This window comes from Notolepis coatsorum (genome assembly GCF_963971535.1).
Source record: "Notolepis coatsorum genome assembly, chromosome: 8".
NCBI lineage: Eukaryota > Metazoa > Chordata > Actinopteri > Aulopiformes > Paralepididae > Notolepis > Notolepis coatsorum.
The window spans coordinates 79,172,848-79,291,379 of record NC_140172.1 but is presented as its reverse complement, the minus strand read 5'-3'; the positions used below and the strand labels follow the sequence as shown (position 1 = coordinate 79,291,379).

Here is a 118,532-nt window from a genome sequence, read left to right as displayed (position 1 = left end):
CTCTTATCATACGTCATCATGCATTGTCACAATTTGCGTCCTCACTTTTTGTGTATGTGTTGCATGAATTACTCACCACACGTAGTAAGCTCACGTACATCCTTATAGGTGATCCATTTATCATCTGGTTGCAGTCCATCTCGAAGGGCTTTTGTGAGCTTTATGTGTTTAGGGGGCCATAACACAGTCTGGTCTTTAGCATTAAACCAGCTCTCTAGAACTACTGCTGTCCCACCATTTGGGAACTGTACAACTGACCACAGCACCACCTCACCATTCATCTTCAAAGGGCTGAAATGAGAATTTACGGTACTCATAATGATCTCTCCTTACAAGCCATTCCCATACCGTCCTACAAAGCCAAAGTGCACTACACACATTGCATTTTTGAAGCATTTAAAGGAAAACTCCAACATTTTGTGAAATTAGCTTATTTGACATCTTCCCTGGAGTTATAAGAAGATACATACCTTTTTTGTCTCTCTGCATGCATTGGGCTTAGGGAATGCCTGGACCGTTAGCCTAGCTTAGCTTCATCACTGGAAGTGGGGCAGACATCTAACCTAGTTCACTACAGTCAGGAAATATACTCCAAATACAATCAAAATACAACTCCCAAACATTCCTGTAAACATGTTGTGACCTGTGTATTTACCACGTCTCCCTGTCACACAAGTCACATGAGTCTCCCAGTCACACAAGTCTCCAAGTCTCCAAGTCACACAAGTCTCCCAGTCACACAAGTCTCCCAGTCACACAAGTCACACAAGTCTCCAAGTCACACAAGTCACACAAGTCTCCCAGTCACACAAGTCTCCCAGTCACACAAGTCTCCAAGTCACACAAGTCACACAAGTCTCCAAGTCACACAAGTCACACGAGTCTCCAAGTCACACAAGTCTCCCAGTCACACAAGTCTCCCAGTCACACAAGTCTCCAAGTCACACAAGTCACACAAGTCTCCAAGTCACACAAGTCACACAAGTCTCCAAGTCACACAAGTCTCCAAGTCACACAAGTCACACAAGTCTCCAAGTCACACAAGTCTCCAAGTCACACAAGTCAGACGAGTCTCCACGTCACACAAGTCTCCCAGTCACACAAGTCTCCCAGTCACACAAGTCTCCAAGTCACACAAGTCACACAAGTCTCCAAGTCACACAAGTCTCCAAGTCACACAAGTCACACAAGTCTCCAAGTCACACAAGTCACACAAGTCTCCAAGTCACACAAGTCTCTAAGTCACACAAGTCTCCAAGTCACACAAGTCACATGAGTCTCCAAGTCACACAAGTCTCCCAGTCACACAAGTCTCCAAGTCACACAAGTCTCCAAGTCACACAAGTCACACAAGTCTCCAAGTCACACAAGTCACACGAGTCTCCAAGTCACACAAGTCACACAAGTCTCCAAGTCACACAAGTCTCCAAGTCACACAAGTCTCCAAGTCACACAAGTCACACAAGTCTCCAAGTCACACAAGTCACACGAGTCTCCAAGTCACACAAGTCTCCCAGTCACACGAGACTCATGTGACTGGGAGACTCGTGTGACTTGTGTGACTGGGAGACGTGGTAAACACACAGGTCACAACATGTTTACAGGAACGTTTGGGAGTTGTATTTGGAGTATATTTCCTGACTGTAGTGAACTAGGCTAGATGTCTGCCCCACTTCCAGTGATGAAGTTAAGCTAGGCTAACGGTCCAGGCGTTGCCTAAGCCCAATGCATGCAGAGAGACAAAAAAGGTATGTATCTTCTTGTCCAACTCCAGGGAAGATGTTAAATAAGCTAATTTCACAAAATGTTGGAGTTTTCCTTTAAGCGTTTCAATTGGCCAGCCAAACATGTTATCTGTGTACATGTGATATTGTACTAATTGTGTATTTATTAATGAGGTAAGTTATGCCCCGAAATCCGACGTTAGAGTCAGTGTGTCAATATAGTTACTGCACTTTAGCTTTGTAGGGCAGTATGGTTATGCTGTTAAATGAAGTAGTGGTATTGCAATGGCACCATCTCCGTCTGGAGAGAGAAGGCATTTGCGCTTGATATAGCCAAGTTTACCTATCCCTATATCTTCTTGCAAGCCACTGACCTTGTATGTACCAATGTATGATGATTCACAGGGATACATGTAGTATGGCTGTTTGTGTCTGTACTTTCTGTAAATTATATATACCTCTTCCTCCGATTTAAGAATATTCTCTACTAATGCAAATCCATCTCCAACCTCAATACAATTGTCTCCTTTCTTTGTGGACAAAGTAAACCGATGAGTGGAGACCTTCCTGTACTGTTGTGAAGAAGTAAACTGTGGGGGGACAGGCCCATCAGTGTGAATATTACGCAAAATTGGATCATCTGTGGGACATGGGGATCCAACATGTGGAATTTCAGACAACCTTTTCACTACCTGTTGTAGAGGCTGATGTGGCTTGCGTAGAAGATGCTTAATTTGTCCAAGATAGTTCTCAAAAGGGAATCCTGAGATATTATCTAGAGTGCCAAACTTCCTGTATTCCTCAGCCAAATGAATAAGCTGGTGTACATTGTACACAATTTCATCTTTTCCATACACTGTCCCAAAGTGTTCAACAAAAGAAACCATCAACTTGTGCGCAAAGGCCAACATTTCCTCAGAAATACTAGGGGACAGCAACAAGTACATTCCAACAGAAAACAACATGAAGTTGTCATACAGCTGAGCTCACTGGGGAGGGAATCCTTCAAAACAACAGGACCCCAATACAACATGACAGGCCCGGACTGGCCATCGGGAGCACCGGGAGTTTTCCCGGTGGCCTGGTGGGCTGCGCCGCCGCCACAACTAGAAACAATGGCCTGGCAATTTTCTTTTTTTTAAATAATAATATTTTTATATATATATATATATATATATATATATATATATATATATATATATATATATATATATATATATATATATATATATATATAAAAATATTATTATTTAAAAAAAAGAAAATTGCCAGGCCATTGTTTCTAGTTGTGGCGGCGGCGCAGCGCGATAGTTAGATAACCTAGGTGGGTGGGGAACAACCAGGATTTCACTGTCTGCGACAGAGTTGGAGAACTATCAGACTCTCTCCTTCACGCAGATCACACACACACAATGGAGCCGTGCTGCCGCTTGTGATTGGTGGAGGCGGGACAGGGCGATACAACTGATTGACAGCGGAGGCGGCGAATGGAATGGCAGACGGCACTCAGATGCAGAATAACAGCCAGGCAATGAGCCAGGTAGTGAGGGACTCGGGAGAGATACAGTAGAGCGAAAGTCAATTAACGTTGATGTCAAGATAGACAGTGGAAGAAAGAGAAAGGGTGGAGGAGAGAGGGATAAAACAAAGAAAAAGAAAGGCGCTTACAGGAGAGAGTGGTTAACTGTATTATAATAGTAAATAGAAAAATTTGTTGTGCTCTTGCTTTTTTCTTTTTGAAGGTGGAGAGAGAAGCATTGCTAGTGCCACAACAGTTTTATTTGAGGTACATAACAGTACATTGTACTAAGCAATTGTTGGCTCATTAGTTTGTGATTCACATGCACTAAAATTCACCAGAATGCAGGAAATTAAGTCTTTGTAACAAAAAAAATCCTGGTGGGGGACCCCCAGACCCCCCGCTTAAAAAGTGGCCTGATTGGGGCTATATTTCGCGCTATATCTCCCGGTATGAATTATTTCCCCAGTCCGGCCCTGCAACATGAAGGATCGCAACTCAGTAGCTTTCCAGCGATCTAACTCTGACAGTTCCCTTGGTTTACGGTTAAATTCACAAGGCATGTAGGAACGTAGCTTTAGCAGTTTACCTGAAATGGCTTGTACAGTTTTGGAAGGGACCCTTGTTGCCAAATTCGTCCCCTTTAACCATATATTAAGCAGTTTCCTTGTAACTCCGAGACAACAGAGATGCATGTAATCAGTTGGAAACATTGTGATGTGCCTCATCAACCATGTCTGAGAAACTGGAGTCTGTCCTAAGTCTGACTTTTGTTTCAGGATATGTCATTTTATTTCTCCATACACCCTCCTGAAAACACTTGTCACAACCAGAATAGCCATTAAATGCCTTGGTCTGCTCAATATAAGCTCTAGCCGGGGCATCACAAATGAAAGAAGAAATCTGTACATCAAATTGCTTGTCATTATAAATAATGCCATTAGACAGTACATTCTGAAGATCTTTGACAAACTGCTCTAGGTACTCAAAAACACTCTTTGGCTTGCTTAGACCACAAAAAATGCCAACAACAAATGGGGACTTTGTGTAGTCACATTTGAGACTTCCAAGTATGGGCCAAAACTGAAGTTTAGAACTTTTGAATAAAGGTAAACCATCTATATTAAACTGTAAATTAAGAGTTGTCAGAGTTGCCGGTAAAATCAAACATGCCAACCGTGAAAGCACCCCTTTGACTAAACCAAAATGATAGTATTCTCCCCCTTCAATCTTAGTGGTAGGCACATGTTTTTGTGTTCCTAGCAATGTTCTTCCATCTTTAGGAAGGGTGGGGTGAAACATCTTCAAAATGGACAGCAAAGATGCAACCAGAGAGACTGAATAGGATGTTGCCCAATATTTTAAACTTGTCATGAGGAAATCTTCATTATGCTCATCACTGTCAAAGACATGTTCAGGTTCAATTTCGTCATCCCCAGCTATACTTTCAAAATGTGCATTTGACTCACCTGGTGAGTCAATATTTTCACTTTGATCACTGATAGTTAGTGGTCTGTTTTGTGGCAAGTCTGATGTAGTTGATAAATCTAGTGGCAAGTCTGTATGGAAGCAAATGAGTGCCAGAAGTATTTGAATTTAATCAGACACCGCATTTATAGCATTGAAAATAATAACTTTGAAAACATGTATCTGAATTTGAAAACATGTATCTGAATTTTTTCAGACACCGCATTTTTGTATCTGAATTATTTCAGACACCGCATTTATAGTTTCAGACACCGAATTTATAGCATTGCAAATAAATACTTTGAAAATCATGTATCTGAATTTCTTTGCTCCGAATTTACCTATGCGAAATAAAAATGCAGTGTTAATAAAACAATTCAAATGCATAATAAAATTCAATTCGACGCCAAAAAAAAATTCAATGCATAATTGCGGTGTATATAATTCGATGTCAAAAATTCGATGCATAATTGCGGTGTATGGAATTCGATGTAAAAAACCAACATCCGGGTATCCAGCTGCAGAACCACAGAACCACCACAGCAGCAGCAGGCTGAGGCCCCTCGCTTCCATTGGCTGATTTGGGTCACGTGATTTGGGTCACGTGACCGTCCCACCCAATGGCTGAATTGGAGTATTGCACTGCGGGCATTGGCTGATGCACTGCGGGATTGATTGATTGATTGATTGAAAACTTTATTAACAGATTGCAGAATGGGTACACGTGACCGCCACAGGCCCTGATTGATTGATTGATTGAAAACTTTATTAACAGATTGTAGAATGGGTACAGTGACCGATTGATTGATTGATTGCTTGATTGATTGAAAACTATATTAACAGATTGCAGAATGGGTACAGTGATGTCACAGGCCCGGATTGATTGATTGATTGATCTGATTGATTGATTGAAAACTTTATTAACAGATTGTAGAATGGGTACAGTGACCGATTGATTGATTGATTGATTGAAAACTTTATTAACAGATTGCAGAATGGGTACAGTGACGTCACAGGCCCGGATTGATTGATTGATTGATTGATTGATTGAAAACTTTATTAACAGATTGCAGAATGGGTATAGAGGTGTGATAGGTGTGATAGGTGTGAGAGGTGTGAGAGGTGTGATAGGTGTGATAGGTGTGAGAGGTGTGATAGGTGGGATAGGTGGGATCGGTGTGATAGGTGTGATAGGTGTGAGAAGTGTGATAGGTGTGATAGGTGGGATCGGTGTGATAGGTGTGAGAGGTGTGATAGGTGTGATAGGTGGGATAGGTGTGAGAGGTGTGATAGGTGTGATAGGTGTGAGAGGTGTGATAGGTGGGATCGGTGTGATAGGTGTGATAGGTGTGAGAGGTGTGATAGGTGTGATAGGTGTGAGAGGTGTGATAGGTGTGATAGGTGTGATAGGTGGGATCGGTGTGATAGGTGTGAGAGGTGTGAGAGGTGTGATAGGTGGGATCGGTGTGATAGGTGGGATCGGTGTGATAGGTGTGATAGGTGTGATAGGTATGAGAGGTGTGACAGGTGTGAGAGGTGTGATAGGTGTGAGAGGTGTCCGATCACACCTATCACACCTCTCACACCTATCACACCGATCCCACCTAGCACACCGATCCAACCTATCACACCTCTCACACCTATCACACCTGTCACACCTATCACACCTATCACACCTCTCACACCTATCACACCTCTCACACCTCTATACCCATTCTGCAATCTGTTAATAAAGTTTTCAATCAATCAATCAATCAATCAATCAATCAATCCGGGCCTGTGACATCACTGTACCCATTCTGCAATCTGTTAATAAAGTTTTCAATCAATCAATCAATCAATCAATCAATCAATCAATCCGGGCCTGTGACATCACTGTACCCATTCTGCAATCTGTTAATAAAGTTTTCAATCAATCAATCAATCAATCAATCAATCGGTCACTGACTGTACCCATTCTACAATCTGTTAATAAAGTTTTCAATCAATCAATCAGATCAATCAATCAATCAATCCGGGCCTGTGACGTCACTGTACCCATTCTGCAATCTAATAACGTTTTCAATCAATCAATCAATCAATCAATCAATCAATCAATCAATCAATCAATCAATCGGTCACTGTAACCATTCTACAATCTGTTAATAAAGTTTTCAATCAATCAATCAGGGCCTGTGGCGGTCACGTGTACCCATTCTGCAATCTGTTAATAAAGTTTTCAATCAATCAATCAATCAATCAATCAATCAATCAATCAATCCCGCAGTGCATCAGCCAATACCCGCAGTGCAATACTCCAATTCAGCCATTGGGTGGGACAGTCACGTGACCCAAATCAGCCAATGGAAGCGAGGGGCCTCAGCCTGCTGCTGCTGTGGTGGTTCTGTGGTTCTGCAGCTGGATACCCGGATGTTGGTTTTTTACATCGAATTCCATACACCGCAATTATGCATCGAATTTTTGACATCGAATTATATACACCGCAATTATGCATCGAATTTTTTTTTTTGGCGTCGAATTGAATTTTATTATGCATTCGAATTGTTTTATTAACACTGCATTTTTATTTCGCATAGGTAAATTCGGAGCAAAGAAATTCAGATACATGATTTTCAAAGTATTTATTTGCAATGCTATAAATTCGGTGTCTGAAACTATAAATGCGGTGTCTGAAATAATTCAGATACAAAAATGCGGTGTCTGAAAAAATTCAGATACATGTTTTCAAATTGAGATACATGTTTTCAAAGTTATTATTTTCAATGCTATAAATGCGGTGTCTGATTAAATTCAAATACTTCTGGCACTCATTTGCTTCCATAAGTCTGATTTAGTTGTTAAATCTAGTGGCAAGTCTGATATCTAAATCTAGCAGGCACTCAGTAGAGGCTGTGACAGGATCTGTGTTCTCTAAAGAGTGATGGTTTGTCCTTGAATTAGCAGCAACAATTAACGTTAGGTTATGGCTATAACCAAGTTCTGTGAGTATTGGTGACGCTCGGCGTCACTACTGCACTGTACCTCGCTCGTGCACGCGCACTGAATAAAAAATTCCACAATGCACCTTTACATCCCAACATCCGTCTGGCCACACCCCCATCAGCTTACCTACATAAGCAGGGGTGGGGCCACACACTCGCCTCCTTCCCAAGCTTTCACCACAAGGCGAGATCAAGGGCCGCAGTGGCGTCTGACGGCGAGCGTCACCAATACTCACAGAACTTGGTTATAGCCATAACCTAACGTTCTGTATCGTATGGCTCTGCTCAGCGTCACTACTGCACAAGGGAGGCCGAGCGAGAGCCATCGGCTGACAAATGTACCGCGCTGAGGCCCCCCACAACCATCAGATCAGGGAGGACCGAGCCCCCCCGACCCCCCCTAATAGAGGGCACCCCCCCTATTGGAGGATCACGGGAGGGCGACGGATCCGACCGTGCGAAGAGGCACTCAAGCAACTCAACGCACAGGGTGAGCAGACCGTGGCCTGACCCCACGACTACACACACGCACAACCCGCATGCCACCCGGGAATGAACAGAAGGAACAACCTCGTTACTGCCCCCAGAATCACGGGGTCAGGAACAAACCCAACCCCGTGGCAAGGCCGTAGCAGCGGAGCGCGAAGGAAGACCCAGACCCACTGAAGGGACTGGATCCCCTGGAAAACGGGGGCCCGGAGAGGTCAATGACGCCAGGCATCAAGACCCCACCAGGCGGTCACTTAGTGACACCGGCCCCCACATCGCCAGCGTATTCGGATAAGGCCCCTCCAAGAGCGGGCCCTTTCCCCCCAATAGCACACCGCCTGGTACACTGACCCTGCAGAACAGGCAGTCAGCATGGCCGTAAGCACACAAAAAAGGTTAACCAACGGAAGCAGGCAGCGCACCGGGGAAACCAGGCAACAGGCTGTAACCTGAGCCTGGAGCACTGCGGACGAGACAGGCGCCAAAGGAGTTAGCTGAGAACAGCCCCCCCGGCGGAAGGGGCGTATGCTGGCGTTGTTGCATGACCAAGCCTCCATTAAAAAAAAAACACCCAGAGGGGTTGAGGCAGAGAAGGCTGACATGATTGGCAGACGTCATGAACGTGCAGGGGCACACTCAACCGGGTAACCCGGGAGTTGACACTGCTCCAACACACCAGGGAATCAACCACCTTGTCGTTACCCTATGCGGTGGTTGTTCCTATAACCCCTCAAGAAAAAACTCCAATACCGCAGTACAAGTGTTTCAGTTTTCAAAAAAGGGTTATTCCAGGCCTACGGGTCGACGAAACATTACTTCGGACCGGGCCCGGCGGCACGGGAAGCACAGGGTTGCCAGAGGAGGTCCAAGACCACCCCAACAGCCCCCTCTTCGCCACGCGTGAGAGAGGAGCGAAAATAATGGAGAACCAGCCCCAAGCACACCGCACTTGGATTCCCAGGCGGTCTCCCAACCAAGTACTAACCAGGACCAAACCTGCGTAGCGGCCGAGATCGGACGAGATCGGGCGTGTACAGGTTGGCATGGCCGTAAGCCATTACGACAGTGCAGAGTACAATATGTACCCAACAAGGGTCTCCATAGCGCCTAACCCTGTGACACCCGGACCGACCTGGCATTTTTCCCCCCGAAAAAAGCACAAGTCCCTCGGGGTACCAGAACAGCAGATCTGCATCCCCGGCGGACAACGGGTTAACTGACCTGGACCGGCGTGACCAGACCAGTCCCGTGTCCTAACCACGCCGACATGCCCACTCCAGGAGAGGGGGTAGGTATGTGTGTCGATCTAAAACATGAAAAGAGGGCGCCACCCAGACGGTCCTCATTTAGACCGTGCTCAGTGGCCCACCCCAAGGGCGTGAGACCCCTCTACCTATGTTCAGATCTATTCCGTTAACATCCCCCAGATATGAACGAGAATTCATCGAGACAACCTAGTAAACTGGCGCTCGGAAGAGACAAAACCCCATCCCAGTTGCCCTATAAAAACGCTGTTTTAACAAGCAACCAAGGCGCACTTAGCCCCTGTGTGATCCTGTAACAGAAACACACCGAGCCAGCACTATGTATGCGTCGAGACCCAAACACATCAATGGATAGTCTAGCAAGACACCAAACATTGTTCCTCCAAGTCGCCTGGGAGAACGACACGGAGCCGTCGTGCTTCATGTACCTTCCTCTTTTTATTCAAAAAAGAAAGAACACAGACTGACATGAATCCCTCATGACGCAGGCTGAGGGTAATTCTTTTTTACATTTTTACATCCCACCACCCTCCCATAGGGAGGAGGCGGAAATCCCCAGAGAGACTTCCCACGCGAGCTGTATAGATTGAAAAGAATATATTGCAACATTGAGCCATGTAAAATTTTGGTTTTAGGGCTCTCCGAAGAGGAGGCACTGAACCCATACACACTCAATAATCGAATTGAATCGAATACACACACAATAGAGCAGGACTCCTTTTTGGAGTTCTACTCACCTTGACAATCTGAGGAGGAGGCTCTGCACTCTGAGGAGGCTCCCTCACATGGAAGGAGAGTCCTAACTCACAGAAGGCCTGAGTAGGAGCTTCGTGAGGAGGAGCCCTGACCCCTCCCTGAAACAGATCCATCATATGGACCTGAACAGCTCACGGAAGTCTTACCAACAGAGACATGCACAGTGACGTACTCTGTGGCGGGGGAATTTCTGCGGTGCACACGCCCAATATTCCAGGGCGTGGGACCAGGAAACTCCCTCCCCCCCCCCCCCCCTCTTACCCTGTAACATGCCGAACAGCAACGTGACAGGAACCTTGAAGGACAGGAGGTCTTAACCCCTGCCCATCAAAGAAGGGGAGGAAATGATTACCAGTTCACCCCTTTACGACCCCACACCCATGATACGATGTAACGACAAAAAAGAGTATGACACAGTCATAGTCAGCTACATGAAGCGTCTAACAGCTTCACACAGCTCATGTGCTAACCTGCTATCTGATTTTTACTAAGGAAAAAACACAGAATAGAGAGGGCCCCCTTAAGAGCCCCGGTACCAGACTTACACATGTGCTTCTGTGGCCAACCCAACCCAGTTGTAGATCACAAGATACACACAACCCTTTACCACCACAAAAAATGGCAATACACTCTACAGAGGAACGCCGTTTTTCATAATGAGAGAATACACAATTCTCGATTAGTATCGGCCACAGGCCTTGCTAAGCACACACGAAAAGTGACCAAACAATCTTTTCTTTTAGGAAAATACAGTTCCTCAAGCAGTTTTAGCACAACCCCAGCAATCAAGCCAAGGGTTACATCGTATCCCACCACACAGTGACACAATATATTGTAAACAACATGTCTGAGAGGAGGGTGAGGAAGTCCCCAGGGAACCGGGGGGAACACCCCTCCTACCTTACCCTTAATACGGCCAGTTGAACAGGTAAACCTGTTAATATGTGAACACACTGTTCATTGTCATTACAGGCTGAGAAAAGAATTCATTCTTCACTCATATGTCACTAAGCATAGCTTTATAGGTTAGTTTAACCCCCTTAGTTGTGAGTACACGGTACATGAACACACATGATGTTTCTCAACACAACAAACCAGATCATTTTTACATCTGTAACAAACAACCCGATTTGCATGGAGAAGCTAATACCAGTGACAAGACAATTCACACACAACTCGCGTCGTATCCTAAATGTAGTGCAGCAACACTCGTTTTGGAAAACATCGTTATTTACAAAACATTTAGAAGGGAAGGAAGAAGATGCATTTTAAGGTCTGGTCAGGACCTTCCTACCGAGAGCGCAGATTAAGCGAACTGCAGTCTCTAACATGGCACCGATAGTAAACACAGCATCCTGTGTTTGACGACACGGGCAGCGTCGCTGCTCCATCCCGCCGCTACGGTTCTCCTTGTTGACGCAGTCCTCGCCGGCCGGCTCCGGGTAGGTTCGACTAACATCCTCTGTCAAAGATGACATCGTAGTCAGAGTGTTTAAGGCATGTTATAGTCACAGAAAACGTTCAACAGTGTAGCATTAAGCTAACAGCCGTTCGGCTGATAGCAGCAAGCTAACGTGTACTAGCCTGGTAAACACAGCGAGCTAATACCGCAGCTAACAGCTGCGCAGCTAACAGCTGACTGGCTAACACAGTAGGCCACAACTAGCATGCAAGCTAAGCAGCTATCTGCTAAGCAGCTACCACCTGAACTTGTACACAAACGATATAACAAGCCACACTTCAGACAGGCCGCCGTTCTGAAACCCTCCTCACCTTTTAAGAGAGAAGAGAAAAAGAGATGTCAACACAGTTTACAACGGTGAGTTTACCAGACATCCGGCGGAGCCAGCACAAGTCCCATCTGGGCTGTAGCCGACTTGAACATGGATCTCCCGATAACGAACATCCATACCCACATTTCCTCGTGAGGGTATACTCTCATTTGTATATGAAAGATGGGGCCTACACAGTGACAGAGAAGCATCCACTCGTCCAGAGAATCCTGGGATCACCAGTTACTGGTCGTGGCCCACTAGTTGACTATAATGGGCTTCAAACCAAGATCCTCCGCCGTCGCCTAAAAGGCTGAACAGAAGGACCCTAATCTGGGGCCGGTTTTCGTAAACATTGTCAGCTAGCCCCCATAGCACTAACAGACAAGTGGTGCTCGCAAGCAAACATTACTCACCAAACAGTCGGTGCGTCCTACAGTCCAGCTGTGTTGCTGGAGGGTCTTACCCCATCCAGCCGCAGCAAGGAGGATTGTAGTTGGGAGGCATGTCAGCGGCGTGAACTCCTAATACGAAAAAACCGGTGGAGGTGTAGAATGATCATCATCTTCCAGACACTCCAGTAACAAAGACAATATCGCCGTATTTTCTCGAAAAATAGTGAGAGAGAAAATAAAGATATGATGTCAACGTATCTCTTGTTTTACAACTTTCTTCAACTATCAACCTCGTCAAGTGGGGATCTACCGAAGGCACTTCCTTGTGGTGAAAGCGAAGAAGGAGGCGAGTGTGTGGCCCCACCCCTGCTTATGTAGGTAAGCTGATGGGGGTGTGGCCAGACGGATGTTGGGATGTAAAGGTGCATTGTACCTTTACACGAGCGAGGTACAGTGCAGTAGTGACGCCGAGCGGAGCCATACGATACAGAACTTATAATCAGTGAGGATAGCCTGCTCTGTCTCTCTCACTAATTTGTTGACTCTACGTCTTTTAGCCCGAGAATAAGATGACATCTTAGAGTGATGAGGTGCTGTAGTCAATGTAATGGTACATAAATTGTGCTATTTACTTGGCTAGAACAGGTCTTTGCTTCAATTGCTGCAACGCGCGGCTTCTTGAAACTGGTACGTGATTCTGGAAAAAGAAAGAAAAAAGGGGGGAGGGTCCTGATTAATATGCTGCATTGCAATGTGCAGGGTGAAACGCTTGCATAATTCTACATTTTGATCAATATCAAGAGAGTTCATTATTATATTATTGTTATATTGTTCATTATAAAATACCATGCATATAACCAAACGTCTAACTATACTATCTGTATGTCATGTATGTCCCTATGCCATAAATGTCATGATGTCATGTGTATGTCATAAATGTCACTATGAATTGAAAATGGGGGACCCTGATGTAAACGAGACAAAAACGTCTTTCTCTGGTCTGCATCCCCTTAACAATTGTGTGTATTGAGCCATACTGTATTGTACCCATTCTGCAATCTGTTAAATAAAGTTTTCATTCATTCATTCAACATTAGCAGAACCTGTGGCACGCCAAACAGCCTGCAAACTACCTGGCGTTCTATCGCCATGCTCTAAGACAAACTCTAACCTTAACCAACTTCGAAAGAGTGCCTAAGCTTAAAGGGGAGATGAAGCATATAGCGATATAAACATAGTCATAGCATCAAATTAGTATTTAGATAAGCTACAGAAAAAATCACGTTATAAAAATAAGCAGTTTCTAAGAAAAAACGATTTGTTATGTCCTTTTTTGAAGCATTTATCAACATGGGCGCCGCCATTTTGTTTGGTGACGTCACGTGTTGATTTGGTCTGGCTGCTGGGTAGCTGGCCTAGTAAACATGGATCCGTAAATGCAACGTTGCCTACCAGACAACGGGACCGCGTGGTTCTTTTTGTATTGCTCCTGGCTGTTCAAACTAATTTTACCGTGTGAAAGAGAGGAAAGTTGGTTCATTTCCACAAACTACCAGTAAAGAAAACAGTGTTGTTCAATCACCGTCGCGGGGCATTTAGCTACCTGGCTACCTAGCTCCAGTTCTGCTAGCTACATGCAGCATTTAGCGAGCTGGGTTAGCCAGCTAGTTGGCTTTGAATCCCGGCTGCGGCTAGGTAGCCAGGTAGCTAAATGCCCCGCGACGGTGATTGAACAACACTGTTTTCTTCACTGGTAGTTTGTGGAAATGAACCAACTTTCCTCTCTTTCACACAGTAAAATTAGTTTGAACAGCCAGGAGCAATACAAAAAGAACCACCGCGGTCCCGTTGTCTGGTAGGCAACGTTGCATTTACTGCACTCCATGTTTACTATAGGCAGCTACCGCGTGCTTCCTTGACTACTTCCTGTTCACCCAATAAGCATGCTTTTGATTGGCTGACTCGCACAACGTCATTCAGTACCAAAGCACGCAATTGGAGCACGCAATTGGTCTGTTCGTTTGGCGCTAGAAAAATTACATCGAAATAATAAATAACTGGTTATAGGTCTTAAACAACCGTACGATTCCACTTGCACACTCTCCAGAGTTATATTAAGTACACACTAACGAATATTCATGAATATTTATCTTAGTTGACGTATATAGCACATTTACCAAACTGCAGCATAGCATAAGCACACAATAATGTTATTTTTCACTGAACACAGTTAAGATAAAAGTAATATCGCCAAAACGTACTGTAAAGCACTCAGTAGAATAAAATCCGGGGGATCCAGATATAGTTGCTGTTCTGTTGCAGTTCACGATCGAGACATTGGTCAATTGGTTCATCGGTTAATGGTTGATCCACCATCAATCGTTGACCTTAACCAAAAATCAAGCATTTTGACCATAAATCAACATTGAATTAACATCTTTTGCTATCTGGGTATGGAGCTTTACACAGGACCAAAAGCAGTGGACGTGGTTTCCAATCTCTATCTTGCATTTAAAGCAGAGTGGGGACGCATTGGGATCTATTTTACTTTTGAGGGCAGGGGTTATATGTATGCGGTGTAAGATTCTAAATTGGTGCTGTTGCAAACAGAGATTTTCTTTGCATATGTCCACGTGTCCTGCCAGTCCTCGTCCGTAATCTCTGTGTCTAAATCTTTCTCCCAAGACTGTTTGGTGACAAGGGAGGATAAGGATGAATTGAGATTTAGCGTACTATAGAAAATAGAGATTTGTCTTTTGGAGAGCTGTAAGGAGAGGGCTTTCTCTACCTGCGAGGTGGAGCTATTGGTTAACAGTGAGGTGTCCTTAGTGATAAACTGTCTAATTTGTAAATACGTTTTCAGTAAGCCATAGCGCTGCTGAAGCTGTAAGAAGGACATCAAGGTCTGGCCATCAAATAAATCACCAAGATTTGTTATGCCCTGCGTATACCAGATCCTGAAGCCACGGCCAATATGGCCCGGCTTGAAGTCAGGGTTGCCTACGATCAGGGTAAGAGGAGAAGTTAACTTAGCTCGGTCCTCCACTTTACGGACGGACCTCCAGGCCTTGATTGAGCGTAGCGTGATGGGGTTGGAACATAGTTTGCTAACAGACTTAAAGTCTGATAAATAGTAGGTTCCACAGGGGGGATTTAGATTGTGAAGATTCAATGTCTAGCCAGATTGAGAGTGGGTCTAGTTTAAGCCAGCCAACAAGCACCATAAGGTGCGCTGCTAGTTGGTAATGTCTTATATTAGGCAGGTCCAGACCCCCATCAACGCTATCCATCTGTAATTTGGCCATTTTCAGACGTGGTTTCTTCCCATTCCATATGAATGAGCTTAGCCAGCCTTCTAGGACCTTGATAACCTTATTTGTTAACAGCACCGGAATAATTTGAAGAGGATATAACAGTCTAGGGAGTACATTCATCTTAACTAGAGCTATCCTACCCAGCCAGGAGATTGGTAAGGGGGCCCATCTAATTAAGTCTCCCCTTATAGTGTCTAAGAGAGGGGGGAAGTTGGCCTTGAATAGTTTATCAAAAGTGGGTGTTATAAACACTCCTAGGTATACAAAACCGGAGGGTGACCAGCGAAATGGGAAGGGTTCGGGCAGTATCGGAATGGATTTCAGCGTCCCAAGTGGCATTGCTTCGGATTTGGTGAAGTTAATTTTGTAACCCAAGAAGGTTCCAAATGTGGAGATCATCCGGGTTAGACAGGGAATAGAATAGTCGGGTTTGGATATGAAGATTAGTACGTTGTCTGCGTAAAGAGTAATTTTGTGCTCCCTTTCACTGACCCTGACGTCTGAGAACATGGCCGACTGCCTTATAGCCTAAGCAAGTGGTTCTATGGCTATGTCAAAAAGTAAAGGGCTAAGAGGGTCCCCCTGGGGATTCCCCCGTTGAAGGGGAAAGTTGCTAGACCTGTCATGGTTTTTGCCTTATTTCACCTTTCTGTGAGGGACAGCTGTCTATTTTTGCTTTATTTCACCTCTCTGTGAGGGATAGCTGTCAATCCCTGTTCCCTGTGGTTAATTGCCTCATGGGTCGGCAGGTGTGTGTGCTTGATTGCACTTGATGCAGTGCAGCTGTGCCTATGGCCATGTGGAGTCTATTTAAGTTTGGAGATTGCAGTGTCAACTGCTTTTTCATTTCCTAGTGTTGGTTGTCCTTTTGGTCACGCTCATTATATTGAAGTGTAGTCTGATCTCTGATTCAGGATTGAGCTTTATGGTCGTCATTCTTATTTCTTTAGTCATATGGTAGTCATTCTTTTTATTTATTTTTTTTTTTCCTCCATTTTCCTCCGATTTTCTCCCATCCCAATGTTAGTCGTATGCCAATTCCCAGTCCCTTCCTGGTCGCTGCGCTTTACCCCCCACAGTCAGATCATTTGGGAGAGTGGAGGCTACCACGTGCTTCCTCCGACACACGTCCAGCCAATCACCGCTTCTTTTCACCTGGCAGCGCGGATTCTCATTGAGAGGGCGTAGCGTGTGGGAGGACCACACTATCCCCCTCACGTCCAATCCGCGCTTAGCAGGCGCCCCGACTGAACTGTAGGAGTCGCTGTTTAAAACGACCCGGACCCACCCCGCCAGCTTCTCCCACCCTCTGATACAGCCAATTGTATCAGTGCAGACGGCCAGCCAAGCTGGTGACAACCCCGGAGCTGTGAGCTGGATTCGAACAGGAGAACCAAGCTCACAGCTCCGGGGCTGGTGACGAACGCAATCTCCGCTCGACCACCTAACCGCCTATATGGTAGTCATTCTTAATCACTCATGTGATTCTACACATAAACTCCCTTAGTGGAGGTTTATTGTTTTACTTTTTCAAATATAAACTCCTTTATTAGGAGGTATCCTTGTGGCTTATTTACTTTTATACTATACCTCTTTATTGAGAGTAGTCCTGTTTTTTGGGACTTGATTTATTTTCTTAATTACTCACTTTGAGATTTCCACCTGTAAAGGTTGTTTTCTGTTGTTTAATTTTCCCCTCTCCTAAAATATCTGCATAAGCAGTCTAGTGGTTGTCTGTGTCACGGATAACTTTAAGAGTCCCTGTTATCTGCTCATGACCCACACACACACACACACAGCCCTCACAAGACCTAAGTCCGTTAGTCAAGACCGCAGCCATTTGTGAGTTGTAAAGAACCCTGACCCAGTCGATAAAGGTGTTTCCTAGGCCAAATTCTGCAAGGGTTAAAAATAGATACGGCCATTCTACACTGTTGAATGCTTTCTCCGCATCGAGAGACAGCACCACGGCGGGGTGGTCCATTTCGTGAGTCATTTGGATAACATTAAGGAGCCTTCTCATGTTGTCGGTAGAGTTCCTACCTTTAATAAAACCTGACTTTAGAAAGTGACTTTTTCTAGACGCATGGACAGGATCTTGGAAAAGCTATTTTTTATTCGAATTAAGGAGGGCTATAGGCCTATAGGAGGTGCACTTTTCAGGGCATTTTCCTTTTTTAAGGAGGAGACAGATATTGGCCTCCCGTAGGGACTGGGGTAATATTCTGACCTCAGAGGAGTGATTCAGCATTGCCAACAGGAGATCCAAGAGAATATGACGGAACTCCTTATAGAATTCACATCCGAACCCATCCAGGCCCGGAGCCTTACCAGATGGCATACCCTTCAGGGCACCCAGGGCCTCCTCCTTCGTAATTGGGGCATTTAGGAGCAAGTTCTGAGCCTCTGATACCTTAGGAATGCGCAGATTCACAAAAAAAGGAGTGCATGTCAGAGTGAGCACCATCAGGTTGTTCCGTTTTATTGAGTTGGGCGTAAAAAGAGGCAAACTCTTTGTTAATAGTTTTGGTATCAAAGGACCTGACCCCATTTGAGTCCGAAATTGAAGCTATTATTTGGGTATCAGCTCTCTTCTTTGCCAGGTTGGCTAGACATCTGCCAGGTTTATCACCGTGTTCATACATTCTCTGCCTGGCAAATTTAAGAGGATATTCAGAGTAGTGTTGTCACGATACTGGAATTTCGACTTCGATACGATACCTTGAAAAGTATCGATACTTCGATACCATTTCGATACCAAAAAATTCAAAAAATTTATAATAATAATATAATAATAATAATAATTTTGCTTTTGTTGCTGGTTGATTCTCCTCAGCTTCTCTCTGGTACTATACGAAAAGATAAATACACTTTTAAAACCCTTTGTTTTAAAAAGTGAGAGAGAAGAAATGTGTGACTGCCACCTACTGAGCGCACCTTTCTAGTTTTGTACTAGTGTAGTATGGATGGGCTCGACCTGACGTTGGAAACGGGGTAGCGTTGTGTCGAGTTCATGCATGTACTAGTGTAGTATGGATGGGCTCTACCTAATGTTGGAAACGGGGTAGCGTTGTGTCGAGTTCATGCTGGTGTAGTATGGATGGGCTCTACCTAACGTTGGAAACGGGGTAGCGTTGTGTCGAGTTCATGCGTGTACTGGTGTAGTATGGATGGGCTCTACCTAACGTTGGAAACGGGGTAGCGGTGTGTCGAGTTCATGCGTGTACTGGTGTAGTGTGGGTGGGCTCGGCTTGACGTTACTCCGTTTCCATGAAGTAATTATAAAGGTGGCCAGCTAGCTAGCATAAGCTAACGGAGCTAACGGACAGAGCTAACGGACTAGCTAACGTTAGCTAATAGCTTTGTTTACAAACTGAAGACAGGTCTGACGCGTCTGTGAGGGGGAGGAGGCTGCAGCAGCTGGTGTCTGTTGGTCTCTGAGGAGGAGGAGGACAGCAGCGCGTCTGTCTGTCAACAACTTGCGGGAGCAAGCCAGCTGGTATCGATACTGCAGAAAGTATCGGTATTTCGGGAAATGAGTATCGAAACCGTTTTAAATATTCAGTATCGGTATGTATAGATATTTTTGACAACACTAATTCAGAGTCTTGGATCAGAAGAGTATTTAATGCAGTTCTGGTGGCTGTCAGCTCTATGTGCAGAGTTGGGGTAGGGTTCGAAACATGTTGTTTTTCAAGGTAGGCCAGTTTGGATTCAAGGAATTTGCACTGTTCATTTTTCTTGCGTCTCTTGGATGCTACGTAAGACATAATCAGTCCGTGAGAAAATACCTTAGATCTTTCCCAGAGTAGCGATGGGTTATCTGTAGAATGTGAATTAATTGAGTAAAACATTTTAAATTCTGAGTCGAAATAGGAGATGAACCTATCAACCCTAAGGAGGGATGGGTTGAGCCTCCAATGCCTCGATTGTGCTCTCTCTTCTGACAGGGAATAGACCAGATATATAGGAGCGTGATCAGATAAGACAATACTTCCGATGTGTGGACGAGACCAGAAACAGCTTAGAGGAAGTGATACAAAATAGTCTATTCTACTGTAGCTCTTATGTGGGCCGCTAAAAAAAGAGAACTTCAATTCAGAGGGACAGAGGGTTCTCCAGACATCTGAGAATCCGATATCTGTACATAAGGAGGAGAGCATTATTTGCTTGCCTCGGGGGGAGCCGAACTGGGTGGGAGTTTGTCGAGAGATGGTATATGGTGGCAGTTGAAGTCTCCGCCCACAAAGGCATTTTCAGAAGCCAAGCCGGCAAATTCAGTAAATACTTTAGATAGAAAGTCAGGGGAGTAGCCTGGGGGACAGTATACATTCATGAATGTAATTTATTTACCCTTAAGAACCCCTTTGATGATCACATAGCGGCCTTGGCTATCTATAGAGGAAGTAATGGGTCTGAAGGCAAGATTCTTATTAATCAATATGGCCACCCCCCTACTGAATGTAGAGTAGTTTGTGGCAAAGACCTGCCCCACCAAATTATTTTGGAGTTTAGCGGTGTTGCTGGGCCCCATATGGGTTTCTTGTAAAAAAGCAATAGAAACATTCTCCTTCTTTAAAAAGGATAGAATCGCCTTCCTCTTCCCTAGCTTCTGGATACCTCGAACATTCCAGGAGCAGAGCTTTGAGAATTAGCCATAGCCATAGAATATTAGGGGATATGTAGACAGGGCAGACCTAGAAAGGCCTATGGGCATGCCAAATTCACTTATTTTAAACATTAAGCACACATGTCTTGAGCCATACATAAAACAAACATTAATAACATTAAAAACATATAGAAATGCGGAACCAGTGGGGCTTTCCCCAGCATCACAGGGACTTACGAACAATTCCACAACCTTCAAACCTAACATAAGTAGAACACTCTCAGTGGCTGTCTGCCACACTCCCAAATATACAAAAAAAGTGCCTCAAAATGAAAATTCTAATTAAACCATATAAGAGATTGGCATGGTTAACAGAAGAATCCCAGAACAGGAACAAATGTTGCATCAGAACAGGTGTGTAGTACATCCACCAGGCCGAGGGGGTGATACTTTGTCCGTAAGTCTGTGTCACCTCCCATGGTTCGTTCAGAGTAGAGGTAATGTAGTGATTTGCTGGTTTGACCTAGTGCAATTAGACCTCCACGTCAGAGGAGGGCGCTGTGCAGGGGGCCGTCCGCCATCCCAGCGAGCCTGCCCATCAGCAGCAGGTAGTGACGCACCATGTGGCGTCATAAGCAAACAGTAAACACATCCCGGTGGCAATGATCCAAAGCGTGGTGGGACGTTGGTGTCACACGTAAATGTTATAAGCGTGGTAGAAATATCAGAAAAATGAAAATAGGTTGCGTTTCTTTCTAAATGGAAAGCTAGCGCTTAGCACCCCAGCCCGTGGCAGGTGCTATAAACATGCAACAATACAATAGTCATATAGAACAGAACTGCCCCCCCCCCCCCACCCCTTATGTCAAATATTGAAAAAATATAGACTTCCAGGCGACACCTAACGTCACGTAGTCATCCATATTTACATATGCGAGGAAATATTAGGTGCTACATCGCTCGGTGTGTTAGCCATAGCGGCATGCTAATGGCCTAAAATCAAGCTACTACCGCGTCTCCATCTGGTGAAGCCGGTGTCGGAGCCTCTTTGAGCCAGGTCCTCAGGAAGTCCACGGAGTCCTTGGGTGATGGAGATGTTTCCTCATGCCGTCCTTGGTTCTGATGACGAGTCTCGCAGGGAACTGGAGCGATGGTTTGAATCCTTGCTGATACAGGGGCCCCATGACATCTCGGTAGCGCGAACGCTGTTCTACTACTTCGGGGCAGTAGTCTTCGAAGATTAGAATTGGCTTCCCTTTATATGTCAGCTTCCCTCTCCTCTTACGAGCCTCCAGGATGATCGTCTTCTTTACCTTATAGCGGTGTAAATGGGCGATCACTGCTCTAGGCCTGGAGCCGGGTGCTGGTTTGGATGTCAGCGCCCTATGGCATCGGTCGAGCTCAGGCGGTGTAGCGAGGACATCTTTCCCCAGGATTTCCACCAGGATTTCTGCGAAAAAGACACTGGGACGGTCGCTATGTAGGGATTCATCTAGGCCCAGTATGCGTATGTTGGACCAATGGCTACGCGATTCGACGTTGGTTAGTTTGGACTTTAGCTTGCTGATGATTTAATCTTGGGCCGCGCACCTGACCTCCAGCTCCTCCATCCTACCAGACCATGTATTCAGGCCGTCTTCCACGGAGGCCAGACGTTGAGTATGGTTAGCAACCGCCGATTGGATGCCTTCGAGTCTGGATTCGAGTGAGGCGGCGAACGTTCTGAACTCGACGGTGAAGGCTAGCTTGAGCTCCTCAAATAGCCTAGCCATGGTAGCCCCGTCCACAGGGCCATCATATTTTTTGGTCTCGTTCTTTAGAATTTGCCTAGCCATCGTGCTTTTTATAGCCAAATAAGATAGGTAGAAATAAGGGTAAAGTATGGAAATGGTTAAATTAACTTGAAATTATAAAAAGAGGCTTTTCTGCGTAAAAATTAAAGTTCGGGAGTCACATCATGGCACAGAGACGTCTACCCCATCCTCGACCCAGAACCGGAACCCTGCCTATAATTATTGTAACATATAATAGGGCATACAGACCCTCATCTGCACCTTTGTTTACACTGTTTATTTTTTCTCATATTTTTATATTCATATCTAATTTCATTGCCTATATTTAGTCTTTCTACTATTACCCTGTACCTCCCCTCCCCCATGCTGCTATGATGCCCGGATTTCCCCAAGGGGATCAATATAAGAATATCCTATCTTATCTTAAGTATGGATGAATGAATCAGCAGTCAAAGGTAAACTTTTGTATTTCCTCTCTGGACACACGCTGGGAAGAGAATCACCAGAATTTTGTGATAAATGGTGTTCAATCCTAGATAAATGTTCTATGGATCTACTACTTTTAATCATTGATAATGAAGGCTCTAAATTAGCCAAGGTCAGAGCGGAGCTTTCCTCGTTAGAGGACGAAATTAAAACTATTTTAACTCCTGACCAACTGACCGAACTGCTCGAGTCAGTGAAGCAGAAACTTGATAAATACAAACACGACATCGAGCTGCACAAGAGAGCCAAGAGGAGAAGAGACGAGCAAGACTACGCAGCGAATATGGTGTACCCATGGCTCCAACATCCTCCTTCCAGGAACCGCAGGCTGAATTGGCAGCCCAGAGACAGGCAACGGCATACTGACTCTTCCTCCACAGCAGTGAGCTCAGACAAGATAAGCATTACATCCAATATTGTCAACATTTCTGATGCACTATTGAGCGACCCGCACCACAATATCCTTTCCAAAGGTTTATCGTTTGTCCCGGCTCGTAAGGTGGACTCTTTTACTACCAAGGTAGAGCTATTTAAGTTTTTTAGAAACATTACGTTTAAAGCATTTTATGCCAGAGGGTTTGATAAGAGAACTCAATATGTTGCTAATGAAAATGTGCCTACAAATGATGATGTCGATGTTGATGCTAGGCCTGTAACAGAGCCAGACACCTCCCTTTTTCCTAAAAGAAAAGTATTTAAACCCTGTAGCCTGTTTACACCCCGTCTCAACCCTCCCTCAGTTGAAACTTTCTGCAGATTGGTACAAAATGATGTCCTTAATTTATGTGAGACCAGTCACAAAGCCCATCTTTACCCAAATGTACTTGAATCAGAGTCTGCAGCACTTAAGGAACTCATGAAGAATGATGATTTAATTTTTAGAAAAGCCGATAAAGGTTCTGGTATCGTGCTCCAAAATAGGAGCTTGTATGTATCTGAGATCAATAGACAATTGAACAATATTGAGGTATATACCCTTTTAAATTCAGACCCTGTGTTTAGATTTTCTACGGAAATCAAAACAATCCTCAAAAGCCTGAGATTGGCAGAGGTAATCACAGAAAATGAATATAAGTTTATGTTTGTAGAGTACCCGGTTACCCCTATTATTTACACTTTACCTAAGATCCACAAGGATCTGATTAACCCTCCTGGTCGACCTATCGTTTCTGGTATTGGCTCTGCCACAGAAAAATCTCTCAATTCATTGATGCGCATATTAAGGATTTGGTTACTGAAAAGATACTACTACTTTTTTGAACAGGCTTTCGACCTGTAACATTAGTCCTACAGACTTACTAGTTACCATAGATGTAGTCAGTCTTTACCCCAGCATTCCACATGCTGACACACTTGACGCACTGAGTTTTTATTTAAACTCGAGGGAAGTATTACTCCCCCCAACAGAAGCGCTAGTTAATTTAGCCGACCTAGTTCTAACTAGGAATTATTTTAGATTCCAAGATAAATACTACTTGCAAAACAGAGGCCTCAGCATGGGTTCCCCAGCCGCTGTGAACCTAGCCAATCTTTATATGTCCAAATATGAAGTAGATCATATTTTTAATAATAACCCGTTTGAGAAATTTGTCAAATCCTATATGCGCTATATTGAGGATTTGTTTTTTATTTGGTCTGGTTCATCATTTGATCTTTTTGCCTTCCTTGAGTACCTGAACACCTGTAGAGAAACGATAAAGTTTACATTGAAGTTTGATATGCATAATTTACCGTTCCTTGATGTTCTGATCAAGAAAGCCCCTAATGGCATCTCATTACACACAGAGGTTTTTAAAAAGGAGACAGACCGTAACTCGTTCTTGCATTATTCCAGTTATCACACCCCAGCCTTGAAGAATAGTCTACCTTATAGCCAAATCCTTTGTTATAAGAGAATATGTGACACGGATGACAGATTTAATGCACAAGCAGAGGTTCTCCGTGGCAGTTTCCACGAAAGAGGCTACAGTGCCGATTTGACACTCAAAGCCCTGAACAAAACCAAACATATTGATAGGGCCACGTTGTTCACCCCCAGAAAGAAAGAAGATAAAACAGACAAAGTATCTTATGTGTCTACTTACAGTCCTATCACGAGAGACACACAGAGTATTGTCAATAAATATTGGCATATTCTGCAGTCCGACCCTCTTATAGGGGCAGCGTTTCAACATTCGCCTAATTATTTTTATAAGAGACAAGCGAATCTATCTAATCTCCTAGTCAAAACTGACTTGCCCTTAAAGAAACCTTCTCATTTTATGTCTAATATCCCAGATGGTAATTTTCCCTGTCAAGCCTGTGTACAGTGCCAAGGCATGATTAAAGGTAAATTTTTCACACACCCTAAAACGGGGAAAAATATACCCGTTAAAGGACAAATTACGTGCAATTCGTCTAATCTGGTGTATTTGCTCAAATGTCCTTGTAATTTTTCTTATGTGGGCAAAACAACTAGAGCCTTTAAATCAAGAATCAGTGAACATAAATGTGCTGTGAGAAATTCAGATGTCAAGTCGTCGGTAGCTCGACATTTCTCCAAGTGTAAACATACCGTCAACGATCTCAAATATATGGGACTAGAGTTAGTACTCAGGCCCGCGAGAGGTGGAGACAGACACAAGTTGCTGTTGCAACGTGAATGTTATTATATCCACCTGTTCAATTGCATCGAACCTATAGGAATGAATGAAGAGAACGTTTTAACCTGTTTCCTCTAACCTCCTTATACCTACATTATTATTTCTGGTTTAATAAAGTTGTTGTTTGTTGTTTCTAAACAAGAGGTATGTTTCTCAAGGATGCTCAATGTATAATTTGAAACAATTTAATTAAATATGTAAAGGGGCTCAATTAGCCCTAGAAACTAAGGGCATGTTATATGTTATATATCAAGTTTCGGGTAATTTAGTTTTGTTTATGATATAGATTTTGTTTATGATATAGATATGTTTTTGATATAGATATGTTTTTGATATAGATATATTTATATATATATATGTATAATTTGTGGTTTTATGATTGGACTCTACTTTGATAGGTCATTCCTTTGGTCACAATACACAGGCACACCTGCGTCGTGATGTCATTTCCTGCCATGTCATGTAATTACCTGCCAGGTGTATATAACTACCATCTTGAATGTATTTCCATTGCTAGCCATATCACTGAAGAAGGACATAGTTCCGAAACATGTCTGTTTCCAATTCAGGCTGCCATTAAAAACATTGAACCTGAGAGTGCTGGTCCGGCTACCCTGCTTTTGATATACTCTCTGGACACACCAAATAAGAAGCATCACTTTCAGGGTGATTTCACAGATCGATCTGGCAGAACAGTCATACACCCCTTGGCCAAGTTTCAGAGTTGCTACAGTCACCTCCAGGGCATTCCTTGCCAGACCTTCAAAAAGGCACATCATATGCTTCTCATTGGTTCAGATCATGCAAGCTTGATCACTCCCAGAGAGCCAGTCAGATTTGGGACCAACAGTGGACATGTAGCGGTCAGTACACTACTAGACTGGGTCCTACAGGGTCCAGATGATTCTGCCATTTATAGAAAGCAACCCCACCTATGCTTGTTCACTTCTGTCAGTCCAACTAATGATGACATCTAACACATAGTGGTGTAGTAGTTAACACTGTCGCCTCACAGCTAGAAGGTCCTGGGTTCGATTCCCGCTTGGGACCAGGTAGCCAGGTACCGATGCGATGTGGGGTATCTCCCGGGCCTTTCTGTGTGGAGTTTGCATGTTCTTCCCGTGCTCGCAAGGGTTTCCCCTCCCGATAAGATAAACCCATTGGAAAAACATGCAGAACAGATCGCTAACGCTGTCGTGTCCCTGACAAAGACAGACAGCAGCACTTGAATTACTCCCCGGGCGCAGCCCACGCCACAGCCCATGCCTGCTCCCAGCTGCCCTTGGGGGGAAGGATGACAGGATGGGTCATGTGCAGAAAGACATTTCATCAACGACTCAATGCATGTGTGTGCATGTGTTCCTGTGTGTAGCCCATCTCACATGTGTGTGTTAATCTGCATGACAAATAAAGACTTCTTCAACAGGTTGAACCCCTCTCGCAGTTAGACATTCTCCTATTTTGTAATGAAAAGTTGGTTACTCATTCACTTCAAGACCAAGAAGTGGTAGACATGCTGAAAACCAGGACACAATGGCACTGGGTGGGGGACACATTGCGCTATGCCACGCCTTTACTCAGGGCAAGGGGATCACCCCTCCTGCAAACTGCTAAAGAGGCAGTTTTGGCAAACCTCAGGGGCACAGAGAAACGCTTAATCAAGGACACTGCAAGGGCTGAGGTGTACAATGCAGAGATTAAGAAGCTCATTGGTGTAGGGTACATCATACAACTTGATTCAGGAACCCTAAAACAGTAGTTACTCATAATAACACAATTGTCTTGTATTCAAATGCAGTCACACCTACACTTACCAGGGACTCGCTCTGAATCAGCAACTCCTTCCTGGTCCAACGCTTAGGCCACCAATACTAGTAGCAGTGGCGGCCCGTACTATCTACTGTTGGGTGGTCGCAGGGGGTTCACGTTAGGTCGAGTTGAAAATGTAACGTTAATAAATGCTCTGGAGCAATCTCTCTCTCTGTCTCTCGGATCAATCCAATAAAATAATTAACACATGTATATGTTGTCATTTTAAACAACTAACCATTCATTCATTCATACATTATGCATCAGCAGCAGCGAAATTAATGTTATAGTTCACAACACAGCAGCGCGTTTTGAAGCGCTATTATCATCTCAGCAAGGCAGCACCGTCAATACTTTCCATAGCCGCATTTCTCGGAGACACAGGAACACAGCATCGCTGTGTTGAGAGAGAGAGAGAGCGAGAGAGAGAGACTCACTGTTTAGTTTAAACGTCCAGGGCAGGAGGGCTTGATAAAGTGTATAATCCACTGTCCCACAGTCCCAGACTGTTGATGTATATCCAGACCACTGTCCAGACTGCATCCGCCATATTATAGCTTCTTGTTAGCCCAGTGTTAGCTTAGCATCACACAACACAAGTACTGTGATGATTTCTTTGCCCATTTCCACGTCGAACAGACTGCAAACTACCTGGCGTTCTATTGCCATGCTCTAAGACAAACTCTAACCTTAACCAACTTTGAAAGAGTGCCTAAGCTTAACCGTTGAAAGAACTTGCCGTCACGCTCTAAGACAAATAGCTGCATCACAACAACACAAGTTACACAACAGCTACAACAGAAACTGACGTCGGCCAATCAGAGAGCGTCTCCGCGAAATGCGACTACGAAAAAATAAACTGACGTCGGCCAATCAGAGAGCGTCTCCGCGAAATGCGGCTACGGAAATTATAGACGCTGCTAAGGCTGCTGGCTTAGACCGCTTCAAATCGCGCCCGGCTTCCATCATAAACATCATATTTCAACGCACAGCGCGTTACGCACTGATTGGCTGCGACGGTTACAGCGATGAAACAGTGCACGGCATGCACGCGCACTCAGAGCGCTATTGCGTCTAGCCCGAGACGAGATAAATAAGGCTAGGAGAAATGCGGCTACGGTAACGGAACGTGAGTCACTTCCTGTTCAGGAAAACGATTATTTATATTTGATATTATTAACGTTATATTGTGCATTGGAAACACAAACATACTTAAAATGAGTAAATAGTATTCATTTTAAACATGTTTATATTATTTATAGGGCTATAAAACAAAAAACAAAAAAATAGATTTCTTGTTCATCTCTCTTTTAACCAACCTGTCTATCTGTCTATCTGCTCTTCCATGTTACCGTAACACTGTCAGTCGATCACTGAACCTTGCCGTGAGTAGTCTGTCTAGTAGTCTGTCTAATCTGTCTAGTTTAGTTATAATTTATAATAATAATAATAATTTAAGACCTGCTCAGAGGTCATCAATCGGCACACATGCGATGCATGCATGCAATTCGTATCTGCGATTAACCCATCCCGTCGTCCTTCCCCCCCAAGGGCAGCCGGGAGCAGACAGGCGTCAACGTGAGCCGCGCCAGGGGACCAATCAAAGTGCTCCTGTCCGTCTTCGTCAAGGACGCCACAGCGTTAGCGATCTATTGTTGTGCATGTTTTTCCATTGGGTTTATCTTATCGGGGGGGAAACCCTTGCGAGCACGGGGAGAACATGCAAACTCCACACAGAAAGGCCTGGGAGATACCCCACCTGGGTAACTGGCATCATGGAAACCTGGTCCCCAAGCGGGAATCGAACCCTGGACCTTCTTGCTGTGAGGCGACAGTGTTAACCACTACACCACCGTGCCGGATGTCTACTTGCAGAAAAGCAGACATGGGAGAACCTTTTTAACCTCTGTCTCTGTCTCAACCGGTCCCATGGAACAGCTTCATAGCGCCTTCTGTCTGGCCTGCAGTGCTGAACCTTCTGAGCGGCTTCTCCTGCCCCCCGGGGCATACGGCCCTGAGCTATTGTCTTGTATCTCATCCTGTATCCATACGCTTGCAGTAGTATCTATTACTCAATTTCACAATTTTCTTATATACAATGATTCCACTGTCACCATGTATGCTTATGCTCACTACATGTATTTATTGCTCCATCTGCGCCCACTACAAACATGGGAACTCTCTAACCCCTGTCCCAACCCCCCCCCACCTCCCTCTCTCTGAGTCGTTGTCTCGTAGTGCTGACCAAGGTGGTGAATGTCTCGGGTCTTGGCCAAGATTGCAGTGACTGTTCTACGTGCACCACGAGGCCATGGATCAGCTTCTTACCGTCTTCTGTCCGTGTGTTATGGGACGTGGTGGTGCGGGACCCAAATTGTGCAGACAGAGGGAGGAAGTAGTCGGGAGACGAACGTTAAAAAATAATAGGTCTTTACTGAGATAGGACAAAACATGACGCACAAATGTTACAAGGACACGAGAAAACAAAAGGGTACACTAGACCTAACCAAAACACGGACTTAGACGAGATACAAGACAGGTAACGAACACGAGGGCAGAGCGTAGGCTCACAGGAACAAAACAAACACTAAGACGAGCAGGGCTGGATAACATAACAGAGGCTCAGATAAGAGTTGAGTTGCTGAAACCACTGATATGAGAATAGGCTCCACGAGCTGAGAGTTGGCCGAAGCAATAATACGAACAGGTAACTGCTCAACACGAGCTGGGTTGCGAATGCAGAATACAAGTACGAAACCGTAACAGGAAACTATGAACGAGCGCCGGACAAAACCATAAATACTAAACCTGATTACTAAACAGGAAACAGCTGGGATGACTAGGGTACAGAACACTAACACAGGAATACATGAGAACTAGACTACACAATATACAATAGACAGAATGAATACCACATGAAAAGGACACAAGACTAACAGGCAGGAAAATATTACAGACACATAATCATAGGCAGCAACAAGGCAGAGATTAACATGACAAGGTGAATGGAAACGAGACATGAGCAGTAACGCCCACAGGGTGCCAGATGATACATGTTCCAAAATGTTCCAAATGATGAATGTTCAAAAATGTTCAAAGGTGGACCACAACAGTACCCCCCTCCCAATGGACGGCTCCCAGACGGCCAAAAAGACCACCCGGGAACGTGCAAGGAGGAGGCCTGGGGCCCCGAAACAAAACGGGGAACGAGAACGGGACGAAGGGGGCGAGGACGGGGAGAGAACTGGGTGTGTGTGTGTTTGCAACAGAGACAGGGAACTGGCAAGGGGGGCCAAAAACGGAGAAAAAGGGCCGCCGAGGGGGGGCCAGAAACGGGACAGGACCAGGGCGAAGGGGGTGAGGACTGGGAGAGACCTGGGTGGGTGTGTGTGTGTGTAAGCAACAGGGACAGAGGGCAGACGAGGGGGGCTGGAAACGAAGACAGAGGGCCGCCGAGGGGGGGCCGGAGACGGAACGAGACCAGGACGAAGGGGGCTGTCTGGGTGTGTGTGTGTCCGAAACGGAGACAGAGGCCGGGAGAGGGGCACCGAAAACGGGGACAGAGGCCCGGTGAGGGGGGTCGGAACAAAGGGGCGAGGGTGACAGCCCCGGAGTGGGACCCCGGACGGGGGTCTCTCCAGGTGCAGACTTGGGGGCCGGACCGGAGGGGCCGGAGCAGAGGGACGAGGGCGACAACCCCGGAGCGGGACCCTGGACGGGGGCCCCTCCAGGTGTAGACCTCGGGACTGGGCGAAGGATCCCAGACGGGGGTCTCTCACGGCGTAGACCTCGGCGCAGCCCACGGTGTAGACCACGGAGCAGACCACAGAGTCGGACTGGACCAGACGCAGAAGTCAATCTGGACGTAGGGGCGGGACCAGACGAGGAGCCGGGACCAGTCGAAGACGCAGGCCCGGGTGCTGAGGTGGGACCAGACGAGGAGCCCGGACCAGTCGAAGAAGCAGGCCCAGGTGCCGAGGTGGGACCAGACGAGGAGCCGGGACCAGAAGTGGAGGAAGGGCTGGGCGTGGAGGCCGGGCCGGACGTAGAGACGAGACCATACGAGAAGACCGGACCAGACAACGAGGAAGAGCCGGGCGTGGAGGCCGGGCCGGACGTAGAGACGAGACCAGACGAGAAGACTGGACCAGACGAAATGGAGAAAATTGTCTGATTCTAAGTAAAGACCAACAAAACTGAGACACTCACAGATGAAAGCGACACTCAAACTCAGGTTAAATACAATTGGATCTTAAGTAATTTCATCAAGAATCATATTATAAATTGTGCATATATATATTTTGGAACATTTCACCATAATCACCCTTTTTGATTCATTAGTCACTAGGTTAATGTCTATTGTAAATATTTTATTTTTTTATTCATTAACACTATGATCGCCGCGGACGAGTTTTCACGTCATTCCGAGCCATGCTCATTCTGCCGAAGACGCCGTAACTCGTCTTTGATGTCAATATTTCAAAAATCTGTCATCGAAATCATATTTCCTTTCCGGAGCCCTGAGACACACTGCTGATCTCCTCTCAACTCTCTAGTGGTTCAAGAGCGCCATCTGGTGGCCGATCGGCAGATCGCCAACCGGATATTAACCTTTGAACCGGTAGTACTCATCCATATGTGGTCCGGCCACTCGCCATAGCTCCCGCGACTCCATCTTGAAACACTGGATAATAGATCGCTCGCCCTAACTCAATAAACAACGTTATTTGGATGTATATACTATTATACAACCTGGAAATGGATCGGGCATTTCTACATCCCATAATAGAAAAAAATCTGTTCCACGCTCATCTGCCAGCGGCGCGAGGAAGCCACGGTAAGATTCAGCGTTATTTTCTAACGTATTCTATACTAACTGATCTGATGAACATATGACCCACTCTGGATGAATCATCTAACGCTGCCCACGGAATTATAAACGATCCCCCGCCCATCCGGTCAACATCAGATGATGCGTAGCAACTTCTAGAAGTACGTCCAGTTGAAACTTTTGATCTCGCACAGATTCCTACCAAACTGTATTTGATCAACAATATAATGCATTTAGGGCTATAAATCACGTTCTGAAGAAAGCTGCAGAAAACGATAAAAACATACTTATACTTTAGACCATATTTTAGTATGAATATGTGAATGAAAAAGTTTAACGTTGCTACACCCAGAACAATACATATAGGACATTGAATGGGCCATAATAATGGCAATTTAGCAATAGAATTTAAAAAGTTATAGCCCTGCAAAGAAGGGGAACTTCTCCATAGACAAATAGAGCTGGCGAGGGATGGTAAATTATGAATTTAACCCATGGCGATTAAAGTGTTAATCACTAGGTTAATGTCTATTGTAAATATAGAATTTTTTATTCATTAATCACTAAGTTAATGTATAATGCAAATATTATTTTGTAATCCCTTCATCCCACATCCTATTGATTGTACAATGAATATACCAACTCTTATCAGATGAGAGAAAGTGTGAATTGTGGTAGAACTGGATTCCCCCCACCACCCCAAATTGTAATTAACCCCTCCCTGACAGACAGCCCATTGCCCCCCAATATCAAAGTTATGTCTAAACCTGTCCTGTATCCAAAGACCCCACACCCTCACCTCTCCTGTCCAACCACCCCAAAACACATCACCCCCCCCCCTTCACCACCCCAAGCCCCCCCCCCCCCCCCCCCCAGAGCAGAGCAAACCGCACAAACTCACCATTCCAGACAAACCACCCCGAAACACATCACCCCCCCCCCCCCCCCCCCCCCCCCCCCCCCCCATGGACCCGAAACCCCCCCTGGAACAGACCAATCACCCACTTTTCCAGTTCGACCACTAACAATGGACACAACTTCCGCTCCTCCTGTATATCATACGACCACAATCGTTGATCCAGAGCTCAGTTTGGATACACCCGGCCAGTGTCCACTCTGAGTCATCCAGCTGTAACTCTGATTTTCCTGAACCTATCTTGGTGTATTAAACCCATATTGTTCAAGCCTGCCTGACCGTCTACATTTGATTACTCCGGGAACATTTCTCCCACACTAGCAATAGGGGTCCTGCTAGCTGCGCTAGCTACAGGGGCCAAGCTAGAGGTAGAGGCTGTACTAGTAGCCTGTGGAAACGAGTTATTAGGGGTAGGAACCCTAACAGACGAGACTAGAGCACTAGCAACCAGAGCTCTAGCGGAAAGAACTGAGACGCTAGCAGCAGGGGCTATAGTGGACGAGACTGAGATGCTAGCTATAGAGGCTACACTAGCCATCTGGGGTAGGCTGGCAGGGGCTAAGCTAGCCGTGGGGACTGTGCGGGTAGCCTGGGCTGAAGTAGCTGACGGGGCTACTCCAGCAGCTGAGGCCATGCTAGCTATAGGAGTCCTGCTAGCTGCGCTAGCTACAGGGGCTAAGCCAGTGGTAGAAGCAGTACTAGTAGCCTGTGCTATGCTAGTCGACGGGGCTACACTCGCAGCCGAGGTCATGCTAGCTATAGAGGTACTAGCGGCGCTAGCTACAGGGGCTAAGCTAGCGGTAGCGGCTGTGCTAGTAGCCTGGGCGGTGCTCGTTGACGGGGCTACTCTTGCAGCCAAGGTCATGTTAGCTATAGAGGCCCTACTAGCTGCGCTAGCTACAGGGGCTAAACTAGCAGGAGTGGCTGTGCTAGTTGACAGGGCTACACTCGCAGCTGAGGTCATGCTAGCTACAGAGGCCCGACTAGTAGTACTAGCTAAAGGGGCTATGGGGGTAGCTGCCAAAGCCAAGGGGTCAAGCTAACGGTAGGGGCATTGTAACGTGTATTTCAATAGATTCTATGTAGCTATAAGATCGTTTCTCAAGTGTATAGTGGATAGCTTACTCTGGCTGTATCACACGTTTTGAAAAAGTTCATTCATTTGATTGGTCGAAATAAAAGTTGGAGACGGAGACAAGCGCGTCGGATGAAAACAGACTGTCTGTTGTTTTATTGAAAACAACAGCTTAATCATCGGGTTCACAGCATCTATTCTATCAGTCTTCAGGTTCGCGTCTCTTTTTCTCGAACTGGTGGTGATGTCTCCAGGTTCTCCTTCTCAAGCTGTCCGTCTCGTCTCGCTGTGTGTCGGTTCTGTCTGAGCGCTCCCGTCTCCCCCATCAGCTCCTGCAGTCTTTAAAGGAAACAGTATCCCCCATCCCCCTGGGCGTCCAGTGACGTCACCCCAGGGATCGGGCTTCTCTATTGGCTAGAAGCTCTTTCTGCTGCGTGACACGTCATCCTTTTTCTGAGAACCTGGTCCATTTAAGGTAGTATTGAGAGGTTAGGTTAAATGTGGCCGTTCCATGGAGGTAAGGACTTAAATCATCATTTGGTCTATCAGTTGGTTTGCTAAACTCACTATTCCAATCTATTACTTTGTTTTATGTGGGTTTACATGCATAGATTATTTTCTGTTTAGTCTAACTAAATTAGTTTAATACTTTTCCCGAACTCTAGGGCTTTTTCTACAGTTATTTAGCCTATTTTATGAATCTGATTAATCTAGTTCCTTATATAAGTTTACAATGGTACTGTTAACTTTTGTTTTATCCCTCTTTTCTTTCTTCACCAATATTCGAATGTGATTTTGATTAACAGTTTACTTTTAACTTTTTGAATTGATCCATAGTTTTCCTATTTTAGTTCTAAACTAAAAATAGTTTAGACGTTTAGTTTAGCTTTTCCATACCAATGTATATCCTGTTTGGTACCTAACTGAATGTTTCTGAAACTCACTTGCTTCTAGGCTAACCTTTTAATATATATATATAATCCTTTATTGTTTAGTTTTCTATAGTATGAAGCCTAGTCTCTGACCAGCTGCCGGAGCCTGGAATTACCCTCCAGTCCTTTCCTGGGTCCAACGGCTGGTCAGCTATTGTCAACAAGACTTCTGACCTCCACAATAGTTTGAGCCTTCAAATGCTAGTTGTTATCATCCTAAAGAATGTACTCCATACCCCAGATCCTGTTGATGCCTGTTTTAAAGATAATAAGTTACTCTCTAGTTTCCTACCAAATGGGTTCAACAGTGGGGGAAACGGGTCTTTTAAAGTAAGCTATTGATCTTTTTAGCTACAGTAAACAACACTCCTTCCTGCCCACCTCAAGATATCCTTGAGGGGTCAGTTTTATGACCTAATAGTCAGCGAACTCGGTTGTGAGAGGAGACTGTTATCTGATCCTCCGTGATCTGGATCCAGCTGACCCCTGTGGCCTCGCTGATAACCCTATGTGAGGGGGAGTTTGACACTGTTTAACAGCTGGTGGCTTGTTTCCTTGGGGAGACAGCGAGTTGATTTTTAATCCATTCTGTAATACTGTATTAATCATTTTGATTCAATCAATTTACGACAATTGCTAGGGACTAGCTGAGGTGCTAGCCACTGGTACCCTAGCAGGTGAGGCTAAGCTAGCCTTCCTAGACCTACTAGCTCTCAGAGACCTACTAGCAATGCGAGCTACGCTATAGCAGACGAAGCTAAGGTACTGGCAGTGGCTAACCTAACAAGGCAACCAATACACTTACTAGCCGTAAGTGCTGAGCTAGTGGTGGCTACAGAGGCCTTACTGGTAGTGGTCGAGTGGAGGATTGGAGCGTGGAACAACAGTCTGAGCATCCTGGCTTGCTCCTTCATTTGTGGGTCCTGTTCCAGGCTCCACGCCCTGACGGAGTAGTGCAAAGACAACATGTCCATTCTCTTATCAAAAGTGGTGGAGAGATAATCCCCTTGAAAAAACTTGTTGATGTATTTGAGTACTTCGCTCGCCCTGTAAACAGGGTCCCAGAGTGGCTCGTTCATACTGTTATGGGACGTGGTGATGCGGGACCCAAATTGTGCAGACAGAGGGAGTAAGTAGTCGGGAGACGAACGTTCAAAAAGAATAGGTCTTTACTGTAGGGGTGTAACGGTACACAAAAGCCACGGTACGGTACGTACCTCGGTTTTGAAGTCACGGTTCGGTACGGGTTTTCAGGTACAGTGGGGGAAAGTTTGGCTTTCCATGTTCCACTCAGGGGTGATGTAGTGTGCAGTAACTAATTGTACTTGTAGGGCTGTCAACGAATATTCTATATTGAAATTAATAATCGACAAAATAATAATTATTATTATATTTTGTGAAAAAAAAGCCCCCGGTGGGCGGTCGTTAGTGGTTAACATACCGTTGTATTCGTTCGGTACACTACACAGTCGTTCGGTACGGTACACACTGAAACGGTTCGGTTCGGTACGGATACGTGTACCTTTACACCCCTACTTTACTGAGATAGGACAAAACATGACGCACGAATGTTACAAGGACACGAGAAAACAAAAGGGCACACTAGACCTAACCAAAACACAGACTTAGACAACGAAATAAAAGAGGACCAAAACAGAGCACTAAACATACACTTACTGAGACGAGATACAAGACAGGTAACGAACACGAGGGCAGAGCGTAGGCTCACAGGAACAAAACAAACACTAAGACGAGCAGGGTTGGATAACATAACAGAGGCTCAGACAAGAGTTGAGTTGCCGAAACACGGATACGAGAATAGGCTCCACGACAGTGGCGGAACTTTGGTCCCAGCGGTGGGGGGGACATATTAGGGGGCGTGGTCAGTGACGTCGCAGGGGGGGGGGGGGGGGGGTAGGGGGGGCCTTCCCATTTTTTTTTTTTTTATACCAGGTGTGCAATACGCATTTTCCCAGGCGGTGGCGCCTCTTGTAAGAAGTGGTCATCGTGGAGCCAGGGCTTGTCCAGCTGCACGTCCGCTAATTTAATATAATGATACTAGTGAATTTTTTTTAACTCTGTCAAAATAAACGAGCTGCATAGGCATAATAAACTGTAAGCAACATATACATGTTTGCACTGTCTTTTTTCTATTATAAAGTGCCTCTCGAGACTCGGGTCCATAACACATAACAGATCAGTCATTTGATTGTAATGCAGGTGCTCGCATTATAAATCGAATGTATGCGAGACAAACAATGTAATCGTTTTGATGCATACATCTCTGCCCAGCCTACCCCACCTGTTGCTGTTGCGCCCCCGCACAGAGACACCCATATCCCCGCACCAGAACGCTACAACGGGGACGTCTCTAAATGTCATGCCTTTATTTTTCAATATTCACTAGTATTCGGACAACAGCTGCACACTTAAAGTGATACATCTAAAATCGCTTACCTTACCTGTCGGGGGTCCAGGACTCCTGCGTTAGAATGGGCGACAGGCAGCTCGATCTCCACTTCCCTCTGCAATTCGTTCCCTGCATACATCGCAAAAGGTATTGGACCACCCTCCCAGGGGCTCTGATAGTTCTTGTAACTGCCTCCGTGTTCAAGTTTAAGTTAAGTATGATGTCATAGACTATGTCAAATGTCATGACTCATAGTAGAATCGGCTGGCTTGTTCGCCATCCGCCAGGGAAACCGCAGATATATTCCTTTACTGCGAATTGAGAGCGTCCCAAAAATGATTCCAGGCCGCTATTTCTTTACCAACAGATTTCCAGTTCCAACTGGTTCATGCGTCGGCTACACGCTGCTTTAATAACACTGCATTATCGAGACAGCGCCCCTATGTATGACTTTGAGGATCTGGCAATGAATTCCAAGAGTAGGGTAAATCTGCAGTGCCGGCACTGTGTAGTAGCGAGTCACAGTGCTGGCCGCCAGGCCGCGCAGTTGCAGTGGTTTGGAAAACATGGGGGGGACAAATACTGCATTCTGAAATCATGCAGGGGACATTTTCCGGGGACCCCCCCGCAAGTTACGCCCCTGCTCCACGAGCTGAGAGTTTGCCGAAGCACTAATACGAAAAGGTAAGTGCTCAACACGAGCTGGGTTGCGAATGCAGAATACAAGTACGAAACCGTGAAACAGGAAACTATGAACGAGCGAAACCATAAATACTAAACCTGATTACTAAACAGGAAACAGCTGGGATGACTAGGGTACAGAACACTAACACAGGAATACATGAGAACTAGACTACACAATATACAATAGACAGAATGAATACCACATGACAAGGACACTAGATTAACAGGCAGGACAATATTACAGACACATAATCTTAGGCAGCAACAAGGCAGAGATTAACATGACAAGGTGAATGGAAACGAGACATGAGCAGTAGCGCCCACAAGCCACCAGAGGGTGCCAGATGATAAATGTTCAAAAATGTTCCAAATGATGAATGTTCAAAAATGTTCAGGACCACAACACTGGGTCCAACATCCCAACCAAACCGTAACAAGTAGTACTCCTCCAGTCCCAGCAAGGGGCTATTGCTATAAGTGGAGATATTAGATATTAGGCTTCTTCTGGAAAATAACCTCTACTTAGATGAATCTGAAGAAACATGAAAAGGGAAGAGACGCCCAACGTTTATCAGTCGCAACTTCTTCCTTTTGGCACTACTTTTGGCACTACTTGCAATCCATGCTTTGATTGATTGATTGAAAACTGTATTAACAGATTGCAGAATGGGTACAGTACAGTACAGCTCAATACATACAATTGTTAAGGGGATGCAGACCAGAGAAAGACTTTCGTCTTGTTTACATCAGGGTCCCCCAGGCCTCTTCGCACTGCAGAAACATATATGAGACGATCAAGTGGGCAATGAGCACATCCTGCAGTCCTTAGAACAGAGCTTCTATGTATACAATTGCCTAATTAACAAGATACGCCAGCAGTTCACTTCTAGGGGGTTTGAGATATGTCAGTGGGCAGGTAACCAGCCATCTGTTGTCTCCCATTACTAGGGCTGTACCGAATAGTTTGAAGCTTCAAAGCTTCATTCATAACATTGACATTCAAATTCTAAATTAACATTCGAAAAAATAAAAAATGTATGTGCCTCTTATGAGACGTTTTAGGACGATTTGCCCACCGGCACTTGGCGACCCCTAGTGGCTCGGGTGTGCATATTTTGTAATACAATATATATATATATCGAATTGAAGGCTTATTTGTTGCCTGTCGATAGCGACAAAATCCGACAAAATCCGTTCGCGGTTCTCAAGTTACATGCCGGTATTTGAGGCTTGTGCAAAGTACACGGTATTGCGCAAAATACCACTCCAGATTCTTGGCGCAGTAGTTCCGTCAATCTAGATCCGATCTCGAAAATGATTGTGGAGAGTTGTAGCCAAGGGGTGTGGCTTTCCAATGATACCCCACGTGGGGATGTAAAAAAAACTAACAAGAGAAAACAGGAAGAGAAAAACAGCCGAATGGATTCTGAATGGATCTTTATGAAATTTGGACATGTACTACATAAGGCTTCAGGCTATGGGTCCGTATGGATTCGTAAGCCATACTACCTTCTGAGTAACAAGTTTTTCTACAACTCAAGTTCAGACCTATGGTACTCTATTACGTTAGCACTAAAAGTGAATATTTTTTCTGGAATCAGAAACATCAGAATGTCATCTTTCAGAAGAGACCAGGCTCATGCATGTGCTATACGTATAAAGTATGTTGTTTTGGTTTGTAAAAAAGTATGCAGTCCTCAAAAACGAAAACTAACTTGAATGAGTGCTCCTGCCAGAGTCTTCAGGGTATTCTTGTTTACCAGAGAGGAAATCCGGTACAAGAATTGAGTTTGTTGGTTGACTTTTTTTATTACATTGGATGCCATTTTGTCACAGGAAAGATTTGCCTCTAGGATGGAACCCAGGTAGGTAATTTCTTCTTTCCTTGTGACAATATTGTCATCCACTGTAACTGAGAAGCCGTCGGTCTTGCTGAGTTTGTTATTTGAACCGAAGAGAATGGACTCTGTTTTGCCCATGTGTAATGATAGTTTGTTATCGGCAAGCCATATGCAGATTTTGCCTAGTTCCGAGCTGAGGGTTTTTTCAACCTGTAACTTGTTCTTGTCAGAGACCAGCAGGGCTGAGTTGTCCGCAAACAGGAACAAGTTGCATTCACAAGCTGACGACATGTCATTTGCATAAATTGGGAACAGTAGCAGTCCTAGTATGCTTCCTTGTGGAACACCACAGCTCACTGTGAGGGGGGGGATAGGGTACCGTTTACCTACACCATCTGTTCTCTCCCCTCTAGGTAGGATTGCATCCAGCTCGCTGATAGACTATTCAAAACCACTTGCTTTTAGCTTGTCAATCAGAATGGTGTGATTGACAGTGTCGAAGGCCTTTTGTAGGTCCAGTATTTGCCCGCGTCCACCTCTTGTTTGATGTGGTCGTTTAAATAGAGAAGGCATGTGTCAGTGGAGTGGGATGTTCTGAAGCCAGATTGGAATTCGTAGATTCGATTTTTTTTCGCAAGGTACTTTTCGACCTGTTCGTATAAAAATTGTCCATGACTTTTGAGATGGAGGTAAGGATAGAAACAGGGCGGTAGTTGCCTGGGTCTAATTTGCTGCCCTTTTTGTGCAGGGGTGTTACTCTCGCAATTTTTAAGTCCTTGGGGACGTGTCCCTGTTTTATGGAGAGGTTTATTATGTGTGTGATGACTGGGGTGATGGCGGCTGCTGAGTTTCTGAGGAATTTGGAGGGGATGTTGTCATGGCCAATGGCCTTGTTCGGTTGGAGGGCGCTCAGTTTTTTGAGTACCTCATCTGTTGTTACCATTTCCAGTTTGAAGTCGTCTTTGTGGACCCCTAGGTTCTTGTAGTATGCTACTATGTGTTTTGTTCTACCCCATAATGCCCTGAGTGGGAGGGTAGTTTGTTTACCAGTGTTGTGGCTATGTTTGTGAAGAAAATGTTTTAGTAATTAGCTACATCCAGCTTGTCTGTGATGAGCGTGTTGTCCGTCTTTATGTTTGAGAATCTGGTTTTAAGTTTTTTACTGCAGCCTAGTTGATTATTGAGTAATTTCCAAAGTTCACGTGGTTTGTTTTTGTTTTCCTCAGTTTTGTCATTGATGAAATATTTTTTTGCAGTTTTGATCATGGAGTTTACGTCATTTCTTAGTCTGTTTCTTTCCAGTTTGAGTTCAGTCACGTGGGCTTGGAGTTCACTGCTCGTGCTTTTGGTAAGCTTTGACTGACTTTTACGAAACTCAGAGCATTTTTTGTCTCTGGTTTTCATAGCGGTCAGTATTTTAGTGTGCATCGACGGCTCAGCGCGATTTTTTACCCTGGTGGTTCTTAGGGGGGCCATGTTGTATTTTTGAAAAAAAAAATTTAAACCAAGCCATGTTTCTTCAACCAGTGTACCATTGAGCTCATCTGACCAGTCCAGGCTCTCCAGTTCAAGGTTAAAGGCCTCGCTAGAGTAGGTTTTGAGGTCTCTAGATGTGACTGTTTTGTGACAGCCAGCCTTTTGTTTTAGCTTTTTGCGGGTACAGAATATCATATAATGATCACTTAACCCGCATGCTATAACCCCTTTATTGGAGATCTTGGACTTGTCAGAGGTCAGGATGAGGTCAATGGTAGTCTGAGTTGACTCACATACACGTGTGGGTTGGGTGATTAGCTGGCTGAGGCCGTGCAGATCACAAAACCTACTGAAGGATTTGAAGACGGGTGCATCTTTTTGTTGCATATCCGTGTTCCAATCCCCAATACGAATATTTTCTGCATCCTCAGCTCCAGCTAAGCACACATCCAACACATCATAAAAGCCATTTTGGTCTGGTGGTCTGTAAATTGTGCCGACTATAACAGATTTAGCCCTTTCAAATAGAATTTCCACCCATACAGTTTCAATAGCCTCATGATCTAGGTCAGTACGGTTAATGAATTTGGTGTCCTTATGAATGTACATACAGACACCACCTCCATGCTTGTTCCTGTCATTACGGACTATTGAATAATTCTCCAATTCTATTTCAGGGTCTGCTATTGAATCCAGTTTAGTTTCAGAGAAACATAGAATGTTTACCTTACCGCTAATAAACCATTGTCTTATTTCTGCCAGTTTGTGTCCTAGGCTGTTTACATTTAGATGGAAAATATGTAGTCCGTTTTTGTTTGCTGTGATATCTTTGAGATCAAGGTAGAATTCTTCGTCTGTGGGGAGGGGGGGGGGGCTCTGTGATGTCCGGGGGGGGTGGGGGATCCTTTGATCAGGGTGGGTGTCCCGCGACGGGGGGGGGGAGGCTGTGTTGTTATTATTTGGTCCGTGTGTGGGAGGGGGGGTGGTTGTGATTCTTTATCCTGTCCTGGTTCATCTGCTAGCGTCTGTGTAGATTCCGTCTCGATACCCGGGTGGCGAAATTCCGTGGGGAGGGGGCAGGGGGCTGTGTTGATTCCATCACGCCGGCTCCCTGTGGTGATGTCTCGCTGACCGGGTGGCTTTCGTGGGGGAAGGGTAGGGTCCTTTGGCTCCGGTAGTTTGCTGTGTTAGCCTGCCGGCTACCTGCGTCACCGTCGAGTTGATTAGCCCCGGTACCTTCTCTCCCGTCTCGTCCTCCCGTGTGTTCCTCTGCGGCGGCGTCGGATGTGTTGAATGCTCCGGTGTCGGGTGGAATGTAGGCACCCGAAGCCATCGTTGCATCCTGTAGCGCCAGACCCAGTCGTCGCGTCTGAGTTTGCGTCCTGTCGGGGGTCCTGACGTGGCTGGGTCCGGGGTTTAGCTGCACGTCTCCAGAGAGTAGCAGGATAAGGGACAAAAAAGTATTTCGGTCCATTCTGCCAGTCGGGGGCCTGTTCTTTTTTTCCGGATTAGCCGTTAATGTTGCGTGAATGGTCGCTGTCCCCACAGCCAGATGCTTATGCTCCGTGCCGTTTTGAAAATAGAAGTCGCTGTGGACCTCCTTTTCCATTTTTGTTCTTCTCTCCTCTTCTGTCTGGTTGAGCTTCATCGTAGAGTAGAGGTACGAATCCGTTATCCAAAACATAACGAGGAGAAAATGTGCGCAACATCTCTTTTGCTTGCTGTATTGACGAAGGCTCCGGAAGCTCAGGAATTTGCGACCGCTTATGGCTGTGCCGGATGTTTAGTTCACCATCACTTTCGTACCAACCGTGCCCTTATTGGATTATTTATGTTTACGAAACTGACGAGTTATATTCATTAAAAAAAGTTAATCAGATTAATAATTGTATTCAAATTGAGGAATTTTATTATTATTCTTTTTTTTATGATTACGTCATAAAATATGATGACAGACATTCGAAGCTTCATTCGAAAACGTCAATAGAAGCTTCAAATGTAAAAAGAAAATGACATTCGGTACAGCCCTACCCATTACTAGCCTTCATAATTTTCTGGCTTAAACATCTAGCCCAGGGACTACAACTGAAAACTAGCAACCCTGCTAATGTTGCCATATTTACAGTTTTTAATTTGTATTAATTTATAAATGTATAACTGTTGATTGATATGCACTGTCCCTGATCAAATAAACTGAGTAAACTAAATACTAAATCATGGCAAGATACTAGGTAGCACCAAAAACATCCCCATGCTACGCCTTGAACTGTGCTCAACTCACTAGTGCTCAGCTGGCTTCACTCCTTCACAAAGAGCTCACTCTGAACAATTAATGAAACCTTCCTGTGGACAGACTCATCCACAGTTTTAACTTGGATACAGTCTGTCTGAGTCTTGTCAGTATAACCGTTGGGACTAGAGTCAGAGATCCAGGAGTTGACTGATCTCAGATCATGGAGGTACGTGGACTCAAAAAAAAAATCTTGGCGGGGCACCCCCAGACCCCCTGCTTTAAAAGTGGCCTGACTGGGGCTATATTTTGCACTATATTTCCTGGCCTGAATGATTTCCCCAGTCCGGCCCTGGTTAAAAGCCTCCAATGCTTATTAGTGTGTGTGCGTTTGAACGTTTGCATGTTTCAACCATACATTTCCATTTACAAAAAAAATAATAAAAAAAAGATGTCTCCTATAATAGTGGGGGTTGTGGCTCTCTGACACCATTATTTGGGGGTCGCGGCCTGAAAAGTTTTGGAACCCCTGGTCTAAAGTGTTATTAGTGTGGGGCGCCCAAGTGGCGAACCATGTAACGCACTGCGTTGCGGCACGGCCGACCCGGGTTCGATTCCCGGACCCGGCGTCATTTGCCGAATGTCTTCCCCCCGTCTCCCGTTCTTCCTCTCTCTCTCTCTCTACTGGACTGCCCAGTAGTAAAAAGCGATAAACGCTAAAAAATAAATCTTTAAAGTGTTATTAGTGAGATTTTAGTTTATGGAATGTCTTCATAATTTAGCGAATATCCGCCATTTTGAGCGTTGCATTGCAGTTTGTAGTCATATGAGGAGAGGGCATCCAGAGCTCTCAATGAGCGTTGATATTTCGAAAAAATACATTTCCTAGCCGTTTCCAGCTTCCTGCAAGCAAATGACTTGTGTAGTAATTTGTCTTATTTGTCTTATTTCTCGGGATTCTCTATCACAAAACTGAATGTTATTGGCATAGATTGGAGCACAGTTAGTGTGTCTACCTTCTGTGAACGTTTAGCAACTATCCGCGTTGCAATGCGATCAAAAATGGCGGAGCCATATCCATTATAAGAATGGAACTGTAAGGGTTCTTTCCTGGCCAGGCTTCGCCTGCTGCTCCCTCCTCCCCACCTCCCCATGGACTCCCTCCACCAATGAACAATATTCCTCCTCTCATGAACAATACTCTGGCTCCATCCTGTGGCAGAGCGGTGGTGGTTCTTGAACTCTCATGTCTTAGTTTCAGCCTGGCTCAATATCTTGTTTAACTTTTTTACCTCATTAGTGTCTTTGGTTTTCAGACGGAGCAGAAGCATGGACGCTGAATGAAGAGGCAACGAGGATGATAGACTCTTTTGAAATGTGGACGCTGAGGAAGATGCTGAAGATAACATGGAAGGATAAGATCAAGAATGAGGAGGTACTGAGAAGAGCAGGTATGTAAGGAGGACAGCTGCTGGAGAGGCTGAAAAAGAGAAAGATGGAGTTGTGCGGGCATGTTCTGAGAGGATCCAGCGGGGAGATGTTCAAGAAGGTGGTGATGGGGAAGGTGGATGGAAAGAGAGGAAGTGGAAGACCAAGAAGAGGCTGGGTAGACGACGTCTGTGATTGGAGCGGAGTGAGAGGCGGAGTCACGGAGTTGGAGAGAAGAAGTGGGGACAGAATGGGTTGGAGAGTGATAGGCAACCTTCGGAACGAAGAAGCTACCTGATGATGATGATGTCTTTGCCTGTAATTCTGTTGTCTGCCTTTTTCCCCCTGCCTTAGTTTGTGTTCCTCCTGTCTGTGTTTAGAAGTGTGATCTAGTCTAGTGTTGTTCAATGTGGGTATTTGTATTTCGGCCTAGTCAGGTATTGTGTTAGTTCTACATTCCACCCCAGCTGTCACTCGTTATTAATCAGCCTCTGTATATATGCCTGTGTGTCCCTTGTATTCGGTGTGGCATCATTTCGTTTCCTGCTTTGCTCTTGGTGTTTGTTTCTCCCCGATGGTCTGTTGCTGAGTTCTTGTTTATCGTGACGCTCCCTATGTATTCCGTTCACTCGCCTGGTAGCGTTTGCACTATGTTCCTTTTCCAGCTTAGCTGTGTTTATGTTTTCGTTTGTTTTCTAGCCTTCTCAGTTTAGTGTCGCTATTGTTTGTTTTTGCCTTTTTTAATTCAAGTATCTCTACTGCAAATATTTTTGCAGCGCTGTCTAGTTTTTGTTTTGTATTTTGTGGGAGACTTGCTCTCTCTTTTCTTTGCATTTACCAGTTACTCGAAATAAAGGAGCAGTGCTCAGAATTTGACAATCTACATCTACCTCGCCTCGTCTCTGTTTGCGTTTGGGTCCTCTGCCAACACAATCCCTAACAGGAACTGTACATACAGTAGATTTCATTCACGGTTCTTGCTGTACGCCTGGAGATACTAAATCCAAATTGAACTCTGCCATTTGAAAGAAGAGATTTGGCCTGATCCATAGATGTGCGAGTTGGCTATAATAATGTAATTTATAGGCCTGTGTTAGGGTTCGGTGGTGATGTGGACCCAATATGCAGAACAGGACAAGGATAAAGAGACAGGCAGGACACGACGGGGTGTAGTTCAATGAAAATACTTTACTTGTCTTTCACAAGGCAGCAATCAGGTACACAAAGACAGATTCACAGGATACAGGAAACAAGGTCAATGTTACAACCCCTGTGGGTCTAAGAGTAAAGGGCCGTAACATAAATGTTGGTTGAAAGAAATGATGGACTAGGTTTGTAAACACAAGGACATTTATTGGTAGATGCAAAGGAAGCACATGTAGCTCAAGGGTGAGCCAAGGCCAAAACAACAAACAAACACCACTATTCTCCAAATAAACCAACCTAATCTATGGTCAAATAAATTACATTATCTAAACTACCCTTACCTAACCAAAACAAGAGAAAACAATATCCAAATGAAATGGCAGCTCACCCCATCCGTGCTTCCTGGAAAAGAGGAAAATAACACACATTAGTAATATATACAAGAATGGAAAACATAACAAAACAATCTAAAGCTATCAATGCTCTCTCTGTGGCCATAGACACACAAAGGCAATGTCACTAATACAAAGGCCAATAAACAAATGCAATATTATCCAAGTACAGGTTACAAAATCCCACCAGGCCTAGCCTCATGCCAGAGAGAGAGAGAGTGACTGAAGTGAGCAGCCATATTTTAACAGGGTGTGGTGAAAGATTGGGTGGTGGGTAGGGATGTCCCGATCACATTTTTTTGCTCCCGATCCGATCCCGATCATGTGATTTTGAGTATCTACCGATACCGATCTTTCCCGATCCGATCAAAAAGAAACTTATAAAAAAGATTCTTTTTTCCCATCCCAATTTCTCACATTACATTCACCCTGAATGTTGACGTTATCCAGGTGAAAAGTTTACTTCATTCAAGCGAGGCATTGCAACCGGAGTAATCTAAAAACTCTGCCTCCAACCTGCTGCTTCATGAGAGCAATGGCGCCATCGTCTGTACAAATCAGGTGACTGCAAGTTCTGCAACTAGTGGATGTCCCTCATCCTTGACATAAATCATTTGATGTATAATTAAATCAAAGGAAATGCGTTTGTTTTGGCAAAATTATTCTGCTCTGTGTGACAATAAATAAATGAATGATGATATGCAATTTAAAACCAAAACTAAGGCCTCAGTATGAGTTTAAGACGTGAACATGGTCATGTTTGTTGAATACAAAAAAAAGTAAAAAAAAAAATATCAGATTATTTTTTTCCGATCCCGACCTTCTGAAAATCACGTGATCGGCCCCCGATCCCAATCACGTGATCGGATCGGGACATCCCTAGTGGTGGGTGATGGCTTCTGATTGGGTCTCGGAGTCTTGAAACCCATCCACCAATCGGTGCTATGCTGCTATGTAGTCCACCCAGGGGTGTAGCTCCAGATTCTGGGCCCCATGAAAGAATGTATTTGTAGGCCCCCAGTGTATGCGAGCGCGCGTAAGCGCGCGAGAGAATTTTTTTGGGCCATTTTTTTATTGATGAAAACGCATAATATGGTTTTTACCTATACATTCGGATCAGCAGTTCAGCACCTGCACTGTTGGTGGGTGAGCCTAGTAAAGGATGTCGCATTGCGTTCATCTTCAATGAATGGACCAATGCAATAGTCTACCAAAGCCCCCCCTCTCTCTCTATATATCTCACACACACACACACACACACACACACACACACACACACACACACACACACACACACACACACACACACACACACACACACACACACACACACTTCAGAAACAAACATAGTATCAATGAGAGCATCAATAATACACCTGAGTGATGTCTAGTAAAAAAAAAAAATTGGGCCCCCCCTCAGTGCTGGGCCCTTGGAATCATCCTAAGCTACCCCCCCCCCCAGCTACGCCCCTGAGTCCACCAATGGAAGGGCAGGCATAGCAGGGACCAATGGTGGAGGATGGGTTCTGGCTCGAGGGAGGAAACAAAATGGAGAACAAGACACACACTGGGGAAGCACATACATTGGGATGTAACAGTCAACATGGGTAATGACCCGACAGGGGAGGAACAGGGAAGCACAGCATATATAGGGAGACTAATTAACAACGAGACACACCTGGGCGAAGACACAAGCTGACAAACAAAGTGACACCAAATACTGAGCTTCAGCTAGGGCTTAAGAGGTTAGTGAAAATTGGTCAACGTCAAGAGAAACGCTGGGGAGTTCTTCAAGTGTTTAACAACCCAATGAGTTAATTTGGATCTTCTCAATAGTCTCAACACTGATGCTTTCCTCCTTAAGAAGGTTCATTGCACACCATCGGACTCCTTATGATATCCAATTGAAGGAAATCAATGATTTGCATTTGGTTTATAGCCTATAGATATTAGATATTATAACTATAGACACTGAAGAGGACATATGTATGTGTATCTCCAGTCAGACTGCAGACAAGGGCCTTTTATCAGCTGAGCTCTCAAGCCCAAAGATAACCACAAGGTCATTACCTACAGCAGCGCTGGGCCAGTCGTCACATAGATGTGGTGGGGGCAGGGTAGCCGGAGTGTTTGATGAGTGTGTCAAAGGTGACCAGACTGCCGTTGCCATGGTATCGTGTCACTTAGTAACGAGAAAAGGGGCGGGCCCCCGTTCCTAGGGGAAAGACGTTATGAGCTGTGAGTTTCTTCCGGTGTAAGTTAGACTAGGACACGAGGCTGAGACGTGTGGACACGTATACAGAGACCTCAAGACTAGAGGGTGGGGGGAAGGGACGCGTGGCCCCACCCTCCGGTTGCTACGAGCTAGTTTGGGCTAACAGGGAAGCGGGGTAACAGGAGAGATCATTAGAATAATGAATTTAGTTTCTTCAAAGACTTTTCAAGGACATTTCAGAACTGTTTCCATCTTGTACGAGTCTATGTTTATGAGAATAAACATCACGATCTAAGGAAGTAAATCACATTGCCAGTGTCGAATTATTTTGAGTCGGATTGCATTAACAGGGTTGAAACAGTTGTACAGCCAGTACGGGGGAGGTCGACTTCGGAGTAAGAGATGAACACAACACAGACATTTCACGCAACCACAGGTGACGAAGTGATACTGGCTGATTAAGACGAAATCTATCACAATTGATATAATTAATTTATATACCAATTGATATCATTCATTCATTAAGTCCTTATGTTAATTACTCATATATATGGTAAAATGTTATGTTAACCAATTTTATGTCTTCCGGTTTAGAAAATGTAATCCATTGTCAACCAACCACATGTACCCCTGTAACCCCATGTTCAACTACTCCAGTTAATAATGCAACACTATAAATGGATTGACTGGAACAAACTGTCTCTGTCAGCTTCTTACCAGGCAACACTTAGTGGATGGTTATCTCTTACGAGGCAACACTTAGTGGATGGTTAGCTCTTACCAGGCAATACATAGTGGATGGTTAGCACTTACCAGGAAACACTTAGTGGATGGTTAGTTTCTTACCAGGAAACACTTAGTGGGTGGTTAGCTCTTACCAGGCAATACATAGTGCAGTGATTCCCAACCTGGGGTCTGCGGACCCCCTGGGGGTCCGCCAGGGGGTGCAGGGGGTCCGCCAGACCACAGATGATTTGATTTTTTTTATATGTTATTTTTAATTTTTTTTTTTTTTTTTTTTTGGAAATATTGAATTAGCATATTTTTATCATCAGAAGCATGAATAGTCTCTCCACTACAATAAAAAATAAAGATTAATAAATAAACATCTAGACATGATTTTTTAACGTTAACAGTAGGCTACCGGGTAGCCGCTAAAACGCGAATCAGTTGACTGTATCACTTTCCGTAGCTAACCTAGCACGCTAGTTAACTTTCTCGGCTCGTCTGCAGTCAGCCGCCAGAGGCGAAAATGTGTGACAAACGAAAAGGAGATGACGGCAGCTCATCTGCAAAAAAAGTTAGGACCTACAGCAATCTCGAAAATTACATCACCATGGGCTTCACTGAGGGACCAGACAAACGACCTGAGTGTGTGATTTGTGGAGAAAAGTTGGCAAACTCGAGCCTAAAGCCCAGCAAGCTGAAGAGACATCAGGCGTCTAAGCACCCAGAAACCGTTGGGAAGGATCCAGACTTTTTTCGGAGGAAAGAACAGTCTCTCAAGGCGAACAAGCCGTTGATGTTAGAGTAGCGTGGAGCAGGGGTGGCAGTGATTTACAGAAGGCTACCGAAGCCTCCTTTGAGTGTTTGCTTTTAATTGCAAAAGCAAAGAAACCGCACAATATTGGCGAGCAGCTCATCAAACCAGCCTGCATCAAAATGGTTTAGAAACTGTGCGGCCCACAGGTGGCGGATAAACTAAAATCAGTACCACTCTCGAACAATGTAGTGAAAGACCGAATTGATAAGATGTCAAGTGATTGCGAGCAGCAGCTGTCAGAAAAGCTTAGAAAGGGTCCATTTGCCATATAACTTGATGAAACTACAACTGTCGCAGACGAGGCTGTGCTCATCGTTTATGTGCAGTATATCGAAAATGAGGATCTGAAGCAGGACATTCTCATGTCAGTCAACCTTACTACCACCACTCGAGGTGAGGATATTTTTACTGCAGTGGATTCTTACTTCATTCAACATAAATGCAAACCGTTCACCATTAGGGCCTGATTTGAGAGGATGAATACAGGATTTGAATATTGGCCAACATTTTGAAATACATATGGTGCAAGATGAGATTTGTTGATTGAAGGCACAAGTCAAAGAAGCATAGTGGGTCTAATTATGATGCATATGCCTGTGTATACGCAGTTTGTTATTAAAATGACAAAAAGTATTAAAATGACAAAAGAAAAAGTATTTTATGGTATTTTATTAGGAGGGGGGTCCAGGAATTTCATCAGAGATGTTTGGGGGTCCCTGGGGGAAAAAAGGTTGGGAACCCCTGACATAGTGGATGGTTAGCTCTTACCAGGCAACACTTAGTGGATGGTTAGTTCTTACCAGGAAATACTTAGTGGATGGTTAGCAGACCCGGCGCCATGGGCGGGCATTAGGGGGCCGGGCCCGCCCACTGAGTCAGCTGTGCCCACCCTGGTAAAAAAAATTTTTTAAATATTTTAATTTTTTTGTCAATCAAATTCGACTATCCAAATCCTTAGTCGGGGACAGCCCTAGTGGGCACTGATGTCAACAACAACACTACTGAAGCTAGCACGGCACTCTGTGAGAATTCGTTTTCTACCCTCAAGAACGTCTCCGACCCCACTCACCCAGCACACCACATCTTCCAGCTGCTGCCCTCCGGGAGGCGCTACAGATCCCTGACCACCAAAACAACCCGGTTCAAAAACAGCTTCTTCCCCACTGCCATACGGACACTGAACTCCCTGTAGCACCCCCCCCCCCCCCCTGTAGTACCCCCCGCAACCCCCCTTACCTCTGCTGACATGGACATGGACAAACTCACAAACTCTGAACTGTATCTATGTAATTGTGTTTTCTTTTATGTACGCTGTAAGTGATGTTATATGTTCTATGTTTTTATGTTTTTATGTTGGAACTGCTATGAAACCTGCACTGAAACTAAATTCCACCAGCCTGGCTGGGTGGTCATTAAATAAATTGAATTGAATTGAATTGAATTTACAGTACATCGCCTATATGCTTCATCGACGCAAGGCCAATTTAATTCAGTTGGCATTTGAGAAGGACTTAACAAAAAGGTACAGGAATGAGTGGAGGGGCAGTGTTTTAAGAAGATTTCACTCTGTCCCCAAACGCCATTTGCCGCTCTACTAATGATGGAGAGTAGCCTGTGGAGGAATTTTGTTTGCTTTTTTATGCACCTTCTTTTTGTCAGTTCAGTTCAGTTTGTCAGTGAATTCAGAAGTGTTGAATAAATGGAGACTTTTCAAAGATATAGAATAGAATAGAATAGAATAGAATAGAATAGAATAGAATAGAATAGAATAGAATAGAATAGAAATGTATTATCCTGAGGGAAATTTGACACTGCAAATCACTCAACATTAAACATTTAGACAGAACAAGTCACGAATAAGAATAACAAAACAAATGGCCTAAGAATAGAATAAAATTAAATAGAATAAAAATAGAATAAAAGATACAGTAAATAAATACAGTAAAAATATACTGAAGTCTACAGTAGGTGTAATATTGCACAGTGCTGCTTAAAAAGTAAGAGTCCAGGAAGATGGTAACTGTCACTCTGTGCTCAGTGATGCAGTGAGGCACAGTGATGCATTGTATAGTCTGATGGCTGTCGGAATGAAGGACTTCCTGTGCCTTTCAGTGCTGCATTTAGGTAGTGTGAGCCTATAACATGCTCCTCCTGTCAGCCAAGTCTGTGTATAGTGGGTGGGAGGGGTTTTCCCTGATGGCCTGGAGCTTAGCAAGGTTCCTCTTCTCCGCCACCCTCGCTAGAGTCCAGCTCCACCCCAACCACGCTACTGGCCTTCCTGACCATCTTATCCAGCCTGTTTGTGTCCCCTGCTCTCAGTCCGCTGCCCCAGCAGGTCTGTTATATATATCCGTTCAGTCTGTTTTTGTATAAGTGAATGTTCTTAAGATAGAGAGACATTTGATTTTTCAATTGCCTCTCTGCTGTTTAGTTCAGCACCGTGGGCAGCGCCAAGCAAGCCACAGCGCCGTTGTCCAAGCTGAAACGTATAAAAGGGAACCTGTGTTGAAAAACCATTGTGCCCCCCCGAGAACATTTTATGCCCCCCCACTAATTTGTTTCTGCAGCCTGATCTGATGGTTAGCTCTTACCAGGAAACACTTAGTCATGGATGGTTAGCTCTTACCAGGCAACACTTAGTGGATGGTTAGCTTTTACCAGACAACACAATTATTTGTTTTCTTCAATACCTATTCTGATCTTCTTAGATCTTGCCCTGACAAATACCCTCCATATTATAATTTTTTTCTTTAAACAATTGAACAACTGAAACTAATACAAACTTAAAAAAATTAAACAATAAAAACTAAACTGAAACAAGCAACCCCACTGTGGACACTAACTAAAACTAAACCGAATTGAAAACAAAAATGTATATATATATATAAATATATAATATTTAATAATACCAAACTATAATAACCCTGCATATAGTAGTTGCTACTCTGTCTTTCTCTCCATCTATCTAAATACACCCCAAAGTCGTCTGAGGATATCTCATAACTAATTTAAGACCCTGTTCTCTGTATCTAAATATAGGCTTCTGAACCATCTGCAAGAATGATTTTGCCCCTGTAATCTCCCCATCAGCACTTTGCACTGGCCAACAGAGACTTCTCCCCCTGCCTGAACCCCCAACCCCCTATTCATACCCTTAACCTCAGCCATCTCGTCCCCCTCCTCCTCCTCCCTTACTGACACTGCCACCCCCCACCCCTCTGGAAGATCTGCTGTCCCACTCCCTGGGATCCGAGTCCACCCGCAAGGTCGAGGCACCGTGGGATTTGTAAACTTGTGTTCCGAGATCACCAGCCTCGAGCCTTCAGGATCTCCATTTGTGTCTTCGGTATTTATAGACACCGTCTCTCACGCCAGGATTATAACAAAACCCCGGTGAGTGGATTTGCATCCCATCAATGTGATTCACACTACTAACCAAAACCCACAGCTTGGATTCTAACCACGGGGTCTGGGGTCACTGAAAACTGGGGATAGGGAATGAAGTTGTGCACCAGCCTCTCTTAAGCTGGGGGGCAGAGGGTGGAGGAGGAGGACGTTCTGTACCTGCTTTTGAGTTTAGGAACTAACAGATGAGGGCCTCGAGGATGACAAAATGAGGCAATTCACTGCTTATTCATTTCTTTGGTTTACAAAACGACTTTAAGAGCAAACCAATGCAGGAGAATAGTGTGTGGAGCCCCTCTGTATAGTTGATCTGTGTGTCTTAAAGAGACGGAGGGAGTGGGAGAATGTGCTGACCGCTCCCCACTGCGCCTGGTGCTGCACCCGCTGTTAACAGTTTATATGGTGTTGCTAACGGCTGGCTGGAACACTCTGAAACACGAGGCCTGGTGATCCTCAGTTTTGGATTATTATAATAAGGGAAATTGGAAGTAATCTTCAGAAACTCTTGGTAACACTTGACTTAAGGCAAGTCTATAAAGTGTTATAAAGATAGTTTGAAGAAATCATAATGGCCATTAACACGTAATATTTTATGATACCAATATCGTGCCTATCAATAACAAGGCTAAACATCAAGATGACAGAGTTTTAGATTGACTCGGGAATGGACATGTTATAAGCACTTCTGACGGCATCCTCACTCTTATGATGACATGCAGTAATCTATTATAGACAGATATTATATAACAGTCACCCATATCAACCACAATTCTCATTCCAGTTTTGAGGGAGATTCAGACTAATCCTCTGAGAGTTGTCACTAGTGTCGTGTACAGTATTGTGCATTTGTGAGTTGCGTCAAACTAATCTCACATCCAATGACGGGCAATAGTGCCGTTACTCTTTGCTAAAATGTCTTGGCTGAAAATGGTGTTTAAAAATAGCTGCTGCAGATTGAGTTACAGCCAGGAGATGTGATGTGATGTTCTGCCCATTGACAGGGCCTTAAACAAAACTGCTATGAGCTGATGGCCTAGATACTGATAGGGCTCCATATAATGTAAACAAGCAAGGTAATGCAAGACAATTGCTGTAACTTCAACCAGATGCATTCCACAAGAAGGGGTTCATCCCTGCAGTTCCATGTCTTCAGACAGCTAACAACCACAATACTATTCTTTGGGTGTGATTTTCATGCCAGCAGTCTTCTTATAAGAATCATCCTCAATAGTTTTAAATGGTTTTGCAATGATGCCTCATATGTTGAAGATGAACTGGAAACCCATTGAAGACCATCTTATATATATAATATATTTGGCAGATCAATGATCAGTGTTTACGTGCACTCTCAGTCTGTGTACAGTATCTGGTGTCTCCAAACAAAACAGTAGTGTACAGTGTGCGATGTGTTTCCTGTTAGTCAGACAGCTGTTTGCTAGGGAATGTGGGGAATCCAAGGCCACTGACATAGCCCTTGAACTTGAAAAATGAGCAGGGCCCATGTCTGCCTGCCGGATCATGGCCTCAGGCGTGTTGGTACCGCAGTTTCACACAAAGCTTTCATGAATTGTCTGAAATGAGTTTGAAGATTCCAAAAAAGCAGGAATACCTTTTCTAAAGCAAAATTTATACACACTTTGTCATCTGAAGTTGACACTAAGATGGTCTCTTTCGGCACTTGATTCATATTACTCATCAACAATGGGACACCAACTCTCATCTTAAGATCTAACACCAGAACCAATATTTCCTCACACCACTGAAGCAAGATGGCGCCACACTGTCCGGCCGCCTCTCTGTGGGTTCCGTCGAGATTGTGCTTGATTTGATATTTTTTTTGGGTAGTTTTACACGTTTTTTATGGACCAACTGCAAGTCTAGTGCATTTAATGTATAGGCCCGTCAGTCACTCATTGACATTGGATTACAATTTACTCACCATATGGATTGCTCTCTCGACCGGCTCGCTGACGAACAAGGCAGGACAACTTCTCCCCCAGACGTAGGAGAAAAAAGCCGGCATTCGTAACAAACTCCGGTCCGGGGCTCACTGACCACCGCTCCCCAGCATCCTGCTGGCCAACGTCCAGTCCATTGAAAACAAACTGGATGACATCAGAGCCAGAATCAAATAACAGAGGGACATTCGGGACTGCAACGTCCTTTATTTCACCAAAACTACGCCAGAGGTCCCAGACGCGTATATCCTTTCGGCAACAAACCTTCCCTTCCGCGTTGCTCTGATTGGCCAGCGATCTCCGCTCGTTTCGCCCCTACACCCGTGCGATAATGCCCTCACCCCCCCCCCCCCCCCCCCCCCCCCCCACGCAAGTTTTTGTTTTTGCCCCGCCACGGCCCACGCTCGCACACACGCAGGTTTTAATAATAATAATAATGCGAGAGCCCACGCACACACGCAGGTTTTGCCCCGGTAGATAATAATAATAATAATGCGAGAGCCCTCGCACACACGCTGAAATGGGTATCGCAGAACACGCCATATTAGCATGATAATACCTAGCTGCATCAGATAATACCTACCTGCATCAATATATGCCGCGCTATATACTCCAACGCCTAACTAACTAAGATGGACGATCACTGCTATTGAAATAACGTTCATCTCCGTGAGCCTTCAGAGCTGCTCTTATTTGTAAATAGAAGAAAAAGGAGTTTTTCATTGTTCAAGAGTGGATATATGTTGCAGAACATGCCTGTTAATTACCTTTTAAATATCTGTTATGTGGTTAGGGTATGTATGTTTTTTAAATAAATGCCCAGTCTTGTGCTTTGTCACCACCTGCCAATCTGTTCTGTTATTGGTCCATGATGGCAATAAATTGATGATTTTTACAGCCTAATCTAAAACAGATTTTTTACACATTGGTTCAAACGCGATCACGGAAGGTGACAACCCTAACATGTCATGTTGTGTCACAACAGAATGAGTAGGTGAGTGTTAGGCCTACAGAAAGTGTAATCTATTGATTGACTTGCGCGACCGGTAGAAGAGTCTGGTGGGCGAGATTATGCATGACCAGCCTGTGATCTAAATATTACCTATGTGTTGATGGAATCACGTCAATATAGAGAGATGAAAACAATACAATACGTTATTTCAATTGATATGAATAGCTAGTTACGTTAATATAGAGAGATGATAAATTTATTAAACGTAAAAAAAAAAAAAAATTAACTAAGAGTGATTCGAACTTGCTAGGCTCCACAGCAAGCTGGCGAACAAGTTGAACTACTGTAAGTGTGTCGATGTTAAAACTGAGTGACGAATTTACACTTGTGCCAATTGCGTGCGTTTGTCTAAGTATTATTATTCTAAGTATTATTATTATTATTATTATTATTATCTACCGGCGTGGCGGCAAAACCTGCATTATTATTATTATTAAAATCTGCGTGTGGCTGAGCGTGTGGGCGTGTGGGGGCAAAAACAAAATGCGCATGCGCGCGTTACCGGTGTAGGGGCGAAACGAGCGTAGATCGCTGGCCAATCAGAGCAACGCGGAAGGGAAGGTTTTAGTCGACTAAAATAAAAAAAAGTTAAAAGTGTAATATATATATACATTTTTGTATCATTCCATTTGGGCTGTGGGGGGTGCTTAATGTCTGAAGGAGTCGACTGAAGGCTTCTTGTCTTCTACAAAAGCATGCAATTGGTCCACTGATGGATAAATCTTGATATTTGTCTAGTCTAGTGTGTTCATTAGATGGGTGAAATCCTCTTTCAGTGCCTCTGTGCCTGATTTCGTAGGCAGTTAGCCTCTGGTATGCGTGCCAGGCATCTTTTCTTTTGGAAAGAATGATAAAAAAATAAAAAATAATTATTTTTTCTTTTTTTTACTAAGAGGTTGGCAGTCGACTACGGCTCCTTTCGACCGATTAGTCGACTATTCGACTAATAGGGGTCAGCCCTAGACTTTAGCAACTTTGCTCTATTTGTCTATTAAATAGATTGTTGCATTCTATAATATAATAATACAAAAGTTTCATTACCTCTGTCTGAAGCCTGTCCACAACTTCACAATCAACACACATTTCCTTTTGCAAAACGTCAACACATGCCGCCAGCACGTTTGTGCAAGTGGAGAATACAGCCGGTCGACAACTTCTTTGTCCACCGTAAGGACAGAATGGAGGATTCCAGAAAGTCGAGGGGAGGTGGAGTGTCTTTTATGATTAACAACAACTGGTGCAATCTGGTGCAAGTTGGGGCGTTGCGGAGTTCTGCTGGGAATCGTTGCCTGAAGAATCGTAATCGAATCGTTGTGGGGTCGAATCGATACACCCTTATTTTATCTATTTAATATTAATATCTCATCTATCTCATCTATTTAATGAGATTTGCACTACATCCATACCTCATTTTTGCATTTAGCATTTTGCATCTTTGCATCTTTGCGCCTTTCTTACAGTTTTTGTAGCTCATTGTCTGCATTTTTTTTTACTCATTGTCTGCTTTTTTGTACCTCTTTGTCTGCATTTTTACTTCATTGTTATTTCATTGTACTTTAGTTTGTATATTGTATATTTGTATAGTGTTGGGATTTTATTCCTCTTTTACTTACTTTTTTTTTACTGTATGAAGCACATTCTCAGGCTCATACAGAACCAAGCATTTCACTGTAATGTACATTTACTTAATACGTGACAAATAAAAGCAAACTTGAAACTTGTGTTTCTTACCTCATGGTGATGCTAGTAGATAGTAGCATCCTCAGCCCTGACAAAACAAGGCAATGTGACATGCTAACACTTAGCTTCCCCAAGTCACCTTCATTAATTAATAACAACGCCACCCACCGACCCAAGCCAGATAACAGTCACAGAATGTGAAATGACTTTACCCCAAAACAGAATTCACGTTATCAATAGTTGTGAACATGAACAACTCTCAAAAATAAAGACACTTTTAACTTGACCTACGTGGTGTCTTCTACATTACACTAAACTATTAACACTGAACTTTTAAAACTAAACTACTAACACTAAACTACTAACAGTAAACTATTCACACTAAACTACTAACACTAAATTATTCACACTAAACTACTAACACCAAACTATTAACACTGAACTATTAATAAACTACTAACAATAAGCTACTAACACTAAACTACTAACACTAAACTACTAACACTAAACTATTCACACTAAACTACTAACACTAAACTATTCACACTAAACTATTAACACTGAACTTTTAACATTAAACTACTAACACTAAACTATTCACACTACACTATTCACACTAAACTACTAACACTAAACTATTCACACTAAACTACTAACACTAAACTATTAACACTGAACTACTAACACTAAACTATAACATTAAACTATTAACACTAAACCATTCACACTAAACTACTAACAATAAACAATTAACACTGAACTATTAACACTAAACTATTCACACTAAACTACTAACAATAAACAATTAACATTAAACGATTAACACTGAACTATTAACACTAAACTACTAACACTAAACTATTCACACTAAACTACTAACACTAAACTATTAATACTAAACTATTCACACTAAACTACTAATCAGGGGTGTAAAGTACTTGAGTAATTGTACTTTGTTACAATACTTAAGTACTGTTTTTGGGGATTTGTACTTTACTCGGTAACACTTTCTAATAACACTCCTTTATTTGTAGATAATGAACTAATCATGAACAAATCATTTTTCATGAAATCATTTATAAATATATTTGTATAACATTTACAAATTAGTTCTACATTATTTATAACTCATTATCAACATTGTTTGTACTTGATTTGTTCATTAAATAATGTTGTTTAATGTGTAGTAACACATTTGTAGATGCTTTGAAAAATGGATATGAAAAACGACTATACTGTACCTCCATTTATTTGTTCATGTTCAACAAATGATTTGTTAAGACATTCATAAAACATCTATAAATCATTTGCAGATGCTATTGTGTGCCCTAATCTGAAGTGAAGCCTATTCATCATTAACAAATGTCTAATAGTTAATTATTTGTTTACTTTTTCATCACCTGTTACAAATGTTGTAGACAGCTTTCAGATACACCCTTCTTTGTGACATCAAACAGTGACAGAATTAGGAGGACTATAGATAAATGCAATTTTATTAACATATAAAATACATGTGCATGACATAATAGTGTAACATGGGTGGGCACTAGGACCCAGGAGTACCCTGGCCAGGTTGTAGAGTAGACGGAAGTCTCACGCAAGTGAGACTTGACTTCATGTCTGTTGCCGTCTGTTTGAATGGAAGCATGATATATTAGCAGAGCCAAGTTATTCGTGCTGCCCCACGCTTTTATTAAGGTATGAGCAGGCTAAACACCTTTTTTGTTAGTAAATCTATTCCATCATTTCCGACCTACAACTCTTGTTGTGTAGACGTACTTGATGTGGTGGGCGCCGCTAACTTTACATTTGAAAATGTGTTTGTTCTTAATGTGTGCTCAGTATATTGCGGTATGTTTCAAGTTTCAAGTTTCAAGTTTCTTTAATAGTTGTCATACAGAAGTACAGAATACTTTCATACAAAATGCTTCTTACTGTTACGCTCCAGAGACTGTGCTAGACAAGATAGTATCAAATAACATAGTATAGCATGTAATTTAGAAGAAGAAAATGAGGTCACAGTGTTCGGTATAGACATATGTACAATGTTCTGAGTTACCATATAATATATAATACTATGCAGTGTACTAATGTACAGTATAGTGCAAAGCAGAAATGGGATGAGGTACAATTTAGGTACAATTTACAGTAAGGTGTACGAGTTGTAGTGCAATCCTTCATCAATAAATATAAAGTGTGGGGAGTGGGTGCTACAGTGTGTTTGTTTAAAGTGGGTGTGTGCTATAGAGTGTGTGGAGTGGGTGCTACAGTGTGTTTGTTTAAAGTGAGTGTGTGCGTGTGCGTGTGGATGTGTGTGCTATGTGCGTTTGGTGGTTGTTGTTGTGTAGTGTTCATTGTTCGTTTAGCAGCCTGATGGCCTGGGGATAGAAGCTTCTTCTGAGTCTTTCTGTGATGATGACATGACACACAAGGGTAATAATTATTTGTATTTTCAGGCTGTATAGGTGCCTATACAGCCGATTAGTGTGCGTGCTGGAGGGGGGGAGCCAAAGAAGACTGTCTCATCACCAAAGTCCTATCCCCCAGCTGACGGCATTGTAGTCAGAGTCATAATCCCCGCCCCTTCCGGTGTTGCAACGGTGGTTTCTGGACAATCTCTCCTCCTTCCCTCCCGCCTGGCGCAACGACACCCCGGTGTTGCTGCAGCCGACAATCGCATATGGTGTCTCAGACATACTGTAGTTGACATGTGTCAACAAATGTACATGCCTGTTTGAATTTATGTTGTGCCGTTGTTACTGTAAAAATGTAACGATTGTGATATGATGATTGTTTAATGAGACGATGAGCTGTATGTGTATGTCACTTGAATTTCCCCATGAGGGATCAATAAAAGTTATCCTTATCCTTCTCCTTATCTGCAAATGATTTATAGATGTTTTATGAATGTCTTAACAAATCATTTGTTGAACATGAACAAATAAATGGAGGTACAGTATAGTCGTTTTTTCATATCCATTTTTCAAAGCATCTACAAATGTGTTACTACACATTAAACAACATTATTTAATGATGAACAAATCAAGTACAAACAATGTTGATAATGAGTTATAAATAATGTAGAACTAATTTGTACATGTTATACAAATATAGTTATAAATGATTTAATAATAAATAAATGATTTGTTCATGATTAGTCCATTATCTACAAATACCTTATAAAGGTCTTATAACTGAGTGTTATTATAAAGTGTTACCCTTTACTCAAGTATTATTAGGTTTGTATACTTGTACTTTTACTCAATTACATTTCAGAGAAAAAAAAACATACTTTTTACTCCTTACATTTAAAATGCAGACCTACAAAGTACAACGTACAAATCTCGCAGGTCCAACCATTTTAATTATTATTTGTTTCTCTGGCCGAACTAACGTTAACGTTATTAATCCTGCGGCCACACTTTCTTTAAAAACAGCCAATCAAATCCCCATCAATGGAAAATGAACCCGCCCATACCCATGCTGATTGATCCTTGTGCAAGACTAGAAAGCGGGGATCTTTGATTAAACACCTGCTATCAGAAGAATAGACAGTCAGAGTGACAAGCTACAGAAGATGGCCACAGACAATAGTACGAGTGATGAAGAAGACAAAACGGAACATTTCATTACTCAAAACATCTTCCCGTGGGTATGGAAGCAGGTCCAGAAAGTGTCACTTGATGATTAGCATTAGTAGGGGTGTACACGTATCCATACCGAACCTTTTCAGTACTGGACCTTTGGTTCAGTACATGCTGTGTACCGAATGAATGCAACGGTACGTTAACCACTAACGGAACGCACGTGCAGAACCTTTTTTGGGTGCCGAATTTCATTCAAAACTAATTCACAAATTCACCCCTTCCCAAAATATGTTTGTAACACAGCAGGGTCATTACTGAAAATGTTCATCCTTTTCTTGTTTGCCAAATAACACACACACACACACACACACACACGCACGCACGCACGCACGCACGCACACACACACACACACACACACACACACACACACACACACACACACACACACCCCCCAGACCAACTTTCTTCCGCGCAACTTTCACTCACAGCCAACAAAAAAAAAAGCACAACATACTTTTGCTCAGCTCCTCTCCAGTCGAGCTGCTGTGGTGTTTAAATACAAAATATTGATAAATCCTCTGCCATTGTTGTGTAACATGTCATCTCTTCTCTCTAGTCTTCTTTCTCTGCTTCACGTGAAGTTAAACCTATTATAGAAGTGAAACTGAAACTTAAAAAGCATACACCGGTGGATGCGGGGGCGGTAGGCAGTGGTGCAGTCGTGGTCACACCCGGTTACACGCCGTGTTACCAGATCACTGAGGCAGAAGTACGCGCGATCGCGCACGGATGTGTACTCGCGTGTACGCACACACAAAAATGCGCTGTATCCATTCGTTGTGACTAAGTACCCGGCCACCGTTTTACATAACAAAAAGCGCAGGTAGACTAAGTGTCTGGGTGTTGGCTATCTGAATGCATCTCCCCCTTCATTCTGTGTGACACAGGCAGTGGAGGTGAATACTAATGTGGCTCGGAATTCGTGATGGGGGTCTACCTGCTTATGATATTGAATCAAGCGTCTGTGCTCCGCGCCAGCTTTCCACGCGCACATTCACACAAATAGAGAGCAAGAAGAGCTTGTATGATAGAAAGATTGCACTTGCGTATATGCGCTTGTGTGTGTGTGTGTGCGTGTGTGTGTGCGTGCGTGTGTGTGTGTGTGTATAAATCAGTTCTGTGCGCATGCACGTACCCGCGCGCGCGTGCACGTGGCGTGGCGTGTTACCAGTTCCCATATTACGACTGCACCACTGGCGGTAGGCAATTAATTTACTCAGTGGACTACCATGGCAAGCCTAGGTGGAACTAAGTATAACTTAATAAAAGATAATTATATTTAATAATAATATAATAATTATAATACGCAATTATTATAAATATTTTGTTCCTGTTGTAGCGAACTTGTACCGAACCGTGACCCCAAAACCGAGGTACGTACCTAACCATGGCTTATGTGTACCGTTACACCCCTAGTATGTATTATATTAGTATCTCTCGTGTGGTTCATGTAGACATACTCGTACTGTATCCTGACTAACCATCTAGAATCACCGGAATACCTTGGGAAGAAAATGCTTTGAGATGGCTTTCAAAGTCATACATTTCAGGATTTCCTTTGGCTATTTAGTAGTTTATAGTATTCCATTGCAGACATCTTGATCAGCCAAAAATGATTATAGTAATCAACTAGCGGGTTATTATCATTAAATGAGCTGTGGCATTACTAGTGGATGGAAAGATACGTTGTAAGTTAACCCTTTCAGTTTTTACAATTTTGCCTGTCAGATTAGAATTTTGAGAACTGAACAACACAACCTTCTGGTAAACATTCTTTGTTGTCTTCTCCTCTCCAGCCATGTCTCTGGGACGACCTGAGCCACCAACCAAGCGCAAGAAGCTCTCCAAGATCATCACTGACCTGTCCCATGTTACTCAGGATGGTAAGATCATCACTGATGTGTCCCATGTTACTCAGGATGGTAAGATCATCACTGACCTGTCCCATGTTACTCAGGATGGTAAGGCATCACTGACCTGTCCCATGTTACTCAGGATGGTAAGATCATCACTGACCTATCCCATGTTACTCAGGATGGTAAGATCATCACTGACCTGTCCCATGTTACTCATGATGGTATTGGTGAGGCATCACTGACCTGTCCCATGTTACTCAGGATGGTAAGATCATCACTGTCCCATGTTACTCAGGATGGTAAGGCATCACTGACCTGTCCCATGTTAATCAGGATGGTAAGATCATCACTGACCTGTCCCATGTTACTCAGGATGGTAAGATCATCACTGTCCCATGTTACTCAGGATGGTAAGGCATCACAGCAAATGTACCTCTAAACATCAAAAACTACAGCAAATGTACCTTTTAAACACCCACACTGTCACGGTCCCAGACTGAGCCCTGTCTGGGACAGTGGGAACAATATGAACAGTAGTCTTCTGCTGCCCTCTGGCGGGCACCGTCAGATTGTGCAATCCATTATATCTTTGTGGTTAAATGTAATTAATGTGATGTCATTATGTATGTTGTCGTAGGCTCTCCCTTCCTTTGTTTGATGTCATCCTCCTGTCTGGTTGTTGTGTGTGATTATGCCTTTTGTGTCCAAGTTGAGTTTTCCTAGTGTGTTCTGATTTGTGCATTTCTATATTATTGCCTGGGCTCGCCAGCTGTTAGTAATTCAATCAAGGGTAGTATTTAAGTGTGGTCTGCCCTCACTTCATGGTGGCGTCATTATCTCCTGTACCCCTGTTTCCTGTCATGTCTCTGTCAACGTCGTCCTTGCCCTGTTGTTGTTTTCAGTCTAAGTAAGTGTTTGTTAGTGTTCCGTTTTGTTGCCCTTTTGTTTTCGAGTTCTCAGTAAATTTTTTGGTTAGCTTTTGTTTTTCCTCAGTGCCAGCTCGACTGCGCCTTTTATGTTTGTGCATTAATGTACTTTTGTATGCTGCCAAGTAAAGCTCTTTAACCTGTTCCACTCGACAGGGTCGGTACCGACCCCTTTTGACCTTATTAAATTATTATTATATTTTTATGAAGATGGTTGTGATTTTAAAATCAACCGTTTTCAAGTATTATTATCACTACTATGTCACAAATACATGTAGAATGTAAAACGTTAGGTTGGCAATAGTTTAGCAATAGGTTAAAAGTGAGTTTATATCATTTTAAGTTTTTTATGTGAAATCGTTTTTTTGACCCGGAACCGGATATGGAAATGTTGAACCATCGGAATTGGAATCTTTTTGCGGCCATTTTGAAGAGGACATCGCTAGCTATCTGCCAGCGTTGGAATTTCTCCAATCTACACTTCCTGTGGTCCCCTATGGTGGTTCAAAGTTCAGCGTTCTGAATGAATCATATCAATAATTGTTATGATTCGCGATAATAAGCTACAAAAGGTAACGTTTGACAAATATTGAAACGCAGTCAGTTTCTCCACACTATTGTTAACATGTAAGAAGAATTAGATCTGAAATTAGTTTCAATATGGTTACACTGTGGGGGAAATAAAATATTACAGTCGATTACAGTAAATATCAGTATCTGTTATTATGCAAGCCTGGTGATACTATATCCAAATTGAACTCGGCCATTTGAAAGATACTATATGTATATATATATAAATGTGCAAATTGGCTATAATAAGGTAATGTATAAGCATATATTCTATATTCTATAATAATATTTCAAATAGCATTGGTCCGGATGGGAGAATTCAGTACTGTATATACAGAACCTTCAATTTGATCATCTTCCCTTTATTAATTTCCTTAGATCTTTTGTACACATGATCCCAAGAGGGTACTGAATGAGCTCAGTGGCAGTTTCTTAAGTTTGGTCATTATTATCATGGTTTTATTCACTGTCAAAAATGAAAAGAAAAATCATAATTCATATTTTCCTTTGTTTCATCACAATTTAAGCAAGCCTAGTAATAGACACAATATTTCTGACACTGAGAATACATTCATTGAGGTCCATAGATGTTCCTAGATACCAAGAATATGCAAATAGCCCTTGTAGAAGTGGAGCAATATTCCACTTACCTAGGTATACATTTTATGCAGATTTTCACCTGGGGTGGAATTAATTGTGACCGTCGTCTCCTGCCTCATCTCACTTCTTGCTCTCGTCCTTGGGTTCTACTTCCACAATGCCAATCCGTAACACCACACTACAGCAAATCTACCTCTAAACACCAAAACGACAGCAAATGTATGAGCTTCAGGGTTTTCCAGCCTTACCTCGCAGGACTGTATGTTAGTTAGATGACTCCAGCCTTACCTCACAGAACTGTATGTTAGATGACTCCAGCCTTACCTCACAGAACTGTATGTTAGATGACTCCAGCCTTACAGACATTGACCTATAGACAAAAACAAACTCAAAACACAGTGGTACCGGTTTGGAATTCGTTTAGATTAGTTTAGTAATGGGCCTATATGGGCATTAAGGATTAAAGAAAGCAGTGACTCAGGACCAAAAAGCTAATCAAAAGATGTCATCAGCAAAGGAACAATGAAAAGCTGTATTTAAAATGAGGTCACAAGTCATTAGACCAGCTGAGAACCACTATCATATGAAGAGCAGAAAACCATGTATTTCATCTTCACCAGAGTATGACTCAGAGCCAGAGGCGTCTGAGTTTGACCTGGGGACAAAGATCAGGACCCCCAAGGACATCATGCTGGAGGAGCTGTCTCTGATGAAGAACAAAGGGTCCAAGATGTTCAGACAGAGGCAGATTAGGGTGGAGAGGTTCATCTACGAGAACAACCCCGACCTCTTCACCACCGAGTCTATGGTAAGAACCTCCTACCACAAATGACAATGAAAACCTCACTTTTCTTCCTGAAATTCTACCCACATGTAAGAATGTCCATGAATGTTATTGGAAAAATGTAACATTCTCTAGTTTTTAGAAAAAAAAATAAAAAAATTCCAATAACATTCATGAACATTCTTATGTTTATCTTTGAGTTCAGATACAACTTATTTCATGAAAATCTTATTTGAAGAAAGGCAACTTGTTGAGGGAATGACTGACACGTATATTCATGGTTCTTGTCTGGACCTTCAGGGGTCCTTCCTTCCTGAAATTCCAGTGGAAAACAAAGTCTGTATGGCTGAAACCCGACCTTGAATGTATGGAAAGTTTTGGAAACGTATGTTGATGGGAAAATAATAATCCGTTTTTTGTAAGAACCTGGAGATACTGTATGATGCATTCAAATGGGATGGTCTTGACTGCGTTCAGGAGAAGAGTCCTCACTTGTTCAGGAGAAGAACCACCCACTCATAAGTGGACGTTTTCAGAAAGCTCTGAGTTTACGAGTTGCTGATAAAAAAAATCTAAATGGTGGGACCCATGGGAGTTCCTTCTGCCATGGAATTATTGTAATTTTTGTCTTTCTTAGTAAGTTAATAACAGGATATGAGGGAAATGTTGATATATATGATAAGATATTCCTTTATTGATCCCCTTGGGGAAATGCAAGTGTCATTAGCAGCATGGGGGAGGGGAGGTACAGTCAGGTACAGTATAGGCAAATATCAGTTACAGGACAATATAAAAATATGAATAAAAATAAACTGTAGAAAAAAAGAAGGTGCAGATGAGGGTCTGTATACTCGGTCATAGCACTCTGTGCTAGAGTCTGTGTAGGATTTAGTAGTTCAGGCAGTTCTCAAGTCCTGCCAGTGTTACTTCTCCAGCTTCTGGCAGCAGGCCATGTCCCTGGTTGTGGAGCCTGGTGGCTACTGGCACAAAGGACTGGCCAAGGCAGTTAGTGGTGTGTCTATGGCTGGGTGTGTCTCTTGACGTGATGTCAATGACTTGATCAGCAAAGTCATTATTTCTTGATTATTTCAAGGAAGTATTTCTAAGAAAGTTTAGTGAGCCGTCATGATTTCCTGGTTCCCACAACCGAGCATGCATGCACAGAGGTGTCTGGCTCACGAAATTCAAATCAAACTGTCAAACTAGGTGTTGCAGATCAAATGTGAATCAAGATCCAGCCATTACATGTCCTATTCCCCGGATAAAATGTTCAGACACATATTTTAGGTTGAAAAAGAGAAAGTTGACAAGCAAGCAAGCCGCCGTTTCCCTTTTGAAAATGGGGAGCTAAGAAAACAGGACCAATCAACTAACAGTTTATCCAATCAGGTGCATTTCCATGTGGGGACATGGGAAGAGAGTCTGTTGCGAGGGAGTGCATACATTCACCACCATGCACACGCAGCTGGAGCGGCTGGGAATCCTGGGATTACAACCAACACAGAGGGAGTGTGACGTTATCCTCTGCTTACGACTCCATTACTATTATCTTTACATAGAAAATCATTGTTTGCTGCTAATAATGTTCAAAGTCTGCAACATAGCACCATCGAGTTAAACTGGAGTAAACATGTAACAGGTCTCCCCTCACTCCATCACTCCATTGACCACTTTGACATATTGGTCTTGGGTATTTGGGAATATGGTATGTGAGAGAGGGTTCATTATTGGAACTCAGAGCGGTCCACAGGGAGGAACTAGCATTGTGACAAACAAATCAGTCCAATCCATACATTCTGTTTGTTTATTTCAGGAGTACCTCCAGAAGCTGGTGCCCAGTCTGGGAGGTGAGATGATGGATGTTGGGGGACACCTGGTAGGACACAAAGGGGTTGGAGGAGGTGCTGGAGGTCTTGCCGGAGGAGCCCCTGTGCCCCCACCAAAGCCTGGAAGCAAAGGGGCAGGAGCAGGAGGCCTAGGAGGTGCAGGAGGTGAAGGAGGTGCAGGAGGACACGGGGGCAGTGGCCATGGGCATGCTGGAACAGAAGGTGGAGCGGATGGTTGGACTCCACTTAAAGGTTATTAACACTTTATTTGAACACGATTTTCATTCTGTTATGAACCCTGCAGTTTTTTTGACATACAGCTCCCATGCATTTGCTGCTGTGCCGTGAAGTCAATCCAAATCACAGAAATAACTCAAGATCTGCTCCTATAAATTAGGGATGTTCGATATTGGCTTTTTAACCGATATCCGATATTGTCCAACTCCAATTTTAGTTGGGAAGGCTCGAAAGCTACTAATTTATTCTATGGTGATTTGTTATGTATTGCGCGCCGACAGCAGATTGCTGTCAACCTACTGCCTGGCAAGGAAAAAATCCTATACGCCCGGAGGTCGTCAACCATCAGCCCACCCAGATCACGCTAGCCATTGTAGCCCGCATATCATAAACATTACACTAACTATGAGCTAACAGCTCAGCCCAACACAATATGCCAGTCCAAACACCTGAGCTTGTAACATATATATCCAGCCAGCACAATGAAATACAGTTCGATAGCTCAATTGAGCATTCTGTAGGTCACCTATGAACTATTGTAATAATAATACAAATGTTGGTCAATATCCATTATATCAAGGACAATAGGCTACAAGCCGTTAGCTTAAACGATGAACCCGGGGCTAACATAGTTATGTCAGCTCAATGCAATACAGTTTGTCAGTCAAAGCACGTGTGCCGCTAGCTTAATTGAACATGAGGTTAGCTTAGTGCCATGACCCGGAGCCAACTTAGCCAGGCCAGCTCAATGCAGCACAATCTGCTAGCCAACGCACATGTTCATTTGGCTTGTTTGAACAGATGTTGGTCCTAGTATGCGGGCCAGCCCAATGCCATACAGTTGTCATTATCATGAACTTATTACTTAGCTTAGCTCACACAATGAAAGTCCCAAAGTTGGTTAGCTTAGCTCAGTCCGATTGTAGCCACGCTCGATACCCACACTGTTAGCAAGCATTCTCATCAGCCTCTAGGTTGGCCTGTGTCTCCTTCAAGTATTTTTCTGGAGAGCGGTCAGGTGGCGTAGCGGAGATTGCGTTCGTCACCAACGCCGGAGAAGCTGGATTCGCCTGTTCGAATCCAGCTCCCGGCGTTGCTATCAGCTTGGCTGGCCGCTCACACTAATACAATTGGCAGTATTAGAGGATGGGAAAGCTGAAGGGTGGGTCCTGGGTGTTGTGGACAGCTGAGCAGGTCGGGGCGCCTGCTCAGCAAGGGTAGGATCTAGGGAGAGATAGTGCGGCCTCCCACATGCTACACTCTCCCCGGTGAGAATCTGCGCGGCCAGGCTGCACATGCGTCGGAGGAAAGCATGTGACAGTCTCCGGTCTCCCGGACCAACAGTAGGGGAAAGTTCGCAACAACCAGGAAGGGTGGGATGGGAGAAAAATCGGGAAAAAGAGGGGAAGAAAGATAATAAAAAAATATATATATTTTTTTCTGCGTCGGTAACCGACCAAATAATAAAATGTTCCATCTTTCAGTTTGATGGACAGTTTGGCCGGGAAAAGTAGTATTGGTCGGCATCCCATCTTCCAAAGTTCAGCCATGGATTATCTGTATTCTCCTCTTTGGACTAAGACCTCTGGCGTGTAGTCCTCATATATGGCAATGTAATGCTTTTCGCTAGTAATTCTTCCTTTCTGGTTCGGGCATCACGCTCCTTTACCTGCAGTCTGTGAATCCAAACAATGATGGCCCTTGGTTTCTGCTCTTTCCCGGGCTTAGCTATGTTAGCTCTATGCGCCATGTCAACATTAACCAAAACCATTACTAATGCCAAAGCTTCTTTCTTTCACCATAGGATCGAGGCCTCTGCCAAGAATCTTCGCAAACTGCATGCTACCATGTCCTCCCTCCTCACTCCCCCCCCACCCCCCCCTCCCTCATCTTTCTCTGCCGAAGACTTTGCGATCTTCTTTGAGGAAAAAGTGGAGAACATCCGCAGCTCCTTCTCCCAACCCCCACCCATTCAAAATGCTGAATCGAGAACCTCATCCTTCACTCTGTCATCTTTCTCTCCCATTACAGAAGCCGAGACCCTGACACTGGTAACGTCGAACCGTCCGACTACATGCCAGCTGGACCGGCTACCTTCCCCACTCCTCCAGTCCATAGCACCAGACATCCTCCCATTCCTAACTGCAACCATCAACTCCTCACTCAACTCGGGGGTGGTCCCCACCTCCCTAAAACAAGCCAGAGTCACGCCCCTCATAAAAAAACCATCCCTGAACCCTACCGTCATAGGCAACTACCGTCCTGTCTCTCTTCTCTCCTTCCTTTCTAAAACACTTGAACGTGCTGTATCCAACCAACTTACTGCTTATCTCTTACAGAATGACCTCCTAGACCCTAATCAGTCAGGCTTCAGGACTGGTCACTCCACAGAGACAGCCCTCATTGCGGTCACAGAGGCACTTCACTTAGCAAAAGCGAAAGGCCTCTCCTCTGTCCTGATTCTCCTAGATCTATCTGCAGCCTTCGACACAGTCAACCACCAGATCCTCCTCGCGGCCCTCGCAGGAATGGGAGTGGCTGGCTCTGCGCTGACATGGTTGTCATCATACCTCAATGACCGCTCCTACCAAGTGTCATGGAGAGGGACCCTGTCGGCCACCCGCCCCCTGCGGACGGGTGTCCCCCAGGGCTCGGTTTTAGGACCCCTTCTCTTCTCCCTCTACACTAAATCACTGGGTAACATTATCACGTCTCATGGCTTCTCCTACCACTGTTATGCCGACGATACTCAACTCTTCCTCTCCTTCCCTCCCTCAGATATCCACGTCTCTGAGCGGATCTCGGCCTGTCTGTCCGACATCTCCGCCTGGATGACGACCAACCACCTCAAACTGAACCTAAGCAAAACAGAATTGCTCCACCTGCCGGCCAAATCCTCCCCCCTGACCGACCTTTCCATCACAGTCGAGAATGCAGCTGTGACCGCGTCCCCGACCGCCAAGAACCTTGGTGTTGTCCTCGACGACCAGTTGAACTTCTCTGCTCACATCGCAGCGACAACCAGAACCTGCCGATTCCTCCTGAGCAACGTCAGAAGGATACGCCCCTTCCTGACAAAAGAAGCCACCCAACTCCTCGTCCAATCAACAGTCATCTCCCGCCTCGACTACTGCAACGCACTGCTCACTGGCCTCCCGGCCACTGCCACTAAGCCTCTTCAACTCATTCAGAACGCAGCGGCCCGCCTGATCTCAAACCTACCGAAGTCGGCCCATGTCACCCCACTTCTTAGGGACCTGCACTGGCTCCCCATTGCTGCACGAATCCGCTTCAAGGCCCTTGACCTAGCATACCGTGCGGCAAAGGGAACTGCTCCCGCCTACCTCCGGTCAATGGTCTCTAACTACACACCCTCAAGACCCCTACGCTCTGCATCTTCTGGCCGCCTCAGACCTACTCCTATCCAAGCTCCGGGAGGGTCATCAAAGAGAAGTCGCCTATTCTCAGTCCTTGCCCCACAATGGTGGAATGAACTACCCACCCCAGTTAGGACAGCCGAAACACGTCCAATCTTTCGCCGTCGACTAAAGACTCACTTCTTCAACCATTATCTGAATTAAAAAAAAAAAAAAAAAAAAAAAAAAATCTAACCCTAACTAACCATACTGTCATGCACTTGTCCTAATAAACTAACCTACACTGTAGCACTCAACACTTTGATGAACATTGTTACTCAGCTGATAGAGTTGTGCTCTTCCTGATGGCTTGTCGTACAGAACTTGTAAGTCGCTTTGGATAAAAGCGTCAGCTAAATGACTAAATGTAAATGTAAATGTAAATGTCACATTCCGGGGGTTCAACTAACAAATCCTTACCCAGGATCTCTTGTAGCATCCCCGGAATGAAGATTGAAGGACGGGTTCCTTCCGTGTCCTCTGGGATACCGACAATTCTTATATTTTAACATATTTCACAAGGCTGGACTACGCTGAGCCTAGCTTGAATCTTGGTTAGCTCTGTCTGCTTGTTGGCCAAATTCTTCTCCACGCGCTGCAGGCGCTCGCTCTGTTGGTTAGCTTCCTTCGTGAGCAGGATAATCTCCTTAGAGTTGTTTTAGGATTTTGTGTGAAGTATTTCCATTTTCTCCTTCACTGGTTTAATAGCCGCCTCTATCTCAGACGTTACCGCTTGTTGGTATGATTCAAAGTATTTGTTGAATTGTCTCTCCAGTTGCTTTTCCAATTGAGCTTCCAGTAGTTCTGTGATAAATTGCCTAATAGCCGACAGGCTAGCTTCACCTAGCTCGGCACCAGCTGTACCCGTTGCTCACACATGGTGAACGCAGCTGTGCTTTGTCAGCTACCGACGTTGCCACGCCGCACCCAGAAGTTAGTAAACTGTCAAAATCATTAATAAAATAAAATAAAAAGACTGGTTGGTTGGTTTGTAAAAGTATAGGGAGCGGTCGTGAATACGTCTCTACTCCATGATGCCGGCTCCTCTGGGTAACACAGTCTTTAAAATAAACTGGGCTCAAGCCATGTTTACATGTAACTGGCCAGTGCCCATCATTTCGACTTGTTAAGGGACAACTGGGTGGGTTTTTTCGGTGTCGCCTCTTGCTTCTTTTCATAGTTTTGCTGCACAAACGTTGCATGTATTTCCGGATGATTCTTCCTGAGGTGGGAGATTCCATTTGAAGTATTGAAGGAAGACGTCGTGGTTCCTCCTCGCATAACCTCGGCTTTACAGTCACTGCGCCCACCTCAGGAAGAATCATCTGGAGATATACGCAACGTTTGTGCAGCAAAACGATGAAAAGAAGCAACAGGCGAGTGAGGCGACACCGAAAAAACATAGTGAGCAACTCCACTAACAGGCTTGTTGTTATGCTCCAAGTGACGATGCAGTTTGATGATGTCATAAAGCGCGTGTCGATAGATCTTCAGCGTCGGCTCAGAAATGCAAAAGCCACAGAATGTATTGCGAGTTGTGCCAAACAAACATAAATATCTTAAAAACTATACATCACATCTCTCATATTGACATTTTGAGTGAGAGGAGAAGTAGCTGAAGAGTTTGATGTATAAAATGCATGTTGTGTAAAAGTTGTGTGACAAACCGATACTGATCATTTCCGATATTACATTTGAATGCCAATATCGGCCGATAATATCGGTAGGCATCTCTACTATAAATGTAACACTCCCTAGTCAAGGGATTTTAAAACATTGTTCCTTTGAAAACTCAAAACAGACTACAGATGATTCTTAATCTTTTATATTGGTAATTTATCATTCATGTATTCATATTTCATCTTGTATCTTTTATGCTTATATTTCTTATTCTCACATATATTTATTGTAATTTCATATAGAGGATCAATAAAGGAACATCTTATCGTTTCTTATTTTCTCAAAAGCACTTCACAAGATCAAAATAAAAACAGATCAACTGCATGATAACAAATACATACTTAAAAAAACACAAAATGATCTGATACTTAGAGGGTGCGAACCCCAATCCTGCTACGCAAATCTGTGACCTTTACCCTGTTTATGGACACACTCTATCTCCAGGTGGCACACATGATGACAAGATTAAGAAGGGTCATTTGAAGTCATACGTCTCTCCATGGGAGAATGCCATGAAAGGTGATGAGAACCTGACGGCCACCCTGAAGTCTCACATGCCTGGCCCCCATACTCATGAAGATCTGAAGCTGTTCAAGAGCTTCAACAGGTATACACTATCATCTCCCTCCAGGCCTAACCTGGTGGCCTCTTTGTGACCTATTGAAAAATATATATTACATCTATATCTTGTGCAAAATATCAGCTAGACCTGTGCGTTGTGTTAAAGGAACACTCCACCATGTTGGGAAACACATATTTGTCATCTTCCCCAGAGTTAAATGAGAAGAATGATATCAATTTCATCTCTTTGTCAGTTTTGGAGTTGTTGGAAGCTGTTGCATTTCTTCACTTTTGACAGCGCTAGGCTAGCTGCTCCCTACTGCTTCCAGTCCTTGTGCTAAGCTAGGCTAGCTGCTCCCTACTGCTTCCAGTCCTTGTGCTAAGCTAGGCTAGCTGCTCCCTACTGCTTCCAGTCCTTGTGCTAAGATAGACTAGCTGCTCCCTACTGCTTCCAGTCCTTGTGCTAAGCTAGGCTAGCTGCTCCCTACTGCTTCCAGTCCTTGTGCTAAGCTAGGCTAGCTGCTCCCTACTGCTTCCAGTCCTTGTGCTAAGCTAGGCTAGCTGCTCCCTACTGCCTCCAGTCCTTGTGCTAAGCTAGCGTGCACCTGGACCTCTCTCTGGGGCTTCTAGACACACAGAGATTAAACCGATATCAATCCTCTTGTCTGACTCTGGGGAAGATGGCAAATTGTAAAGTGTATTTCCCAAAAATGTGTTCCTTTAATTCCCCTCACATGTTCTTGTTGGTGTGGAATCTTGCAAACTTACTGTAGATTGTTGTACTATATATATATATATATATATATATATATATATAGTTATATATTGTTGTACTATATATATATATATATATATATATATATATATATATATATATATAGTACAACAATCTACAGTAAGTTTGCAAGATTCCACACCAACAAGAATATAATATATATATACTGTATAGCTAATGTTATATAAACAATGGTTTGGTTTGATGTGCATTAAGTTGGATTAAGTGGGTATAGAGGAGGTGTTTGGTTTGATGTGAATGAATGAATGAATGAAAACTTTATTTAACAGATTGCAGAATGGGTACAATACAGTACGGCTCAATACATACAATTGTTAAGGGGATGCAGACCTGAGAAAGACGTTTGTCTTGTTTCCATCAGGGTCCCCCATTTTCAATTCATATAGACATATATGACATACATGACATACAGATAGTGCAGGTTGGATTAAGTATAGAGGAGGTCTTAGAGCCTTAGTGCCTGACGTGTGGTCAGCTATAGTAACCTCTCCCCTATACCCACTCAAATTCAATCCACAGATCAAACCAAAACAAAGACATTTAAACAAAGTGCAATACCAAGAGGGGCTCTTTTGCATAGAGATCACTCTTTGATGGCATTACAGATTCTACCTTTAAAGGAATGTGCCTCCTAAAAGCTGATCATGTCACACATCTGAAAACGACCATATGTCTTGTACAAACATTTACATTTAGCTGACGCTTTTATCCAAAGCAACTTACAAGTTCTGTATGACAAGCCATCAGGAAGGGCACAACAAATGTAAACATTTATTTCGTTTGAGAGTTCAGGGCTCCAGACTAACTTTTTCCACCTGGAAATTGTAAGCGCACCAGCACAAAAGTTAGGCGCACCACTTACATCGACAGTGTAGAGAGGGACAAATGGAGCAGCAATTACTGTAATCTATGGGATGGATTCCACTAGTTTGGAGAGTGCGTGTGAGTGCCAGCAAGAGAGAAAAAAGGGAAAGTTATTTTCTTCAAAGTACGCTTTTACAAGATAAGATATTCCTTTATTGATCCACTTGGATCTGAGTGGATATTATTTTAAATCCACACTTAATTAGTCTCAGTTCCTTTAAAATGTTTATTAGATCACTGCGCTGCCTTATCTGGCTACAGGGTGGGTCTGCTCGGGACGCCTGTTACTGTTCCGCAACTGTAAGTTACTTCCGGGGTAGGCCTGATTGGCCCCGACAGGCACGTGACAGGCGCGGCCACGCCCCGCGGCAACTTTCTCTGCTGCGCGCCACGCTCCGCGGCAGCATTATGTAGATTATGTAGCAGTAATACGCCCTTTTTTACTATCCAGAAATAGCTCAATTGGCAGCACTGCATTGGTGTGGATCCTACCGTCTGTTGTTGGCAAGTTTGATTCCCTTCAATTTTTTTATTTATTTTTTTAACGTGCATTCGTTCGCCGTTAAGTTTAGGCATGTTAACTTTAAGCATTGTTTCGGAGTTGGTTAAGGTTAGGCATTGTTTCGGAGTTGGTTATGGTTAGAAAGGTTAAGTTTAGGCGCTGTTAAGGAGCTGGTTAAGGTTAGAGTTTGTCTTAGAGAATGGCAATATTCTTTCGGAGTTGGTTATGCAAATACCCCCAAAGTACCCCAAAGTATACCCCAAAATACCCCAAAGTACCCTAAAATACCCCAAAATATACCCCAAAATACCCCAAAGTATACCCCAAAATACCCCAAAGTACCAGAAAATACTCCAAAATACCCCAAAGTACTCTAAAATACCCCAAAGTACCCCAAAATACCCCAAAGTATACCCCAAATTACCAGAAAATATCAGAAAATACCCCAAAATACCCCAAAGTACCCTAAAATACCCCAAAGTACCCCAAAATACCCCAAAGTATACCCCGAAATACCCCAAAGTACCAGAAAATACCCCAAAATACCCCAAAGTACACTAAAATACCCCAAAATACCCTAAAATACCCCGAAGTATACCCCAAAGTACCAGAAAATACCCCAAAATACCCCAAAATACCATAAAATACCCCAAAGTATACCCCAAAGTACCAGAAAATACCAGAAAATACCCCAAAGTACCCCAAAATACCCCAAAGTACCCTAAAATACCCCCAAAATACCCCAAAATACCCCAAAGTACCCCAAAGTATACCCCAAAATACCAGAAAATACCCCAAAGTACCCCAAAATACCCCCAAAGTACCCCAAAATACCCCCAAAGTATACCCCAAAATACCCCAAAATACCCCAAAGTACACTAAAAGACCCCAAAATACCCTAAAATACCCCGAAGTATACCCCAAAGTACCAGAAAATACCAGAAAATACCCCAAAATACCCTAAAATACCCCAAAGTATACCCCAAAGTACCAGAAAATACCCCAAAGTACCCCAAAATACCAGAAAATACCCCAAAGTATACCCCAAAGTACCAGAAAATACCAGAAAATACCCCAAAGTACCCCAAAATACCCCAAGGTACCCTAAAATACCCCCAAAATACCCCAAAATACCCCAAAGTACCCCAAAGTATACCCCAAAATACCAGAAAATACCCCAAAGTACCCCAAAAGACCCCAAAGTACCCCAAAATACCCCCAAAGTATACCCCAAAATACCCCAAAATACCCCAAAGTACCCCAAAGTATACCCCAAAATACCCCACAGTACCCCAAAATACCCCAAAGTACCCCAACATATCCCAAAGTATACCCCAAAATACCCCAAAGTACCCCAAAATACCAAAAAATACCCCCAAAGTACCCCAAAATACCCCAAAGTACCCCAAAATACCCCAAAGTATACCCCAAAATACCCCAAAGTACCACAAAATACCCCAAAGTATACCCCAAAATACCCCAAAGTATACCCCAAAGTACCCTAAAATACCCCAAAATATACCCCAAAATACCCCAAAGTACCCCAAAATACCCCAAAGTATACCCCAAAGTACCAGAAAATACCCCAAAATACCCCAAAGTACTCTAAAATACCCCAAAGTACCCCAAAATACCATAAAATACCCCAAAGTATACCCCAAAGTACCAGAAAATACCAGAAAATACACCAAAATACCCAAAAGTACCCCAAAGTATACCCCAAAATACCCCAAAGTACACTAAAATACCCCAAAATACCCTAAAATACCCCGAAGTATACCCCAAAGTACCAGAAAATACCAGAAAATACACCAAAATACCCTAAAATACCCCAAAGTATACCCCAAAGTACCAGAAAATACCCCAAAGTACCCCAAAATACCCCAAAATACCAGAAAATACCCCAAAGTATACCCCAAAGTACCAGAAAATACCAGAAAATACCCCAAAGTACCCCAAAATACCCCAAAGTACCCTAAAATACCCCCAAAATACCCCAAAGTATACCCCAAAATACCAGAAAATACCCCAAAGTACCCCAAAATACCCCAAAGTACCCCAAAATACCATAAAATACCCCAAAGTATACCCCAAAGTACCAGAAAATACCAGAAAATACACCAAAATACCCAAAAGTACCCCAAAGTATACCCCAAAATACCCCAAAGTACACTAAAATACCCCAAAATACCCTAAAATACCCCGAAGTATACCCCAAAGTACCAGAAAATACCAGAAAATACACCAAAATACCCTAAAATACCCCAAAGTATACCCCAAAGTACCAGAAAATACCCCAAAGTACCCCAAAATACCCCAAAATACCAGAAAATACCCCAAAGTATACCCCAAAGTACCAGAAAATACCAGAAAATACCCCAAAGTACCCCAAAATACCCCAAAGTACCCTAAAATACCCCCAAAATACCCCAAAGTATACCCCAAAATACCAGAAAATACCCCAAAGTACCCCAAAATACCCCCAAAGTATACCCCAAAATACCCCAAAATACCCCAAAGTGCCCCAAAGTATACCCCAAAATACCCCACAGTACCCCAAAATACCCCAAAGTACCCCAACATATCCCAAAGTATACCCCAAAATACCCCGAAATACCCCAAAATACCCCCAAAGTACCCCAAAATACCCCAAAGTACCCCAAAATACCCCAAAGTATACCCCAAAATACCCCAAAGTACCACAAAATACCCCAAAGTATACCCCAAAATACCCCAAAGTATACCCCAAAGTACCCTAAAATACCCCAAAATATACCCCAAAATACCCCAAAGTACCCCAAAATACCCCAAAGTATACCCCAAAGTACCATAAAATACCCCCAAAATACCCCAAAGTACTCTAAAATACCCCAAAGTACCCCAAAATACCCTAAAATACCCCAAAGTATACCCCAAAGTACCAGGAAATACCAGAAAATACACCAAAATACCCCAAAGTACCCCAAAGTATACCCCAAAATACCCCAAAGTACCCCAAAATACCCTAAAATACCCCAATGTATACCCAAAAGTACCAGAAAATACCCCAAAATACCCTAAAATACCCCAAAGTATACCCCAAAGTACCAGAAAATACCCCAAAATACCCTAAAATACCCCAAAGTATACCCAAAAGTACCAGAAAATACCCCAAAATACCCTAAAATACCCCAAAATACCCTAAATACCCCAAAGTATACCCCAAATTACCAGAAAACACCCCAAAATACCCTAAAATACCCCAAAGTACCAGAAAATACCAGTAAATACCCCAAAATACCCTAAAATACCCCAAGGTATACCCCAAAGTACCAGAAAATAACCCAAAGTACCCCAAAATACCCCAAAGTACCCTAAAATACCCCAGAATACCCCAAAATACCACAAAATACCCCAAAGTACCCCAAAGTATACCCCAAAATACCAGAAAATACCCCAAAGTAACCCAAAATACCCCAAAGTACCCCAAAATACCCCAAAGTATACCCCAAAATACCCCAAAGTACCCCAAAGTATACCCCAAAATACCCCAAAGTACCCCAAAATACCCCAAAGTACCCCAAAGTATACCCCAAAATACCCCACAGTACCCCAAAATACCCCAAAGTACCCCAACATACCCCAAAGTATACCCCAAAGTACCAGAAAATACCAGAAAATACCCCAAAATACCCCGAAATACCCTAAAATACCCCAAAGTATACCCCAAAGTACCAGAAAATACCCCAAAATACCCTAAAATACCCCAAAGTACCCCAGCATATCCCAAATTATACCCCAAAATACCCCAAAGTGCCCCAACATACCAGAAAATACCCCCAAAGTATCCCAAAATACCCCAAAGTACCCCAAAATACCCCAAAGTATACCCCAAAATACCCCAAAGTACCACAAAATACCCCCAAAGTATACCCCAAAATACCCCAAAGTATACCCCAAAGTACCCTAAAATACCCCAAAATATACCCCAAAATACCCCAAAGTACCACCCCAAAATACCCCAAAGTATACCCCAAAGTACCAGAAAATACCCCAAAATACCCCAAAGTACTCTAAAATACCCCAAGGTACCCCAAAATACCCTAAAATACCCCAAAGTACCCCAAAGTATACCCCAAAATACCCCAAAGTACCCCAAAATACCCTAAAATACCCCAAAGTATACCCATAAGTACCAGAACATACCCCAAAATACCCTAAAATACCCCAAAGTATACCCCAAAGTACCAGAAAATACCAGAAAATACCCCAAAATACCCTAAAATACCCCAAAGTATACCAAAAAGTACCAGAAAATACCCCAAAATACCCTAAAATACCCCGAAATACCCTAAAATACCCCAAAGTACCAGAAAATACCAGAAAATACCTCAAAATACCCGAAAATACCCTAAAATACCCCAAGGTATACCCCAAAGTACCAGAAAATAACCCAAAGTACCCCAAAATACCCCAAAGTACCCTAAGATACCCCAGAATACCCCAAAATACCCCAAAATACCCCAAAGTACCCCAAAGTATACCCCAAGATACCAGAAAATACCCCAAAGTAACCCAAAACACCCCAAAGTACCCCAAAATACCCCAAAGTATACCCCAAAATACCCCAAAGTACCCCAAAATACCCCAAAGTACCCCAAAGTATACCCCAAAATACCCCAAAGTACCCCAACATATCCCAAAATACCCCAAAGTGCCTGGAAATATACCACAAAGTACCACAAAATACCTAAAATGAAAAACTAAAATGTGCACATTTTGTGTAATAGTGTAATAGTGTGTAATAGTGTAATACTGTAATAGTGTGTAATAGTGTAATAGTGTAATAGTGTGTAATAGTCTAATAGTGTAATAGTGTGTAATAGTGTAATAGTGTGTAATAGTGTAATAGTGTGCTAGTGTAATAGTGTGTAATAGTGTGCTAGTGTAATAGTGTAATAGTGTGGTAGTGTGTAATAGTGTAATAGTGTAATAGTGTGTAATAGTGTAATAGTGTGTAATAGTGTAATAGTGTAATAGTGTGTAATAGTGTGTAATAGTGTGCTAGTGTTATAGTGTAATGGTGTGTAATATTACACTATTACACTATTACACACTAGCACACTATTACACTATTACATTAGCACACCATTACACACCATTACACACTATTACACTAGCACACTATTACACACTATTACACTATTACACACTATCACACGATTACACTATTACACTATTACACAAAATTACACTATTACACTATTACACACTATTACACTATTACACACTTTTACACTATTACACACTATTACACTATTACACACCATTACACTATTACACTAGCACACTATTACACTATTACACACTATTACACACTAGTACACTATTATACTATTACACACTATTACACTTTTACACTATTACATATTACACTATTACACACTATCACACTAAGTACCCCAAAGTATACCCCAAAATACCCCAAAATACCCCAAAGTACCCCAAAATACCCTAAAATACCCCCAAAGTATACCCAAAAGTACCAGAAAATACCAGAAAATACCCCAAAATACCCTAAAATATCCCAAAGTATACCCCAAAGTACCAGAAAATACCCCAAAATACCCTAAAATACCCCAAAGTACCAGAAAATACCAGAAAATACCCCACAGTACCCCAAAATACCCCAAAGTACCCCAACATATCCCAAAGTATACCCCAAAATACCCCAAATTACCCCAACATACCAGAAAATACCCCCAAAGTACTCCAAAATACCCCAAAGTACCCCAAAATACCCCAAAGTATACCCCAAAGTATACCCCAAAGTACCACAAAATACCCCAAAGTATACCCCAAAATACCCCAAAGTATACCCCAAAGTACCCTAAAATACCCCAAAATATACCCCAAAATACCCCAAAGTACCCCAAAATACCCCAAAGTATACCCCAAAGTACCAGAAAATACCCCAAAATACCCCAAAGTACTATAAAATACCACAAAGTACCCCAAAATACCAGAAAATACCCCAAAGTACCAGAAAATACCAGAAAATACACCAAAATACCCCAAAATACCCCAAAGTATACCCCAAAATACCCCAAAGTACCCCCAAAATACCCTAAAATACCCCAAAGTATACCCAAAAGTACCAGAACATACCCCAAAATACCCTAAAATACCCCCAAAATACCCTAAAATACACAAAAGTATACCCCAAATTACCAGAAAATACCCCAAAATACCCTAAAATACCCCAAAGTACCAGAAAATACCAGTAAATACCCCAAAATACCCCCAAAATACCCTAAAATACCCCAAGGTATACCCCAAAGTACCGGAAAATAACCCAAAGTACCCCAAAATACCCCAAAGTACCCTAAAATACCCCGGAATACCCCAAAATACCCCAAAATACCACAAAATACCCCAAAGTACCCCAAAGTATACCCCAAAATACCAGAAAATACCCCAAAGTAACCCAAAATACCCCAAAGTACCCCAAAATACCCCAAAGTATACCCCAAAATACCCCAAAGTACCCCAAAATACCCCAAAGTATACCCCAAAATACCCCAAAGTACCCCAAAGTATACCCCAAAATACCCCACAGTACCCCAAAATACCCCAAAGTACCCCAACATATCCCAAAATACCTGGAAGTGCCTGGAAATATACCACAAAGTACCACAAAATACCTAAAATGAAAAACTAAAATTTGCACATTTTGTGTAATAGTGTAATAGTGTGTAATAGTGTAATACTGTAATAGTGTGTAATAGTGTAATAGTGTAATAGTGTGTAATAGTGTAATAGTGTGCTAGTGTAATAGTGTGTAATAGTGTGCTAGTGTAATAGTGTAATAGTGTGGTAGTGTGTAATAGTGTAATAGTGTAATTGTGTGTAATAGTGTAATAGTGTAATAGTGTGTAATAGTGTAATAGTGTAATAGTGTGTAATAGTGTGTAATATAGTGTGCTAGTGTTATAGTGTAATGTGTGTAATAGTGTAATAGTGTAATAGTGTGTAATCGTGTAATAGTGTAATAGTGTGTAATGGTGTAATAGTGTGTAATAGTGTAATAGTGTGTAATAGTGTAATAGTGTAATCGTGTGATAGTGTGTAATAGTGTAATAGTGTGTAATAGTGTAATAGTGTGCTAGTGTAATAGTGTGTAATAGTGTAATAGTGTGTAATAGTGTGTAATAGTGTAATAGTGTAGTGTGTAATAGTGTAATAGTGTGTAATAGTGTAATAGTGTGTAATAGTGTAATAGTGTAATTTTGTGTAATAGTGTGTAATAGTGTAATAGTGTGTAATAGTGTAATGGTGTAATAGGTGTAATAGTGTAATAGTGTGTAATAGTGTAATAGTGTGCTAGTGTAATAGTGTAATAGTGTGTAATAGTGTAATAGTGTAATAGTGTGTAATAGTGTAATAGTGTGTAATAGTGTAATAGTGTGTAATAGTGTAATAGTGTCTATTACACTATTACACTATTACACACTATTACACTATTACACTAGCACACTATTACACTATTACACTATTACACACTATCACACTATTACACTATTACACTATTACACACTATTACACTATTACACTAGCACACTATTACACTATTACACACTATTACACTATTACACTATTACACACTATTACACTATTACACACTATTACACTATTACACTATTACACACCATTACACACGATTACACTAGCACACTATTACACACTATTACACTATTACACACTATCACACTATTACACTATTACACAAAATTACACTATTACACTATTACACACTATTACACTATTACACACTTTTACACTATTACACACTATTACACTATTACACACCATTACACTATTACACTAGCACACTATTACACTATTACACACTATTACACACTATTACACTATTATACTATTACACACTATTACACTTTTACACTATTACATATTACACTATTACACACTATCACACTAAGTACCCCAAAGTATACCCCAAAATACCCCAAAATACCCCAAAGTACCCCAAAATACCATAAAATACCCCAAAGTATACCCAAAAGTACCAGAAAATACCAGAAAATACCCCAAAATACCCCGAAATACCCCAAAGTATACCCCAAAGTACCAGAAAATACCAGAAAATACCCCAAAATACCCCGAAATACCCTAAAATACCCCAAAGTATACCCCAAAGTACCAGAAAATACCCCAAAATACCCTAAAATACCCCAAAGTACCAGAAAATACCAGAAAATACCCCAAAATACCCCAAAATACCCTAAAATACCCCAAGGTATACCCCAAAGTACCAGAAAATAACCCAAAGTACCCCAAAGTACACCAAAGTACCCTAAAATACCCCAGAATACCCCAAAATACCCCAAAGTACCCCAACGTATACCCCAAAATACCAGAAAATACCCCAAAGTAACCCAAAATACCCCAAAGTACCCCAAAATACCCCAAAGTATACCCCAAAATACCCCAAAGTACCCCAAAATACCCCAAAGTATACCCCAAAATACCCCAAAGTACCCCAAAGTATACCCCAAAATACCCCACAGTACCCCAAAATACCCCAAAGTACCCCAACATATCCAAAAATACCCCAAAGTGCCTGGAAATATACCACAAAGTACCACAAAATACCTAAAATGAAAAACTAAAATGTGCACATTTTGTGTAATAGTGTAATAGTGTGTAATAGTGTAATACTGTAATACTGTAATACTGTAATAGTGTGTAATAGTGTAATAGTGTAATTGTAACTGAGGGGTACAATTCCCTGACTGTATTGATAAGTATGGTATCATTAAACCACTACCGATTATGTACTTTAACTACTGGCCACACAGTACATGATATAGATATGATGAACACTTTCCCACCATGAAACAAAGTCCACACAAATGTATAAATCGAATATTTTATATAGCAAAGGGTATATACAACGTTCACTTAATGACATTTATGATTTGAATGCACTTGTAAGGCAAATGAGTATTCGTAGGCAAATCAACATTGAATGTCCAATCTCTGGTTACGCAGGGAGCAAGTATGCAACCTGGTTCTTTAGGGAACTATAGCGATGGTACTTAAATGATTATAGCTGGATATACTAAAAGGGGGTCCCGCTGGTTGTAAGTCAGTAGAGGGGGGGGGGTTAGGAGAGCCGCCGGCGATATCCCATCTGGCCAACGATTTCTTGGGAGAATTCAGAGTGCTGAACACGGTGCCCACAGAACCTCGGTCCACAGATGAATACAGCTGGGCCCTCTTGTAGACGGTAGCTGCCGGTCCACAACGAAGAGACGTGAGGCGACCTCACTCGGGGTAGAGCGCCGTCTCACCTGGACTCCTCTCGGGGGGTAGTTCCAACACTTACCAGTGTTGGCTGTTATCCATGGCATAATCAAAGCACCCAAAGCAAGTAGATAATCCAAGCCGTGTAGGGCTCGCCGTCGTCCGGGTAAAGTAATCCAATGTGCAGGTCCACTCGTCCTGGCCCAGAACTCCTCGGATGAAAGCACCACACGTGGTCTGCCCAGCCTGGTTAAGACTCTAGATAACGCGAGGAACGATGGGGGTACTGCTCACTTTATAACTCTAACCGAACGATGCACCATACATAATAGACTATTATTAACTTAATAGAAATACGTCCCACTCGACGGTATAGTGCCAAACTATGACAATTCAACTATTAATCCACACGATGTCTCAATGCCATTCTGAGGCCAAGTTGACCATACTGCACCACACGTGTATCGTGGGTGAGGCTTAACGTCTTGCCACTAGGTTGGAGGGTAAAGAACTAAGGGCTAAGGGACTAAAAGAAAGTTCTACTTTACTTGCGCCATATATATATGCGCTGTGAACAAATAGTACCATTCGTATTTCGGCAGACGTATTCCTACGCGGAACCGGGGCTAGTAACGACATGTTCGTCGGCACGATTGAACTTGAACCAAGGGGCTTGGCTGCTGGCGCCAAGTTCTTGTCCAATGAGAGAATGAAACTATTATGGGCTGTTAGTAGACTAAAGGGATATTCAGTGTATATGTACAAGGAATATACAAGGGATATCAAACGATATACAAATACTATTAAATATATATCCATAAATAAATATATATATTCGGTTTAATCTGATCCTTCACAACAGTAATAGTGTGTAATAGTCTAATAGTGTAATAGTGTGTAATAGTGTAATTGTAACTGAGGGGTACAATTCCCTGACTGTATTGATAAGTATGGTATCATTAAACCACTACCGCTTTATGTACTTTAATTACTGGCCATACAGTACATGATATCTAAATATAATGAACACTTCCCACAATGAACCGGTTCTACACAAAGTTGTCTTTAAGTATTTATTGCAGCAAAAGGTACATAATACTTCTCGATTATACTTTGAATGCACTTGTAAGGCAAAGGAATGTGCGTAGGCAAATCAACAATGAATGTCCATTCTCTGGTTACGCAGGAGGTAATTATACAACCTGAATCTTAGGGAATTATATCTATGGTACACTAGTAATATAGCGGGAGATACTGGAAGGGTCCCCCTGGTTGTAAGCCAGCAGGGGTAGAAGATCTGTCGGTAGTAGAGAGTCTGGTCAACGATGACTAAGGAGACTCCAGGTACAGGAGACGGTGCAATAGCCTCTTGATCCACAGACGAATACAGCTGTTCTCCGTAGACTGTAGCTCCACAGTGAAGAAAGCTAGCCGGCCTCAGGCTCTCTGAGGCGCCGACTCGACTTGGCTCCTCGCGGGGTAAATCCAACACGTGCAGGCGTCGGCGATTATCCGCTCCATAAATCACAGGACCAAAGCAAATATATTCCAGCCGCAAAGGGCTATGTAGTCGTCGGGTAGATTAATCCAGTGTACATGTCCACACGGTTCTCGTCTAGGTCTCCTCGGGTGAAAGCGCCATAAAAGCAGCCCAGCCTGGATAAGAACTCTAGCTAATACGAGGAAGCGTTGGGGATGCTGGTCACTGTAGAACTTTAGCCGCACGATACACCATACACAAATAGACTATCAATGACTTAATAGAAATATGTCGCACTCGACGGTATAGCGCCAAACTCTGACAATTCAGTTATTAATTCGCACGCGGTCTCAATGCTCTATTCTGGGGCCAAACAGGCCATACTTCACCGCACGTTGTATCGTGGGTGAGGCTTCAACTTATTGGGTAACATACTTCTGTATTCACCTGCGCCGTATTTATATGCACGGTGAACAAACTAGTGCCAATCTCATTTCTGTCGCGTATCCCTGGGCAAGGCCGGGCATGTCCAGACATGTCTTGACGGTGACTTTGAACCTGACTCTGGAGGCTGGTCTGTGGCGCCGGTGGACCGCTGTCCAATAGGAGAATGAAATATTATGGTCTGGGCTAAAGGGATATTCCGTGTATATGTACAAGGAATATACAAGGGATATCAAACGATATACAAATACTATGCAATATATATCAATAAATAAATATATATATTCGGTTTAATCTGATCCTTTGTAACAGCCGCCCCCTAATTAGTCCCACCTAATTAGCCAAGCAGAGACAGATTAACCGCACTGTCCACTACTCAATGTCTGTTGTGAGGGGTCGGTCAGTTCACAAAGTCATGGGGTCATGGTCGTCATCGATAGTATCGGGGAGCCTTGGCAGTTCTATTAGCCTCGCCACGGGTCGGGTGTAGATCCGCCCTTGGACGAGCACTTCGGCTGCTCGGACCTTTCCGTCGGCACCGGTGATCACTTTGCTTACGCGACCAGCCGGCCACATAGCTCGGGGTAGTGACTGGTCGATAATCATGACGACTGTTCCTTCTGTCAAATTGTCTCTCTCTTTCACCCATTTCTGGCGGGTCTGTAGAGACGGTAGATAGTGGAGTAGGAAGCTGTTCCAAAACTTGTCAGCCAATACTTGACTGTACCTCCACATTCTTCGGCCGTTCGCTTCTTCAGGCCTGTACATTGTCTGTGGTAGTGCAGGGTCCAGCCGCCCCATCAAGAGTGTGTTGGGGGTGACTGGGTCGACATCTGCTACATCACTTGAGACGTAACCGAGGGGCTTTGAGTTCAATACTCCCTCGATCTCCGTGAGGACTGTCATTAGGACTTCTTCCGCCACGGTCTGGGCCCCAAGCACGGCGTACAGGGCTGTCTTTATTGAACGTACTTCTCGTTCCCAAGTTCCACTGAAGTGAGGTGCGTTCGGGGGATTAAACTGGAAGTCAATCTGGGATGGAGCGAGGTGGGTCTTAAGTTCTGGGCCCATAGCTTGGAAGCTCTCTCTCAGCTCTCTTTCTCCGCCTTTGAAGTTTGTCCCGTGATCAGACAATAATATAGACGGTTTGCCTTTCCGCGATGTGAATCTTCGGAAGGCCATAAGGAATGAGTCTGTGCTCATGGTTGGAAGGAGTTCTATATGCATCGCTCGGGTGGTCATGCATTTGAATACAATACCCCACCGCTTCTCGGTTCCTCTTCCTTTCTTTATATACAGCGGGCCGAAACAGTCCATACCGGTGGAGTGAAAAGGCTTGTCGCCGAGTCGGAGGCGACAGGGAGGTAGGTCAGCCATCCGGGGTATACTGGGCTGCGCTCGCCACTTACGACAGTCTAGACAGGTTCGCTGGAAGCGCCGCACTGCTTCTCTCCCTTGCAGTATCCAATAACGACGTCTGATCTCCGCGAAGACTCTCTCTGCCCCGGCGTGATGCACATCCTCGTCGTATTTCTTTATGATCAGCTCTGTGACCTTGTGTCGGCTGTTTAAGACTATCGGGTACTTGACGTCATCCGGTAAGTCTGGAGCTCTCCGCAGACGACCACCCACTCTGATGAGACCATGGGCGTCGCTCTCGGGGGCTAGGTGGAGCAGTCTGCTGTCTGATGGGACGGGCTTTGCTCCCTGTAGACAGTCTAGCTCATCGGGGAACGAGTCTCTCTGGGCTCGTTGTAGTAGAAGAAGTTCTGCTTCTTCGTAGTCAGCTGCTGTAATGTCAGTAGTGAGCTGAACCTCTGGGTGGTGCCACAGGAATGTCTTTAGCTGCGCACTCTCTAGGGTGAGGCAATCGTCTATGTCGGGGTCTGTGGAGACGAGTGTGTTCAATCCACAGAACATAGATTTCTTGTTTTCTGCCTCCTCTTTACTCGCTTCCCGTGGGGTGGGTGTAGGCCACTCTTCTTCCGGGAGCTTGAGGAACTCTGGCCCGTCACTGTATAGGTTGTGACGGGTGAGGTCATCCAGGGACATTCCCCGGGTGATGACGTCAGCTGGGTTGTGTTTTGTGTCCACATACCTCCAGCTTGCTACTTCTGTTAAATCTTGAATCTCTGTGACTCTGACTCCCACGAAGACCTTGTATCTGCACGAATCAGACCGGATCCATGTGAGTACTGTCGTGGAGTCTGACCACAAGATTGTTCTTTGCACAGGAATGGTGAGTTCACGTTGGATTAACGTGGCGAGTTGCGCTCCTGCTAGGGCTGCGCAGAGCTCTAGACGCGGGATAGATTGTTGCTTTCGTGGGGCTATTCTTGAACGAGCCAGGATGAAAGCAGTATGTATTTCTCCTCCCTCCTCTCGGGCACGCAAGTAGGCCACCGAACCGTAGGCTACTTCGGAGGCGTCGCTGAAGACGTGCAGGTCCATCTGGCACGTCTCCGGCCTCACTGTGGGTGGGAAGTAGCTGCGGCGTATGTTGACACCTGGGAGTGAGCTGAGTTCCGTCTCCCACTCTCTCCATGTGGATGCAAGGTGTTCGGGTATGGGGTCGTCCCAGCCCTGGTCCTTGTCCCATAACGCTCTTACAATCATCTTTGCCCTGGTGGTGTAAGGTAGAATACATCCCAACGGGTCATATTGTCTGGCGAGTGTTCTGTATACACTCCGTCAACTTATTGGGTAACATACTTCTGTATTCACCTGCGCCGTATTTATATGCACGGTGAACAAACTAGTGCCAATCTCATTTCTGTCGCGTATCCCTGGGCAAGGCCGGGCATGTCCAGACATGTCTTGACGGTGACTTTGAACCTGACTCTGGAGGCTGGTCTGTGGCGCCGGTGGACCGCTGTCCAATAGGAGAATGAAATATTATGGTCTGGGCTAAAGGGATATTCCGTGTATATGTACAAGGAATATACAAGGGATATCAAACGATATACAAATACTATGCAATATATATCAATAAATAAATATATATATTCGGTTTAATCTGATCCTTTGTAACAGCCGCCCCCTAATTAGTCCCACCTAATTAGCCAAGCAGAGACAGATTAACCGCACTGTCCACTACTCAATGTCTGTTGTGAGGGGTCGGTCAGTTCACAAAGTCATGGGGTCATGGTCGTCATCGATAGTATCGGGGAGCCTTGGCAGTTCTATTAGCCTCGCCACGGGTCGGGTGTAGATCCGCCCTTGGACGAGCACTTCGGCTGCTCGGACCTTTCCGTCGGCACCGGTGATCACTTTGCTTACGCGGCCAGCCGGCCACATAGCTCGGGGTAGTGACTGGTCGATAATCATGACGACTGTTCCTTCTGTCAAATTGTCTCTCTCTTTCACCCATTTCTGGCGGGTCTGTAGAGACGGTAGATAGTGGAGTAGGAAGCTGTTCCAAAACTTGTCAGCCAATACTTGACTGTACCTCCACATTCTTCGGCCGTTCGCTTCTTCAGGCCTGTACATTGTCTGTGGTAGCGCGGGGTCCAGCCGCCCCATCAAGAGTGTGTTGGGGGTGACTGGGTCGACATCTGCTACATCACTTGAGACGTAACCGAGGGGCTTTGAGTTCAATACTCCCTCGATCTCCGTGAGGACTGTCATTAGGACTTCTTCCGCCACGGTCTGGGCCCCAAGCACGGCGTACAGGGCTGTCTTTATTGAACGTACTTCTCGTTCCCAAGTTCCACCGAAGTGAGGTGCGTTCGGGGGATTAAACTGGAAGTCAATCTGGGATGGAGCGAGGTGGGTCTTAAGTTCTGGGCCCATAGCTTGGAAGCTCTCTCTCAGCTCTCTTTCTCCGCCTTTGAAGTTTGTCCCGTGATCAGACAATAATATAGACGGTTTGCCTTTCCGCGATGTGAATCTTCGGAAGGCCATAAGGAATGAGTCTGTGCTCATGGTTGGAAGGAGTTCTATATGCATCGCTCGGGTGGTCATGCATTTGAATACAATACCCCACCGCTTCTCGGTTCCTTCTCTCCCTTGCAGTATCCAATAACGACGTCTGATCTCCGCGAAGACTCTCTCTGCCCCGGCGTGATGCACATCCTCGTCGTATTTCTTTATGATCAGCTCTGTGACCTTGTGTCGGCTGTTTAAGACTATCGGGTACTTGACGTCATCCGGTAAGTCTGGAGCTCTCCGCAGATGACCACCCACTCTGATGAGACCATGGGCGTCGCTCTCGGGGGCTAGGTGGAGCAGTCTGCTGTCTGATGGGACGGGCTTTGCTCCCTGTAGACAGTCTAGCTCATCGGGGAACGAGTCTCTCTGGGCTCGTTGTAGTAGAAGAAGTTCTGCTTCTTCGTAGTCAGCTGCTGTAATGTCAGTAGTGAGCTGAACCTCTGGGTGGTGCCACAGGAATGTCTTTAGCTGCGCACTCTCTAGGGTGAGGCAATCGTCTATGTCGGGGTCTGTGGAGACGAGTGTGTTCAATCCACAGAACATAGATTTCTTGTTTTCTGCCTCCTCTTTACTCGCTTCCCGTGGGGTGGGTGTAGGCCACTCTTCTTCCGGGAGCTTGAGGAACTCTGGCCCGTCACTGTATAGGTTGTGACGGGTGAGGTCATCCAGGGACATTCCCCGGGTGATGACGTCAGCTGGGTTGTGTTTTGTGTCCACATACCTCCAGCTTGCTACTTCTGTTAAATCTTGAATCTCTGTGACTCTGACTCCCACGAAGACCTTGTATCTGCACGAATCAGACCGGATCCATGTGAGTACTGTCGTGGAGTCTGACCACAAGATTGTTCTTTGCACAGGAATGGTGAGTTCATGTTGGATTAACGTGGCGAGTTGCGCTCCTGCTAGGGCTGCGCAGAGCTCTAGACGCGGGATAGATTGTTGCTTTCGTGGGGCTATTCTTGAACGAGCCAGGATGAAAGCAGTATGTATTTCTCCTCCCTCCTCTCGGGCACGCAAGTAGGCCACCGAACCGTAGGCTACTTCGGAGGCGTCGCTGAAGACGTGCAGGTCCATCTGGCACGTCTCCGGCCTCACTGTGGGTGGGAAGTAGCTGCGGCGTATGTTGACACCTGGGAGTGAGCTGAGTTCCGTCTCCCACTCTCTCCATGTGGATGCAAGGTGTTCGGGTATGGGGTCGTCCCAGCCCTGGTCCTTGTCCCATAACGCTCTTACAATCATCTTTGCCCTGGTGGTGTAAGGTAGAATACATCCCAACGGGTCATATTGTCTGGCGAGTGTTCTGTATACACTCCGTCTGGTGGTCGGTAGTGCAGTCGACCTTCCCTGCTCCTTGGTCAGGGGTGTGTGTTTATAATGGAGCGAGTCTGTTTTGAAGCGCCAGACTAGTCCTAATGTCATTTCTTGGGCTTCTCCTGGGATGGTCGCCATCCAGGTCTCGCTGCTTGCTGCCTTGTCCTCGGGGGAGAGGCTGCGCAATACTTGCGGGTCGCTGCTGGCCCACTGCCTGAGATCAAAGCCGCCTTTGATCAGGGAGGCGTGGAGCTTGAGTAGAAGGGCCTCGGCTTCTTCTGGCGTCGAGACGCTTTGCAGACAGTTGTCCACATAGAAACTATTTCCTACACTTTGTCGGACCTCTTCATCAGCTGCTGGGTCCTCTGCGACGTGTTTTTGCAGTGCAAACGTAGCACAGCATGGGCTGCATGTGGTTCCGAAAGGGAGGACTTCCCATTGATAGATGGCTGGTTGCTCATCCCCGATCCTCTCTCTCCATAGGAACCGCAGCAGGGGCTTGTCCTCCTCCACTAGTCTCACCTGCAGGAACATCCCTTTGATGTCGCCGCTGATGGCCACCTTGTCTTGGCGGAAACGTAGTAACACGCCTAGTAGAGAGGGGCCGAGTGTTGGGCCGGGCAAGAGCTCTTTATTCAGATTTTGTGATCCGATCTGGTAGCTGCAGTTGAACACAATACGATCCTTGCCGTTGTGGTGGACTTTGTGGTGCGGCACGTACCATGATTCGGTCGTCTGATCGGCCTCTTTAATGTCAATTTTCTTTATGTGTCCCGCTGTGATTAGCTTGTTAATCTCAGCGCGGTACACAGTCTCTTGAGCGGGGTCTCTGGCTAGGCGCCGCTCTGTGTTCAATAGATACCGCTCCGTCGCTTCTTTTGGGGCGTGGAAGGTAGGCATACCCTCTCGCCTCAGGAGTGGAGTTGCGTATCTCATCACTCAGTTGACTTTGACTCTCTTTGTCCCTTGCTCGAGGAGTGCTATAGCGTAAATGTCTTCCTTGGAACGAAAGTCTTTCTTTTCGTTCTTAAAGGGCATTGTCTCTAGTGTCCATAGCCTCTCGACATGCTGTAGGAGGGTGGTGTCTTCTTCTGTCACTCTGGAGTGGAGGCAGCTAGTGGCTGCTGTTCGGTTAAGAGACTTAGCGAGGGGGCCTTGTAATGTCCATCCTAGGCGGGTCTCGACTGCTGCAGGACAGCCTCTGGGCCCTGTGTGGACCCGGTCTATCGGGACGATGAGGTCTGCATGGTCGGAGCCTATCAGCAGGGTCGGGGTGGCACCGTCTATGAGCGGGATAGGTAGTTGACGCAGGTGCACATATTTATCCATCAGCTTGGCGATGGGGTAGGTGTACTGCGACAGGCCTATTTCTTGGCTGGTGAAAGCATTAGTAATCCTATACCGTCTCTCTGGCTGCCCGCTTGCTGCGATAGTGAAGGAGACATTCTCGCCCTTTATCGTCTTTAGATCTCTTCTTATTGTCCGAATCGTCATCTGGTTTTCGCTCCCCCGCAGCCCCAGCTGGGCCGCAGCGGACGCGAGGAGAAGGGTCTTCTCTGACCCGTCGTCAAGGACGGCGTAAGTGTCCATGACCTTGTCTTGGTAACTCAGTGTTACGCGGACCACCTTTAAGAGCACCCGGGCGCCCCCGCTGCTGGCGGGGTCAATGTACATAACACTTGTCTTGGTGCTGCTTGAGGGTGCAGGCTTTCTTCTGTTACTGTCGTGTAGGACATCTAGGTGGGCTCCGTCACACCGACTACACCTCTTCTTTAAGCGGCAATCGGCTGCCATGTGACTGCGCGCACATCGGTAACAGCGTCGGTTGGACTTTATCCATTGACTCACCTCGTCGGCGGTCATCTTCTTGAACGTGTCACATTGTGACAACCAGTGTTCCTTTTCGCAGTACGGGCACACCATCTTCCACTTCTCTTTCATCGAGGGGGTACTGTGGTTCTTGCTGCTCGGTACTGATTCTGATTGGTGCATGACGGTCACCAATCTTCGGCCATCGTTTGCTCTCCTAGGTCCCTCTCTGGAGCTTGGGGTGCTCTGCATGAACGTATCCAACCGTAGGCTGTTGACTTCTCTCGCCAGGAAGTCGGCTAGGTCTAGGAGGGATGGCTCGGGACCATTAGGATCACGGTGGTCTCTTTGCCGCCTGAAGCGCTCTTGTCGGGCGGGCGGAAGCTTCTCTAAAATCCTCTCGACATTAGAGTTTGCGTACAGTTCGTGCATACCCTTTTCTCTTTGCGCCCCCAGCATCCCTACCAGGGATTGTACCTTGATAGACAGGTCATCTAGTGAGCGATTGTCTGTGGCTGGGGGTAGGCGGTCAATATGCCTTATCTCTTGTATTACGTAGTCCCATATGCGTCCATATCTTTGGTCGAGTGCTGCTAGAGCCGCTGTGTATGGGGTAGTAGAGGTGGCATAGGCCAGCGCTATATTGTGCGCTCGGGGCACCTTGAGGTGCTTCAGTAGGATAGCATACTTGTACGGTTCATCAGCTACATCGGACATCATTGTCTCTAAGCACATTCGTAGCTCCGTGTACTGTGCTCTGTTCTCGTGGGTGAAGTCCGGAAACGTCTGTGTGCCAATGTATGATGCCATGGATGGCTGGCACATCGGTGAGCGTTGGAAGAGAGGCCTCCTAGGCGAGTCTCCTCTTACGCCTCTTGGTGGGCTGGTACCTGCTGGGTACCATGGCCTGCGTATCCAGGTGCTATTCCTCGGGGCTGGTCGTGCGTCAAGCTCACCCGTGAATTGAGTCGGGGGTCTGTAGCGCAGAGCCGCGGGGGTAGAGCCTGGGCTGTACTGGACCTCCTGGTCCTGTGGAGTACTGTGCTGCTGTCGGGCTTGACTCTCCTCCTCTCCCTCTTCTTCTTCCTCTGGCAGGTCCTCTAGATCCTGTAGTCGTCTATTTAGCCTCTCCGCGGTGTAGACCGTTTCTTCCTTGTAGCTGGGTCTCACTTGGACCGGTCGGGGAAGGGGTTCGGAGGGGGGTATAGGCTCTCTCTGGTGGTCGGGCTCAGGGTCGCTTGATCGGGTAGGGGAGGGTGCCCTTGACCCTTGTCTTGACGAGGCCCTGGAACCCTGTGCGGAGGGAGGGGGTGTTGCCCTGGCGATCAGCTGCTCCATTATCTGCGCTTGTAATCGGTCGCGCTCGGCTTCGCGCTTGGTGAGAGCGAGGTCGCGCTCTGCTTCTCTTTGGGCACCGGCAGCGGCGCGCTGGGCTTCGGCGGCGGCGCGCTCTGCTTCTCTTTGGGCACCGGCAGCGGCGCGCTGGGCTTCGGCCCGGTCCCTTACCATATTCTCTTCCGTCTGAAGGCGTCTAATCTCTAGACGTATACGATCTTCTTCGCTCCGTTGCTGCGCCTGAAGGCGTTCTCTTTCCATGGAAGAATGTTCGCGCTCACTAAGCGTCTGTGCTTGGAGTCGATCGCGCTCTGTTGAGGCTGCTAGGCTGGCGAGGAATGCCTGTGCCAGCATCTTGTCCGCCTCGCTGGGGGAAGACGCTGGTTGAGGTGATCCGCTCCTGGCAGTACTCGTTGGAGATCTGTTCTCCTGTGGCGAGTCCTGGAGATCCATCTCCGGGGTGCTCTCCTCTTCTTGTAGCGGGTAGAGTTCCATCCCTGGAGAGCTGTCTTTATCCTGGAGCTCTCCGGGGACTACTTCTTCGGTCTTGGCGGGGGGTAAAGTCGTGTCAGGTCCCTCCTGGTCCCTACCGTGAGCTTGGTCAGTTACGTTAGAACCCACTAGGGCCTCTATTGGCGGGGTAGCCTGGGCGATAGGGTCGGACATAATTTTACTATCTACTTTTTCCGCGTTTACCGTCTGTAGAAGGCTAGGTAGTATATTGGCAACGTAATCCTCTAAGTACTGAGGTGTCTGCCGTCTACGCTGCGGGCGATCTACTTTAGGAGAACCGTTTTGTGGAGTGTTCATCATAGGCCATGTCAATATTAATACCACTATATTAATATTACACTAGTTACCCTCCGGCTCGAAGGACCAATTGTAACTGAGGGGTACAATTCCCTGACTGTATTGATAAGTATGGTATCATTAAACCACTACCGCTTTATGTACTTTAATTACTGGCCATACAGTACATGATATCTAAATATAATGAACACTTCCCACAATGAACCGGTTCTACACAAAGTTGTCTTTAAGTATTTATTGCAGCAAAAGGTACATAATACTTCTCGATTATACTTTGAATGCACTTGTAAGGCAAAGGAATGTGCGTAGGCAAATCAACAATCAATGTCCATTCTCTGGTTACGCAGGAGGTAATTATACAACCTGAATCTTAGGGAATTATATCTATGGTACACTAGTAATATAGCGGGAGATACTGGAAGGGTCCCCCTGGTTGTAAGCCAGCAGGGGTAGAAGATCTGTCGGTAGTAGAGAGTCTGGTCAACGATGACTAAGGAGACTCCAGGTACAGGAGACGGTGCAATAGCCTCTTGATCCACAGACGAATACAGCTGTTCTCCGTAGACTGTAGCTCCACAGTGAAGAAAGCTAGCCGGCCTCAGGCTCTCTGAGGCGCCGACTCGACTTGGCTCCTCGCGGGGTAAATCCAACACGTGCAGGCGTCGGCGATTATCCGCTCCATAAATCACAGGACCAAAGCAAATATATTCCAGCCGCAAAGGGCTATGTAGTCGTCGGGTAGATTAATCCAGTGTACATGTCCACACGGTTCTCGTCTAGGTCTCCTCGGGTGAAAGCGCCATGAAAGCAGCCCAGCCTGGATAAGAACTCTAGCTAATACGAGGAAGCGTTGGGGATGCTGGTCACTGTAGAACTTTAGCCGCACGATACACCATACACAAATAGACTATCAATGACTTAATAGAAATATGTCGCACTCGACGGTATAGCGCCGAACTCTGACAATTCAGTTATTAATTCGCACGCGGTCTCAATGCTCTATTCTGGGGCCAAACAGGCCATACTTCACCGCACGTTGTATCGTGGGTGAGGCTTCAACTTATTGGGTAACATACTTCTGTATTCACCTGCGCCGTATTTATATGCACGGTGAACAAACTAGTGCCAATCTCATTTCTGTCGCGTATCCCTGGGCAAGGCCGGGCATGTCCAGACATGTCTTGACGGTGACTTTGAACCTGACTCTGGAGGCTGGTCTGTGGCGCCGGTGGACCGCTGTCCAATAGGAGAATGAAATATTATGGTCTGGGCTAAAGGGATATTCCGTGTATATGTACAAGGAATATACAAGGGATATCAAACGATATACAAATACTATGCAATATATATCAATAAATAAATATATATATTCGGTTTAATCTGATCCTTTGTAACAGTAATAGTGTGTAATAGTGTAATAGTGTGCTAGTGTAATAGTGTAATAGTGTGTAATAGTGTGCTAGTGTAATAGTGTAATAGTGTAACAGTGTAATAGTGTGGTAGTGTGTAATAGTGTAATAGTGTAATACTGTGTAATAGTGTAATCGTGTAATAGTGTGTAATAGTGTAATAGTGTGTAATAGTGTGCTAGTGTTATAGTGTAATGGTGTGTAATAGTGTAATAGTGTGTAATCGTGTAATAGTGTAATAGTGTGTAATGGTGTAATAGTGTGTAATAGTGTAATAGTGTAATTTTGTGTAATAGTGTGTAATAGTGTAATAGTGTAATAGTGTAATTTTGTGTAATAGTGTGTAATAGTGTAATAGTGTGATGGTGTGTAATAGTGTAATAGTGTGTAATAGTGTAATAGTGTGCTAGTGTAATAGTGTGTAATAGTGTAATAGTGTAATAGTGTGTAATAGTGTAATAGTGTAGTGTGTAATAGTGTAATAGTGTGTAATAGTGTAATAGTGTGTAATAGTGTAATAGTGTAATTTTGTGTAATAGTGTGTAATAGTGTAATAGTGTGTAATAGTGTAATAGTGTGATAGTGTGTAATAGTGTAATAGTGTGTAATAGTGTAATAGTGTGCTAGTGTAATAGTGTAATAGTGTAATAGTGTGTAATAGTGTAATAGTGTGTAATAGTGTCTACACTATTACACACTATTACACTATTACACTATTACACACTATTACACAAAATTACACTATTACACTATTACACACTATTACACTATTACACACTATTACACTATTACACACTATTACACTGTTATACTATTACATATTACACTATTACACACTATTACACTATTACACACTACCACACTATTACACTAGCACACTATTACACTAGCACACTATTACACACTATTACACTATTACACACTATTACACTATTACACACTATTACACTATTACACTATTACACACTATTACACTATTACACACTATTACACTATTACACACTATTACAGTATTACAGTATTACAGTATTACACACTATTACACTATTACACACTATTACACAAAATGTGCACATTTTAGGAATTTTGTGGTACTTTGTGTTATATTTCCAGGCACTTTGGGGTATTTTGGGATATGTTGGGGTACTTTGGGGTATTTTGGGGTACTGTGGGGTATTTTGGGGTATACTTTGGGGTATTATGGGGTATACTTTGGGGTATTTTGGGGTACTTTGGGGTATTTTGGGGTACTTTGGGGTATTTTGGGGCACTTTTGGGTATTTTCTGGTATTTTGGGGTATACTTTGGGGTACTTTGGGGTATTTTGGGGTATTTTGGGGTACTTTGGGGGTATTTTGGGGTATTTTCTGGTACTTTGGGATATTTTGGGGTATACTTTGGGGTATTTTGGGGTACTTTAGGGTATTTTCTGGTACTTTGGGGTGATTAGTAGGACCCCAATGTTAATGCTCTGTCACCCTCGGCTTATACACATAACATGTGTAGAAAAATACACAATTCATTTGTCAACCGTGATAGCCCCCCCTCACAGAGCGGGCCAGGTGTCGTTGTGTTGGGGGGCTTATGGCCATCTCCCCTACTCTTCGGGGGGTGATAGCATAGCCAGGTGGCTCTAGACATCGTCATACTTCCACCAATGGGCTGGGTCCCCACTGCGTCGATTGATCGATTGAGTCGTCTGAGGGGGGTCCATCTCTTACCTCGCGTCCATCTCATTGTTCATACACTGTGGGCACTCTGTGACAGCTCAGGCCCGGGAGTCTCTTCCAAACCTGGTCCAACGGAACCATCAGTGTTCGTTCTCTGCTGCAGTAGCCGGCGGCCTGGTGATTTGCCCGCCGTACTGAGAGTGTTCTGGTGTCGAGGTCCTGGACCTGTCACTTCTACACTTTGTTCTGGTGTCGAGGTCCTGGACCTGTCACGTCTACACTTTGTCAACCAGCTGTAGATGAGTGTTCTGGTGTCGAGGTCCTGGACCTGTCACTTCTACACTTTGTTCTGGTGTCGAGGTCCTGGACGCGTGTAGCTTATTGCCAGCGGAAGAGTGCAAGAATGTGACAATGTGACCATGTGACCGCGGCAGCGCGAGAGAGCGGCAGTGCGGAAATAGGCTGTCTATTGCCATTCTCTAAGACAAACTCTAACCTTAACCAGCTCCTTAACAGCGCCTAAACTTAACCCTTCTAACCTTAACCAACTCCGAAACAATGCCTAACCTTAACCTTAACCTTAACCATGCCTAACCTTAACCTTAACCATAGAAAGAATATTGCCATTCTCTAAGACAAACTCTAACCTTAACCAGCTCCTTAACAGCGCCTAAACTTAACCCTTCTAACCTTAACCAACTCCGAAACAATGCCTAACCTTAACCTTAACCTTAACCATGCCTAACCTTAACCGGCGAAAGAATACATGTTAAAAAAAAAAAAAAAAAGAAGGGATTCGAACTTGTCACCAACGGACCGCAGGACCACAGCGCTGCCAGGTGAGCTAAGCTTCAAATGAAAATCATCAGTGATTACGGCTACATAATGCCGCAAGCTCTGCCGCTCCGCTCTGCGGCTGCCGCGCCTGCCGCGGGGCGTGTCGCAGCCAATCAGGGAAAACGCGGAAGCACTCGGGCGCACTCTTCCGCTGGCAATAAGCAATAAGCGTCCTGGACCTGTCACTTCTACACTTTGTCAACCAGCCAACAATCTGTGAACACCAGGGGGGAGAGACTGACAGGTCACATTCACATTCAGATTCAGAGTCCTTTATTGTCACATCATTCAGTACCTTACATAAAAAAAATAGTGAAATCCACTTTGTTGTGGTTCCTCGACCATAGCAGCATCCAATATAATATAAATAAACTAGAATAAAATAAGATAAAGTAACAGCAAGATGACTATACAGTTCAAAAAAAGTGTGCAGCGTGCAGATAACAGGATGCAGATATTACACTATATATAAAATATAAATAACAAAATGGCTATGTACATACCCGGGGTGTTCTCCCCTCTCCTGCCACTGAGCCAACAACCTGTGAACATCAGGGGGGGAGACAGGTCACATAGCCGGGGTGTTCTCCCCTCTCCTGCCACTGAGCCAACAACCTGTGAACATCAGGGGGGGAGACAGGTCACATAGCCGGGGTGTTCTCCCCTCTCCTGCCACTGAGCCAACAACCTGTGAACATCAGGGGGGGAGACAGGTCACATAGCCGGGGTGTTCTCCCCTCTCGAGATCGAGACAACACCCCGCCATAGTCCTAACAGACCTTGACTACGCGGACGACATCAGCCTGCTCTCTGACCAGGTGGAGCAGGCACAGGAACTCCTGTGCAGAGTGGAGACGGAGACTACCGCCCTGTAGCTCTCACCTCCATAGCCATGAAGTGCTTTGAGAAGCTAGTAAAGGGCTACATCTGCTCCTCCCTCCCCATTAACATGGACCCCCTGCAATTTGCATACCGCCCCAACAGGTCCACGGAGGACGCCATAGCCCATGTGCTGCACACAGCAGCATCACACCTGGACAAGAGGCAGGGGAACTATGTGAGAATGCTATTCATCGACTACAGCTCGGCATTCAATACCATAGTCCCCTCCAAACTCATAGCCAAGCTCAGGGACCTGGGCTTGAACTATGACCTCTGCCAGTGGGTCTTGGACTTCCTGACGGGCAGACCCCAGGTGGTGAGAGCAGGCAACTGCACCTCCTCATCCATCACCCTCAACATAGGGGCCCCCCAGGGCTATGTTCTGAGTCCCCTCCTCTACTCCCTGTACACACACGACTGTGTGGCTCAGCGGAGTAGCAATACAATCATCAAATTTGCTGACGACACAGTGGTGGTGGGCCTGATCTCTGCCAACGACGAGAGGGCCTACCTGGAAGAGGTCAAGGTCCTGGCGGGATGGTGCCAGGAAAACAGCCTCTCCCTGAACGTCAGCAAAACAAAGGAGATGATTGTGGACTTCAGGAGGTCGGGGGTCAAGGACTACAGCCCCCTCAGCATCGACGGGACACCGGTTGAGAGTCAACAGCTTTAAGTACCTCGGAGCCCACATATCCGAGGACTTGACATGGACCACACACATTGACAGTGTTGTGAAGAAGGCACGACAACGCCTCTACTTCCTCAGGCGCCTAAGGAAGTTCCAAGTCAGTCAGAAGATCCTTAAGAACTTCTACTCATGTACAATAGAGAGCATCCTGACTGGCAACATCACCTCCTGGTTTGGGAATAGCACTGCACAAGACCGAAGCAGACTACAAAGAGTGACACGTTCAGCCGAACGCACAATTGGAGGGGGGCTCCCCACCCTCCAGAACATTTACAACAAGCGTTGCAGGGGCAAGACTAAGAGAATCATTAAGGACTCCAGTCACCCGAACAACTGCCTCTTTGAACTGCTGCGGTCAGGCAAGCGATACCGGAGTCTCAAGGCGAGCACAGAAAGACTCAGAAGAAGCTTCTATCCCCAGGCCATCAGGCTGCTAAACGAACAATGAACACTACACAACAACAACCATCAAACGCACATAGCACACACATCCACACGCACACACTCACTTTAAACAAACACACTGTAGCACCCACTCCACACACTTTATAGCACACACTCACTTTAAACAAACACACTGTAGCACCCACTCCCCACACTTTATATTTATTGATGAAGGATTGCACTACAACTCGTACACCTTACTGTAAATTGTACCTAAATTGTACCTCATCCCATTTCTGCTTTGCACTATATAGTACTGTACATTAGTACACTGCATAGTATTGTATATTATATGGTAACTCAGTTACGTCTATTCTGCATCGAACATTGTACATATGTCTATACTGAACACTGTGACCTCATTTTCTACTTCTAAATTACATGCTATACTATGTTATTTGATACTATCTTGTCTAGCACAGTCTCTGGAGCGTAACAGTAAGAAGCATTTTGTATGAAAGTATTCTGTACTTCTGTATGACAACTATTAAAGAAACTTGAAACTTGAGTGCGCCAAGGTTGGCCTTAGGCTAAATGCCAAGAAAACCGAGGTCATAATGTATAACATCCTCCCGGATCATCCACCTCTAAGGACAACAGGAGGCTCTGCTCTAAAGGAAGTCAGTGATTTCAAGTACCTGGGCTCGTGGGTCAACTCATCCGAGCAAGACCTTAAAGTGAGGAAGGCGCTTGCGTGGAGGGCTCTGAACGGCATGACCAGTGTGTGGAAATCCAACCTCCCCCGTCAAATCAAGCTCAACTTCTTTCATGCAACAGTTGAGTCTGTCCTTTTGTATGGCAATGAATGCTGGACCTTGAAGCCCACCCTGCAGAAGTCCTTGGATGGGTGCTACACCAGAATGATGCGCGTGGTGCTCAACATCAACAGGGATGAGCATGTCACTAATGCAATCTTGTATGGGGGGGTGCTAAAGGTGAGCGATAAAGTGGCAGTCAGGAGAATGAGGCTGGCAGGTCACTGCCAGAGACACCATGAGATGCCAACCAGCAAACTTGTGCTGTGGGAACCAACACACGGGCATCGATCACGAGGACGTCCCACATTAACCTACGTGGACGTACTCAGGAGAGATGCGGGAACAGAAAGCACCGGCGAGCTAGCCAGATGCATGGAGGATCGGGATGACTGGAAGCACCGATGGAGGGCCCGTCCGAGGACGACCTAGATAGATAGATAGAGATAGATCTCCCCTCTCCTTCCACTGAGCCAACAACCTGTGAACACCAGGGGGGGAGACAGGTCACATAACCGGGGTGTTCTCCCCTCTCCTTCCACTGAGCCGCTTGGTGCACATCTGGATCATTACCTTGCCACGCCCTCCATCGGCCCGGGAGCATGCGATTCATCCCCGTCACGGGGTCTGATGCTTGGAGGGGTAACCAGACTGTGTGTAGGCTGCTTATGTTTTAGCTCTTCCTGGCAGAAATCTCGTCTAAGACAGGACGTATTAAATACATACTCATATTGAGACATTGGTGAGTCTCAGTTCATATGCAAAGGCTTTGCTATTGTTTTATCATTTTCATCACTTCACTGAAGGAAGGACATCACATGTTCCAACTCGTAACTCAATAACTCTCAAACCAATTGACTCTATATAATATAAAATACTGTGTAGATTTGGGATACATTAATACAACTGCTTTATACTTTTGGTGGAGTGTTCCTTTAAATAATGGTTAAAGCCCCTGCTCTCTTTGCCATATTATTAGGACTGCCATGCCCTTTGGAGGATATGCGAAGGCCAACCAGCTGCTAAAATTCCAGCTGCCAGAGGCGGCTAAAGAGGAGCCTGAGCCTGTGGCGACATACCAGCACGAGATTGGCTGCCGGCCTTCCTTCAACCGCACTCCTATTGGCTGGTTGGGCAGCGGTGAGCCCAGCAGTATCCACATGGAGGCCGACGCCGTGCCCTTCGATGGAGAGACAGATGAGCTGTGAAGAAACCTCTTAGAACTAGTGAAACATTCTACGCAGACAGACACACACAGGTGTGCATGCACACATTCACGATATAGATCAGTTTACAATTCAGATCACCGTACTACTGATTCATCTGTCAATGTGAAGAACAAACTGTATTATTATGAAGGTTGATCCTGTTATTGTCTTAATCTATTAGGTCCAACACTATTACAACGTTCATCTTATGGTTCAACTGCAAATACCCCATAATTTATGAAATATATTGTCGTCCTTAATGATTCATTTTGTCAGTGTGGATGGAAGACATAGATTACGCTGCTGGAAACAATGTTATTTCAAATTTTAGTTTTTTTTGTAGTTAAAGTCCTTTTGACCGTTCAAGCTTTTGGTCGTATCATAACAACCTGCCGAGCTGAGTGAATCTGACCTCTTGGTGCTCATGACTGTTGAGTGTCTGTTTCTGACTGAGTGACACTGTTGACTGATGCATTCTGCTGTAACACCCACTGTTTCTCCCTAATAAACTTTTCCAGATTGTGGAACTTCAGTCGTGTCACATCCTTCAGTCGTGTTAAACATCCTTCAGTCGTGTTTAACATCCTTCAGTCGTGTCACAGCCTTCAGTCGTCCTTCAGTAGTGTTTAACATCCTTCAGTCGTGTTTAACATCCTTCAGTCGTGTTAAACATCCTTCAGTCGTGTTTAACATCCTTCAGTCGTGTTTAACATCCTTCAGTCGTGTTAAACATCCTTCAGTCATGTCACATCCTTCAGTCGTGTTTAAACATTCTTCAGTCGTGTCACATCTTTCAGTTGTGTCACATCCTTCAGTCGTGTTTAACATCCTTCAGTCGTGTCACATCCTTCAGTCGTGTTAAACATCCTTCAGTCGTGTCACATCCTTCAGTCGTGTTAAACATCCTTCAGTCGTGTCTTACACAGAGGATGTGTGTCCTTGTCAGGGGTGTAAAAAGTGAAAGTATGGGTACCGTCCCAAAATTGTACTTAAGTAAAAGTCTGAGTATCTGGTTAAAAACACCTGCTGGTCTCTGACAAGAACAAGTTACAGGTTGAAAAAACCCTCAGCTCGGAACTAGGCAGAATCTGCATATGGCTCGCTGATAACAAACTATCATTACACATGGGCAAAACAGAGTCCATTCTCTTCGGTTCAAATAACAAACTCAGCAAGACCGACGGCTTCTCAGTTACAGTGGGTGACAATATTGTCACAAGGAAAGATGAAATTACCTACCTGGGTTCCATCCTAGAGGCTAATCTCTCCTGTGACAAAATGGCATCCAATGTAATAAAAAAAGTCAACCAACGAACTCGATTCTTGTACCGGATCTCCTCTCTGGTAAACAAGAATACCCTGAAGACTCTGGCAGGAGCACTCATTCAGGGGTACTACGACTATGCTTGCACCTCATGGTACCAAAGCACCTCAAAGGCGCTAAAAACAAAATTACAAACATCTCAAAACAAACTGGTCAGACTACTGCTTGACCTTACTCCTAGAACCCACCTCACCCCTGCCCACTTTGACAACCTAGGATGGCTTAGAGTAGACGACAGAGTACAGCAACTTGCAATGGGCCTGGTCTACAAGATACACTACACGACCAAGGTACCCATGTACATGTCAAAATACTTCCCAAAGGTCAGTGAATACCACGATCACAACACCAGAGGGAGCTCCACAAATCATGTTAAACCCAGATTCGGCTCAAATAAGGGACTAAACACGTTTCGCAATTATGCCACATCAATGTGGAACGCCCTACCCAAAGCTGTAAAGGAATGTGGATCACTACCCACTTTCAAAACCTCTCTCAAGGGACACCTACGGGAGACTGCAATTCAACACTGGCCCCTGTAAATATCCTAACCCAACCCCCTCCAATGTACAGTCATTTACCTAGTATGGTTTTGTCAATAGTCCAATGTACAATTTTGTTTGTTTGTACAGTGTCTCCCCCCCCCCCTCAATGTACAGTTTTGCTTGTATATACAGTGTGCCCCCCCCAACCACCTCCAATGTAGATTACCCAGTATGGTTGTCAATATCCCAGTGTACCCAACCCCCCCCCCACCCAACCTCCTCCAATGTACAGTTTCTACGTCAAATGTATATACTCCCTTTTCCTGACTCCTTCTGTATCACAAACAGTACTGTATTTGCAAATCTGGTATGTCATAAATGTATAGATGTAGCAGTACTGACTATCTGTATGTCATGTATGTCATATATGTCCAGATGAATTGAAAATGGGGGACCCTGATGTAAACAAGATGAAAGTCTTTCTCTGGTCTGCATCCCCTTAACAATTGTGTGTATTGAGCTGTACTGTATTGTACCCATTCTGCAATCTGTTAATAAGGTTTTCAATCAATCAATCAAACACACTTGAGTAAAGGTTTTAAAAAAAGTTTCTACTTTTAAATGTACTTATCCTGTTCCACCCGTGGAATATCTTCGCCTAGGTAAATGGAATATTGCTCCACTTCTACAAGGTCCATTTGCATATTCCTGGTATCTAGGGACATCTATGGACAGAAATATTGTGTCTATTACTAGGCTTGCTTAAATTGTGATGAAACAAAGGAGAATATGAATTATGATTTTTCTTTGCATCTTTGACAGTGAATAACACCATGATAATAATGACCAAACTTAAAAAACTGCCACTGATCTCGTTCAGTACCCTCTTGAAATCATGTGTAAAAAAGATCGAAGGAAATTAATAAAGGGAAGATGATTAAACCGAAGGTTCTGTACATACAGTACTGAATTCTCCCATCCGGACCAATGCAATTTGAAATATTATTATAGAATATAGAATATGATGCTTATAAATTACCTTATTATAGCCAATTCGCACATTTATATATATATATACATATATTATCTTTCAAATGCCCAAGTTCTATTTGGATTTAGTATCACCAGGCATGCATAAGAACAGATAATGATATCTACTGTAATTTACTGTATTTTTTTATTTTCACCACAGTGCAACCATTTTGAAACGAATTCCAGATCTAATTGTTGCTACATGCTAACAATAGGGAGGAGAAACTAACTGCGTTTCAATATTTGTCAAAAACATTACCTTTTGTGGCTTATTATCCCGAATAATAACAGTTATTGACATAATTAATTCAGAACGCTGAACTTTGAACCCCCATTGAACTTGCCAGGAAGTGTAGTTTGGAATAATTCCAAGGCTGATCCACAGCTATGCCCTTGACAAAATGGCCATAAGAAAACTACAATTCCCATGGTTCAAAATTTTCAAAATGGTCGCCGTCTTGGAATAGATTTCAGCAAATCGAGAAGGCACTTTTAACCTATTGCTAAACTAACGTATTGATGATAATATACATTCTACATGCTTTTATGACATGTTAGTGATGTTAATACTTGAATACGTTTGATTTAAAAATCGCATTTCTTTTGCATCACTCTGAAAAATATTGATTTATGATCAGATGCCGTTTTGGGACCGGATCCGGTCCCGTCGGGTGGAACAGGTTAAGTACTAAAAAGTAAAAGTAAAATCTTTTTTTTATTCCGGGGCAGTGAAATGTTTCTTCCTCTTCATCACTCGTACTATCGTTTGTGGCCATCTTCTGTAGCTTGTCACTCTGACTGTCTATTCTTCTGATAGCAGGTGTTTAATCAAAGATCCCCGCTTTCTAGTCTTGCACAAGTACCAATCAGCATGGGTATGGGCGGGTTCATTTTCCATTGATGGGGATTTGATTGGCTGTTTTTAAATAAAGTGCGGCCGCAGGATTAATAACGTTAACTTTAGTTCGACCAGAGAAACAAATATACTAATTAAAATAGTTGGACCTGCAAGATTTGTACTTTGTACTTTGTAGGTCTGAATTTTAAATGTAAGGAGTAAAAAGTATGTTTTTTTTCTCTGAAATGTAATTGAGTAAAAGTACAAGTATACAAACCTAATAATACTCGAGTAAAGTACAAATTCCCCAAAACAGTACTTAAGTATTGTAACAAAGTACAATTACTCAAGTACTTTACACCCCTGCTTGTCTTACACAGAGGATGTGTGTCCTTGTTTTCCTCATTGTGGTCAGACCCCACAAGCAAAAGGGGCTATTTTAGAATTAAGCTTAATAAAGGAACACACCAACATTATGATGAAATGCGCTTGCCATCTTCTCCAGAGAGAGACAAGAAGATAGATACCAGTCTCCTCTCTGTGCCTTCAGTAGAACGCTGTCCAGCTGCAGGCTAGCCTAGCTTAGCACAATGAATGGAAGAGGATGCGGACCATAGCTTTCTACTGAATGCACAGAGAAGAAGTTGGTATATGTATCTATCTTCTTGTCCAACTCTGGAGAAGATAGTAAGGGCATTTCCCAATATGTTAGCATGTTCCTTTAATGGGGAATTATACTCTGGGCCTCTCTTGTATTTTTAGAGAAGTTGCTTTACTACAGCGTAAAATTAGCCCACAGCCAGCTCTGTACTTACCATCAGGCCAGAGATATAACAGAACACTGGCCCAATTCAGCCACACTGTCTGTCTGTCAAACACACTGTCCCTCAGAAACACTCTCTTTGACATGGGTTCCAGTCTTTTAACAGGAAGCTTTGCTAGTATTTGCCACCAAAAGGTAAGTGATGTGAAATTAAACATAATTCAGAAATTATACATCAAATGTCACGAGTATATTTACTGTAGTCATCTGAAGACGATCACAGACAGAATATTTTTCTTTTTCACTGACAGAAACTTCTCAAGTACTGTTAGCTTTATTATATTGTATTATCTTTGTCAAAGATCAAAGTGCATATCATAGTTAAAACGGCACTTCCACAAACCTGACTAATAACACTAATAAAAACTCTGCGTTGCAATCTGATTCAAAATGGCGGACCTGTCTCAAAAATAAAAAACTGACTGTATTTACAGTAAATTCGATAGATAACTTATTACATATTAATATGATATTGTAAGGAAGGGACAGGAAAAGATAAGCTTGCTTTATTCTGTCCCTTCTCGAACAAAAGCATTGTCTTGAGCTATGGTGATTATTGTATTTTATATAATTTTTTTATTTTCTTTTTCTTATTTTCTTTTTCTTATTTTTTTTTTATTACAAATTTGTGTTGTGAGGGCTGCTTTTGAGCAGGTACCTCAGCCTGTTGGCTCCCCCCTGAGGACGCGTGGCGCGTTGACACGACCCCGAGGCGTACGTCTCTCGAGACGTTCACGTCTCACGGCTAGTGCTAATGAACAATTAGAGAATGCTGTCTCTTCCCGGACTATAAACACCTGACCAGCCCAGCAGTCGATGCAAGTTCGTTCTGTAGGAACAGTAGGTTTGTTGCACCTTAATTATTTCCTTTTGACATTCTGTCTAACTTAGTTCTCGTTGATTGTTGTCATTTATTTGTCTGCTACCTAACCTCGTTGTTTTGATGCGCGTGTTCAAATGCTTGTAACCCTAACCTCGTTTTCTTCTCCCCCTCCAGCGTGGGTAGATGTTTACTGGTCAACTAATATCGTGTCTCTTTTTCTCTCTTCCATCTAGTTTGGAAGACGCCGTCTCGGATACTCGTCACGTTCATCCGCCCGTTAATTCTCTCGTTATTTTCTCCCCCCTGCCTCGCCAAGTCCCTCGTGTTATTTTCCCTCTCGGGAATCAGTTATTGTTTCGCCCCAGCGTGGCCGAGGCCACAAGTTTCCACTACATCTTTTTCAACACAGTAAGACTTTATTTACATATTAAGTACACACACATAGTCTGCTACATCACACATACTTCGGGTTTTAATACACACCTCATAACCCAGGTCCCGACGTGCTGACACCACATTTCCATCGTTCATTGTTTGTATGCCTTGTACCTTTTTTTCGTATTGTTGAATTTGTCTCTGTTTGTAAAAATAAATACACGCTTGTTTTAGCGTTTAAACCAGACCTGGGCATTGTATGGCCCGCAAGCCGGATACGGCCCGCGGGATGATTCTGACCGGCCCGCGAAAGATTACATGATAATAAAAATAAAAAAATACAAAAAATATTTTCTTTTTAATATATATATATTTTTTTTAACTTTTTTTTTTCATGTCAACGTTCACACGCACAATATACGCTTACCTAGGATTTGACTTGATTCAACAACAAAGCAGTCAGGGCAAGCCGAAAACGGTCGAAAGTGTGGTTATTTGATGTTTGGATAATTTTTTTCACAACTAAGGTAGGTAGATTACATTTTTAGAGACTAAAGTACAGAAAAAAGGTACCGTTGGGTACCGGTATTGATTCACAGGTACCGGTACCGTATCGGTTCAAATGTGAACGGTACCCATCCCTACTGAACACACAACTGTAGGGCAAGGGCATTTTTGCTCATGAAATGCATAGCCATGTGAAAGCCTTCATGACAAAGTTGCAATTAATTTCAATGCAACTAGGCAGCAACAATCTCAAACACATGAAAACCCTGAAAGAAGTCAAACCATCAGCTAATCACCGGCACAGGTACTCATCCATGTTGGGAGCACTGCATGATGAATTTTCAAGGCGTTTTCAAGATTTCAAAAAGGTTGAGGATGAAATGCAGCTGGTTTCCTCTCCCTTTACCTGCAGTGTTGATAGTTGTTCAGCTTGAACTCATTGATCTGCAGTGTGATTCACTACTGAAAGAGCACTTTAAGTCAGCATCACTGCTAGAGTTCTACTCTGCTCTCAAGGAGGAGAACTTTCCAAACATGAGGAGACATGCTCAGAAGATGTTGGTTCTCTTTGGATCCACCTACATATGTGAACAAACATTCTCAGTCATGACGTTTACCAAGTCCAGGTACAGATCCTCTCTCACTGATGAACATCTGGCAGCTGTGCTTCGCATCTCCACCTCAGACATGCAACCTGACTTTGATGGACTTGTTAAAGCTCAACAGAGACTGGATTTCTCACACTGAATGAAAAAAAAAGAACTGAAGAACACTAAAATGTGGAAATATAACAAGTGAAATGGGACACTTGATATTTTTTTTCTTTTTTTGCACAGTTCTGAAAACATTAAATGTTTAATATAGGCATGTAAAGTAAAAAAGGCTACAAAACTGGGACACTTTTCTTTACACAGTTCAGTGACATGTCTTGTTTATTTTTGCTATAAGATGATGTGATGTCTTTAGAAAGCTAAGAAAATCCTTGTTTCAATAGTATATGAAACTCAAAATGCCCTTTGTTATTAATGTTTCACATTTTGTTTATCATTTTGGAAATAAATTCTATTTGAATAAATGATATTTTTGAAAGCTAACCTCATCTTTTAATTGCCAAATAATAACATACACTCTTACCAGGGGTCAAAACAATGCCATTTACTGCTTTTTATATAGAAATAAAATGTATATTATGCATAATTGAGTTTGGAATTTTGGCCCGGCCCTCCAACATATTTTCAGTTGCTCATTCGGCCCCCTGGGAAAAATAATTGCCCACCCCTGGTTTAAACTGTTGGACTGTTTCACTCTCTTATTTGGGTCCCGTTCCTCTGTTCCCATAACAGTACGAACTCGCCAATGTCGGACACTGAGATTAAAACAGATCCAGCTAGTGTAACCACCTCTGTTGAGGAATTAAGCGCCACAGTTACCGAACTGGTCACTCAGTTACACCGCACGTTTTCTTCTATCGACGGGAGGCTGGCAGGGCTGTATTCAGCAAGGTCTCCCTCGGGTGCTGGTCCCTCGGTAAGTGGTATCGAGGGCACCGCATCCGTAGCCCGTCAGGATTCTCATTTCCCCCTACCTCCGCGTTACGACGGTAACTTTGAGGAATGTACTGTAAAGGTTTCCTCCGTCAATGTGACCTTGTGTTTGAAAACCAGACTAACAGGTTTCAGGTAGGTAGTTCGAAAGTGGGGTTCGTAGTGGCACTGTTAACTGGTAGAGCCCTCAGATGGGCCACTGCCGCGGTAGCACCAGGTGACGTGTCAGATTATGGTGTGTTTTGTGATGAGTTTCGCTTTATGTTCGATCACCCTAGGGACGGTCCACACGCAGCGGCTCGCCTTCATAGCCTACAGCAGGGGGCTCGCTCGGTGACCGAGTATACGGTCGAGTTTCGTACATTGGCGGCAGGTTGTGGCTGGTTGTGGCTCTACTGAGCGCGTACAGACAGGGTCTTAGCGAGACCATTAACACATTGATTGCCAAAAACTTAGATCTACGGTTCTGTTGCCCTATCGCTGAGTGCCGGAAACGTAGATCTACGTTTCTGTCACAGTATTTCTTTTATTCGCTATTGCCATTCATAATTCAGCTGGGCACCTTGTGCATACTGTTCTGAGTGTGTCTGAGCTGGCAGACGGTCTTATACCACCCTCTAACGCCTAAGCTATCTGTGTTTTATGTGTATGGCTGTTTGCCGTTGGGTTGCAGGAGGGGTCTAAATCAGATTGCATGCACGAGGAAGGATAATAATGATGATCTATCGTTGATTTCAGGAAGATCCGATAATCAGGCGAAAAATTACAACATGTTTATTGAATTACACAAAAATGCTGTTTTCGTGTATTTTCCCTGGAATTGCTCAGAAGCGGCCGGACTATGTTCATATTCAAAATGATATAAAACGGAAATGTACGGATGAAAAAATAATCAGTTTTTTGCACGTTGACCAGAAGCAGCTCACTGAGAGTCGAGGGCGTTATTATACCCATAGTTATACTATAAAATATAGGTTTAGCTCTAAAAACTACAACTACGTTTACATGGGTTTAATGGGCGGCACGGAAGGGGTCACTTCCCGGAAGGGGTGTGGCACTCAATGTGTTAAAGACGCGATCCAAAGGGACCGTCCCGAGACTTATTCCGAGCTCATTACCCTCGCGCTGATGATCGACCAGCGTGAACGGCGCATTGAGCGGGGGTCCCGGCTCTCCACCTCATCTGCACATAACCCTATGGTCGGTCATACCACCCGGCCACCGTCGGCTCAGTTACCCAAGGCCGCCTCTAGTAACGCACCTATTTTCTCCTCACGTAGAGAGGAGGAACCCATGCAGTTGGGTCGCTCAAGCCTTACCTCTGAGGAGCGCGAGTCTCATTTAAAGGGCGGTTTATGTCTTTATTGTGGGAGGACGGGGCACCGGGTTCGTACTTGCCCAGCGTTGCCAAAATATCCGGCTCACTAACGCGAGGGGTGCTAGTGAGTCAAGTGGTATCCAATTTTTTTCGTGAATAAGAAGGATGGAGGGCTCTGCCCTTGCATTGATTTTAAAGGGGAACTATCTTATAAATGGCCTTTTTGAGTGTTTAGCATTGTTTCCTAGCTATGTGAACTTATATTAATAATTATGATCTATGTCTCTAATTCTCATATTGGCGCATTCTTCCAATTCTCCTCTCACAATATTCACCCTCACTGAACTGAGTCATCTGAAAATGTGATGATTTGTGATGTCAGAAAGACACCGCTGCATGATAATGGCGAGGTACAAGATGAGCTGCACACAGTGGTTGGAGCCCAGGCTCAAAACGGCTCGAGATCTTGAGGTAGAAAAATGCTGTTTTTGAGGACTTGATTAGAAATACAAAACAATGAATAAAAAAATAAAAAATATTACAGAGGTGTTCCATAGACTCACAGGAATTGTGTAAAAGTGCCCAAATAGGGAAAGAAATAGTAAAATAGTTCCCCTTTAAACCCTTAAACGCTATCACGGTGAGAAATAGTTACCCTTTACCTCTTATGAGCTCTACTTTTGAACCCCTTACCCATGCCACCGTTTTCACCAAGCTTGACCTCCGTAATGCTTATCACCTCGTCCATGTTCGGGAGGGCGACGAGTGGAAGACTGCGTTTCGTACCGACCTGGGGCATTTTCAGTATTTGGTAATGCCTTTTGGACTCACTAATGCCCCCGCAGTATTCCAGGGCCCTCATTTATCAATGTTGCGTACGCACAGATATGTGCGTAACCCGTGCGTACGATCATTTCTAAACAAAGTGTGTGACTCAATTTGAACGTGAACTTGACTTTGTGCGTATATTTACGCACAGCTCAGGGCATGCGTACCTAGCGCCCGGCGGTAGAATATGGAGACTGCATACGGACGGCATATGCTCTCATCAGTTTCATGCATTAGTTTCAACGCGGAAATAAGTTATATATCGCATAGCTCCGCTCTGCGTCTACTGCAATACTCTTCCATATCAGTATTAGCACTGAATACATTTTCACATGCACCTTTACATACCTCATCTGCCTGGCCACACCCCCATCCGCACCTCTACATAAGCAGGGGTGTGGCCATACTAACAGCTCCTTCTTTAGTTTTCACCACGGCAAGTGCCTGCAATGTACCACACTTTGAGATTGCTAAAATATTGAAGAAAGGAATAGGAGCTACGATGAAGGAGCTACGTTGACATTATATCTTTGTTTTCTCTCTCACTATTTTCGAGGAAATACAGCGATAATGTCTTCGCCACTGGGGTGTCTAGAAGATGATGATCATTCTGACCTCCACCGGCATTTTCGTATTAGGGGCTCGCGTCGCTGGCTTAATCCCCACCTGCATTCCTCCAAGCTGCAGCTGGACAGGTATTACCTCCGCTGCTGCAGTTGGACTTTGCTTGAGAGGCTCGGCTGTTGTGAGAGCTAGCTGCATCTCCGGGTGAGTGATGGTTTTGATATGCGAGCGCCAGTTGTGTTGCTATGGGGGGAATGGCTACACGACTTACGAAAGCCGGCTCCAGGCTGGTACCCTTTTTGCTGCCTCTTAGCGGCGTGGAGAGGGTTCTGGTTTGACGCCCACGCTACATGAGCCCCTCATCGGGAGCTCTATTTGCCTGGGACCGTATCCGAATCTGCGGTTCAAACCCCCGGATCTATGGACGAACGGATACTCTCTGTCGCTGTGCGAGGCCCCACCTGTCAAGATAAAAGTTACCCAGAGCGAGGGAAGTGGGGTTGGTGTTTCGTTATAAGAATTTCTCCACACTCTAGTCGGCTGCAGCCCATGAGGGAATTGTGCCGGCACCGCTGTGTCTGTTAATCACCGTTCTGAAAACTGTGTTGACTTCTTTCCTCTTCTCTCTTCGGATGAGGAGAGGGACAGACGGCGGCTGTCTGAAGTGTTGGCCTATATTGTGTTCTCTCGTTGTACAAGTTTCTGTGATAGCTGCTTGGCTTGCGTTCTAGCTGGGTTGTGCTACCTGTTAGCCAGTTAGCTGTTAGCTGCGGCGCTAGCTCTGTATGCTCGCTCGGCTGGGAACGTTAGCCTGATGCTACCAGTTAGCCTGGAGTTAGCTGTTAGCTTATGCTACATCGTTGAACATTAGCCATGAGAATAGCAGGCCATAACACTCTGACTACGACATCATCTTTGACAGAGGATGTAGTCGGCCCTACACCATGATCGGCTGTTGGAGGGGGGCGTCTTAGCTTCTTTTGCCCCGCCAGCGAGGACTTTCGTCAACGTGGAGACCAGTGTTGCGGTCCTCTCAGCCTGAGTTCATCGGTGCAGGTAAGGGTCCTTTGGACACTTAACGCCTCTTCCTTCCTTCCCTTCTGAATGTTTTGTAATAACGATGTTTTTTTCCAAAACGTATGTTGCTTCACTACATTTGGGGATGCGACATGTGTTGTATGTGAATTGTCTTGATCGCTGGTATAGCTTTCTCTCTACTTAGAAAACGGCGTTTTTTTACGTGAGTACACATTTCCTGGTTTTGTGTATGATGAGAAGTTGTGTGTTCATGTAACGTTAGGCAGCGTAGTTGAGCTCACAACTGGCTGGGTTATTGGATTCTATTATATGTTGTACCACTGTATTGCACATCGTTGCGGGCAAGACCACCCGCATTTCATTGTATACTTGTATGCCGTGACAAATAAAACTCTTGACTTGACCCCCTCCACGGCAGATTTTTTTTTAAATGTAATGAACCTGTACGTGCAATTTCCTGCAATATAGAGCCTTCAATCTTGACCAATAAAGCTGCTCTTTTCACTATAAAACTCAGTTTATATTGCAGTATGATAGCCAATTACTATAATAATAATAATAATATATTAATATATATATATATACTGTATATATACTGTATATTGATTTTTCTCTCATTTATTTTTATTAAATCAATCTCCTTTCAAATAGGCCACGTTTTTAATAAGAAAGAGAAAAAAGATATATTTCCATTACCTGTAACTCTTGTGTCTCTTTCTCTCCTTCTCTGAGAAAAAAAAAAGTAAAAAGAAAAAGAAAAAATTGGAGGCCCCTCGTCACTAGAGGCCCACGGGCCGCGGCCATCGTTAATCTGGCCCTGCTCGTCTGCCATATAGATAGCGAACGTTAACATTTGCAAACGAAGTCAATGTCATCCAGCTGACACCACATATCTAGATAATATGACAACGTTAGCTAGCGGCTAGCACTAAAGCTAACGCCAACCAGAGGGAAACGTTATTATTATTATTATTTATTCAAGGATTTACGGTATGACCAGATGGCATTTCGGGACGTGAAACACTTTTATTGTATTGCGTGGTAGAAGTTCTACCACTCAATAGTAAAGACATGTCTAACATAATATTTTGTTTGAACAACTTACTGGAAAATCCTGCCTGCCACCAATGACACTTGGTGTACACGTTGCTATATTTACACTCAGCCTACCTGCAGCGCCGTGCGCCACTGTCTGCTGGGGTGGGGAGGCACTGGATCAAACCATATGGGGGGGCAGGGGGTGGGGGTCGCAATCTTTGGAAACTTAAAAACTTGCTATTAAGTGTCATTGCGTATTATTAATTTGATTGAAATTACGTAGTTATGGTTAGATTTATATATTGGGGGGGATATATCATATTTTTCATATGATCAAAAAGTGGTGGAGCAAGAGCATACCTTTGCTCCCCCAAGTTCAATAGTGGGAGAGCAGATGCTCCGAGTGCTCTATTACGCAAGCGTCTATGGTTATAGGAACAACCGCATCATGTTAGAACCAAGGGGGTGGTTGGTTCCCTGGTGTGTTGATAGCGGAGTCAACTCTCGGGGTAGGCCGGGTTTGGCCCTGTCTACCTGTGAGTGTGCCCCCGCACCTTTCATGACGTCTGCCAATCATGTCAGCCTTCTCTGCCTCAGCCCCTCTAGAGAGTCGAGGTTTTTTTTGTGGAGGCTGCGACATGTTGCACAGCATGCCAGCATACGCACCTTCCGCCAGGGTGCTGTTTCAGCAGACCCCTTTGGCGCCTGTCTAGTCCGCAGTGCTCCAGGCTCAGGTCGAGTGGCCTGTTGCCTGGATTGAGGGATCGACCTCTTTTGGGGGTTGTCTCCCCGGTGCGCTGCCTGTTCCTGCTGTGGGTGTAGCCTCTTGAGTGCTTCGGGGCGGCGTGCTGTAGGGGGTAAGGGCCTGCTCTTGGATGGGCCCGGTCCGAATACGCTGGCGATGTGGGGGGTGGTGTCACTAGTGACCGCCTGGTGGGGTCTCGATGCTGCGGCGTCGTTGGCCTCACCAGGCCCCCTTTTCCGGGGGGTCCAGTCCCTTCCTGGGGCTGGGTCCTCCTTTGCGCTCCGCTGCTACGGCCTTGCCACGGGGTTGGGTTTTTGCCCTTGACCCGGTGATATTAGGGGTTGTAACAGGGGTTTTGTTTCTTCCCGTTCGTTCCCTAGTGGCATGTGGGTTGCGCGTTTGTGTAGTCGTGGGTTCTTCTGTGGAAGGTGAGTCCCACGGTCTGCTCACCCTGTGCGTTTGAGTTGCTAA

The 118,532-nt window shown here is 44.2% G+C and overlaps 1 protein-coding gene across 1 annotated transcript; it reads left to right on the top strand.

The window, feature by feature from the left end:
* Positions 1-53,364: 53,364 nt before the first annotated feature.
* Positions 53,365-105,300, top strand: myoz1a (myozenin 1a). The gene is made up of 6 exons (XM_084320833.1): positions 53,365-53,533; positions 63,640-63,726; positions 66,416-66,603; positions 68,393-68,657; positions 74,183-74,345; positions 104,551-105,300. The coding sequence occupies exons 2-6, from the start codon at positions 63,642-63,644 to the stop codon at positions 104,777-104,779; spliced, it is 930 nt and encodes a 309-aa protein (XP_084176959.1). The 5' UTR covers positions 53,365-53,533; positions 63,640-63,641; the 3' UTR covers positions 104,780-105,300.
* The last annotated feature ends 13,232 nt before the right edge of the window (positions 105,301-118,532 follow it).

Excerpts from the sequence above, each read along its gene's own strand:
- myoz1a (XM_084320833.1), top strand. The coding sequence starts at position 63,642 with ATGTCTCTGGGACGACCTGAGCCACCAACCAAGCGCAAGAAGCTCTCC. Across the intron at positions 63,727-66,415 it reads GTCCCATGTTACTCAGGATG|AGTATGACTCAGAGCCAGAG; the intron begins GTAAGATCATCA and ends CATCTTCACCAG. Across the intron at positions 74,346-104,550 it reads CTGTTCAAGAGCTTCAACAG|GACTGCCATGCCCTTTGGAG; the intron begins GTATACACTATC and ends CCATATTATTAG.